The 144,179-nt window shown below is 42.7% G+C and overlaps 1 protein-coding gene and 1 long non-coding RNA gene across 2 annotated transcripts; one reads left to right on the top strand and one right to left on the bottom strand.

Annotated features, from left to right (window-relative positions):
• Window positions 1-37,037: 37,037 nt before the first annotated feature.
• Window positions 37,038-39,382, bottom strand: LOC115600439. The gene is made up of 3 exons (XR_003988960.1): window positions 38,948-39,382; window positions 38,449-38,718; window positions 37,038-37,703 (listed from the first exon to the last, which is right to left on the bottom strand). It is a non-coding gene; the product is annotated as an uncharacterized LOC115600439 (long non-coding RNA).
• A 208-nt stretch (window positions 39,383-39,590) lies between these two features.
• FAM107B (family with sequence similarity 107 member B) lies at window positions 39,591-96,119 on the top strand. Its single transcript, XM_030469173.1, has 4 exons — window positions 39,591-39,797; window positions 86,719-86,902; window positions 90,919-91,072; window positions 93,009-96,119. Exons 2-4 carry the CDS (start codon window positions 86,775-86,777, stop codon window positions 93,123-93,125), a joined length of 399 nt encoding a protein of 132 aa, XP_030325033.1. The 5' UTR covers window positions 39,591-39,797; window positions 86,719-86,774; the 3' UTR covers window positions 93,126-96,119.
• Window positions 96,120-144,179: the final 48,060 nt, after the last annotated feature.

The raw sequence follows: 144,179 nt of genomic DNA, 5'->3' as shown, positions 1-144,179 counted from the left end.
GAGGATGTGGATATTTTGAGGGCAGCTGCTAATCTCCAGGCATTCGTGTGAAAGGGCAGTGGGGTTCCTTGATGGGATTTTGGAGAGGCTGGGAGAGGAAGCTGGGAAGTGTGAGTGGGTGTGATGTCCCCTGTGGCCTGCCCAGGATAAAGAAAACCATCTGTCAGATCAAGTGCTTGTTGCTGGCCTTGTGGGGAGTTAAAAGATAAGTCAGAGAGTGCTTATGTCTACATCCATCCTCCAGCTTTCCTGTGCATCCCATTGTCAATGGCTTTTTCCAAGCTTTGGTCACAGCTTTCCCCAAGCTTCACTTTTATCCCTTAATACTGGGTGAGTTTTGCTCTGTGTCAGGGACCAAAGAGACACAGTCATTGCCAGAGAGACACAAAGGAAGATTTTCTGTTGAGAAGAAAATGCTGTGGTCTGTCTGTGAGCAGTGGCAGCACCTCAGCAAGAGGAGGTACAGGCAGAGCCATAGTCCTGAGCTCAGGTCTGCTTCCCTTTGACCTGGGCTTGGAGAGGTGAATCAGGAAGGTTTAGGGATCCTTTGTTCAAGCACAGGGGGTGGTGACTCTTCTACCTCTTCCCAGACCCTTGAGCTCCCTTTTCTACACATGTGACCTGGGTGAAGTGTCCCAACCAGAGCTGGACACATCTCAGGAACCTGCAGGACATGCACATTCTGGTATACAAAATATAGCCCTGTATCATAGAGAGAGGTCCAGAGGATACAAGGCTGGGATCCTCTGCTTTGACCTCTATGGTAGGCCTAGGGCTTTTTAAAGAAATATCTTTTATTTGGTCTAACAGGGATGGGGGAGTCCAGCACCTCTCCAGCAAGCACTGCCAGGGCATGAAGTGTGACTATAAGACTGAATTTATCCAGTACCAGCTTCCATCCTCTGAATCTTACCAGGTCTTTGTCCATGAACCTGAAACACCTCCAAATCTGGACTGAGGAGACAGGCACAGCCCTCATCCCATGGGGGACAGAGTGGATGCTGTTACTATATCCCAGAGGGCTAAGGAGTGACATGAATGCAATAAGGGAATGACTCTGGAAAGCAAAATAAACTTCTCCAATGCTTCCCACCCAGAAAACTCTGGGCTGACCATATTTTTCCCAGGCATTTGTCTCTCTGACCAGTCTCACCACCATCTTTTAATTGAGCTGACCTGAAAAGCATAAGTTTAATGCTCCAGGTGTTGTTTCCAGAACACGGTTTTTAACCCTCTTTTTCACATCCTTCTTGACATGTAGACCCAGAAAGAGCTAAGACATGATGAACCCAAGCCTCATCTTAGCACACAGGTGCAGCATCACTTTCCTTTCTCTTTTGCCCAGTTTTATAAATCTACAGACCCATCAGCCCCTGCATGGTGGGTGCAGCTAAGGAGGAAATACCCATTTTCCTCAGCACTGCTTGGCTGAAGTCTTCAAGGTGGCGGTGGGAAACCACGGGCGAGTTACTAAAGGAGGTGGGTCAGGAGAGGAGAGGGTAAACAGCCAAGTCCTGGTGTGAGAGTCATGCATCCCAATACCAGAACTATGGCCCACTCTCAGTTTTAGGAGGACTTCCCCACAGGGTGGTAGAGCTGCATGCTCTGCTGGACTGGGGAGAAACACTGGAAGATCAGTTGTGATTATTACAGCCCAAATTACACAATGGAATGAGCTGATCTCGTAGCTCGTCTCTATGTCATGGTTGGCATGTGAAACAAATACATTTCTAAGGATTGTGGGTCAGGAATGTAGTTATTATAAATCCTCTTATCTATCCCAGAAGGCCCATAAGAAAACCTTTTTTTTTTTTTTTAATCTTGGAAGTGCTGAAATATGTATGAAATATTCCTTGCCCTGCACGCCCATAAATATGGCTCTTGTCTATCTCTGTGCTTTCATCCAAGACATTATTTCATCCCCTTGGCACGTCACTGCCCACGCTGTCCCTGCCTTATCAGCCAACACCTGATAGGGAGGAGTGCTGGGATATTGCTTGTCCCCCTTCATTTTCCAGCCCATTTGGGTTGGGCTCATGAACCTCTCTGCAAGACAAGACACAGAGCTTAGTGCTTGCAGCCTCCAAAATCTTTGCTCCATTGGGAAAGTTTATCTGAGACCCAACCCAGGCTAAACTTTTACTTGGCATAAGCACCAGGGTCATGAGCAACTTCCTCTCTTTCTCTTTCCAAAGGGTCTTTGGACCAGACCCATGGCTGTCACTGAGAAGATATTCACAGCACTTACAGGACAGGGAGTATGTAACCCCATGTACCTTCTCTCCTACCTTCCCTTTACTGCCTGAGGCTGCTGCTTTTCTGATTGATACAGAAATGCATTTATTCTGCAGGAATCACAGAAGTGACAGTCTCCCATCAGATCCACCCAGCAGCTCCTGACTAATAAGTCCTGCATTGCTCTTAACTCCCACCAGTTCTGTCATCTCACTGACAGTGGAAGACAAATGACATGTGAATCAGCCATGGGAAATAAAGAAAGAAAAAGGTCTTCCCAGCAGAGCAACACATTAGGTCTGGGTCACTCTACCTGTGATCCCAGGAGGTGCTGTGATCCTTGAGCAAGACCAGGCCACTGGGTCCTAAAAAGGTTTCACCTAAAAAGATTTGCTGTTTCAAGTGCCTGGGTGTAAGAAGCTTTACCAGGAATTAATAATTCTTTTGGATGCTGCAAAAGCTGCACCTCCAACTACTCAGAAGGAGTGGGAAGCACAAAGTTATGCCTTGCAATTAACTTTTTTACTGCAAGCTGCCAAGATGATGTGCTCTTAATGATCCCAGACACAAACTAGAGAGAGGATTCTCTTCCCCTGACAGTCAGCTGGGGGATTGGCAGGAGCTGGCATCTGGTGCAGCATCAGTGCTAATGCAAGGCAGGTACACAGAGCTGATTTTAATGGATAAATAACAGGGATAGTAAATACTATTGATTTCCTTGGTTACTGTCTCTGTTTCAGATACTTTATTGCTGGACACTGCATGTGGCTCTAAGCAGATATAATTTCCGTGGTGTAGCATAAATTGACATTTTTACTGACTCTCAGTGAGGCCGGGCAGGTGCATGCAGTGCATCCCCACATGCTCCAGGCAGCTCTGGGACTGTCTGAGCTGGAGGCAGTTTCTGTGTATTCAGGATCCCTGGCCAGCTCATCTCCTCTGTTCTTGTCTCCCGTGTGCTTGTCTGTCAGCCACATGTGAAGCCACACAACCTTTCTATCCTTTCTATTGCCCTTTGCTGAACCTTCTCCAGTCCTGTTTTAAGTATACATAGAGTTCTCTCATAAAAAGGAAACACTCCATTAGGCTGAGATATTAAAGCCTGACTAAACATTGCCAGGAGACACTGATGTCTGTGTTCAGGGCTCAGCCACTATTGTTTGGATGCCTTGATCTACTTCTGATACAGAATGTCACATCTTGCAACTACAACAAATGCCTCCCTTATAAAAAAAAATTGGGAATGCTGCAGTGAAAAGTCATGGAATCTAGTTCCCTTACCTCAAGTCCCCACTACATCCTGATCTGTAGCTTCCAGGGTACCTGGGCTCTATATCCTTGGGTGTTTCACTGGCTGAAATTTCCCCTTCCTGAAAAAAGGAGATGGTTCTGGAGATGGAACATCTTTGCAAGATGACAACAGAGCATTTATAGCACAACTCACTCATCTATAAGCTCAAACCCAAACTAAATGCCTATGAGGCATCTTGGCAACATTTCCAGAGCTGCTGCCAGAACCATCAATGCTTGATGAATACTCTTGGGATTTTTTCATTTTCACCAAGCACAAAGAAATTTCCATTAAGGCTCTTTCTATGGGGAAGATTCAAACTGCAGCAAGTTAATGGTGTTGCTGTCAAGGTGGTGAGGCAGCTATCAGAAGGATGAGGGGGAATGAAACAGCAAGGGCCATGCAGGACCTTTGCCAGCAGATAGTGGGGCTCCCTGCCTGTCATTTGTGCAGCAGCTTTTGCCTATTAAGGTCACTCTGGCCAATAAATGGTACAGCAGGTGAAACCCAGGGTGCTCCATAGTAGACACAGCAGTGGAAAGCCAGGGAGACAGCAGAAGCTGGAGGATCCTTCACTCAGTTTGTCCCAGCAGCATCTCCTGCTCTTCCTCCACATTAATGCCATCTCCTCCCCTCCACCCCCATGATTTCCCACCTTGCTTCTCTTTCTTCACCATTCTGCCTCACTAAACTGCATTTCCTAAGCAAATGCAAGGCTTAGTTGTAATTCATTGTCATATTTCCTCACCACAAGACTATAAAGAAGCCTCCAGGAGGATGTGACTGTGTGCTCCTTGCCCCCCATGAAGCTGCTTTATGTAGTTCCTGTCAAAACAATACTGAATAGCAGCAAACTCTTCCCCCACTCATCACTCAAGAGGCTGTTGTTGTCAGCAGGTTCTCCATAACCACCTCATCCATCCTCCTGCTCCACGTGGTGGCTTGGGTGTGTGACAGATTTGCAATCCACACTGCATTTCTAATGAGCCTCTCCTCCCTCTTTGGACGTCAAAGGCATCGTCCTGAAAGTCAATCTCAGCCTCTGACCTCTCGTAGCTTCCCTCTTATATTTAATCTGGAAATACTACTCTGAAAAACGAATATGATCTCCTGGCTGCTTTATGCACCAGCAGCTCCTCCCTCTCTTCCCAGCAGCTGGGTGGCACCTTGGCATTGCCAGTGTTGAGTCCTCCAGGCTGCATCTCTCACACTTGCATCCATGGCCAAATAACTTGAGTATTCACAGTGTAGAGACTGCAGGAAGGCTGTTGTTGGGGGTTTTTTTTGTTTGTTTGTTTGTTTTTTTTTGTTTTTTTTTCCCTTCTGGGTGGAGAACTGAAGCATGGAGACAAGGAAACGTGTGAGCAAGTAGAGATGAAACCTGGTCTGCAGGCTGTGCTGTGGTGAGCAAACACGGTGATGTGACACATGATCCATGCTAAATTCTTTTGCTATTGCTCCTGAGAAAGCTCTGCTGAGGGTATTTTTGTCCATTTTGACAGTCCAGATGAAATCACACCTCTGGCTGAATATCTGCTTGGCTGCATTTGCTTGCACAAGGTCAAACTGTCTGGGCTGTTGGCTGTAATGGGGCAAAATGAAGCAAAAAGCACATTTGGTGTTTTGAACACAAGAGAGTGATTTACACCAAGGAAGGATTACAGTCTGTGTTGTTAAATCTGTGTTTCACAGAACAAGGTTCATCTTCCAGCCTGGCACTGTGACATCTGCTTCCAGCAGGCACTCAAACCTCCATCCAGAGCTCTTGAATGTGCCCTTCCTTTTCCCCTGGAAAAACACATGGACACTTCTGACAGAGCATTATCCTATGGGAGCAGAAAGAGCTGACATAAAAATCTTGGTTTCTGCTCATCTTCAATTATACCTCATTACAGACAAAGTTTCACTCTTTCCTGAAGAGTTGCAAAACTCCATCCATGTAGTGTCTGTTCAGTGGCCAGCACTGATTTATCTCATAGTAGATGGCAAGACTCAAGACATCTGACAGCTGTGTGCCTGGTATTCATCCTGAACTGTCTTCAGATCTCCTCATTTCTCTTGGGGTGACTCTTCCAGATGGGACAGGTGACCAGCTGGAGGGAACTGTCTCTCGAGCCTACAGCCAAACTTAGAATAGACTCAAGTCAGATAAAACTGAGGAGAAATGGATCCTTTGTGGGCCAACTTACCCAAAATGTGGAAAAAGGCCACTGAGGAACCAATGACTCCCACTGCCACTTCCACAGTCCTCTGGTGAACCACGTCCTGCAAAATGAAATAACTGAATGCATTCTGCTCAGACAGTACTAGAGGCTATTGGGTTGCACCATTACTAACATAAACCCATTTATGGGAAATACTTGGTTGCTTCTCCTAACCCAACTTTGGGAAATAGCAAACCAGAAGCTTAGCTGTGACCAGATTTTTCCTCTGAATGCTGAAATCATTCACTTCCCAAGGGGCAAAACCTCATAAGAAAAAAAAATAATGCATTTTGCTTTGTTCTGTGCTTGGCATTAATGAGATTTTCAAATGAATGGAACTAGTATTTTAATGAGGAGAAGTCAAATAATTATTTTTTTCTCTTCTGAAATGTCTTCTCTTCTGTAATGGACAGAGAAATTTTATGTCTTCAGCTGGAGCATGAGACAGGGAACATTGGATTTTAGTGTCAAGACTAAATCTTGGAATTTCATCTCCAGCATCTCTGCCATTCAAATGTGGAGTGGGGTTTGTGAGGTTTCACATGATTCTTGAGCTTCCCATTCTCCATCTGTAGCAGCAGCAGTATGGGGAAGGAATGTCTGACACAAGGCTGTCAAGAGGCTTGATTTCATTGTAGGCATCAATTACAAGACTGCCTGATGGAAGATGGTTTGGGTTTTGATGTCATTCATGTTTTATTTGGTATCAGTGCCACTCAAAATTTTCTGTCTCTTCTTGACAAACAGGTTAATGATTTGCATTTTCTTTCTTTATTTTTCTGCACTCTCTTGGGAAACACAATATCAAAGGATGAAGATGAAGAAGAGGAGTCACAGAAGGATCTGGATTTGCCAGTCTTGGAGAATGAGCCCTTACCAGGTATAAGTGATGTGTGGAATTTGCTCCCTCTCTGGTGTGCAAATAAATATCTGTCTTTTCTAAATTGGCCTGAGGCAGAATGACAGTGTGATGATGTTCAGATCATGGCAATAGAAAAAGAGAGATAGCAGTGGCAACAGACTGGGAATTGCTGTGTGTCTACAGTAGCCTGTCTAATATGTTAAGTTTTTATTTCAGTTTGTTAATACAGTGGTGCCTGTATAGCAACAGGAAAGACACTTGTAGATAATGCAATTAAAAATGTCTTTGACCTTGCAAAAGACAGTGCCCAAGGATCTGGGCAGTATTTTTTCTCTCCTGCAGTCCATACAGTGCAGAGGCATGTCCATGCAGTGGGAATGAAGAGGAATTAAAATTAAAGGATCCTTAAATGGTTTCACTTGGAAGGGACCTCAAAGGTCTAGTTCTAGCCCCCTGACATGGGCAGGGACACCTCCCACCAGACCAGCTTGCTCCAAGCCCCATCCAACCTGGCCTTGAAATCTTCCATGAAAGAGACATCTACAGCTTCCCTGGGCAGCCTGTGCCAGTGTCTCTCCTCCCTAACAGGAAAGGATTTCTTCCTAATATCCAATCTAAATCTACCCTCTTCATCTTAAAACTGTTCCCCCTCATTCTGTTACCATATGTCCTTGTAAAAAGTCCCTCCCCAGCTTTCCTACAGCCCCTTCAGCAGCTGGGAGGCATCATTAAGGTCTCCCCAGAGATTTGGTCATGTTGAACTTCATGGGTCCATGAATTTTGTCTCCCTCCCTTTACAGAATTCCATTCTCTTCTTGCTAACAGGAAACAATGGGCCATGAAATCTCTCTGTGGAGATGTGGATATGATTCACAGCCAGACTGGAGGTTGTTCACTTGGGTTTAGTAGAGCTGGCTGGTAAAATCATTGGCAGTTCCCACAACATCTTTAAAACAGGTATCCAACAGTGTCTGTTCCCTGCCACTGTGCCTGTTTTCATGGGAATCTTCTCCTTCGCCTATGTTTGTCTTCCCAGACTTATATTTGGGAGTCTTATGCACCTCCTGCTCCAAAGCATGTGTTAGGGGAGTGAGCAACAGGTATTCCCCAAAAAGAAAAGACTTCAGGCCTGCTAAGAGAGAATCTTTCATTCATTTACTGTCACTTACAAGGTCTACTTGCTGCATCTGCCTTGAAGACTCAGAACTCAGAGTGGTTCTTAATTTGGTCCTGTGAGCAGACTGTATTTAACTTTGGGGGTGATTTGGTAAAACAGTATAAATTCTGTTAGTCACACTGGATGTAGCAGGTGGGTAAGTGGAAGGAGATCACAGTGAAACATCCTCATCTTCTGAGACATGGACCCTAAATGCCAGCAGTGAGAGGGATGGGAACCAAGAGAAGTGGGATCCCAGATGGGCACAGCTCTGAACATCTGTATTTCTTATTGCCATGAACTCCCATCATCTTTACAAGTGATGAGCACTCATCAGTGCCTTGGGAGTTCCATGTGTGAGGTTGGACCCAGAGGCATTATATCTTATCCAGGTGGCTTTCTAGATAAGCCAAGGAAGGATGAGGCCAGCAGAAGTGTGTAGGGTCTCCTCCACATTTCCCTCTCTGTCTGGTTTGCTATGGGAAGAGCAGTAAATTAAATGTTCCTAGCAAATCAATGGTTATAGATTAAGTGTGGCCAGCATTTACCACAGCTAAACAAGAGATCAGAGCTGGGAAATCCCCCTGGAAAAAGCTGCCTGGGCACCTATTCTGACTGTTTGAAATTTTCTGGGCTTGTGAATAACCAGTTCTGGAATAGTTGTGAGCCCTAATCAGAGGCCCAGTTTATTTGTCTTAGGAGAAGATCCTGCAGAAGTGGTTGCTGCCAGCTGCAGATGCTGAGACTTGGGATGCTGGGTGTGGAGAGGGGAAAACACTACAGCACTGACTGAGCTGGGCAGGGTCATAGAATCAAAAAAGTTCTCCTATCATCCCCCTCATGTCAGGGCTGAATCTGCCCAGCCTTGATAGAAGGGATTTAATGTGCAACATCTCTGCTGTGTCCTAAAGGCATCAATGAACTGTGGAGCTTTTACCCTTCATCAATTAGAATCAGCCACAAAGCTGCTATTATTTTTCTGGCAGAGAAATGAAAGCAAACCCCCTGGCTCTTGCATTTGTGATCTAACAGACAAATTAGGGAGGAGAGGTGGACTTGGTAGCACACAGCACTTGGCCTGACCCTGAAGAGTCAACTTCATATATCAATGTGATATATGGATGTCAATATTGAGTTGAAGAGCTCTAAATCTCTAAATTGTGATTTATTCAAATTCTACTTAAGAGAGAACCTGAGCAAGACTTACTTAATTATCTGGGCAGAAGAATAGCAAACATTTTACATGTAAAGTCTGAAAAGTTCAGACATTATTTTGTTATTGTTTTTAGTATCACTCACAGGAACGTGTAATTTTTAAAAATGAAAACCCACATATTTTCCTGGCTTAAGCCCGGGACACACCCCAAAGAAATACAAGTTTGTGAAGAAAACTTTAAAAACACACCAAAAGGGTTGCTTTTCATAAATATCTAAGCAAAACCTACTTCAAGATCAGCAAGATGCCAAAGGAACTGGAAGGAGAGACCAAAGGTCTGAGAACCACTTTGATGTCACTTGCCACCCGCATCTGCCTGAGGATGACTGCAGCACACAGCTACCATCCCCCTTCAAGATGGGGCAGGATGCTGGTGTGAAGCTGGCAGGAGATGTGCTGGGTGGCTATGAATCTGCTCTCTGGGCTCTCCATGCTGAGGCAGAGAGAGTTTTCCCCTTTGTGCCTTCTTAGAGTTGTAAGGACTAGGTTAATATCTTCCACTGCTGTGATTGCCCACGAGTTGTCCCTGGTAAGAAGGGGTTAACTCTGCCTCCAAGAAGTACCCATATAGTGCTGTGGACCCTCCTGGTGGGAACTCAGGTCCCATCAAGCTTTGAAGAAAGGAGAGAGAAGTAAAGAAAGGACCAGTTGGGACCCATTGCACACCCAGAACAGAGGATGAAGAGGAGCTGCCTGGGGCAGCAAAGGGAGGGGAAGCTCTGCCACAAATTCCTCATCTTGATGTCTTCTAACCCAGCTGCAGGAGGCCTGCTCCATCTTCACTTGCTGGGCTGAAGCAGGCTGTAACCTTGTTCTCCATCAGTAGTTCCCTTCTCATCCCTAAGCCATAGCTGAAAAGCTTGGTGCAGAGGGATTCATGTGAATGGGTTGTGCAGTACAAGCAACAAGTTTCAGCAGCCTTCTCACCACTGCTTAGCAACTGCATCTTCACAGCCTCCATCACTTGGCACTGCTCCTGGCACAGATTCCAGGAGCAGTGCTGGCACAGACCCTCAATACCACAGGGACACAGTATCCAGAGAAAGGTAAACTCCACAGACCAGCCATAAACCTCCCATTCCCCCTCCACAAACCTTGAAAGCAACGCCAAAGGAGCAAACCAAGGGAAATGAATTAAAAGCAAGATTCTGGCTTCTTGCTAAAGCAAATCCACAGGGTGGTTCCTCTCTTTTTGCTGCCATGGTATGGTTCCACACCACACCACAAGTGACCTGGCTGCCATCCAAGCAAAGCAGAAAGCACATTTCTGACCAGAAATCAGAGACCTTGCAGGTAACCAGCAAGTGGATGTAGCTGCAGCAGTTCAAAATATTGAGGAGTCCAACTGGATGTGTTTCCCATCATCAGAGGTTACTGCTTCTGCACCAGGGCTGGAGGATGAAGGTGCTTAAATGATCTTAAGAGTGATAAAGAAGGAAATGCCAGTGCAGGATGGTGAGCTGCCCAGTAAGACATCAATGTGTGTTCATTTCTGCTGCCTTTCAGGCCAGCCTGGGTTGCTGGTGGCATCAAACATCTGCACTATTGCAAAATGGTGTTTAAAAAATACCTTCCTTAATCCAAGCTTCCTTTGAATGCAGCAGGATCAGACCAGGGGTATTTTTAACCAGCTCTGAAGCAACTGCATCGTTGCTCAGCTGCAAAATGGTTTTCCTGGTTCAGCAGCTCTGTCCTCCCCTCCCAGCTTTCTGCTGCTGGCAGAGCTGCTCCAACAAGCCACAACTTCCTTCTTCAGCTACTGGAGAGTGAAATCTTTTCTGATCTGGAACTTTTTTTCTTCTCTGACATAGCAGCTTCCATGGGAAAAGCCTAAACTGCCCAAGATATTTATATACTTGGCAAAAAGAGCTGCTTAAGTACAAGTGGAGCAGCAGGTTAAAAAATGATGACAGGAGCAGGGTCAAAAAGTTATTTTGCTGAAGTCACCCACTGGTGCCAAGTGCAGTTCAACCAGAGATGCATCAGGGTCTTGCAAACCAGAAAATGCCCCACATTTCAGATGTACCTCCCTTCTACTCCCCCAAGCATGTGTGCAGTTTTCTTTTTGTCTGTGACTGATGGCAAAGCTGGTCATGGCCTTGCACCAGAAGTGTGAGGCTGTGGGCAGGAGGATCTGGATTCTGTTCCCATCCCTCTTACTTAGCACCCACATCTTAGGTTCCATGTGAGTTTCTCTTTGCAATGGCACATACACATGAAAAGCTGAAAAATCACAGGGAATGGTGGAAATAAAGGAGCAGAAAGGGCACAGGATGAGTGTGGGTTTTATTACAAGGAACTTCCTCAACGTGGTTTAACCTCCAGTAACAAAAATTGAGTATTTTTTTCCCAAAGCATTGGCAGCATCACAAACATGTTTCCAAACTATGGCCCATTTGTTTACATTGAGAGAAAAACAAGAACTCTAAAAAAAAAAATCCCTTCCTGAAGCACAGGATGTGAATTTACATCACATACCTTGAATGCAATTTACAATAACAACCCATGGCACATGTGACTTGACCCAAACCAAAATGCCACGTAGCATGGCAGGGCTCAGAGGCAGATCCCATCCCCTTGTTTGCAGGTGAGCTACACCCTGAATTGGCCATCCTGAGATCAGGGGCCTGTATCACAGCTCACCTGAAGGTGAACAGACTGGGGCAGGGGTTTCCTGGGCAGCCCCACCAAGATGCCAGAGCTGCCAAAGAGCCAGGGATGTCCCTTTGCAGTGTCTCTTCCCCTGCCCGTGGTGGACAGCATGGAGAAGGTGCAGGGCATGAAGCATCAGCCAGCACAGGAGCAAACTGCACTGAGGATCACTTTTCAAGAAGCAGATGGTTTGCAGTTTGCCTTTGCTGTGACTGATAAGCAAGCAGATGTTGGAGGATTTATCCATGTGGCCAAGTGGAGCTGGGAGTCTGAAGGGATTTCTGGTATTTCCTACTTTCAGTCAGACTAAATATATTCAAGGATGACCTTTATCTTGATATCTTAACCCTACGCCTTCTGATCCTGATGTGAAAAACAAAGAAGAGATTCCTGGAAATGCAAGGTTTTTTTTTAAAAAAAAGGTACTAGTCCTTTTTTCCATCTCTGGAAAGGGAACGTGGTCATTAAGGGGTTTGGCAGTTTAGCTTGGTTATTATTTTATTCCATATAAATCCAGAGCTCTTTCATTGTGCTCAGTGAAGCTTTCCTCACCTCCTGCTTTCTTATAGAAAGTGTAAATCACATCTTTTTAAGCTCCTTTTGGACCACCACAAATCCCTAGCCCTCAAAAACATCTTATTGGAGACCCTAAGGCTCTTAGTTAAAATGCCAGTACCCATGAAACAGTCAACAAAACTTCTGACCACCAAAAACTTCTGCTTTTAATTTGAAAAGTTGTTTCCCAAGGCAGATTCCAGGGAATCAATCTGGTGTTGGCATGGCCTTTATGTAGCATTGAACCCTTGGCAGCCCTGTGACTGGGTGATTCTTATTCTGTGCTTCTGTGACCTACTAGATAGAAATCCTTAGGGGTCTTATCTCTCAGGTTCAATCCTTCAGCAGCACCAAACCAACAGAATTCTTAGAAAAAGATCAAATTTTCTTCCTCTCTCTCTCTCTTTTTTTTTTTTTATTTTTTTTATTGAAGTGCTGTATTAAAACTATTGCATATTATGACAGACTTCAGGAAAGTCTATGGACAGGGATGCAGGTGATGCAACTTTCCTTTTGTGAGTCTGCTGGTGTAAGAAGGGGACATTGCCTCTCCTGAGCAGGGGGACTTTTGGCATATTCTTTGTGTCTGCAAGGGTCTGCATTCAGCAGTGGCCTCATTCCAGCAAAAAAGCTCTTTGTTCCCTTACAGCCCTACCAATACCTCATGCCAGTCTTTTATTTCATCCTCTTACAGTCTTCTTTCTTTTAACTCAAGATGATAAGTACTTTATATTGAGGAGGTAAATTGAGGTTCATATAATCTTAAAATTTCTCAAATACTTCAGTCTTGAGTCCCTTTTTTTTTCAGTAGGAGATACCAGGCTTGTATGGGGCCAGCTAGGGCAGGAGAGATACAAAAAGACCACTTTTAAGGTTTTTTTAATTATCAGCACTTCTAGAAGAGAAACAAAATCTGCATGGCTGAAGGGATGAGCTTATCTGTCCTTGAAGCCCCAGGTTTCAGCTTTATTTGGAGCCTGGATTCTGAGCTAACTGGACTTCATATCAGATCAAGTGCAGCAATTCTCACGTTTCTTCTTTCCATGCACATTCTTTGCAGCTGAACTCTTCCTGGGGAGTCAGGTTTGTACCTGGGTTGGACCTGGCCTTGCTCCTCTGCTCTTAAAATGTGAACCTTGAGACCCAGTAAGAAGCAAATTTGGGGATGTTCTGCAGAGTGGGTCTGGGGTGTGACTCTGGTCCCAGGTGTGGCTTTAGGGGGCTGTTGAGAAGCAAATGACAGTAAGGAGGAGGTGTCTGCACATAGTCCAGGGATTTGGCAGCTTAGCCAAGTCAGTAGAACACACCATTATCTTCCAAGCTTTGAGTATTTCTTTTCATGTTTGGTGGCAGAGTGTTTACTAGTCAGAGCTGGTTTTATTTGTAAGAGGGCAGCTGCAAACAAAGCTCCAGCTCTCCTGCCCAGGTGGGGGGGAGGTTGGATTTCCTGCAGGGAGGAAGCTGGGCAGGTGATGAAAAGTTTGTGGAAAGATTTGTTTTGTCAGCTGCAGTGGGGTGGGATACATCCCAAACACCCCAAACCTATGGCTCCTGCTGCTTGGCATGTGGGGAGAATATGATCCCAAGTCTGCCTGGGATTGCTGGGACGGCAAAGTGCTTCTATGGTGCCAAAAAGATTAGGAGAGGGTTTTCTGCATCCACCCTGCAGAAAGCTGGGTGTGGGAGAGCAGCTCCTCTTTGGTCTCAGAGGAGACACTGAAAACCAGGATGTTACAGGACTGATGCTGGAAACTATGAAGAGCCAGAGACTATGTGAGATCTGCAATGTAAGGATTAAGAAAAGCAAAGAGGGATGAATTTCTACCTTTCCTGCCAATGTCTGGTAAAAAGACCTGCCTTGGGCATAGGGCTGGTTACTTAGCCCAGGCAGGGATGAAGGCTCATAATGCTCTGGGATCAGAGCAGGCAGGATATCCACATCATCCACATGCAGAGCTGCAGCCCACAGAGGTTAACATGGACAGGTTAAACAGGTCTGCAAAAAAAAATTTCATTTTCCCCCCAAACCTCTGTCCTGTATCAGTGAGAAGAGTAGGAGAGGACAGGAGTGATGCTTAGAGGTGCCTGCAGGTCACCCAACAGCACTGATGGAGGAGGAAATAAAGAAACTTTGAATTTAGGTGTTTGGTTTTCTAGCTCATGTAGTGAAAAATGTGTTAATCCTCAACTCCCTGCTGCAGAAAAGTTTCTCCTTGCTAATGGCTGCAGCTGCATGAAGCCTCCCTACCCCACACCCAGCCTGGAGTGGGGTAAATGATATGATCTGTAAAATATGGTCAGGTTTCAGTATCAGATTGGCTAAATATGGTTCTGAGGCAGCAGGATCTTCTCCATGCTAGACTTTACTGATGTGTTTAAATTAGCTCCTACGCTTCTGCAAAAATGGTTTCCTGCTCTTGCCCAGGCCCCTCCGATCCATCTGCTCAGCCTGGCAGAGCCCAACTGCAAGAAGCAACAAGTTCCAAGCCCATCTGGCTCTGAAACACCACCACCAGGCAAAGTTGGGTCTAACACAAAGGAGCAAGAACCTGAGGGCTCCACTGAGGGTGGAGCCTGAGGCCCTCATATTCCAGCAGAATCCATGCAATGTGTCTACAAAGCACATTTACATCTAAATCCCTGGATAATAGCCCAGGAAGGAAGAAGAGAAGGAGAGGTCCAGGGTAACTTTAAAGTGTTAAAGCTCAGGATATAAGTCAGAATAACACTCTGCACTGGAGGAAAATCACTCTTTGCCACAGTCTGTCACCTCTCCTGTGAATCTCTCCAATTCTCATCACTAGTGCAAAGGTAGATTTAGGCCCAGTTGCTTGCAGGGAACATAAAGAGGAACAAAACTGGAAACTTTTCTGATTTCAAGTGTGAGAACTGCTCTCTTTGGCATGGCAAATAGATCATGAATTTCTATGGGAACACTTCTACACCTGTCAATAAAGGGAGTATCCCAAGTCATTGGAAGGAAAGCGCCATGGATGGAAGCTTGCTCCAAGGACAAGAAGAACAGCCTGGGGACCTGGGTTCAGATTTTGGTCTGCCACAGACCTCTGTATGTATCAATAGGACAAAACAGGCACTCACAGAGGACCACATGCTATTGTGTCCAAGAGACATCAAAGTTTGGTGTCTCCAAAGCACCTGGACACATACAGAAGGCAGATGGGAGGTGAAGCTCAGCATATCTGAACATTACCACCCAATTTGTGTCTCAGTAGCCTGGTGTTGATGGAAGGAAATACCATTTCCTTGCCAACAGGGTTGTGGAAAGAGAAAGACATGCCAGGCTGCAACAAGCTCAGATGTTGCAGAAGGAACACAGGGCACAGCTAATGCAAGAAAGCTGAGAGTGTACAATAAATCTGGCCCAGTGGCAATTTATCTGATGCTTTCTTAGGTTTTTGCTTGTTTTCTCCCTCCAGATCACTGAATACTTGATTTCCCAGCCAGTAATCCTCACCCCATCAACATCCCCTCTGAACATGGTCCAGACAGTCTGATTGTACCTAATCCTAGAGCTATGGTGAACACCCCCCACTGCAGGGCTGTGCATAGGGGGCCATCTGTGCTCATCTGTGTTGTGCATTCAGAGCTCTTTAAGGAGAACATTGGGACTTAAAAGGTTAGGGTGAGGTGAAGATGAAAGGACATTCCTCACAGAGATTGATAAACAATATTGTCTCGTATGGATTTTTGCTTACAAAGTGACAAGTTTTGAAAGAGGGGTGAGATGCTGCCTTGGAGCATCTTGTGGCATCCTTGCTCTGCTATGATTCTGCACCCCTTGCTCTCCTGCACACCTTTTCTGCTCTCCTCCACTACCCAGAAGGAGGAATCTGTGGATGCTCCACTCTCTGCAGAGGGGCACAGCACTTCCAAAATCACCTCAGTGGTCTCTCTGCACTTCCTGGCTGCCATGCAGATGAAGCCATTAGGTCCTTCATGGATGCATTTCAACACTGTCCTCTCATTTTCTGCTCTAGGAGCTGTAAATCTTCAAAAATGACCACCTCATTCCCTTTTGTCTCCCTTACTGATGAGGGCAGTCACCCTCAGCTGGGCCCCCAGTAAGTTGTGCTGAGACTCCAGAGCTGACCTCTGAAGTGACACCTTCTCCTCACTGAATTAGGGGTAGAGAAGATGCTGTGGGAGATTCTGGGACAGGTTGCACAGTGAAGACCTTCCTGGTGTTTTTGCTTAACACAGGCTATTTTTAATCAGCCTCAAGGGTTCAGCAGCTGCAAGTTTTAAGTTTTGGAAAGTGTGAAAAGGAGCTGGGTGAAATGGGGAAGGGAACCTAAGTGGCTTTGCAGAAGAGACAGGAGTCAGGTGCTTACAATTTACTGGGAAAAGAGGTTTTGAATGGCAAGGGTTTGTCTTTCATTGCTCAGAAGCCCTCCTTCTCAGGAGCTGATGGGTGGAGAAGAACAATGTGTTTTTCTATGCTCTTAAGCCCCAGAAAAAGGGAGACATCCTTGCCATGGCAAACATGCTTGCAAGATAAAGCAATCACATGTGGAGAGGAAGCACCAGAGCAAATGGGAGAGTTTTTTTGCAACACTGGCTGGTGGCACCCCAAAGCATGTAAAGGTTGAAGGAGAACTTCATAGGAGCCAAAGGGAGAGGGCTGAGAGGGGTCAAGCTTGCTTGGGGTGTGATAAGAAAGGTGGTGGAGTCATTCCACCCAGGTGATGGACATTTAGGGATCTCTCCATAGCAGGAATGACTCAAATACATCTCCTCCTGCAGAGAACATCCTGGGGATTTATGAAGCAAACAGAGGTGGGCAATAAGGGAACTCTTGGTAGCCCTGATCTGCACTGCAGTGTGGCCAGAAAGCCAGGGAATATCCGTGAAGGATCCAACTCCTCCCTCTGCCATGCACAGCAATTGAAATATTCCTGGTGAGGTTGGGTTTTTTCCTTCCCTCCACTGATTTCCTTTTTTTCTTTCCTGTACCCAGAGCAAACACACACTCTGTTCAGACTCCTGCCCCTGGGCTGGGTTTCATAGCAATCCTTGTTTTCAAAGCTGGAGGAGATGAAGTGTGAAGCACTTCCAGCCCTGCTTGCAGGCTGCCTCCCGGAGGGGTCAGGAGCCAGGGCAGGGTGCGAAGCATTTCCTGCCCTGCACCAGCGAACGAGAGGAGAATGGAGGAAACAGATGTAGAAAATCCATCCTCCCCTCCTACCCCGACTATTTCTCAAAAGCAACAAAAAGCAGATTCAGGCTCTTATTCAGTGTGGTGGGAATGACTGCTTGGATTTGCTAATGGAAAAGGGATGCTGGTCCTGATAGTGAGGTTATCACGTTGCCAGGCAAACAAGCAAGGGAGGAGAGAAGCAGATTTTGTTTTGTTCTCTTACTGTTTTCCTGGCTTCCCATTAGTCAGGTAAAATCTTCCCCAGGCACCCAGGTGGGTTTCTCAGGTGCAGTCGATGGAAATACTGTTCTCTTGCCCTCTCTGACTGCAGTGCCTGGATTTGGTGACTTTCATCTCCTGGCTCCTTGCAGGGACAGCTAAAAGGTTACAGGTTTGGCTAAGTCACATCAAGGGCGCTGAAACAGGTTTTATCTCCAACACAAGTGAGTGTTTTTTACACTGTCACCATCTCAGCTCACTGCAAGGGGATAAACACACTGCTTACAGAGGCAGTGATTGCCTCAAGCCTGGGTGCACAACCCCTTGAAACACTCGTTGAGATTTCCTCTGAAGATGACATTTGCTGGGTCTAAACTTTTATGCTTACAAAATTCCTTGAAGAGAGGGACTGGATTCTGCACAGCTCTGAGGAGAGATTTGCTGGTGCTGAGTGAGTGGCATCTTATAACTGATGCACATGTTTTCCTCTTACCCTGGTGTGTAATATCTAGCTGGGAAAATCCATGATGGAAATGCCTGCAATTTTTAGCTATACACTTACATTTATTCTTGATCTGTATTGGCTCAGGAGGAGAAGTCTGGTAAAGGCTTGGGAGAGGTTTTAGGTTCATGAAAATATTTTATAGAAAATATAAACATGGGGAAACATTTACTGATTTTCTGTCTTTGTCATGTTAGAAGGGAGATGGTGAAGATTAAAGCTGATCCTAAAGGGCTACCCAGGATCCAAACTCTAGATCCTTAAGATCCCACTGTCCAGTAAAAGGAAAGAGCAGTTGCTCCATTTTTTCAATGGCAAATTCATTGGGTGACATCCACAGAATGTAACATTCCTTCCTGCAATGCCTGTGAGATACACAAGTATTTTCTATTTAAATTAAATACCTAAGGGAGCAGGACCCAAAACCTGGGCCAGCTCTTTTTCACAGCCAGAGGAGTCTTTTTTATAGAGCCAGGATCTATTTGGCCAAACCTTTGGTTGAAGGAAAGCCTTGAGCTGATTTCTTCACTCCTGTGACTGAAGACAGGACTTGGGGAAATGGTAGGAAGCTGAATCAGGGAAGGTTTAGGTTAGGAAAAGGTTTTTCATCCAGAGAGCAGCTGAGCAATGGAACAAGGTGCCCAGGGAGTGGTCACAGCACCAAACCTGCTTGAATTCAAGAAGAACAAGAATTCAAGGAGTGTTTGGGTGATGTTCTCAGGCACATGGTGTGATACTGGGGGTGCCCTGCACAGGGACAGGAGTTGGACTTGATGATCCTGATGGGTCCCTTCTAACTTGGCACACTCTGTGATTCTGTGATCCTACGATACTGTGAGCCTTTTGGTTATGTATATGTGTGGGATCCCAGAATACCTATGTAGTTCTTTTTTATTTTTTGGTGAATTTCCCAGAGAAATCCCAGAAAATTTCAGTAATCTCCTCCAAACACCTGAAAAACCAGAAGGGTCCCAGTGCATCACTGGTGCAGCCACCTTCCTCTTCTCCTCACATTTGCCATGGACAGAATTTTTGTAATCCAAAATGCAAGCACCAGTGCCAACAGAACTGGGAGTGCTGCCTGTCTCAGCTTGTCAGGCCAATAAATAATTACCAAATGAAGACAGCTCTGCTGCAGCTATCAAATCCAGTGCAATTTTTATCTTTGATTTCACAGGAAACTGGATGGGCCCCTTAATCTTTACTTAGGGAGGGGTGTGGGTGGGATAACCACATTTTTGTTAAGGAAGAAAAAAATTATGTAGATAATGTGTAGTGTTTTTGTCAGGCTCTTAATTGTTGTTGCCAAGGAAATGCATCCTCTTGGGTCAGGGACAGTGTAATGACAAAATGCAAACAGCTTGATTCATGTTTATGGAGAGACAGAGCCAAATTCATCCCTGGTGCAACTCTGCTGAAATACAGAGATGGATTTGGCTCATTACCTAGCTAGCAGTTCTGTATGAACATGTTCTCTCAAGCTATTTTGCAAACAACACATAATTTATTAAAAGGGAAAGTTTAGGAAATGTTTTTTTTTCTTGATTTATTGCTACTTGCCTGGCAATTGTTTGACGAAGGACTCCACTAGCCTGTTCTTTTTTGCATTTTTATGTGCTAAAACAAATGCTCTGGCTTTCAGATTTTGAATCTGCCTCAGCAAGCTTTTAAATCAACAGCAGTAATATCTTCAACCCTTGATTATCACTTATTTCCATGTTTTGTTTTTTTTTATATGACATTTCTAAAGTAATCAACAATTATTAAACTCCCTTTTCCAATGTCACACTAACTGCAATACTTTTACTACAAATCTGCAGTATAAATTACCACTGTAGATCATGGCAACATTTTTAAAGCAAAGGGCTGTAATTAAAATACTTCTAAAGCTCTCCTGTGTGTTGTTTCCTCAGCCCCAGCTCATCCATCCCTCATCCTACACATAATGGAGTTGAGTGGGAACTTTGCCATAGGTGTAGGAGCCTGTCCACAGATCCAGGCTGGGATCACAACACCAGGTCCAGATCTCTGGGTATGCACAGAACCAGCTTTGACCCCAGCACCATGCAGTCCTTGTTTTGTTATTTCTGGGACTCAGTGCTGGAACTCAGTTACTCCTGCTGGGTGTCTGAGAGCACCCAATGCCTCGTCCTTTGCAGCCTGAAGTGGGAAAACACTGGGTTTGCAAAGACCTGGGGGCTGGGAATGCTCAGCCCCTCAGCTTTGAGATCTCTAAGTATTTCTCCTTGCACTTTGTGGACAAATGCTGCTCTTTGTCCCCTAGCAGTTTGCAATAACTTTGCCCAGCAAAGCAATCCTGATATTAATTTCTGATGCTTTTCCAGCAGACCTGGGAGAAAAGCTGGGCTTCTCCAAAACCAAAATGTGTTTTCAGGGAAAGCATATTTTCCAAGAGACTTATGATGTAAATTTCATGGAAAAAAAAATTTAAAATGTTTCAAGTTTTGTAGTATTAAGCTGAAAATTTTCTGATTTAAATCCAACATTTTAAAAAATTCTTATTTTTTGGGTTTACAAAAATCCCCAGAATGCCTGTAGAGGAAGCATCCATTTATCAGTTACCAGACTGGATTCTTGCAGCTTTTGTTGAGTATTGATCTGGAAACTGCTGGCTGGCTAAATCTTTCTAGAAAAATCTGAAGAGGAAGCAAGATGAGGAAGAAAAGAAGGAGGGGTATGAACAGATCAGTGATAGTGGAGAGCTTTTAGCTGTGAACTGAACTTGCAGTGCTGTCAGAGGAGAGCCTGGATGCTATCTTTAAGAACCAGGAAGACGGAAAGATTAATCTTAATCTTCCAAAAGGCCTCATTGCCCCAGCAGAGAATGATGGACACTGTTGAAGACTTAGCATTCACTGCTCTAATTGCCACCAAAAATGTCAGCAATGTTCTTGTGAAAGCCACAACTGGAAGCAAGACTTAAAAAATCCATTAAATTAATTGACATATACTAAAATAAGCTGAAGACACTCTGAAGTTCAGTGAGGACTTTTACATCTGCTTTATATTTTATGTGGACAATGCCCAAATCACACAGAACCTAAGGGCAAGTGAAAATCCTGAAAGATGGGGCTGATCCCTGCCAGCTCACTGCAGGACATTTAAGATTGCAGCACAGCTGATGTTTTACATAGTTGAAGGAATCAGAATGTCACTCCAATCTTTCTTATGGTTTAAAGGCATGTATAACTAAAGCAGGCATTTGTTGTTAACCTGTCCTTCACAGACAGCTGCTCTTAGTTTGTGCCTATATAGCCCTCATGTTTTTATATTTTTAACCTGCTGTTTGCAGTTATCTGTTGCACAGAAATGGTGGAAAAGCAGAATTCAAACAAATTCAGCTTTAGATAATTTGGAGTGCCCAAGAGAGATCTTACATTGGTGGGTTTGTTTTCAGTTTCAAGAAGCTGTTATATTTTGTAGACATGTAATGCCACCAAAAAAAGTAAAAATCCAAAATCAAATTAGACTGGCCACGGGCAAACTTAACAAAGTTTTTCTATTTCCTGTCAGACACACAGACTGTTCTGCTCAGGAATTTGTGCTTTTCAGTCCACGTTTAATTTCATTTGCTGCCTGATTTCTATTTATATTTCACAAAGCGATATTATCTGGCAGTTATCCTTTAAACAATGCCAGCAATATACTGCAATGGGAGCAGTACAGGAAAGAGGAGAAGGCCTTCCTAAATAAGTTAACTGACTCATTTTCTGTCTCCTTTGGATGCTTCAGGGACCCACAGAAATGAATTAGAAGTATTCAAGGTTCACAGTGGAGTCTGACAATTCTGTGTTAATAAAGGGCTGGGGAATAAAGGTTCTGGTAACCTTGTGGTGGGGAGAGGGAAGGTTCTTTCAAAAGTGACCTTGTTTTCCTCAGGTTTTTTCATTCTTTTGGTCTGTGATTTTCTCAATACTCTGTACACATTCAATTCCACCTACTGAAACCTGAGGACAGACCAACCTAAATCACTGAACATATTTTTTCTCCCTCCATCACACTCACATCTCCATCTATGAGTGTACCTGCATGTGCCTTCTGCAGATCTTTTCCCAGCCACTCATTTCCACTCTCAGAGAGCTGCTTTCCTCACCTTTTGCATAATGTTCCTCTCCTAGCTTTCAGGTTTCCTCACACTGTCTGAGAATCTAAACTTTTGTTGAGTGGGTTTCAAAGATAAAAGCAAAAATGTTTGACCCCTGAGCTTATGGTTGAACAGCCTTGTCTTCAGGCAATCTCACCCCAAGCAGATCATTCAAACACTGATTCTCTCCTCCTGGGGAGCTCAACTTCAGGTTTGATGATCAGCAGTTAAAGATGGGCAAAAAATAGGACAGTTGGATTTCTGTGTCTGGTTCCAAGTATACAGTTCTGTTGGACTCACGTGTACCATTTTGTCAATGAAACTGCACTGCAACCCTCACCTAAAAGAAGAGAACCACCTAAACATCATGTACAAAAAACCAAGAGAAAGTTCTTCACACAATGGTTGAGCTGTAGGATGTTTGGGCTGTCAGGATCCTACATGAGTTAATTAATGGGAAAATTAAAAAAAAATCACTGAAATGAATGAAAGTTACTAAAATACAAAGACAAATTGGTTGCTTGACGCATTCCGTAGCTTGTTGAGGTTTGGGGAAGCTTTACTCTGCTTCTCTGTTCTTCCACACCTTCATTGTTGGCACTTTTTGGAGATATAAATGAGAAAACAACCATGGTGAGATCAGTTTCATCTTTTCATGATATTTAAATGGCAGCTAAATATGAACTCCATTAAACAGAAATACTACATGCTCCACATCCTCAGAACAGGAGGTTAAAGCAGTGACATCTTACACAGGGTGACTGTTCCTTTTTTGGCTTTGTGACTCCCTTAGTGTCACTGTTAATAAAGTTACAGTAACTTGGAGCAGAGACATTCACAGTCCAAAGCAATTATCTCTTAGTCAGGAAGTTTCCCCAATGTCAAGAGCATAAATCTCCTGGCCCACGCAGAGCTTTGCATTCCTGGAGCACATGAGGCCCTTGCAGCCCTTAGGAATGGCAATGATGGAGCAGCTCTGCTCCTGCATCTTTCAGCTTTTACAAGTATTCTGTTTGCTCCTGGTGCCTTTGGGGCTATTTCTGATTTTGTGAGTATGCCAGGTGCTCTCACCATGGCAGAACCCTTAGAAAAGGGATCTTTGTGGATCTTCTGCACTGCCCCTGAGCTGATGGCAGGTGCTGCAGGAGGGACTGGTGGCTCTCTGACTTTGCTGGCTTTGAGGCCATCATGGTGTTGAACAGCTGAGCAGTGCTAAAACCCCTGCAATTTGGCCTCATAATGTTCTAATGAAGCAGGGGAAGACAGAGCTTCAAGAACATGCTTTTCGTTTTTTGACAACGTTGAAGGATAAATGTCATCTGTCCCTGAGCAAGGAGGACTCAGCAGTGGCTGAGTTAAAATGCATCCTGTTCAGATTAGTTCTTGAAAAGTTAGAGGCTTTTACCACACACACACAAAAAGCCCTTCCTACCTCCTCGTTCTTTTCACCACACATTTTCATCACTGTATTTACCAACTGGTCAGGACCAATCTGCAGTTTCAGTGGGGGAAAGTGCTCTGGTACCTGGTCCTGGATGTAGAGGGGTTATCCATGGTGAAGGACCTGCAGCAACAAAACTTTGTGCCAGAGAATGGCTCACTCCCTGCCTTGTCTTCATCTCCATACTTCACCTGTGCCCCAGCCTAGAAAGGGAAGCAGGAACCCAGAGTGGCTGAGCAGAAACCCCTTCCCATGGCTTTGCTCCAGTTTTCCTTCAGCTGTGTATTTCCAGAGCTATTTGTTGGGGGCTGGACCAGCTGGTTTCTTCTCGTGTGATTACAGACTTGGAAGCAGAAGGAAATGGGTTGCAAAAGACATGCACTGGTTTCTCACATAGAGAAAAATGCAAGCATGTGTTCTTCTGCTGGAAAAACACGAGGCAGATATGGCCCATAGCATGCACATGGAGTGCCAAGACCCATCTGGACTAAGCCTGCCTGAATGTTGAGGTTTTTGTAGTTATTAAAATGCATTTTAAGAAATCAACACAAGCAAAGCTTTCTTTTACTCCTCAAGAAGGTGTGAAGCACAGCATGATGCATAACATGTTAAGGTTTAAAATGTGTTGTACCATCTTCAGCCTGAAAGTTTTCTTCTGAAGTCAGGTCTCCAAGCTTTGCCTCTATGTTTTCAGGTGACTGCACAGGGTGTGAATTCTGTTGAAAGCTTCTTCGCTCTGTGTGAACCCCTCCAAAGCCTTAAGCCAGTGCTTGGAGGGACGCAGTCACCTGGAACCTCAGCTCAGTCATTTTTGGATTCTCAGAAAGGTTTGGGTGTGCACCATGTGGGACTTTGCCCTGTCTAAATGAGGACCTGGCAATGACTCTCAGCCTGAATAAGTCCTGTGAGTACTAAGGCAGAGTCAGCCAGACTTCTAGAGGTGACTTTATTTTAAATGAGACAACTTCACTCAAAGACACTGGGAGAGGATCACTGGTAGGGCAGGGAATACAGTGGAGACGTGAGACCTCAGAACCCATTTCTTGTTCTAAATGAATCATAGAATCATAGAATCATAGAATCATAGAATCATAGGGGTTGGAAGGGACCTCGAAAGATCATCTAGTCCAACCCCCCCTGCCAGAGCAGGGCCACCTAGAGCACTTTGCATAGGAACGTGTCCAGGCGGGTTTTGAATGTCTCCAGTGAAGGAGACTCCACAACCTCCCTGGGCAGCCTGTTCCAGGGCTCTGTCACCCTTACAGTAAAAAAATTTTTCCGGATATTCAACTTGAACCTCCTGTGCTCCAATTTACACCCATTACCCCTTGTCCTATCACTGGTCACCACTGAGAAGAGCCTAACTCCATCTCCCTGACACTCACCCCTTACATATTTGAAAACATTGATGAGGTCACCCCTCAGTCTCCTTTTCTCCAGACTAAAGAGACCCAGCTCCCTCAGCCTTTCCTCATAAGGGAGATGTTCCACTCCCTTAATCATCTTAGTAGCTCTGCGCTGGACTCTTTCAAGCACTTCCCTGTCCTTCTTGAACTGAGGGGCCCATAACTGGACACAATACTCCAGGTGTGGCCTCACCAATGCAGAATAGAGGGGGAGGAGAACCTCTCTTGACCTACTAACCACACCCTTTCTAATGCACCCCAGGATGCCATTGGCCTTCTTGGCCACAAGGGCACATTGCTGGCTCATGGTCATCTTCTTGTCAACCAGGACCCCCAGGTCTCTTTCACCTACACTGCTCTCCAGCAGGTCAGCCCCCAACCTGTACTGGGCCATCATGTTGTTCTTCCCCAAATGAAGCACAGTGTGATTTGACACTGACACCCCCATCTTAAATAAATATTCTAAAATCTGAGTTTTTCCTCCTCTGAGGTGGGAAAAGCTGCTTATCATTTTGTGTGGCTGTTCCCAGAAATGGCATTGCTGTTGTAAATATTCCCACAAAACCCTCTCAGATCAGGTAGTTCAGTTGTTTTTTCTGTCTCCCAGCAAAAAGCCACCTTATTGGCAAATCCTCAATCTTGCCTAAGCATTAGCCTTACAATTTGCACCCAGGGACACAGGATTGCAGCTGTGGTTTGTTTTCCAGAAATGGGCACAAAAGAGGCAGTGCCTGCAGTTTCTCTAAACCCTCTGAAACACAAATTATACTTCTCTATCAGTGCTGACAGAAAATCACACCCACAGTCATCTGCAGGTGCAGAAAAAGGAAAAACAACACAAAGAAGAAAAAAAGTCAGGTCCCTGTCTCAGAGCAGGGACCTGTGTCTGCCAGGTTCAAAGGCACATTCAGAGGGTGAAAGAGCAGAGGGGAGCAAAAGGAGAAGGAGTGGTGAGAAAGAGAAGCAGTTTCATCGGTACCAAGAGGAATTTAAAGCCATGCCAGGGAAGCAGGAAACCCAACTGATAAGATAAAGTGTGGAGGGCTGCATGCTGCTTAATGAACTCTTCCCCTCGATGTCCTCTTCTGACCAAAGGGATGGGTACAAGAATGTCTGAGTCTCTGAGCATACAATTTAAAATTGTCATTTACTGTCTCTCTGAGTTTCTTACATTCTACTGATGAAAGCAGTAGAATTTTACTCATTGTACCACTATCACTTCATCACATTTCTGGTGCTGGGCAGCTCAGGTCCTGCATATCTAGCACAGAATCCATGTACTTGTCCAAGCACACAAGCAGGGATGGGGGATCTGACCTGAACTGTTCACACCACAAACTGGGCAAATCTGTGGTGGTGTCATTCACACATTTTTCCACACTTGTGCAAGTTTATAAAACTGGGACTCTTTTTTACAGATTAGTTATCCTGTGTGATGGGTACCTCTTGGAACATGGATTAAGGACATGAGAACTGCACGAGTACTCAAATCCATGGTCCAGTTCAAGCCTTTTTCCACCACTGTCTGGCCATGACATGATGCTGCGGGGTCAGTTGGTGCTCTTGGGGTGCTGTACATGTTCTCATATTGAGGGATGGGGGTAGAATTTTGTTCTTTTGCCTTCCCTACCACCTTTGTGAGCTGACAGACCTCGATCACATCATTTCTCACCTGCGTCTTGCCCAAATTGAAGACTCCCACCCTTTCTCATCCCTCCTTGTAAGGCAGCTGCTTCATCCCCTTGACTTCAGCTGCCTTTTCTGTACCTTTTCCAGCTCCACTCCAGATTCTCTGCTGTCTTTGACACATCAAAGCTTTCAATTCACTGCTGAGATGAACTGGTTGCTTTTAAGCCCTGCAGAGCCATCTGACTCATGTGACAAAGCTGCACTGTATAAAACCTGACAGTCACACAGTCCTGGCTGATACAATTTGGAGACCAAGAATTATTTCTAACTCATAACATATTGTAGATCAGTTATTCCAATAATGAATAAATGTTTTCTCATTTGTTTGCTTGTTTTAATTTTGCAATCTGCTCATGAAGAGTTTGTGAACTTGAGTGCTAAAAAATTGTCACGGACAAAAATCCATGGAAGAAATTACATGCTTGGAGTTATTTGCTGAGCTCTATGTTTGCCATGAGCTTCCTGCCCTTGTTTTAGTCACATTCTCACTAGAATTTCTTGAGCATTCCTTGTTTTTAACTTCACTTTTGTGAGAATCCCCTGGAAAGACCTTGCTTGCTTGTTCCTAGCAAACAGACCAACTTGCAGCTGGGTTTAAGTACAGCTGATGAGAAAAGCATTTCATTGTTTCAGTCTAACTGCCCCCTTCTCCTTGTTTCCTTCCCCTGTGAACTTTCTGGTTTGCAGATTATTTCCTACAGCAAAAGAGCCATCAGGCCCTTGGTAAGGCCCCAGCTCTGCTAGGAAAGCTGTTGTGCTGATGGTCCAAATACTTCACACTTTCCTCTGTCCTTTCTTACCATCTCTTCAGCACATTTCCATGATTCCAGGGACCCAAGTGGGTTTGCAAACCTAAGCCGTGTATCCTGTAGTTGGATATAGAGCTGTACCAAGAGATTTCAGTAGCCAGTAATTCCTCTAGGTGCTGCTTTATTAAGGAAATTGTCTGGAACTCCTGTGTCATAGATGAAATATGACAAACTCCTCACCTCTATAGGCAATTTATTAATGATGGTTGAGACTAACAAAGATAATGTGACAATATAGATATTCATGCTCTGCAGGTCTGGGTGATCTAAGATGTCAAAAGCACTGAAATTTAGTCTGCTTCTGTAGATCTAGATAGCTCAGGATTGTTTTAATTGGGTTATGTATTTAGCTTAAATGAGCATGGGGTGGCTCTAAGCAGTCACTGAATAATAAGATTAACAAAAGAGATGGATTGAAAGCAAAACCATTTACTTAATGCTTCCCACTCAAAGATTTTTGATTATGTCCCAGTTGTTCCCACTTTGGATTTTGTGCATCAAAACTCATCTGGCGTAACACTGTCATGTGCAAGGAGGCTTTTAGACTCTGTGCTTGGACTGGTGCAATCCTGTTTGAATGAAAGAAAGATGTGGCAGGTCCTGGGAGAGCTGGTGACACATGGCAAGCTTCAGCTTGTTCTCTCTGAGCCCTTGATCTTCAGGTTTGTGAAATGAAATGTGCCACAGGTCAACCTTGTGCCAGTCTTTTTTTCCATTCACTTAATTACTAACAAAATTCTCACCTGGATGCTGTGAAAACAGGACAATGAAATCAGGGGGCAAAACCAAAGGGTCATGACTAAACTACAAAATCTACACAAACAACAACAAAATCCCATTGATTTCCATTTCTGTCTCTTTCTGGGAAGGCATATATGGAAAAACAGTGCAAATCATAGGAGGTGAAAGAGATGTCCCTCTGTTGCCCACTAAATCCACGGTGTGCAGACAATGAGATACACACAGGGCAGGGCTTGGTGTCAAAGGCAACAGATTTGCCACTTGTGCAGGGATTTAGGCACAGGAAGGCTCCTTAAGATGCCCACAAATGGAGGATCACACACATCACAGGATCTGCCCAGGGTTACCAGAAGTCTAACATCAGCTCTTAGAGAAGAATTGGTACCTCCAAAAGAAGAGAAGCCTTCCCAGAAAAGTGTTTTTAGATTAAATGGAAATATTTGTCAGAAGCTTTAGCAGGGCAAGTGTTTTTTTAGTTTATACGTGAACAAACCTTAAAAAACTGATTTTAAAGAGAAAAAAAATTGTTTTCAAGTTTTTATTTAAGTATTTATCAAGAAAACCAGAAATTATGATTAAACAGCTCCTTTTATCAGATTGGAGTCAGCTCAAGGATTACATGTGTACCATTAAAAATATACAATTGCAACTCAATAAAGCAAGGCAGAAGAGTTTATATAAATTACTGCCCAGATGCCACCCTGTAACTACGTCCATCCACGTGGTGCACTTTTCCCCTGTGTTTTTCCTGATACAAGAACATTTATTCTGCATAAAGATTAGGGACCAAGTGCTTTCTGCAGGGCCATGATGGTGGCAAATACATTGGGAAGACTCCCCTCCTCTCCACAAGCAAGATGTTTACAGTTTCAGTTCTAGGGATATGTATTTGTCAGTGTTCATTTCTGATGTTTTCCAACCATCCTTTCTTTCCACAGGACCCTAAAGTCAATTATTTCATTTCTATGCTTCCAGGAAAAGCTAGCAGGAAGCTTTTTGTTTTCTTTTCTTCCTCTTTTTTGCTTATGGGGATTTATTTGACACAGCTGGGAGGCCAGGGCCCCCCTGAGGTCTATTTGTATGTAACTCTCCAACTGCCTTGCATTATAAAAGAATGCAAATGCAACACATATTGACTAGCTGGGTCATGGTGGCACATCTCATTTGGGGAAATATTGAAACTACCCAAATGTGCAAAAATAATGGAGTCCACTGAAGTATACTGTCTTTACAGGGCACTTTTGCCTTAGTTAATAGCAGAGTAGTAAATAGCTGATCAAAACCAGAATACAAATGGCATAAATTAAGGAATTACACAGACATCATCTGGATTTAAATCCTTTGATAAAAGGGGCCACAATTAAGCTAGATGAGTGTTGTAGCCATGTAAAAGAGATAGAGATTTTTATTGGACCTATTTTTCCATTATTGTAAAGGGCAGCACCTCTCACCATTCATTATTATTCATCCTTTCATCTTTCCTTAAGAAACACTGAAGCTTTTTTTGAAATTAAATGAAGGTTTTGGTGCATTCTGCTAGAAAAGCAGCATTGCAAAGCCAAAATAGCATTAAGTAATACTGGCTACTTAGGAGAGGTTAAACCTCACATTGACCAAGTTGTTATTTTGAATCATTTTTTCTGGCAGTCAGGAATTTTGGACCTAAGTAAAATCCTAAGAGAATCCTGCTGATTTTGAAAGGGTTTTGGGTCAAACCATATTGCTGAGAAACAGAACCAGAGAAGCCTGTAGTGCTTTGCCTCCCTTGATTGTAGGACTGTTTTTCCTATAGGAAAGATTATACTGAGAACTAGGTACTAAACTTTAAAAAATATATTTCTAACCAGTGGTAGCACAGTATCCTCTCCCACAAGAGGACTATGAAGCTTTGCAGTTTCTCGCCAAAAGATAATGCCAAAATCTTACATCATTTAAAGGGAGGCTGGATAGGTTCAAGGGAAAAAGATCTATTGGGATAAAGATCTATTTCTTCAATAGAAATCTACATCTATTTGTAGAAATTAGCTCAGGAAGCTGCGGGTGGCTGGAGGCCATGGCTGGGGTATTATGAATGTTCTTTTCTTATACTATTGCCTGGGTATTTGGTTTTATTCACTGCCAGAGATGGGTCTGGATGAGTAAGCTGAACACTGCAGCCACTCATGGTCTTTTTATGTCTTTATACTATAAACAACCAGAAGGAGGTGCAAGAAAAGAGGATGCTATGAGGCCCTTGCACAGGACAGACAGTGCTTCCATCAACTTCCTTCAACACAGCTTGGGGCTGAGGAAGGGTGCTCTGCATGTATTCTCACCTTGTCCTCAGATGGGTGCTCCTCCTTCTATCATTTGATATCCTCCTTAGCACAAATGACTGATCTAGAGAACAGCACAAGCAGAATAGCAGCAATGAGAGACCTTGTTCCTTTCCTGCCAGAGATGGCAAAAGTCACTCTGTTTTTGGAGCTGAGTGAGTAATGAGATCCCCTTAGACAGAAAGAAATACAGTGGAATAAACATAATCTAGGTTTTTAATGCACAATTAGAATAAGTCATTAACAGTACCCTGAGTCAAATGGCCATACAGCCTTGGCTTGAGTTCACAGATTCCATTAATTTAGTTGCTAGATGCACATTTGTCCCTGATTGAAAGAAATCCTTGTTTCTTCTTATTTATCCAGATGAAAATACAAAGCTGTAAATAAAAGCCAGCTATCTACTTGTTAGATTTGTATAAAGACAACATGCAATTTGTCTTCAGTGAATGAGTGCTCACAAAAGGTGAGGTTCAAGAAAGTCCAGAGCAGGTCCTGCAAAGCTGGGATTTGGTGTTCCAATGTGTGTGGAAGAGATGGCTGTTGTCTCAATTGCTGGAACTTGCAGCAGGTTCTGACCCAACAGGAGCACTGACAGGCTCCTTTATGCACCTTTTATTCAGTACAGCAGGATGCTTCCCCAGCATGAGATGTTTTCATTCACAGAGCTATGGGACTAACTCATCTCCATCAGCACTGCTGTGTTGAATTCATGCTGCAATCCAGGGCATAATTTATCTGCCTAATGTGAAAAAAAAAATAATGTTAAGATAAGCTTGTTCCTGTTTCCATTTGCTCTTTGACATTCATTGATCTCATAAATGAAATGTCTTTCCTGTGCCTCAGCATGGAGATGAAGAAACTCCTAAGGGTTTCAGTGGCAGACTGGGGAGTTTCAAGTAAGTGGCTTGCCCAGTACATTTCCTAAAGTTGTCATGTGAATTGTCACACACATGGTTCTCACAGACATAGAATCATAGAATTGGCTGGGTTGGAAGGGACCTCAGAGATCATCGAGTCCAACCCTTGAACCACCGTTGCGGTTGCTAGACCATGGCACTGAGTGCCACATCCAGTCTCTTTTTAAATATCTCCAGGGACAGAGAATCCACTACTTCCCTGGGCAGCCCATTCCAATACCTGATCACTCTCTCCGTAAAGAAATTCTTTCTAATATCTAACCTAAACTTCCCCTGGCACAACTTAAGACCATGCCCTCTTGTCTTGTTGAAAGTCATTTGACAAAAGAGCCCAACCCCCGCCTGGCTCCAGCCTCCTTTCAGGGAGTTGTAGAGAGGGATGAGGTCTCCCCTGAGCTGCCTCTTCTTTAGGCTGAACAGCCCCAGCTCCCTCAGCCCTTCCTCATAGGGTCTGTGCTCGAATCCCTTCACCAGCCTGGTTGCCCTCCTTTGGACCTGCTCCAGGACCTCATAACAATCAGTTCTACTGACAGGTGTATGGATACCCAGTTTCTAACTACTTTTTGTGGTGAAGTATCAGTCAGGATTAACATGAGTGATGTTATTCTACTGGAAACCACATGGAAATCAAAAGGACACTGGACTGAAAATGCTTGGCTTCACTCTTGGGTGTTGTGTTCACCTTACTTAGAAATAATTTTTCTCATTTCACATTCACTGAGGAAGCCACTTTTTGAATTGTACTCCAATAATTGAACATGCAGGATTAGATCAGGTTTTATAATGAAGGGAGAGCAGCCCTAAGGCAGATGCTCTTAAGCAGAGGTATAAGTTACTGGCAACCTTATCTAAGATATGGCCAGTTAATAAGAAAACCTCAGAGGCCTTTAGGGTAGCCACAGTCTCAATAAACCTGCTGATTTCTTTACAAGGAATGCCAGCTGGTTGCTAAACCATGTGGGGTACGCAGTAAGAACGAAGATTTAGGGACAGAATAATTATTTCTTTCAAGTGGGAAACCAGCAAAAAAGTTGAAAACCTATTGCTGGTGTTGCTGTCAGTACTCATTGTTATTATGTGCATTAGAGCTGGTGACAAGACACACAGCCAGATCATAAGCTGATTAAACTGAAATGGATCTGTTGTGCTCACACTCTGCCTGCACTACCACTGGTGCAGGCTCTGACACAGTGTTCCCCATATTTTCTTTCTCAGTCACACACAATCCACTGTCACCAGGCTGTGAAGCCATGGTTGGAAGTGCAGGCTGGAAATCTGCCTTCCCCTGGGATGTGAACTCACACACTCTCTTCAGTTTATTCCCACAGTTTTCCCCCTGTGTGCAGAAGACCAAGAGGAGCATTCCCGTGATGGATGACTCACTGAGGAACAATCAGAGAGACTTTGAACTTATTTTAGCACAACTTCCCCAGGAAGAATGACCCCAGAATTTCTGGTAGTATACAGGACCAGACTACAGGCAGAATTTCATGGTGTGACTGCCCTAGATGTGCCTGAGCCAGAGAGAGGTGTTACATCCAGATCACAAACCTGAACCAGTTCTAAGGGGGAGAAATCACTGCACAACCTACCTGATACTGGGATGGTGAGAACCAAGAGCTCTGAGTTCTGTTCCCAGGATTGCTACCAGCACGTTGTCTCTATCCCCTCTACCACGTCTCTAAGTCATCTGCCATCCTGTGGCTTCTTCTGTACTTTTAGGAATTTATAGAGTCATAGAATGGCTTAGGCTGGAAGGGACCTTAAACATCACATGGTTCCAACACCTTCCACTAGACCAGATTGCTCCAAGCCCTATCCAACCTATCCTTGAACATTTCCAGGGAGAGGACATCCAAAAGTTCCCTGGGCACCATGTTCCAGTATCTCACTATCCTCACACTAAAGAATTTCTTTCTAATATCCAATCTAAATCTACTCTCTTAAAATCTGAAATAATTTTCCCCTCATCCTATCACTACATAGAAAACCAGAGCAGCTTGGCTAATACTAAGGATTTCTAAGTGCTCAGCAACTCCACTAGGTTGATAAGCAGGGTTAATCTGACCATGAATGGGAACTTGGACACTCAAAATTATTTGGGAATTCTGTGCATGCATCCACTCATTTTGTAGAGCTTATACAGAAGGGCTGAAATTCTGAGCTTGCACAAACTTGATGCTCTGCACAGCATCACCCCTGATCGTGGATTTCTGCATAGGAAATCCCACATAGACATGTAGGGAACCCAATACCTAGAGATTAAACTCTCTGCTTTTAGATGTCAAATGCCAGCAGGTATGATGTTGTGAGTTGGTTTGGTTTATTTTTCTTTTTTCTCTTTATTTTCAGTTGTAGTGGTCTCTAGGGCTCCCATTAACTTCAACTAGTTCTTGTAAAATGAAAATTTGTGGGATTTCAGCTCTAAATTAGGCATCCTTATATATTCTGGTGATAGGCAATGGTTATTGATTACTTACTGCTGTCAGGTTTACCAGGATTCTGAGGTCCTGTGATGGAAGATGTGGTAGAGTCTCAATCCATGTGCATGTTCCACATGTATGTGGCCCATGGAAAGTTCCTGGAGTTCAAGCATTCCTACACAAAAGACAGAAAAAAAATCTACTTGGCACTTGCAATTTGCATGTGTTTTATAGTTCAGACCACGAAGCATATTCCTCTGTCTTTCCTTTCATGGGGGAATGAGCAGTTCATTATTTGCTTTAGAAGGAAACGATATGAGATTGTCTGCTCCAGTTGCTGTGAGGCCACCCTAAGTACAGTCTGCTACGAGCCTGTCATCTTCTGTAAATAAAACAGCTTGGCAATGGAAAAATTTGCCCAGCCTGCACAACCAACCAGATGTGTCCTGGTTGGAGGTAGGGACAGACCTCATCAGAGGCTTTGCCTCACGTTTTTCTGTGTCTCCAACAATTACAGTTGTATTTTTACAGACTTTTCTGTGTCATCCGAGGGAAAACTTTATAGGCCCAGTCCAAGTGAAATTCCTTGTGATCTCCATGGGAGCAGGAGCAGTTTCCAAGCCTTCATCAGGCTTTGCTGCTTCATCTCAGCTAGGAGGAAGGCAGAAAGGAGGGCTCAGTCTAAACCCATTTGAGGGCTGTGGCAATTTTAGCAGTGGTTTTAATTATGGATAAATGGATAAGGCTTTCTGTGTCAATCCTGACTCTGGAGAAGTCAAACAAGGAGAATTCTGGTATTATTCTCAGCACCTCATGGCTTTGGCTCTACAGCAGATGCCAGTGACATGTTGAGCCTGTTAAAAAGTTCTGTATTTCAGTTCTGAGCCCATCATATCTTTGAGGACTTGATTTCCCCCGAGAAGTGCCATGGAGTGCCATTCACTCTGTAATTCACTCTGTGTTTGTAATCTAAGGGATGTGCATGTCCATGGGCCCTATCTCCTTCCAGATCACACTGGGACACAGGCTCAGAAACCTTGGTGCCTGCTTCCCTATGCCAGGATCAATGGTGCAGTTAATGGTGTTAAAATAATGTCAGATTCCTACAATGAGATAAGAAGGCAAACACAATCTGTGGACAGCTAAGAAGGGCAAGATAGGGGTAGAAGGTGGACAGAAAACCATGACCCAAGCACAGATGTGGTTTTCTGACCTAATCCTGTGAAACATTTCTATTTTAGATGTCAATATCTAATTTTACCTGAAGATGAACCTTGTTTACTGTCTTCTATCTGCAGATTTTCAAACTGTGACATCAAGGAAGTCACAGTTATGTTTGCTGTTCTACTGGTCCAGGAACTGAGGCAAAATGACTTATTTCAGGTTGCCCAGACAGTCTGTAACAAAGGCAGTGCAAGAAGTTGGATCTTAAGAGTCTTAGTGATCAAATGAAATTCTGCTTTTGGAAGGTAAATGAAATCCCTTTTTTTCCTGGAGCCTGGGGAATGAGCATGTTTTGGATCCAACTGTGCAACATTAATCACACTATGGGATATTTGAGCCAGAGGTCAGCCACAGGGGGCCAACTATTAACATATGGGATTTATCTGTCTCCTACTTCCATAAAGATGCAGCCTGCTGGATAATTAAACTTGTGAGTGCCAGCATGGAGTGCAGTCTGGTTTTTTTCCACTGCTCTTTGTGATTCGATCCAGAACCATTTCCTTTCACTGTATGCTCAGAAGGGGAGGAAGCAAAGGTGGCATCCTGATCTTCATTACTAATACACAGGAAAACTTGGAGGAAATCCCTTTTATGCCCCTGGCTGTGTGAAGAAAACCCTGCAAACTCAAAAGTCATATTGTTCAGCCTCTATATAGATTTATACATCTATGTGCAGAGCAGATGTTTCTTTAGACACTTAACTGATGTTCCTGCAGAATTATGGTATGGAAAAATCTTCATAGCAACCTGCATTCCCGTTGATTTACTTTCATTTAATTAAAAATTTAGCAAAAAGCCAAGAACACCCAAACCATTTAAACTGAATATATTTGAATAAAGAAACCCACGTTCTCCTTTGATGCAAATCAATGCTTTTCTAGGTTATGCAGAACAAAAATACTGACATACAGCCACTGTTGGTCTCTTGTTTGTAAATGGATGCAGGTAACAGGGAGAGATGTTGACATTTGGGGTAAAGGAACAACATAGATCTAAGGAATTTCTGAGGAAGGCATCTAGCTGAAAGTTTTCAGGCCACTGCCTTAGAAGCACTGCCAGTAGCACTGCTTCCACTGCCAGTAGAAGCACATCCAGAAGCAATTAAACCCATTCTAATAGAGAAAACTAAGGTAGGAGGGATGAATCTCCCTCTGGGGGTACCTACCCCTCCCTCAGCCTACATGACCTGCTCAGATCAGATGTCTGCTTTCAGACAGCTAAAATTAAGGAAGGGGAAATCTCACAGCTGCTGACTCTGTACTCCACTTTGTCTCTACAGCAGTAAAATTCTTATTAGTATTATTTAAGGTTATATTATGGCAACACTCAAAGGCCAGGTATGGTGCAGGCACGGAGTAAAATGTAATTCCCTACCCCACAAAGGAGACAACTCAGGTAATTAATGGATGATTTTACTTTTAAATCTGCAGCTGGACTGAAAAGAAAAGGAAACAGCTACAGGCAATTAAAATATATAATACTTGATTCTTAAGTTACCAAGAAGCCAAATTACATCTACATATGTCCCATGACACTTATACAATAGAATGACTTTTGGCTATAACATTAATAAAAAGGGGATTCATCTTGCTAATTATTTCCAGTGCATCATTTTTTCTGGTCGTTGTTCTAAAGTGCATCCAGTTTATTCATGGTTTGGATTCCAGCATGCTGCTTTTCATTTAAAATAAAATAGTAATGTCTTACATTTATATCATTCATCTAGAAAGATCCCTGAGGTCTTCTTGAGTGCTTGCTGGAGTTTCAGTACCCACAGTGCTGGAGGAAGAAGGTTTGTCCTGAGTAAAATGCAGCTGTGGCCAAATTTCTGTATCACATGAACTACACACTGTAATTTTCATGTGGTCAAAAGGCACCAGGCACAAATGATGTGCCTTAAAAAAGGAAGGGGAACATTAAACCTTGACAACCAGGAACCCGAGTGGCTCACAGTTGAGCTGTGAGCTCAATTTAAGGCTATGCCTTAAATTACTTGTGAGATACTTGACTCAGAGTTATCATTTTACCACTATCTTCTAGGAAACACTGAGTACAGAAGTCAGACTCTTAAGTTAACAACTTCATCTCAGCCACTGCTGGTCAACAGATGTGTTCTTAGCAAGTCCTTTCAACTTTCTGCTTCTCCAAAATCTTCCTTTCTCACTTATGTCCAGCACCAGTTTTTAAATCCAGATACTGCCATGGTAACTTAGGGCTTGCAGGGCATTACAGTCATTTCATGGATCACAAACTGGGAGTACACCTGGGGAGGGACTTTGCTACATCTGGTGTAGCAAAGGGTACCACATAACCACATGCTTAGACTGAGAGTAACACCAAAACAAAGTACCAATCACCATAAAAAATGCCTGTGCTCCTTTGACAAGTCGTAACAAGATACACAGAAATTTTTAGTAGTTTCAGCAAGGCATTACATTCCATTTAAAGGTGTGGATGTGCAGGATCTGCTGGGGAGATGGTACCCATTGCAGCAAAGTAGTTGTCTGAGCTGAGGAAAAGTTGGGAAACACGGATGGAAAGTGTCAGATTTCAGAGCAGGCACAGCTGCCTGTGCAGTGTCTAAGGCAACAGAGATAAAAACTTGATCAGGACTGTGAAGTGTCTTCAGAATGCAAATGATTAATGCTTATGTACAGAAACAATACTGAGAGGTCCATAAGGTCAAGAATGCAAAAGATAGGGAAATCCTTTCCCTATCCAGCATTCCAGCTGGTCTTGCAGTTCATTTGCTTTGCTGTTTTTCAGTTCCCTGGTCATTTCCTCCTCCCAGCTCTTCAGATAGAGGATTGCTGACAGAAGAGGGAACTATTCAATATTTATACTCTCTCATTCATGTAGGGCACATCATTTTACTGTATTTAATAATAATAATAAAAAATTATGAGGTTTTTCTCCATACAGCATCCATGGGCTCCACATACAGAGCAAATATATCTCACAACACTCCTAAAATCAGGGCATCTGGAGAATGAAGTGTCCCATAACAAGAGCTGACACTGTGAGCATGAGCCATACAAATGGGTGCCCAACCTGTGATGCTGCCAGTGATATTTTGAGGAGATTTTTATAACTTTTCATTTGTTCACAGTATAGCTCTCATTATATATGTTGGTGCTCAGAGAAAAATTGAACCTGAACTGACAGTCCACCCATGTCCTGGATTTCAACCATTTCCTAGGTTTCACACAGGCTGACTTTTTTTCCAAGTGAAAGCACAGTTGCATAGAAAGACTTGAGCAGTCTTCTAGTACATAGCAGCACCAAAATGTGGGACAGGCCCCACAGAAAATGTATCTTTGCTTACCCATTTGCTCCCAATACCACACGGGAGTGGTGGGTCATTTAGGGCAGATTGGATGGAAACAGCACCATCTGCTGAACACCAACACCCTTCCTGCAGTGACTTCTTGGGGTTTGGGTTTTTGGAGGTGAAAGGTCTGTCTCTGTAATCCAAGAGATGCTGAATGCTCCTCAGCTCCTCAAGTTACTGGGCTATTCCAATCAGTCTGGAGCTTTCCATCCCTGGGATGACTCAGGTTGGTTCTGCCTCTTTGCTGTGATTCAATCATCAGCCCTGAAAAATTGTAAAATAGTCTTAATGATAAACATAAATCAATTCAAGTCAAGTATGCACACCAAAAGAAAAACACAGTTCATCCCCAAAGGTCTTTTCTTTTTTTGGGGGGTTCATTCCCAAAGTCAATGCACAGCATGTTGTGTCCCAGGCTGTCATGTCTCCATCACTTATTACTCCCTATGGAACAAGCTTTGGGGCACGCTGAAGCGTATTTTAGCAAACTAACCCATCATTTCATGGCCTCTTATTTGGATGGGTCCACTTGCAGGGTGGGGACTGATCCCTAGGGAGCAATCAGTGGAAATACCAACAGGGACAGGGGCTCCAGGCCACAAAAAGGGACAAGAAAAGACCTGGAGAAAGTTAAAAGAAGGCACAGCAGAACCACAGAGAATTATAGAATGTTATGGGTTGGAAGGGACCAAAAAAGATCATCGAGTCCAATCCCCCAGCCAAAGCAGGATCACTTAGTGTAGGTCACACATTCAGGTGGGTTCTGAATGTCGCCAGAGGAGACTCCACAACCTCAGCTGGGAGACTCCTCTTCCACGGAGAGCGGGGTGTTTCCTGCAGGTGAATGGGGCCACTCCAGAGGACCGAGGGCCCGGGCAGGCGTTTGAAATCCCCTCGCAGGCCCCAACGCGCGTTGCCCTTCCGTGGGAGGGGGGTGTGAGCCCGGCCGCAACCCCGAGGACACCAGGGCTGGCCAGGGCTCCCCTGCGTTCACCTCCGCCGTCACCCCACCTCTCACCCCGTTTTTCCCCTTTTCTCTCGGAATTTCCACCCAGCCACCCCAGATTTTTCCACGCCTGACAACAAAGGAGGCGGCCGGGCGGCCTCGGCGGTGACTCAGCGGCGGGCCCGCCCCCGGCCCGCCCCGCCGCTCCCCTCAGGCGAGGCCGGGCCGGCTCCGCTCGTGTGGCGGGGCCAGGCAAGCAGTCCCTTAGTCAGTCAGGCAGTGACCGGGGTGCTGCCGGCTTCCCTCTTTCCCTCCTTCCATCCTTCCCGCCGAGCGCTTTGGGCTTTCCCTCCCCTTGTTCCCCGCGCTGCCGGGCGGGGAGAGCCGCCCCGCCGAGGTAGGTTTTGTGTCTCCTCCTCACACAAAGGCGCGATGCTGGCGGGGAAGGACGGGACACCGGGAGGGCTGAGGGGACCCTGTGAGGGTCCGCGGTGTCAGGAGGGTGTGTGGGGGTCCAATCACCGCACCCCTCACGGCACTGAGGGTGCGGGGGGAAGGCGAGGCGAGAGGTGGCGGCACCCCCGGGCCGGGAGGGCTCCGGCAGGAGTGCCCCATCTCCCCTCCTTCATTCCCGAGGGGAAATTTGGGGAGTTAATGCCAAAAAGGGAGGGAGCCAAGGAAAAGGGTGCCTGGGTGAGCTGCCGGTCCCGCCTGTCGACCCCGCGGCCGCCCGCCGCTTGGCGGTTTCTCCCCGGTTGGCCGGGGCTGTGGGGCCGGTGGGGCCTTTGGGCTTCCCGGGGCGAAACTTTCATCCTCCGGTGACTTTTTTCCTGCGGTCGAGGCACCCCCGTGGCCTTTCGGGGTTCATGTGCTGCAGCCTGGTAGTGTGTCGGGTGTGTGTGATGTTGGATAGGAAGATGAGGTGGAAAAGGAAACCCAAATAAAAACATACGTATTATATTTCCTATCTATCCTGCTCTCTTACATGGGGATTCAGAGCAGCAGAACTTTAAGTGTGGAGGGTGGCTGTTTCCTTAGAAATCTTTTTAAAATCTAAAAGCTGTCTCTCTGCTTCTGTCCTTCCCAGTGCAGTTCTGTCAAAGTTTCCTTGAAGGGCTCCCAAAGGCCAAATATCCAGATTTTCCTTTGCGTTGAAGCTTGGTTCAGCTGGGCAGGGTAACTGCAGGGCTGAATGGCTTTTGGGGGTTCACCGGGGGAAGGGGTGCAGTGCAACTTAACTGCTTATTTGCTTCTTCTGTTGGATTTTTTTTTTTTTTTCATAGTTTAATGAGTTCTGGCATAAATCAATACTGTGGAAGTGCCGTGTACAGCCGTGGCTGATGCTGGAGCAGAGTCTGGGCAATGCTTGTAGCAAACTTGAGAGAGGGGCAGGAACATGCGAACTTTTTGGGTTTCGTTGGGAATTTGCATAGCCAAACAAAAATGCAACAAAAGGAGGAAGAGATGCTTCTGTGTGAGCAGAATGTGGTCGCTGTGCATGGTTTGTGGTGGGAGTATTGTTGAATAACTCTCTGGCACTGGCATTGCTCTGTGTTGTGGTACATATATGTATGTGCTAAATCCCGTAGCACTAATGAGGATGTTTAACTTTTGTTAACCTGGCAGAGAAGTAAGAGCGTGGAGGAACGTTGTTAAAAGTGCACATAATTGCTTTTGGATCTTGTAGGCAATTTGAGAGGAATTTTAACTGCCTGTAGGCTCCCTGAACAGGACACTGACAATCTCTTTCTTTATTGATTGCTGTTTTCCTAGCAATATATGGACAGACAGCGTGTACTATGTATGTGATAGGCACTTGCTTATTGTCACTGATATTTGCTAAGGGACAATAAACTATTGTTTGATAGGCTTTATATTAAGAACCACAAATGCCCTGTATGCCCTAAAAACAAAGCCTTTATTGTCTTAAAGCAACTGTGGGCCAATTTCACGCTTGATGTAATTCCACTGATGTCAGTGGAGTTTTGCCAGGGATGATTTTGGCAGGTGAAGTGTCACTTGTGTTTTTCAAAGTCAAAAATGCTCAAGAGTAATGTTGCTATTTTGCTTCCAGCACTTGAGTATTGTTAATTAAAATGGTATGCTGATCCTTCCTGAAAGTAAGGCATGGAGGTGGTAGAGTCATCTCCTCAGGTCCTCTACATACTTTTGCACTCACTTTCTCCTGTCTGCTTTAGATCTTATATCACTTAATTTACTCTTATTCCTTTTTCAGTCTCCATATCTTTTTTTTTTTTTTTTTTTACCTTCTTCTTTCTTTTTCAGTCTTGGCATCTTTTTTTCTATCTTCAAAATCAAGAGTTTCTCTGAACTGCAGGTCACCCTTGAGCATTTAAAGGTTTTTGAGACTGTGTTGAGCTACCCTATACCACAACTGCATGGCTGGGTAAGTGAGGAGCTGTGTGGCAGCTGCAGCCTGGGAGATCTTTCTTGCACATGCACACACATCTTCTTTACAAGCTGATGGCTTTGGTCAGTGCATTTGCTGAAGTGGCAAATTGTTTGACAGAGTCATGCAGTGGAATGGCCAGGCTTGAGAGAGATTGATTGAGTGTAGACTGTGCTGAGGGACTCACTGTTTTTTAAATGGTGCCATACTTGTGGCTTGTAGAAAAAACTGGTTTTGAGTACACCCCTTCATAGTACCAGCAGGGACAGGAAAATTAAGTTATAAATTATAACACAAGAAAAAATGGAGAAAGATAGAAGTAAATATTCTTGTTTACTCATCCGTGGGAAGAAGAGTGGAACTGCTTAGCCAGTAATTGGCTTTAATAGAATTTCAGCTCCATCAAACTTAAAAAAAATATTTTATTGAATAGAACTAAGTTATCTTTACATGCAGTTAGTGGTATTAAATACAAATGGCCACCTCCAGGGCTGCTCTGGTACTGGTAGTTCTAAAGACAGCAAGTTTCAGTGCTGTTTTTGTGTCTGACATCTTTGTGCTGTACAACTTTGGATTTATTTGCATCTCATAAATGCACAAAAAGAACATGTCAGACACAATTCACAGCTGATTCTGTTCTGACATTTTGAGAAAAGCAAGCATTAAAGATCAGAATTAGGCAACTTTGGAGAAGAAAAATGTGCTTAATGCTTCTTTACTGCAGTGACTAAAGTTTATTCTAGTTTTAACCAGACCTAACATGTTCTTGAGTATTAGTGAAAGTATTGTTTGTAGATTAACACAGGTGCAAACATGCTAACCTGAACAGAGAGCTGAAAATTTGATAGGATTTTTTTTTTTTTTCTGTGAGGAAGGTAAATTGGCTGGCTAGAACTACATTTCTCAGTGATACTTCCTCTTTCCATACCTTGCATGTTCTTCTCAGGGTTAGCTCTGTGTGCACTTTATTATATGGTCTCCTGAACTGTTGGCTAGTGCTGAAATGAAACAACATCTCCTGGCACGAAGGAAGAGGAGAAGAGAAGAGCAAAAAGAGGCTTGGGAGGAAAATCAGTTTGATTACCTGGCTATGATGCAATTAGTGGCCAATTTCTGCTTAATCCATCTCAACCACAGAAGGGAAGCCAAGGCTTTGCAGAACCAGGGGAGTCATGACAGCACCAGGACTGCCTGTCTGTGACCCCAGCATGAGATGATGGAAGAGTGAATTCCCAGCCTGAGAGAACAGGCTTGTGCTTCACTTTGAAGGTGATACCTAAGGGGGTTGGTGCTCTTACTTCTGCTGCACGCAGACTCTCTTCTGCTTCAGGGTGTGGGTGCAAAGGGCTGTGTTCATTGCATGGCAGAGGGGAGGTGAGTGTGGCAATTCTTTTGTGGCAGAAGTCTTACAGGAGTGCTGTGAGCCAGAAGCACTGACATCTGCAAGAAAAGGAAGGATGTGGTCAAACTGAGCCTTTTCTTCCTCTTTCTGTATAAGTCAAACACAGGAGGATACCTGCTACCTGTTTTGTCACACTGGAAAAACACTTTGCCTTCTGGCACTGTGTTGGGTGGCAGACTGTTGTAATTGTAGTCTGTTGTAGTTTCAAGTTGAGTTTCGAAACACATTTCTTTTGTTTAGACTAAAGCTATAAGTTGTTCATTGAAGGGTAGGAAACTCACAGGTAGGAGAGAAGCGTTGTGTCTATAAAAGAATAAACCACATAGGTTTTGGAGTGATTGTGTGCTGTGCTGTGCTCTGTCCACTGCTCTGTGTCACATTTTAGAATGACATTTGAAATCAGTAGTTACTCTAGTTTTTTAGTGAGGATCTACAGCTGAAAAGGGCAGGGTTTGTGCTGGCTTGGTACAGTTTGCTTTCTAGTATACATCTAGTCTGGCTTTGGATTATCTGAGTTGTCAGCAGATCATCAGCTTGCTTAGATGGGACAAGGATCCTAGCTAGCATCATGATGAGAGCAGGGAGCACAAATGCAATAACCTTTGCCTTATTTAGCTTTATTTATCGTAGAAGCAAAACTCCTGGATTTGCTTACATTTTTAAAATTTCTCTGGCAACCTGAAGCTAGAAGATTGCCTTTTGTGCAAATTCATGCTCTTCAAAGAGAGGGACAGCATATTCTCTTAGGAACAGTGACAACTTCCTTTCTTTTAGATGAGATCATTTTCTTTATTATTACATTATTACTGCAGTTTCAGGCAGTGTATGTGCTTGCAAGATCAACTATAAAACCTCTATGGTGTCATTCAGCAAGTTTCAGCCTCTTACATATACTATCATCTCAGCTGCATTAAAGTCCTATAGAGAGCTATATTTATGATAATGAAGCATGAAACCTGCTCTTGTTGTAAGGAGTGCTTTAATGTCCTGGACAAGCAACCTTACTGCTTGTGGTGGGATGGGTCTTATTTTTTTACCTTGTACACAGGAATTATTCACCTTTCCTGTAAGCTGGAGAGCTGAAAGCCACAACTTCAGCCCCACCTGGGGTGAAGCAGTCCCTTAGCTTTGCAGTGTAATATATTCTAGAGAGGGCAAACTGTCTTGAAATTTTGCTATTGTGTAAAGGAAAACTTGAATATTCAGAGTTTTCCTGTCCATGTCAGAAGGGTGTTTGGTTCACCATGCTTGCACCCACTGGTACTGCCTAACTCACCAGGTCTGGTGGTGTCTGTTCTGCATGGACCCACACGCTGCCAGTCCAAGGTATTTCCATAGCAGTGGCACTCAGTGGGTCTTTTGATGGGTTGGTGAGAGGAGGATGATGGTGGGAAATAACAGAATGATTCTTTTCATTCTTTGCCTGTACAGTGAATGGGCATTCATAAAACCTCATGTATATACACAGGCTTTTGTTCTGGTGCTAATAATAAAACAGAATTCACAGCTCTGAGCAGCCAAGGTGATGTAATGAGGAGTGGGTCAAGACCATTTGTCTGTGCATAACCTGCACTCTTGATCTAGGCCAGTGCCTGTCCTGGATGCTTCTAAACAAGATGTAGAGATTTCAGGGGAGCTGGGGTTTATTCTGTCAGATGGGTGGAGTGTATCTTTAGCTGAACAGAGCACTTAAGGATGAGGGTCAGAGTGAGTTGTTTTGTGTGGCTTTGTGTGTGCTTATGTAACCATAGAGGAGAAACATCGTGTTTAGTTCCTCTTGAGAGCAAGGACTTTAGTTTGAGCCAAAGGAAAATTTCTTTTTCCTGGCAGAATGAATTGCTGAGCAGCCCTTGCAATATATGCAGTGCCCTGCTGTTTGAACTAAAATACATCTCTGCTACCTCAGTTTCCTCTTAATTGTCACTGGAGGGAAAAAGATGGCTTGCTGAGTATCCCTCTGTGTTACTGCCCTTCAGACTTGCTGTGGTAACTGAGTTCCTCAGTGCCCTTCAAGGAAGAATGGATGCCTGGGCTCAACCTGAGATGCAGTTTGGGCTTGGCTGTTGGTAAAGGAAGAAAGCCAGGTTTTTTTGTGTTGTTGTTGTTTTTTTTTTTTGTTTTGGTTTTTTTTTGTTTTTTTGTTTTTTTGTTTTGTTTGTTTTTTTTTGTTTTTTTTTTTTTTTTTTGTTTTTTTTTCATCTGAAGCCCCTAGGATTAGAGGGGATTGTTTTTGTAGAGGATAGTGAGGAGTTTGGCTGGGTTATGATAGTCTTTGCATTATATATGATTTTTTTCTTCCATCCTAAAGCTTTTCCAGGTAACTTGTCCTTGGATGAGCTATGCCATACAATGTAAGTCATAGTACATATGTTTAACTTGCATAATACCTTGCACATTCCTGCTGGCCCCTGAAAACAGTCTGGCAGATATTTATGGCCAGATTTGGGTGTCTTAAGAGGATGGAGGAAAGGATGGGGAGTAAGTTGCGGCGGTTTGGGTGTTTTCTTTGGTTTTAAAATGCTGTGCTGTTTGAATTCTTGGTGTCTGCTGTACAAAATTCTTAATTGCTGAAGCATCTGCATGTCAAGTTTTAGTAAAATGTGTTTTTTGAGCCTTTGTTTTTTCTCCCTTAGAATTATGAAAGAAAAAAGGCTCTTTAGCTGCTGAAGCACAGTGCTGTGATCTGTTTTACTTTCCTGTGCTGCTTCTGTGTGGATGGAAAGCTTTGTTTTAGTGCTTAATTCTTTTGACTGCCATCATCTGGTAGCATAGAGGGGAAGGGCTCTATTTGTAATGCTTGTTCTGTGCACTCACAGGCAGGAGTTTAGTATGAACTTTAGGGCAGAGGAGTGTGTGCTATCAAAGAGCCAATTCCTTCTAACACTGACTGAAATTCAGTTACTGAGAAGTCCCATCAAATTGGGCACATGGATAAAATGGTGTTTCCTCAAGTGACTGCTCTAAAGGATTGTTTTGAGCCCTTCCTCTCATTTTGGTATAGGATCTTAATTTCTTTATCACAAGTAATATCATGACTAGTAGAATTATGTGTTGAATTTTGAGCTGTGGTGAGTTCCTTTATTTCTTTTTAAATCTTTAATGATGAAGAAGCCTCAGCTGATTTCCTGTCCAGGCTTGATATAGAGGACTTGATATTTGTTTTTTCTCCAGGATATACTTTGGTTTAGGGCATTTTTCCCTTCTAATGGGAAGCTTAATAATTGTCTGCCAGACCAGCCAAAAATGAAGTTACTTTACTTGCTAAGTGCAGATATCTAGAATATGAAGCCAGGTAAAGATTAGATTCACACAGCACCAGATTACAAATGCTAGCCAACAAAACATTGAATATCAAAGATAACCCATTACTGTAAAAGCAATGAAACAAGGAGTTCTGATACCATCCCTACTGGATATTTTCACCCTGGAAGAGGACTGGAAAATACTTGGAACTCTAAAATGTGGCCATTCAGATTCCCAAGATTGAATCTCCTTGTAATAAACGTACTGCTTCTTTTTTTGTAAAACAAAGAACACTGCCTGCTATGGTTAAGATGCCACAAACTCAGCATAGAGTGTCTTGGTTTGCTAAAGGGGAACTTAGAAATGTTCTGCAGAAGTAATAGAAGAGAGAGAATGTGAAAACTTCAGCTGTTTACAAAAATCAAAATAATTCCTGCTAATGTGGTTAAATGAGGTAATTTCTGCTTAGAATTTTACAGTTGTGTATTTGAAAAACAAACTGTCAGAGCAAACAAATCGTTCCAATATCTATTTAAAGTAGATAAATATTTGTTATTCTCCTTCTTTTACAGATTGGGAAACAAAAGCTGAATTAACTTGCCTACAGCTATAACTTATTATTGCAAAGATAGAACTTGAACTTGGGACTTTCAAATAAGGGAAAAACAAACAGGATGAAACATTGCAAAAAGACACATAATGAAAAGATAATATAAACTTTGTATTTCAAACATAAACTCACTACCCCAGTGTAGAAATAATCCTGTAAAGGCCTTTAGGCAAGTAGACAGCCTAGAAAGCTGATGCTTACTGAGAACAGGATCTGCTTAGACCATGATCATTACCTTACATGCCAATTTTGTGTGTCTTCTATTACCCCATTACACTTGTTGATTCTGAGAGAATTCCTAAAGACAAACTGGAATTAAAAATTAATTTTCAAATCATTGAAGATCAAATAAGGAGCACCAGGTGAATAATGTTTCATCTTTATTAGCTGCAACAAAATCATCATGTTGGAGATTTCCTTTATCTCCCAGAGAACTTAGTGTGAGTCACCTGAAGAACTTGTACTAAATGTGGAAATGTCACTGACTCAAAGACAAGTGATTGGAATTGTTTCACAGGATGTCACTGTCTGCAGTTTCATTAAACTGAAGGTTTTCCCCTGTGCTGGTCAGTTGGGCTGTTTTTTGTGATCCAGAGAACTTACACACACAAAAAAAAAGAGTCATGACCTTTACTTTATTATTTTTAATGGAAATGATGTATCTTAAAGCACAATACATTTGCTTCTCCAGCTTGCATGCTGGAGGGGGTGGTAGAACTCCCACAGTTGCTACAGCACTTCAGTATTTTGGGAGACCAGTGTGGTCCTGTAACAGGGTTTGGGATCCTCCCCCCACCCCCTTTTCTGCAGATGCATTTGGGAATTAATTCATTGCAGTACATAGGGTTTTCAGGCAGTGCCTTTGTGTCACTGATGGAAACTGAGAGGGAGTTCTTAGTGGTGTTTCTGTACAAGTTTAGGCAATTTCAGACTTTCTTAATTATAACTTTGTTTCTATACATGCAAAGTTAAAAAGCAAAGCTGACTTCTTGTAGTTTTCTAGACTTCTAAATGCCTTCTGTACTGGATGTTGTTTGAATTGGATTCTTTTGCCTTAACTGTTCTGTTTGCTTGTGATTCATGTGCTTGTGAACTAGCCAGCACTTGACTAAAGAAAACCTAACATAAATAAATGATAGTGCATGCTAGAGAATCAAAAGCTCCTCCAGTGAGCCATGGTGCTCTTTAAAGCAACTTCAAAATCTTTCTGTAAACCAATTGTTGAATGAAGAGTGGATGAATGGAAGTTTAAAAGCTTGAATCATTGAAGTTTGGGACATTTGAAGCCTAGACTAGATTTAAGTGTTATTACTTTGAAGTCTTTAATGGCAGGGGAGAAGAGCATTTTTAAAGTTTTTTTTAACATCTTTAATCTTTCAATTATAAACTCCTTAAGCTTTTATAATTTAATATTGAGCTTGAAGTTTACAGGGTAGGTTTGACACTGGAGCAGGAGTATTGACATACTGTGCAAATCTAGGGTGGTCATCTTAAATTATCAGATTTCTTTGTTGTCTTCCTCTCAGCTCCAACAATTTAATCTCTACTGTGAATATTTTAAAATTTTGTTTGTTTGCTTTTCCTCCTGACAGGCATATCTTCTATATCTCTTTTGTGGAAGGGCTGAATTTACAATGCAATTAATTCCTCTCTTCTTCACCTAAGTAGTGTTTCTGAAGAATATAAATCTTTTTCTCCAGGGTTAGCTGTTTTGAAGCTGAAAACCTAACTTCAGAAGTTAAAGGCCCTCAGCTGAAATCAGGCTAAGTTTTGCTCATGTGTGCACTCAATACAAGCAAGCAGCTTCCAGCTGTTTGTCACTCAAGTGGCTCCAACCTTTCTCCCAACCCTGTCCTGGGCTTCATGTGTTTGATTTTCATAGGCAGGGCATAAAGCCCAGAGCAAAGCTGTGTGTATTTATCTTCCAGAGCCAATTGATGATGCTGAACTGCATCTGGGTCTGTGCCTGATTCTGATCTAAACTTATGAACAAATTAAAAAAAGTAAATAGCTGGAGAGACTTTCAATGATAGGATTTGTCCTCAACTGAGTGACTGGCCTGGGATTAAGCTGGATTTATTCTCTTTGCATCAGAATTAGACCTTGTTTTTTTATCCCATATAAGACAATTTATCAAAAGTTTTTGGTTTTCTTAAGTGAAAGATGCTCTAGTTTATAGGTGTCAATTAGGTAACTGGTGGATGATGGTAAGTTTGTGAAATAACCTTGCAAGAATTTGAAATCTTAATCATGTTCATTACAAAGATGTTTTTTTAAAAGTTTTACCTGCTAGAAGAGGAGGTCTTTGAAGTTAGACCTGAAAGAGTTCGGGCTCTGGGGGCCTTTTTTTATTTTTTAAATTTTCACCTTTACAGACAGGTACAATATACTTGACCTTTTAATGTTTGTGGTATATCTGTTTGTATCATTTGTATTTCTGCTACAAACTGAAGCTGAGAACTTTCTAGATGACCTGCCTATGATGTGCTCACCAGGAACCTTTCACACCAGCATCACAAGCTTGAGCTCTTTCAGTACTGCAGAACTAAATCCCTGATGTCTGCCAGGTCACATGTAGGCAATGAGGGGAATCCTCCAGTTTTATCCTTCCATGTTTGTTTGTTTGTTTTAACCTGCTTCCAAAGGCAACTGATTCTGGCAGCACTGGAACGAGCCCTGTCAGAACTCCTGGCTGGAGTATTTAATTTCTCAACCACCAGTTTACAGGAAAATTAGGTGAGTTTTGTATATTGGAGGCTTTAAACGTTTTACGAATTTGGCTGAAACCAGCCAGATCTTATGAGAAGGGGTAAAAGTGCACATTTAAACTAACATATAAGAAGTCCAAGAAGGTAATTTAAGTTAAATACCTGACTCTGTCCTATATTTGTTTCTTGAGTATGGAGCAGTCTCTGGTTATATTTTTGCAGCTTACCTTTTCCCTATGGCTCTTGCAGTCCAGCTCTTGCAGTATGGCTTTGCTCTAGAGCCAAGCTGATATAACCAAGATATGGGCATCAGAATAGTGTCCTAGATTCTGTCTTCTTTGTCTCTACATGCTTTACAACATGGTTGCTACGTTTTTAGAAAGCTTTTTGTGCAAGCAAACCACACCAATTTCCTTCAGCTCTAACAGTCATTTGGTGGGTAGCTGAGATGGGGAACTGTAGATAAGCTTTCATTCTTGCTAACTTTCTCACCAGTGAACCACATGAAAATTTTGTGAAGCTGAAGATGGGGAAGAACCCCTATATATTTCAGTCCCCTTATTTGGTTACAGCTCTAAAGGCATAATGTTCATTTATCACTTCCTTCTAGAAGCTTTTTGTAACTGGATGGGCATGTGAACTGCGAAGTCTTCAAAATTAGTATGGGTAGGAAAATTTTTATTTCAAATTGCTACATGTTTGCCATTAAGTTGAAAGACTAACCATTGAATTCAACTTACTGCTGGGCTGTATCACATAAAGATAAAACAGACTTTCCATGGAGTGGAAACAGACACAGTACTATGAAATTTACTGAGCCCACAGTGAATATATGTTAGCTGGCTTTGGTGGTTATTTTTTTCCTTGTTTGTTTTTATTTTGCAGTCAAGGATCCTACTGTAAAGCAATTATTTTTTATCAGTGGCTTGTAACATCGTGTAGGATCAGTCTTTACAAACTTTGCTATCTTCTCTTGCTGCAGACCTGAGTTTGGGTTCTGGCTGCATTACCTCTGCTGGCCAATAACCACTTTTTTGTCTGATGCTCTTCCCAGTGCGTGAGTTTGCCTAGTGAGTAACACATGAAAAACAAATATAACAACGGTTGATACATTTGGCCAGCTTGTAGAGTTTAAGGATCTCTTTATTTTTTTTCCTACTCCTGCCTTTTTTTTTTTTTTTTGGAACTTACTTTCTTAATAAAACATTTCCCCTTAACCTAGGCAAGGTTCTTTCCCATTTCATCTGCCTGTTAGTCTTCCTATGGGGATGGTTCTCTTGAATAATAAATTTGAGTTTATTTTTGCTGTAGCATTTTTATCTGGCCCTTGCTGGATGTTACATAGGGATTTTTTGTGGTTGTGGTTTGTTGTTGTTTTTCTTCACTTGTTTTTTTGTTTGTTTTGGTTTGTTTTTTTTTTTTTTTAATGAAGGTTAAGGACCACATTCTACAGGGGAAAAGAAGAATTATATTGGAAATGTACCATTTACTGCTGTCAATAAAATTTTAATTAACTAAATGCTCTGTCTGGCCTCTTGCCCATGTGAGAAACAGAAATCAAAGAGACTGTCCAAAGTCCTTATTACCTGTTACCAAAGATCCTTGTGCATCCATTCACATTGCCATCCCACAGTGAAGGTGAAGAAATGTTGGCTAATGAGTCTCTATATGCAAAGAAATCCTGGTTATTCAGGTTACATGCTTCCCAAGAGTTGCACTGGTGGCCTTAAGAGTTGCATTTGTCAGGCCAAGTTGTATTTAAAATCATCCCTGTATGTACAGAAATTATGCATCCCACAGCAGGACTCCTGTTGGCTTTGCCTGTGAGGTCTGCTCAGGGTTCTCTTGATATGTGGGATGCTACCTGCAGAATTCCTTGGGGAAGAAAATTCCTCTTCAGCAATGTCTGTGCTTTGCTTCTTTCTACACCATTAGCCTGGTTCGTGCTGCTCAGTACCCTAAGTCAGGATTTAAACTGTCTGAGCAGGTATTGGGCAGCTGGGCTGCCCACACAAATGGAGGCTCAGGAATGAACCTCCCTGCACCAAACCTGTGTGAGGTTTTTGGTAGTTCTCTTTATTTTTTCTTTTCCTTTATAATTTTTTTTTCCTGGAAAACAGTAACTGTCTTCCCAGGTCTCCAGAAGGGAATGAACTGGTATTGGTGCTGCCTGCAGGGACCTGTCCTTTGGGTGCAGTTACAGTGATGGGTGATGAGGAGTGAAACAACAAATCAAACTGCCTTGGTTTACTTTTTCTTCCTGTTTGTTTTTAATCTCCAATCTTCAGGCTCAGTCAAAGGTGATGCAGAGCTGATTACACACAGACCTGGAGGTGCAACGTTTAAACTGTCAGAAGGGAGACTCTGTGCTGCCTGAGATGATGTGGTGACTTGTTAGGTCCCCATCAGGCTGTCCCTGTGTTACTGTCCCCTTCCAGAGCCCAGCAGTTGGAGCTGGAGTCACAGCAGTCCCCAGGTGCCATCTTGTACTGTATGAGGGGAGCACCCACACTGTGCAGCCCTGGCCCCCTGTTCCTCTTGGTTGCAGGTTTGGTGTGATCCTCCCCAGAGCATCCTCCTGTGGGCTCCTGCTGGGGGATTGTGGGGCCCTCTCTCCAAAGGGGCACCCACATCACCTGTCACAGGAACCAAGGGGATTATGCTCAGGTTGCTGGCAGACAGGGATGAACTCCAGGCAGCTTTTATTTCTGAACTGCAGACACTGTCAGAGAGTCTCCCAGGACAGCTTTTCATTGGTGCCATTGTTGCAAAATTGCATTTTTAGTAGCTGTTTTCATGATTTAAAAAAAAATAAATAAATTGTACTGTGAATCAGAATGACTTATAAGAAGTGCATATGGAGGGTGACTCTCTGAGGCAGGGTATCTCTCCCAAACCCCTAAAGCATTTGAGGCTTACTGCATGTTGGCTGTTCTGAGCTGCCTTACATCTCTCTGTCCCAGAGGCAAGTTTGTCACAGCTGATAGCAGCCTCGTGTAACAGCCAGCAAAGGGTGTGGGGGAAAAGGAAACATCATCCTGGAATCCCCACTCTGCAGATGGAGAGCCCCGTGACCACTAAGTGGGAGACTGCTGAGAGTCAGGGCTGTTCCTTGGAACACAGGAAAATCCATCATCTTCTTCTAGCCCATTTTTTTCATTTTTTGGTTCACCACTCAAGTTAAAATTCCTTTTAAATGCTGTTTATGTATGCAGCTTTAAAAATGTGGGAAAGGCTCTTTTGTAGCAGGCTGTAATGTAGTGCTGGTAATTATTTCAGAGATAGCCCCTGTGTTGCCTCCTGCCTTCTCATCTGTCATCGGCTCCCTCCTGTGTTTTGTGAAGTTTTTGCTTTGCTGCTGACTGTGGCACTGCAAAAAGTGGAGCTCAGATTACTGCTGAACCAGGTCTGATCTTGTTAATAGAAACCTTCCTGCTCCAAATCCTTTTGCACTCATTTTTCTTAAGTCATAAATTTTTTTTCTGTTTGAACTTCATGAAAATAAACCAAACCCCTCTCCTGTGTTAGTTACTAAACACTTTGATTCCTTTCCCTGTTTTTGTTTCATATTATTTACTTAACTGCTGCTGGAGTAGGTTTGGGGGTAAAAAGACACTTTCTTATCCAAACAATTTAAGTTTTTCATAAAGGGAGATGTATAACCAAACTCTTTGTGAAGTGAGTTAAACATTCATTCGAGCTTTCAATAGGAAGTGTGGATCATTTCAAAAGGAAAATTTGGACATGATGGAGTATGGATGTGATAATACTTTTCAGCAGCTGTGGAAATAAAGGAAAACATCTGACTGGTTCTGGCATAAGCTTGCATAAATTTATAAATTAGGGTGCATGCATAAGATCTCATGGGATGGAGTGAATTTTTGCAACTGCATGTAACAGTGAGCAGTGTGCAAGCATCAACCCGTATTTACAAAATCCTCCTGTAGGTGTATTTTATTTTTTTTTTTACATTTAAAAATTTTTTTCCTGAGGCAAAGATGCGCCAGAATCTATTGTAGATCTTGCAAAGTAAATTCCATCTCTTTTGTATTCTTGTTTTCTTTTTTGGCTTTCTCTGCTCTTGGCTAATCTGCTAGTGATGCTTAAGTTTAAAGGGACCACAGTTGCACAGTTATTCATGTGAAAGAAAAAAATGTGTATGTTTTTTCTCTGAACTCTTGATGTTACCCTTGTTTTTTGAGTTGGCATGATATAATCTAAATTATTTTGGCAGGTTTTTAAAATGGTCAGTCTTGAACTTATGCAGCAAAAGCTTCTGTATCTTGCCTTCAGAATTTCAGCACAGCCATGATTACTGCAGAATAATTTGGGTATGGGTTCTCTCCAGTTCCTGTGTGTGACTTTTACAAGGAACTGTTCATGTTTAAAAAAAATAACGAGAAACAATAAGATATTTTGGCCCTGCAGAATCAGTTCTCTGTACACATTCAGTAAGTGCCTCTTATTGAGATCAATGGTTTCCTGTGTTTTATTAGCACACCAGTTTCAGCTGGTGCTCTAATCTCACGTTTCTTTTTATAACTATTTTATAAGGAGAAGGACCCAGTTAAACCAGTTCAGGTTTCTCTGTCACTGTGCTGTTACCCTTGCTTGCATTCTAACATGCCTGTCTTGTCTTGGCTGGCTGCTGCCTTCTCAAGCCTCCTGGCATTTCAGCAATTGCCCAAAAGCTCCCTCCAGTCATTCAGCTGTATCTTTTTGACCATCTCTGCATCCTTTTATTCTGATGTGTACACAAAAGCACTTAATACCGTGTTTGCTTTCTACATTTTAGCCAACAGAGGCTGAGGTTACAAGGTGGTTCCACCTCTGTGCAGGACTGAAATCTCCCAGCCAGAACCTCCTTGCCTCCCGCTCTCAGGTCCTATGCAATTTCTGCCTCCTGTGCCAGCTGCCCAGAGCAGGGCTGGCATAGGGAGGTGGAAAGGAGAGGGGGAAAGCAGGTGGCAGCTACTTCTGCAGGGCTATTAGGACAGCTTCTGCTATCTGATCTAGCAGCCAGGTGGTTTCTTTTGCTGCCAGTAAAGGTGAGGAAATAAAGTAGGGAAGAAAGAGAGGCCATCCTGTATCTGCAGCAGCCACTGCTCAAATGCAGGGAGGTGGGCTGTGACAGGAAGAAAAGGCAGACATCAGCTCTTGGGACAGTGTGGCTCTTGGAGAATCATTTTCTGCTTCTTCAGGGAAGAAAAATGAAGTTGAGCAGAGCCTGAAGACTTTCTGCTGGACATAAAGATTCTGGTGTGTAGTAAAAGCAGCACTGCTGTGGCCTCCACTCCTCTGATAATTCACTGGGAATTCTGTGAGGTATGGAAGCATCGACAATGTTTGTGCCTTTGTCTAAAAGCATCCTACTGGTGTTCAGATGCAGGAGTCTTGTCCAAGGTGGGGTCAGAGGAGTGTAATTCGGATTCTCTTTTGGGGATTTAAGCCTTAAGTGCTAGCTGTTAAGTCAAAATTGGCAAAGACCTGTTTCAGGATGGAATGTCCTATGATTTCAGTTTTGTCCACTTTGGCATCTTCTTTTGAGTATTTTGTTTAATGTGTGTATGGGAGTACATCTTTAGGATTGTGTATCTTGAAACATTAATTTAAACTGATTAGAAATACATGAAAGTAAAGGGGAAAACCCCCACTTATCTACTAGTAAATATAAAATAAATGTGTAGTTTAGCCATAATGAATTATTCAGTCTAACTTAACCTGACCTAAGGTCCTCAAGGCTTTTTCCCCCTGCCTTGAACATTTGTGACCTGTTAAAATTTACCAATGAAGAGGTTGGAAACAAGTTTTTATTTTATAAACAAGCAAAATTTGACAGTAGTTTTTGTGTCAAATTCAGATATATATTTACTTATTTTTTGCTTTTACTTCATCTATTTCATTCAACAACTAGTTATTTCAGTTCAGTAAGTAGCTATTCCAAAACTGAGAAGGGGGATGAAGAGCCAGGAGTATGGGATAGAAAAGGATAACTTCTGGTTCTAAAACCTGGAATCAGGTCAAAAAATAATCAAACCACTAACTTTAGATAATAATTAGTTTTATAAATTTGACCTGTAAAGAAAATATATTAGTGCCTAGCTTGCTTCAAGTGATTTTATCTAAGAAAATCAGTTTTGCTTTGATGGTCTTCTGGACTTCACTTCCTTCTTTTAATGCAACCTTGACAGGAATAAAATCTGAAAACATGTTCACTTAAAACATCAGAAGAACTGAGTAATTTTCCTGGTGTAATAAAGAATTAGAATATGTGTGTTGTATGTGACTAATTAGTGGTATAATTTATCTGCCTCTTCACCAAACAGAAGGCTCATGTTACAGCAACCCTTCTGCAGAGAAGAGCTGAAACGTAGAAGATGCCACAAATATTTAACAATCAAGACTTCTGCTTAAATACTTTTCACTGTTAGCACGTGTTCTTTTTGTAGAATACAAATCAGCTCCAGTGTTTCCTCGTCTGATGTGTCTTGTTGAATCCTTTTTATCTGAGTGAAAAATGGAGTTACAGGCTTTGGAGCCTGTGTGTACTTTGCTTTTGATGTAAAACATTGAAAACCACAAACTGCAAGCTTTCGATATGCAGAATTTGCACCTGGCCATGCAAGAAGGTATTTAGCATGGGATAGTTATAGATTCAGCTGGTATGGACCCATTATTTATGATTATTTTGGCTAGTCCTTCAGTGCTGAGCCTTCTGTGCTTCTTTCCAGTACCCACTGTGACCCCCTCATGTGTTTTTTTGGCTCACTGGAGGAAAACTCATCCTTCTTTGCATACTTGCTCAGTAAGTAAAGAAAATAGGTATGAAGTACACTGCATCCTTCCAAAGCTGTTACAAGTTCCCCACCCCATTTATTATTAATATTTGATATCAACAAAATCACAGTAGGTTAAATAGCATTTTTAATTCCAACTGGATGTTATTGTACCTGTGTCCAGGTGGTATCTGAGGACATTTCTGGATAAATACAAAGCATAACTGATGGGTGAGGGAAGAAGAGACAGTTAATGAGTTTATAAAGTAAAATATTGACAAATGACATTCTTTATGATGGAGGCTGAGGAAGGAGGAGATCAATTTATGCAAAAAGGCTTACATACTAATTATGGATTAAAACTTGTGGTTTAAACAATGGGATTTAATTTGTTAGCTGAATTAGGGTTTTACAGTTAAAGTAGTGGACTCGACATTCAAGTCTTTTGAAGGGTAGTTAATAATACACATGCCTTCTCTGAGAAGTCAAGGTTCACTGAAAAATTAACCAGGGTTATCAAATGAAAACATATTTTTATTTGCTTTGCAAGTTAAAACAGCAGAATATTTCAGCATCAGTAGTACCCACCTTCTATTAAATTGTTTAAACATCAAAAGGCTTTCACTAATGATAAGTTTTCCTTTGTTTTGCCTGGTCCACAATTAATTTTGGTCCTTGAATTCTGCTTATGGCTGTTTTATGTGATAACATTTTTTGTAAAAGACTTGTGTGTATTTCTGCATCCCATGGTCCAGTTTTTGAATGGGGGAACGAATCTACTTATGGTCTTGGTAAAGGTTTTCTTCCTGTACTTAAGAATAAATTGTTCTTTATTTCAGGAAACATTTGCATAGTGATGATCTATTAAGAGTAAAATGCTTCTATGATATCCATTGGAAAGAATATCCATGAATAAAAAATGAACTACTTGAATCAATATTATTACTTTTCATTCCCTGCTTTTTTAGGCTTGCCTGTTGCTTTTCTTTTTATTAGCTTCCCATGATGATGATGGAGTTTTCTTTCCAAAAGAGACAACCTTGCCCTGTTATTCTTCATTGCTTTGTGTCAACTGCAGTGTACGCAGTAATGTGATAGGGAAGTTGGGGGTTACAGTTTCAGAATTGTGCACACAGATAGTTTGTCTTAAAAAACATTTTTTTCTTCCTTTTTCTCATGCTTCTGGGTGGGTCTTTTGTCATACCAGCTCTTTGCTTTTGCCTCTTTTTATTACTTCATTTTGTCATATCTTGTACACTGTGAACACAAAACTAATTGATGGTCTCTGAATCGAGAGTATTACAGCATATTCCTGATCAGATGAGGTCTCCTGGCTCTCTATTATATAAATCTTAAAGAATCCGGGGCACTTTAGGTATTAATTATAGTTTTAATAACAAAATTTAGTCCATGTTAAATTCCTGGAGATCTATGTAACAGCAGTCCTCGTTGGGGTTATTTACCTAGGGTTATTAACCTTCAGATGCTCATCAAAGCCAGGTTTTGTTCATGTCTCTTAAGTATTGTTTTACTGATTTAATAATAAAGCATCCTTGTATCTTTGTCACACCTGGCATGGACTTGTGTCATGTGTGTAGAGGGAAGTGGTGATTTACTGTCTTAATTTTTGCGAAGTACAGTGGGCAGTGTTCATTGGAGCTGATAAACCTTTCCCAGAAGGCTCATTTGGTACCAACAAAGGAATGAGGATGATGAGAGCCCCTGGTTTGGAGAAATGAGTAGGTGTTAACTCTAGGTAAAGAATAACTAAGTGTGTGATGGGGTAGGCAGTGAGAGTAACCCTCCAAGCACTGACTTCTTTTCATGTTGATTTTGTCCCTTTACTTGCTTTGTGATCACAAAACCTGATTATAATTCAGTGCAGATTTTATCTCCTTCCCCTCCCTCAGCACTGTGGAGATGGTCACAGCTGAGCCTGGGTAGGGTACAAAGCCAGGGCATCCTGCACTTCATTGCCACTCTGCCCAGCCCCATTTAATGAACCTTTTGGAGAGCATGCAGCAGTATGTGCCTTTTAAGATGATGATAAAGCCTGTTAGGCTTTAAATGCATTTTCCTTCCAGAAGCACGACGGGGTTTTCGTGCTGCTGGGTGCTGTTTGTGGTTACATCACTATTTCCATTATAAAACTCCTGTTTCCAGTAATGATGCTGTGGGGTAGCCCTGTATCAGAGTACTTAGTGGAAAAAGGTTTTAGTGAGGTTAAGAAAGGAAGCATTTTCAGCCTCTTCTAGTGCTGTCTTCACTAAAAATACTGGAATGGAAGAAAGGCTCCATGTGCATCAGTAAAAAGGGCTTAGCTACAGTTTAAGGTGCTGGAGTAAGAGGAATGTCCTCATTTTGTGAGTATGGGGAAGCTTAAAGTTGGAGTGAGATAGCACTTTTCAGTAGGTCAGGACTCTGAAATTACTGGCATTGTCCTAGAGAAGTAACCACAGCTGTTAGCAAGGCTCCTGCAGTGAGGAGGAGCATGAACACCTCTGATGTTGGGGTGGATTTCACTGCACCAGTTGCCTAGGAGCTGTTGCTCACCCCAGGTTCTGGCTGCAGAGCTGTTCCTTTATATTTATATTCCAGGCAGTTATCACCAAGACAAGAGGGCATGGTCTCAAGTTGTGCCAGGGGAGGTTTAGGTTGGATATTAGAAAGAATTTCTTTACTGAGAGGGTGATCAGGCATTGGAATGGGCTGCCCAGGGAAGTAGTGGATTCTCCATCCATGGAGATATTTAAAAAGAGACTGGATCTGGCACTCAGTGCCATGGGCTGGGAACTGCAGTGGTAGTGGAGCAAGGGTTGGACTTGATGATCTCAGAGGTCCCTTCCAACCCAACCCATCCTATGATTGATTGTCATGCTGTTAATTGGGATTGCTGAAGAAGAGCTCTGGCTCCCTGTGCCTGGCTTGGTGCTAGAGTGGTGTTTTCAGTTTTGTTTGTAATTGTTTCTAGCTTGGAAGGGGAACTCTTGGATCTCTGGTGGTGGCATATTTGTGACTTGTAATAGACCTTCTGGTGACCTTGGACCACGCGCTTCAGAAAAATGTGAGAGGAAATTAAAGGAACATCTGACCTTACTTGTTAAGGGTCAAGCTTTCATTTTTACTTTCCTAACTAAAGATTCATGAATTCTAAATTAATCCAGGTTGCAGTGACATTTTGACTAGGATGCAGCAGTATCTTGCCTTTTTCTTTTCCCAGTTTAAAAAAATTTTGTTTCCTGGATCTGTGAAATTATAATTTTAGATGGTGCATAACACAGTCTTGTTTTTACACTCAGATCTAAACTCATAGTAGTTGGAGTCAGTTTGTGGTATTCAATTAGTGGAAAAGGAAGCCTTGACTTAATCAACTCTTAGTAAATGAACTCCTAATGGTTATATAGACAGACTTGTAGTGCTTGCCTTGTGGGCTGGCACTGCAGTTCAGCAGCTCCAAACTGGAAGTCTGTTAAAAAAGAAACACTGTCTTTCCATGACTTCAGTTCTAAATTGACTGTATTGATTTCTAATTTTCTAGTTTTTATTGAATTTAGATGAATTGTTGATTTAGAGCTAATAAAGCAAATGGCACGTCAGTTTTTTAGAGTGAGAGGGGATCTTCTGGCATTAATGTTAAACAAGCTTGTGTCTTATTCAGCCTACAACTTTAACTGCCAGTCAGACTTTGTTCTTTCACATATTTTCTTAACAGTTTGCACGTTTGGGCTTTGCTTTTGACAAGAATCACTGTAAAAAAATCAAATACAGGTAGTTCATCACGGTTTATTTTGATTATTAGCAAAGGCTGTATATATGTCTGAATATATATATTTATGTACATATACATATGTTTTTGTGTTTGTTTTAAAACACCAGGCTTAAGGCTTTAACCACATGCAGAATGTAATCCCCTTGAGTTCTCTTGGCCACATTTGTGGGCAAGGAATGCCTCTGGCCACAAAATGGACTATTTATTTTCCTTTCAAGTCCACAAATGGACTTGGAAGGAAAATAAATAGATGGGAGCAAAAGAGACATTTGGGATTATAAGGAAGTCTCATATTCTTTGCCAGAGTTAGGGTTGCCTTTTTCCAGTGATGGAAAATTTGAGAGTCTTCTCTTAGTGTTTGAGTAGGCATATTTGAAGTTACTGCACATCTAGAAGTGTAGTAGATGGTTAAATGCAGAAAAGTTCATCTTGCAGGGCTCAACTGAGACTTGCAGTTTCCAGTTCATCCTTATTTCTCATTTTGCTTTGGACAAGTAACTTGATGTCTGGCATTCATTATTTATTTGTTTGTTTGTTTGTTTGCTTTTAACTTTTTTTTTTAAATGTTCCCCATCTTGAGAAATAAGGGAGTTTGATCTCAGCTCTACAGAGTGCCATAAAGATAAATTGGGAAGTGTTCATTAGATGAATGTAGGCTTCTGATCCCAACTTTAGCCCTGGGCTACCAGTCAGGTGGTGAGAAACATCTCCAGCAGGAAACTCAAGATTTATGCACTTCAGGGCACAAATGAGGAACTGACCACGAGTTGCCCAGGAGCTGTGGTGTATTCTCTCTTTTCTTATTTTATGTCCTTTCTCTATTCTGGGTACTTCCTCCCAAGCAGTCAGGGAGTTGCTGAACCAGGTTTGCTCCAGCCCTTGATCCAAGCAGGGATGCTGCTCTGCTCTTCACTTGTTGGCTTTATTTCTGCTGTTTGTGCAAGTCACTGGAAAGACTTATGATTTGATATGAAGCACATCTTTTGTATATGTATTTCCTTAGTGCTACCAACTCTAACACCAAAGTGCTATAAATTCCCTTTTTGAAGGGTTAAGTGTGTAGGTTTGTCAAGGGGAACCACCCTGCAAGTTGCCTGCCTGCACAAGAGCCTGCTTCTAACTATGCAGTGCAAAGCAATCCAAAAAAGCTCCTAAAAGTGGAAAAAATACCAGTGTCTGTTGAGAAGTCTCGTGATGTTTTAAACATATTTTTGATTTGAATATTTTAATTTATTTAAATAACTGTGATACCAAAGCCACTTTTTGCAAGATCTAATTGCTTTTAAATCTTGAAAAAAATCATCTTGTGCATGCATGGCTACAGTTCTAATCATCTTTAAAATAAATGCAGATTAATGAAGTGTCTTGACAGTGCTTGCTTATACATGCACTTAACCTGAATGGATGATGAACTGAATATATGAGCACTTCATTACAGAGAGACAGAGGTGAGTGTCAAGTTTTTAATTTGGATGAAGAAAGCTGGGACTGACTTTCACACATGTCCAAATTTTGCTCATGTCTCCTCCCTTACCAGTCTGCTGTGCATTTACAGACTGAGCTCATCCTCTGCAACAGGAGAAAATGGGAATTCTTGAGCTTGGCTGAAATTCCTAGAAAGCCACTGAACTGACAGTTTGTAAAGATGTGAGAGGGAGTGGGAATTTGGGTGGCAGAGGGTGCCATAGCAGAGAATGATACAAGCAGGAACACTTTACTTTATTCAGTGCTGTGTCAATGACTGTGAATATAAAATATTTCAGTGTGGTGGAATAAATGCTTCTTTCCTTTGCCATCTAGCTGCCATATCAAATGGATCCTCTTTCCCTTTTTTTTTTTTTTACCCTGATGTAATTAGCTCATAATTATAATTCTTAATGACACTTTAAAATTGGAACATCTTACTACTTGAGTCTTTCCCACACACTCAGCTCCTTTATTCAGGTTTGTATGGGAATTTTGGCTACCTTGCAGATATTTTGACAAAGCCTATGAAGAAGGTGGGTCTATATGTATTATTATTATATATTAAATAGAGGAAAAGAATCTGAGATGTTACATTTAGAAACAGTAATTTTTAAATTCCAGATGAAAATGCAGTTCTGCCCTTTTTAGTGGGCTCTTCTCACTTGCAGGCCAGATTGCAAGTCCTATTTGCCCACTGCTTTACTGATTGTGATTTTCTGGCTTTGCTTGAGAGGTTGGAGATTTTGTGAACAGTCTTTCAAGTTAGTTAACCCCAATTTAAAACAAAGTTTTTAAGAGAACAGTGTGTGCTTCTGAGAACTCAAAATTCTCTTCCTTCCCTGAAAACATTAAACATTCACATTCTGATAGCTTTTCTTTAAAATGTGTGGCTTCAGCCTCAGTGCCACCAAGATTCTGTGCTAGAAATTGCCATATTGGATCAGACTACAGTTGTCTATTTATTAAATACTTACTTGTGTGATGGGCTTTTCAAAGGAGAGCTGAGCACATCTTTTGTTCTAGGTAGCAGTAGCTTAATATGTGAAAACCTGTGTGTGTGTGTGTGTGTAAAATCATATACTTAAGCTGAACCACTGCTTTGGAATATATTTTCAGTGGTGAACTTCAATTTTTTGCATTTTTTTTTTAAAGTTAAAACATCAGATCTTGTTATTTTATATACTTTAAGTCTCTTCAACGGGATGAAACTGTAACAGAAGATTGCAGCAGGGAAGGGGGTTACTGATTGAGTGATTAGATGTATGCTGCTCTTCAGTACCTGGCAAGAAACTGGACAGATGTTCAGGCTGCAAACCTGGTGTCTGTGTAAAGCAGGCTGTGGGAGTTATTATCCATAACACCAACCTCTGATGAGCATGGACTCCTCTTGCCTGCATCTCTGCAGTCTCTGAGTCATTTGCTGCTCTCCTGAATGCACAAGGTTTCTCTTTTGTAGTGACTGCTTACTTCTTTGGCTTTCTCCATGACAAAAGCCAGCACTGAAAAAGGCTCCTGTACAACCAGGCTGTGGATGCCAAGGTACTGAACTGCATCCTCAAACACCATGTGCCAGCTTCCAGGCATCCCTGGAATGGGTCAGTGCTGGGTGCTGTGCTTCAGTGTTCTTCAGTTTTAGCAGGCACCCCCTCAGCCTAAAGGTTCCTGTAAAGTTAGTTTTATGGATGTAGTGGACAACAGTATCCCTTGCTGCTGAATCTTCTTCCTTGAGCAGACCTCAGATGACATTTCTCATGCTTTTTCCCCCTGTTTTCAGGCCTGCACATGTGTTTGTAGTGTGGTTTTCGTTTAAACTTCTATGATACAGCTGCTAGAGTGAGTCTTGGTTTAATTCTCCTCTGACAAAGGTCCTTTCATCTCTTTTACATGAAGCATATGCTGACATCCACTCAATTCTTTTCATCAAGTATTTGGCAGTGTAATTATGTAGTTATGTAGAGCTGTTCAGACCAGGCTGATTTATACCTGCTGAAAGATCTGGCCCACAGTGTGTATGTCTGTCTGGGTTTTGATTTACTCAGCATTTGAAAGATACATATAAATATAGGGGGAACCATCAGTATTCAAAATCTGGATCATTTCTTTATTTCACTCTTAACCATCAGGATTATATTTAGTTTGCTAAATGAAAATAAAAATGGTGACCTGCACTTGCTGAAATGCAGATTGTGTAAAGGACTTAGAAGGGTTTGGAAAAAATGAATGTACTAAACAAAACATTGAGGTTTTTATGGCATCTGTGAGGTTAATGGTTTGCTACTAAAGCTTCATAATTGCTGTCCTTCTTGGACAGAATTGTGCCTCAAGGGATCACAAGAATAAAGGAGACTCTGGATACTGCCTATTTTGTTACTTTGTTCACTGCCAAGTCAGGACCTAGTAAGAAATCACCTGGTATTTTTCTAGTCTCCTGTTGAACACAGGTTTCAGTAGCAGCTGGTAAGCTGTTAAACTCTCCTAAGTCTGCCCTGGAAATCCCCAGCTCAGGGGTGTTTTGTCCAAGATTCAGGTAATGTCCCAGCAGACAGTTGTGCAATTCTTGCTCCCCCACTCCTGCATATGCCAGAGTGGATTCAGCTTACAGAGGTTTGTGGATCCCTGGATCCCTCATTGTGTCACTTACTTTTCATGAGACAGTTTTGCAATAGGCATTACTGTCCATCTATCTTGTAACCTTGCAAGGAAATGAAATTCGTGCTGCCTTTCACATGAATATCCCCTGAGAGTTCATCGGATCAGTGATCTGTGTTATTGTTGTCTGAGCTTTGCACATCTGCAAGACTCTGCTTTTTTTTACAAATGCAGAACAAGTGGATGTTTTTATGAAGTGGATGTAACATCTGAGAAGATGGTTGAGACCTGAGACTGAGTTACTGAATTTTTGGTCCTCTGTGTCCAACTATGCTCTAGTTCCAGTCCCTTAGCACCGAGGTGCTAAGCTGACAGTGTCTCTCTGTGATACAGCCACTTCTAGAGATACAGATTCACAAACTGTTGGTACAGAAGAGCTCAACATTACCCCAGTTTCTACATCCTTTTTTGCCCCCTCTCTGAACTTTTTAAGGAACAAGTGGCTGATGCACTGAGTGAAGAAACCTGATAGGCAGGGACAAGGTTCAGAGTGAAATTAAAGGCAAGGCTTCTGTAACCAGTGTGAAGAAAAATCATAATTCCCCACTTTCATCAGCTGGGCAGGAGCTGCCTGTTGCAGCAAGTGGCCTCTCCTTGCTGTAATGGCGCAGTTGTTTCTGTTGCAGCTGCCAACATGAGACCAGTTGGGTCTTTGAGAGGGCATGAACTGGTGCAGGACACCTCCTGCTTAACTGGGACAACTGTGCTTGTTACCTCTTGGAAAAGAAGGGCAAGTGTGTCAGAGGAGAGCAGGCAAGTCCTGTGAGCAGGCAGCTGTGGGAATTCAAGCTGTGGGATGGAAAGCTGCCAGTGTGGCTCCCTGACCATGATGTTTCATCTCTAATCTGGGTCATGTCAAGACTCCCATGTTTGTCACATGAGAGAGACACCCAGCCTGTCACTTGTACAGAAAGTAAATGAGCCACTACAGATGCTTCTTGTTCACTCCTTTTCTTGGTGATTTACTGAGGATTTTTAATCCCAAAGACCAAATCATTCAGTTGTAGTTTTAATTTTAAATTTTATGGCTTCTAAGGTCTCCATCTCATTAATGCCTTCTTCAGAGTGATGATCCAAGCAGGAGGATTAATAATAGAATTTCACATTGTTGCATTTGATTTGAGAACTGCATGAAGAATGATGTCAAATTAAAGTACTTCTGTATTTTGTGTGTTACTCTTTGTAGTCTGAACTCTTTGTGACAAGTGATATTAATTTTCATACAATTCTGAAAGAAAGAAATTAGATATCTATTTCTAATTGCTACTGGTTAGGAATGTGTAATGCAGGCTAGATTGATTAGACTCATTATGACATGAAATGAAAATGTCACACCACAAAAATAAGCAACAGAGTTGTTGCATTTTTTATTACATTTTTGCCATGGGTTTTGCATAAGTGAAAAAGGATCATACATACAAAAAATAACCTTGCCCTGAAAAACAGAACATCGGAGAAGAAAAAAAGCCCACTCAATTATTGGAATAAACTGAGTCCCAGGAGATTGAGGAATATGATTTGTCTGAATAATTGCATTCAATGAAACGTAACGGGGGAAAAAAATAGAAGAAATATGTGTTCTGGTTTAGAATCCTAAAGAGGACACTGGGTTGCATCTCTACAAAAACAAGATTGTTTTCAGGACCGTGGCAGAAGGAATGGAAAAAATTCCACACAGATCCTAATCATGCCATGTCTGCAAGATGTGGAAGCTAAAAATTGTTCATAGTAGTGTGTTATTTTCTTCCAAGCAGCTGAAGTGCCTTGTTACAAGAACTGATGCCTTGCTTTAATAATTTAGGATCTGATGTCCAGACACTTCTCTCTTTTCCTTAGCACAGAAGCACCATCAGTAGCACTGTTGGCCCATATTCACTCTGTGCTGGTGAGAGCCATCCAAGTACTATTTTTGAAAATGGGGCTTGTAATGGCTTTCCCTTCCAGCCTCCCTTCTCCTCCCTGTGGGTTTGTGCCCTGGGGAGGTTTGGGAGGCAGAGGAGCTGCCTGCTCCGTGGGACTCTCTTCTGAGCCTGTGACTTTCTGGTGGGAAAGGAGAGCAAGGCAAAGTAGTACATTGCCAAGGGACTTTGTCACGAGCTTGTAAAAGCTGTAGGGTAGAAAACAGGCTTGGTTGGAGCAACCCTGGAGAGAACAGCACTCTGTGGGAACAGAATGGCCTCTTCTGGAGGGCAGAGGAAGGGGATGTGCAACCGCTGCCTCTTGGTGCCTGTCAGGGGTAGGATGGCCTCAGAGCATTGCAGAGTTTCTCATGACCTCTGTGGTCTCCTCCAGATGTGTTAAAAATATCTTCATTCTCATGAAGAGCTGTTGAACATACTTTTTATTTCTGCTGTGGTTGACTCCTGCTCTAAAAAAATCATTATTCCTACCTGTTTATCTCTTCTGCTGTCCCTGTATTAGCTCTCTATTCACATAGGAACTAACCAGCCAGCTTGATGTGCTGCATATTTATTAGCATTAAAGGCCAACACTTGGAGCTTAAAATGAGATGACCAACTGGGTTTAAATCACATCTTGTTTTGGACTGAAATCGGGAATGAAGGATTTTGGCCCAAAAACTACTGAGGAAGGAGGAGATGCCATGGGTGTGTAGGGTGTGTAGGTGGTACAGCTCGCCCTGGGGTAGGGAAGGGGTGAATGGCCTCTTGAAGTTATTTCCAGCCCAATTTTCTATGATTCTGCAAAAATGTGATTATAATGGTTGCTAGCTGTGCAAATTACTCTACGTAAATTGCTTCCAGCAACTTGTGGGTGTTTTATGGCTGTTTTCATCATTTCAGTTGATGTCTTCTTTTGTGGGAGAAGTATTACAGGTACACTCATGCAGATCTCCAGCATCATGTCACTGCATATGAAGGTTAACTGAGGCCAGTGCCCTTGCCAGCACTTCTGTATATGTGACTGTGGAGAACTGTAATATTAATAATTGGACACTTTCCCTGAGTGAGTCAGATAAGATGAGGAAAACTAATTGATTTTAGTAGACTAGCTTCAGCTCATGCCAGCTGAGACTCCAATCTGATGCTATTTTTAGCAGTATTTCATCTGATTGGGCAACCTTGATGTAAAAATTTTTACATCTTGAGTGCACAGTTCTGATTCTCCAAGTATACTTCTAATTTCTGAGTTCTTCAATTCTTGGTATCCAAATTGAGCTGTGTATGAAGTGGCCTTTATTTAAGACTGCAGACACTTAAGTATTTAAAAAAAACAAAACACAGCAAATCCCTGTTCCCCCCCCCTAGGACACCCACAATCCCTCCCCATTCCCTCCCAAAAATCTGAAAACAAAAAAACCTAAACCTGGCAATACTGCTGCCTCCCATGCCCCCTCCCCTTCCTCCTAATCCAGACTGTAAGAGTATGAGGTTGATCACTTGGAAACAGAATATTCTAAAACATTGTCTTAAGATTTTCCACCTATTTATTACTGGGAACTCTCTGTTCCAATGCATTTTTTAAAAAGTGCAGTGGGAACATCAGTGAAAATGTTTTAAGTGTTTCCTCACAGACCTATTTTCATAGAATATATTCTGAAACATCTTTGTTGAAAAACATCTCTGGGCCAGACTTATCCCTGGAGTAATTTTCCTTGATTTTTAATAGCATTGCAGGAAGGGTGAATTTGGCTCATGAATTTATAACACAGGAAATCTGTAAAGCTACAGCACATCTTTGCCCAGGGTATGGTGCACAAGGGGAAAACATGCATGATTCTATCAGTACTTTGTTAATTTAATTATAACAACAGATGCAGCATTTAATCTATTTGACTTTTGTTATTGAGTTACTAAATCCTACTCAAAGAATATTTTTATTTTCCCCAGCTACAACACTGAGTGAAAAGCCCCACATCTTTTTGAAATGTTAAGCAGCTTTGCAGCATCCTTTCTCTCTGCATCAATAATCTAATATTTTTGCTGATAGTACTTTGGTTTGAAACTGGGAAATGTAAATCTGTCTTCTTTTCAGCTTGTACCAATACCTATTTCATCTGCATTTGCAGAAAGAAAAATGCCACAAAAGAGAATTTTTTCTTCTTTATTTTTTCTTTTTTTTTCTTTTTTTTTTTTTTTTTTTATCCCCCCCTTTTTGCCCCTCCCTTTTTAGCTTAGAACGTGCTCAAAGTTAATATAAAAACAGAGCTCTCTTGGAGATGCAGTTTAGGCACATTTATATTCAGTGACATTTGGTATGTGTTCAAGAAAATGCTTCCATTAAAGGCATTTCTCAAATTGGAAACTAGAGTAGTAAACTAGTAAGTGCTACTTGTGTTCTGTGGCCTGGAAATAACAGAAGTATTTCCATTGGTATTTCCAGTGGTGCAAGCTGTATTGCCTTCAAACAGGAATCTCTGCTTCTTGCTTAACTAGGGCACACAGAAATGTGATGTTTGCAGCTGTGAGAGCTGAGCCTAGTGGTGGTACAGGGTTAGGGGGAGCAGTAATTCTGCTTGAGGGCTTCCTTCACTTTGTGGGTGTCCAGGAGGGCTCTGCCACCTTGGTTGTGGTATTTCAACATAGGACAGCTTTTGTTGATCAGTATAAGCACCCTCAAAACTTGTATATCCAATCCTGATGTAGATATGGTCAGTCATAGAATCACAGAAGGGTTTGAACTGGAAGGGACCTTTAAAACTTCTGTTCCAACATGACTAAAGTGAGTAAGGACTTTCACTCAAAAGCCCTGCCCAGCCTTAATTTGAACTCTTCCAGAGATGGGGCATCCACAGCTTCTCTGGGCAGCCTGCCCCAGGATTTCAATACCCTCACAGGAAAGAATTTCTTCCTTATGGCCAATCTAAACCTGCCTTCTTTCAGTTTAAAACTGTTGCCCCTTGTTCCGTCCTCATAAAAAGTTTTTCTCCATCTTTCATAAAGCTCCTTTTAATTATTGAAAGGTTGCAATGAGGTCTTCCTGGAGCCTTCTCTTCTCTGGGCTGAGCAATCCCACACTCTTAGCCTGTCTTCACAGGAGAGGTGCTTTGCTCTCTGACCATCTTCATAATCTACCTCTGGATCTGCTCTAACAAGGCATTTCTCAGAGGTGCCATTCTCTCTTTTTTTTTCCTCCAAAGAAAAAGGCTTGGTTGGCTTAGAGCAGCTTAGCCTGGGTGTATAACTTTTTAATATCCTTGCTGGATGAAGTGAATCCTCCCACTTAGTGATTGTGGTTTTGTTCCTCCTGTGCCCTGCTCCTGGTGTTTTACCAGCCACTTCTGTGCAAGGAATGGAGCATTTCTGGACAACTTTGGGTACCTGGGGAGAAAGGGTAGCATATGCATCCTCTGAACAGTCACTATTGGGGGTCCATAGGCTCCACAGGGAGTTCAGCCACTGATGGTGTTGCACTTGTGTTTGGCTTTCTACATGCAGGACTCAAAAATAGTTTTTACAGTGTAGCACTTACTGCATAATAAGTTCATCTAGTGATTGATAGGAGGGTCTTGTTCCTCATTGGATTTCAGATCAACAAGACACAGATGTGTTAGACTTGGTGACCCTTCTCTTAATTCTTTTTTGCCCTTTGGCTTCCAGATATGAAGCTCTTTTCACTCGTCAGTTTTCTCAGTCACCAGGACTTCCCACAGTTGTATAAAGGTTTCTTCACGGGGAGGAAGGGGACTTTTCACCCATATGAAGCAGGCAAGAGGGAATCTTCTTCAGTTCAGTTTCTCTCAAGCCATAGATTGCAGGAGCACATTCCTCTGGTTCTGACTTCTTCAGGCTGACAACATTAATGGCACCTGAAATAGTTTGTTGTTATCTAAATAATTAATCCACAAGGCATTGCACACAATGTAGTGAGTAATACAGGAAATGATTAAACTGAGTATTTTCTATGGTTCTACATTATGCAGTGTGTGAAGCTAGAAGTAACTGGCAGTGGCAGGTTTGATTTGTTCAGTATATACTTTGGTTTATGAAGTCTGAGCTGGAATTTCATAACAATTTAACTATGAAAGGGCTTTTCCTACTGCTGTTAAAAAGCAGCTTGGGGGTCCAGGCTCCCTGAACTTCTGATAACCTCAGTGGAAGAAAAGTGTTCCTGGAAGCTGCTTGAGGGAGATGATATTTGACATTAGTGCTCAGCATAGCTGTTTTGATTTGCCCTTTGGGTAACAATGCTAATGCTATAAGGAGCTTGCTTTCCCATTTTACTACAGCAATTAAAAGCCTAAAGGTAAGTGACATGAATGCTTCTATAAATATATGCTTTTAAATCAAGCCTTTGTTTATAATTAGATAATAATTACAATGTCATAAACAGTGGCTGGAGTGTAATATATAAAAGTCTTAAGCAAGACAGAGACAAGTGGTTGATGTCTTATGTTTTAGCTGAGGTCTTGGGTAAGATCAATTGGAGGTTTTTATGGCTGAACTACATTGATTTATCTGGTGCAAAGAAGGAGAGAGCAAGACATGAGAATTTGGATGAAATTCTTGTTCCCTGGCCTTCTCTATGTCTGCTGGACTCATTTAACACAGTCTCCTTCTGCCTCCCAAGTCACTTGTTGAGGTAATGCAGCTGTCCCATGGGAGGTTTTTGGGAAAGTATATTTAAAAGACAAGTTTGGTGAGTTTTTTCTACAGTGAATGTCAGCATCCTCTAGCCAGGGAGGAGAAAAAGATGCTGAAATTGTGCATAAATCTGTGTTTTAGCCTCTAATGGAAACAATTAACAAATCTGTTCCTCTCCCCTGTAGTGAGACTGATAACTTCTGATGGGGGACAGACACTTTTGCTGGCTAATAAACCCATTGCTGCTCACTTGCAAAGTTTATTCATAGACATCAAACTTTTCATGGTCTTACTGTACTTTTTTTCATCACTGTGTGAATTTAACTAAACCTTGTTTTCCTGGAAGTGCTGGGTTTTCAACAGCAGTAAATGTTTATGTTGAATGGAAGCCATAGGAAACCCTGAGCACAGTAGTATGCAGATCAAAATTAATTTGCAGACATACACTTCCTGATTCAAAATCTGCACCCCTGTACAAGCACAGACTTATTTTTTGTTCCACCATGCCTTGAGGTGTATGTTTAATTAGGTGTGTTTGTGAGGGGGAAATTGCTCTCAAAAGAGGGTGTTTAGCCCAAAGCTGTGGAGTTGTCACCTTACCTATGTACAAGATGATGCCATGTTGGTGGCCTCCCTGACTGTCCCCCTGCTCAAAGACACACAACACTGCATCTCATGCAGCTCAACTTTGCTGCAAATGGGTTAGTATTGCTGGCAGGGTGACATTTGGGGATGAAGGTGGTGACAGACATCTTTTTTTATCTGGAAGATCTAAACTAACCAGTTACCTAAAACACGAGTGGGATGCTGCCTTTGTGGGAAAGACAAGCTCAGGGTTGTGTCTCTCTGGAGGGACACAGCTCTGACTGAGGGCAATCAAAGGTAAAATTTCTGGAAGTTCTCTTATTTTTTAAGCCCCAAGGTCCATTGGCTTCCAGGAAGATATAGGATATAAAATGGGGATGACAGTTTAGCCATCTGTGTAGACAGCAAGCTTGGGGAGTGTAATGACTCTAGAGTTTGTGTGGACAGTGACACTGCTCTTATTTTTAGTCTGATTGCTATTTGTAACATAAATGTATAAATGAGTTCTAAATGAAACTCAAATAATAATGATTGAAATCCTGTCGTTTCAGCCTTTTGTCACCCTTTCCTCATTGCCTACATACATCATGAAAGATGAAGGAGCTGACAGTGTCCTTGATAGAGCAGTTTCACTTTTCCACCTGCACTTTTTAGTCTGATCTTAAATGTTACTGGGATTCTAATCTTTTCCTATAAGTTGTACTGTTTTGTCTGTAGGGTTGAAGTGACACAATTCTCTGCACAGGCTGATGGTTTTCATGCTGGCACAGCTGTTCCCAGTCTGGAATAACTTTGCTTGATACTAACACAAATAGACCCGTGTGCTGCTTTTCACTAGGACATTGCACTGGCAGAAGTTGTATGATCCCAGCTGACTGTGTCTGTCTCTTCTGGGGTTTTGCTTCCTTGCAAGGCTTGTTGGCTCATGCATGGGCTGATATCACTGCTGTGGAGTACCTCAAATATGGCTGGTTTGGGAATGTCTGAAGCAAGCTGTCACCTCTGGGAAGATCCTAAGGCACAAATCTGGTTGGGTCACACCATGTTCAAACAATGTTCAAACCTGTGCCAGTTTCAGTGTGGTGCCATTGGTACTTGTGATGTTGTTGTTCTCAGTAGAGCTGGGAAGGTGGAGCTGAGAGAACCAGAAATATTAATGACAAATCTGTGCAGGGGAAGGCTCCAGCATTACTTTTGATAGCCTGTTTGCTTTCCTAACCAAATGCATTTCTAATCTGGAAATGGATCCTGTTGCTGTCTGGCAGTAGAAATCCTGCCTTTGTTTGTGTTCCTGTGCAGTTTTTCTGTTTGTTTTTTTGGGGGGATTAATGCTAAAGCAGGTGGGCCAGTATCCTCCCTGCAGACAGGCTGCTGGGTTCAGTGTAGTGGGTAGGAATCCTGTGTTTATATCCTATGTTTTCTCCTGTCATATGTCTCGATTATATGAAAAAAACCTAGGGCTGACTTGTCAACATTAGAGGATGACTGTTAACATCCTCTTGGTGAAATGGGACTAAACTGTAGCAAACATTTGTTGTAATCTTAAACACTAATGTGTATGTTAAACTCACATTGGTGTAATGACTGAAGATGCAGGATCTGCACCCTGCTGAGCACTGAGACTGTTGAGGAATAGATGCTGGTTTTCAGAGGACAGATTTTGATAAATGGGTCTCTGTCTTATTACTAACATGCTCGAGAAGAACGTGCTGTATTCACCAGTGGGGTAGAAAAGCCCTCAGGCTCCCAGCTCTCATTCCAGCATTTTGGTGTGAATCTTAATCTTGGAGTCATTTCTGAGAACATACTTACAAAAGCATGTGTTCAGTCTGTCTTTTTTTTTTTTTTTTTTTTTTTTTTGGTCTTGGGATGATAAATCTATAGATGAGTAGCAAAAAAAACCCCAAACACTAGGGACTTTGATAATAACTTGGGAAGGAATAAATTCATAAAAATGGGCTCTTGGAGTGCAAATGGAGTCAGTCCTTCAGGCATGAGACTCATAAATCCATGGTGTTTCTATTGCAGCCCCAAGAAGGTCACAGCCTCTGTGTTATTAACTCTAACATTTTTTTCTATATTTTCTTCTGTGTATCTGTTATCCTGTAACTTTTTAGCTTATTTTAAACATCAATTTAATTTTCTAAACCTCATTCATCAAATTACCTATTTGGATTTTGCATCTTGATTCTAAAACAAGCATTTGTTCAGTCCTAAGAAAAGACTGCCTAACGTGAAATAGCTCCAAAACTTTAGACAAAACACTGCCTATAATAGAACAAAGCATTGTGTTGTAATATATGAAATTTCTTTCTGATCCCCTCATCCAAAAAAGCTTCTCATGCTCTCTCAGCATTTGGTATCCTGCATGTTGTCTTGTGCTGACAACCACAGCCTATTCCAGATTAATTTAAACCTCAGAGACTTGCTCAGTATCAAAAATCCAATTTTTAGTTGAGCTGAGCACACAGCCTCTCTTTTATGTCCTGACTTTGTTCCTCACTGTAATTATGGGGCAGCTTTCCTGCTGAGTGAACGAATGAGCCTCTGTTGTGACCAAGCCCATTATAATGAACAGGTCTTGCTTTATATTTTCCTGAATTCTGCTCGTTCAGTAACTTTTTTTTGCAATCTTAAGATAATTCTCCAGAGAAACATGGCAAAACGTGATTGTCTAGCTAAGAAAAAAAAAACCAACCAAAAAACCCAAATAAAACCCCAGCAGATGTTAATTTTCTGCTTTGGCAATCTGGAATTCTCCAGTACTTGCTAAGCAAGCAGGTTGAGAAAAGTGATTGTGTTGTATGACAATAGACAAGCTGTAATGGATGTAGGAACTTGAGCAGCTTAGGTTAGAATGTTTGAAAGTGTTGTGGAAGGTTGGTCAGTTTTACTCAGATTTGTAGGACCAGCAACAGTGCAAGAATTTACAGTAAAGCAAAGGAGCTTCTGCCTCCCATGACTGAGACACCACCTTTCCTGTAGTGAGGCACTGAGGAATCAAGAACACAAGATACCTACACAAATACACACTCCCCTTTGACCCTTTGATCACAAAACCAATTCCTTTCCTTCTAACAAGTCCATAATGTCTTTGTAGTGTATGCAGTCATGAAGAAAAGTAGTGAATAATTTAGTGATAGGAAACCCGAGCAGCAGATGTGAAATGGTGCACTGTGTTCACTGGAGTGCCAGGTACTCACCTGTTACCATTTGTGGTCATGTCTTCTGACTGTAAAGCAGAGGAATTCTTTTTTAAAAACATGGAGGTCATACAGGCTTGTTGAAATTATAATATTTTTTTCTGAGTTGTTTTTGGTTTGGTTTGGTTTGGTTTTGGGGTTTTTTTTGTATTTTTTCAACAGCCCAGGGTAGCTGTTGAAGGAGAGCATGAAGAGGACTGTAGAAACACCTCTTGCCATTTCTTCCCTTCTTCTACAAACATCTGAGATAGTAAGAGGATACCCTGTTGGGGACAGCATATGGTGACATTTTTTGTCCTTTATTGCCAGCACATAAAGTTTGTTAGCCTGAAAGTTTCCCTCTTTGGTTACAGACCCAGCAGGTGCTGAGTCCCCTGAGCTGTCTGTTCAGCAGAGGAACAAAGGACAGGGCTGGCTTCAGGCATGAAGAGGTGCAGCTGGCAATTGGCACTTCTGATTGCCTATCAATAGATATTCATCGTATTAATTAAGCTGCTGTTGTTAAAGCCAGAGCTAGGGGACAGCTTTTCAGCCTGCCTGCTGTAAAGTAAGCTGAGTCATCTGTGAAATTGTGCCAGTAAGAGGGCTCAAGGCTTGTGAGAAAGCTTGTTTTCAAACCCTTTCCAGGCTGACAGCACCCTCTTTCAGAGACGTGGCTGTCTGGTTGTCTGTGTGAATGACAAGCACCATTCTCTGTTCACTGCTTTTTTGAACCTTGACTAGCAAGAGCCAAGCTGTGACCTCATACTGGTTTTGTTCCTCAGCTGCAGGCACCTAATGACACTTTTCAGCCCCTTTCTTGGCTCTACATGAGTCTTGTTTTGCAGCCCTTTGTTTTTTGGCTTCTTTAATATCTTTCTTTTGAGTGTGAAGAGACAAGAATATCCACATTTTATTTTCCTTTCTGAGACTGTTATGGACTAGAATGTGACTTTTTGGGATGCAGGTAGCTTGTTTTAATGGTTTTGATGGAGATCCCTGTAGTGCCTCTTAAGACTTCCGAGGCTTTTCTGCAACTTACATGCTTAAGAATCTTCCAGTTCAAGTTTTAAGTCCAGTTCAATTCCACTTCTGTAGTACATAAAGCAAGTGAGTTGTCCTTTCAAAAGCCCCATAGGTTGCAAGGAGCAGGGCTGAATGGTTCTAACTCTGGTGGCATGGCTGGCCCCTTCATGAGTGATGCTGAGGAAGGACAGTCTTGAGACTTTCCTCCAGGTGGTCTGTCAAGCAGAAAGGTAACAATTGTAGGAAATTCCTTTCCTGCCACCAGCTCACAAGTTCAACAAACAGTGCCTTTGTGGAGAGACTGGGGTCATCCCTCTCGTTTCTTATTTTTGTTAACTTCTTGATAACTTGTTGAGCAGTTCCTTTCTGGAGTTATTAGGGAGTGGTGATCTTTTTATCCCCTCCTGAACCTCTAAGCCTTTCTAAGAAAACCAAAAAAGCAGATGACACAGAAAACATCATAGAAGCATTCCTGTGTTACCATTCACAACTTCATTTGTTCTGCCAGAGAACAAGCTAAAAGCTCCCCTGTGTGCATGCTAAGCTTGTGTAATTTATTTTGTTTTAGGTGTTGACATTCTGGGCTTTTCATTCCAGGGAGGCTGAAAGCCAAAGGCTAGTCAGTTGTATGAGCACATCAATATACTTTTCAGATGTAGGCATGTTTCTTTAGAAAACAAAACTCTTCTGCCTGAGAAGCAAGACAAGCTGTGGTACTCTTTTATGTGCTCTGCACTGACTGATACTCAGCCCTGCCCTGGTGTCACAGCTTCCTGATTTATGAGATTGCAGTAGAAGCTGCTGATTGTAGCTGATCATAAACACGATGTAAAACATCACCAGCTTTGATAGGTGTTACCCAGTATCAGTGTTGTTTTATTTTTTAATTTTTGTTTTCTATAAAATCTCGTTTTGCAGAACTCTCATTTCTTCCATCAAACGCTGAGAAGATGATGTTCCACTAAATGCCCTGTGGCACATCGTGTTCTTTGCAGGGCCCTTGTTGATTACTCTTGCAGTTTAATACCTTCATTTGTATCAAGCTTGGCTGTCCTAAACCCTTATGGTGGATGCCCTGCCTCCTGTAAGCAAACATCTCCAGGAAGCTTTTTCTGGCTGACATCATTCTTACCCCTGCTTGTTCCTTTTAAACTCCTCAGGGCATTGTGCCTTTGGTTAAGGTCATGAGTAGGGTGTGGAACAGCCTTCTCTTTAATTTCTTGCTCCTCTCTTTGGGAAGATCAGGTTTTCTGTTTTACTGCTGTCCTTATTTTTCCCTTTTCCTTCTGTTCTGTCTTTCTTGCCTTTGTTGTGGTGGCCTTTTTGATCAGGTTGCAGTGAGGAGCCACACACCTGAAGTACATCTCTGCCAGCTGAGAGTGGGTAGAACAGGTCTGGGCAGGAAAGGTGCCTTTTTGTGGACACTGTGCAGGCTGGAATGTGGATGTAGATTCCTGAGCCAAGACTAACTCCTTGAGGTGAAGGTTTTATTTCTTTCCTCTGAGTAAGCTCGGGGTGTGTTAGTTTGGAGTAGCGATACATTTAGGGAAATAGTTTCTTTTTTTTCTTTTTTTCTCTTTTCTAAGAAAAGATCCTCCTTGTGTTAAAGTATCAAAATAGAGGCCGGATATTTGCTCTAAGCTCTTTGCCACCAAAAAGAAAAGAAAAAGGCAATCTTTATGTGTGCAGAATTTTTGTTTTGTTTTGGTTTTGTTTCCCCCCATCCACGGGCAGGGGTTTCTTCCTAGAAAATAAAGGGAACTTGAGTTGTTGAGTTGGCAGGCAATTGATTCACATGTGCCAGGTCTGAAGAAGTACTTAGCTTTTACATGGCTACCTATGAATATGTTTAGGAAGCTGGCAAGCTGCAGTAGACTGTGTGTTTTTCATTATGTCTGTGCTTTTAAATTTGTTGAAAATGGGCTTCTTTTATGGGTTGCAGAATTCCTTTTAAGTTGTCTTTCACATACACCCAGAGGAGAGGGGAGGCATGACAGCTCAGCAGATCATGCTGGGCAGTAACTCCAGGCAGAATGTTGCTGTGCCCTGAGGAACAACACATGGCACACAGTGAAATCTGGAGGTTCACCAGCCCCACTACACCGTGATTGGCAAGACTCAAGGATTTACGGTGCTGCTTGCTTGGTCTCATTTTTGCTGCTGTAGCTACTGAAGGCTTAGTAGTTACCTGATAATTGCAGAGGTTTTAATCTTCAGATCCCCTTGCAAACATTTTTTCATTGCATTTATAGGTTTATATTAGAAGAGAGAATTATGGTCCTGTAATTTGGTCTCTCCATGCGACTGGAGAGACCACAAATCTTTTAGTACATCTAGCATTTTATTCCCCTTCCTTTAAAAGTGTGCACCTTATTTGAGGAATTTGTTTTCTATTCCCAATCTCCAGTCATTGAACCTTCTCAAACTGTTGTCAGGTTTGTTGCTTCTAGGACAATAAGGGTGGTCTTAATTAAGGTGTTTTTTTTAAAAAATGGACTGAGCTTATCTGGCTGATTCAATATATGTTCTCCAGTTCTTAGCTGTTGTTGCTTTTCCATTTGCTTTTTAGCATCCTGTTTGCTTTATAAATCAGCAAGCATTGTTTGCTGTGCCAGTCATGTTTATACAGGTGCCAAGTGACCTGTCTTTTCTCTTGCTCCAAACTTCTGTTGCATATTTCAAAGGTAATTTTACCCTTTTTTTTTGCCTTTTACCTGGCATAGACTTCTTCCCAGTTGAATATTTACCAGTATTTTTCATCATCATGATTAGCATCATAGCATCCAGAAGAGCATTGCTAGTCACCTTCACTCTTTTGTTCCCAGTTCATGCTTGGCCTCACTGGAACACATCTTACTCTCTCACCTCACTCATCAGATCTTAGTGAACAAAATACAAAACAACTGCAGAAATAACCACCATCACCATGTTTCTGTCTTCTCCGGAAGTCTTGGTGAAGTCTTCTGAACTAGAGTTGAAGAGTGTTCTGCTTCACCAGTCTCCTCTTAAGCGTCTCAAGTCAGATGCTTGAAATGTTTTTACTCTCCTAATTAATAAGGAGCTGCTGGCTGCTCTGGATTTCCCCCTCTCCCTCAGAAATACACCTCTTTTGTGTTAAATATTTTTTATTTTGAAGAATCACCATCTTCTAATGCTGATGTTTTCAGAAATAGAATGACGTAGAAGTAAGGCTTCCTGCTATGGCAGTGTGAGATTTAGTTTGCTTGCTCTTAATTTTAGAGGTTTTGCATATCAGCATGGATTTGGATCAGTCTTCCCTCGTCTCTGCCCCCAACTTCTACTCTGTTCATGTCTGTAGAAAGTCCTTTACCACTGGGTGACACTGTTTGATAGTTCTTAACATTTGCAATAGTGAAGCCCTGAAGAAACTCCTTGGAGGCAAAATTTCAGTGATCTTCTCCTGAAAGTTGTGTATACTGCAGTGTAATAATTACCTGTGTAGTGTATTGGTGAAAGCCTGATATATATTCAGCTGAATGCCTTTGCTAGTCATTTATTTCTTTTAAATCAATGACATTAGGTGAGATGTTGGGGAGGGTGTGTGGCCTGCTATTGTTCTGCAGGAAGAAAGCCATCTAGTTACTGAAAGCCTCTTTAATGAGAAATGTCCAAAACACTGAGGCTTCTCCTTGCCATCAGATGGCTTTTCACATCCCCAGCTTTGCTTGTCTAGGGATTTGGGCTGTCACAAACACCTGAGCAAAATGAGTTTGGAGAATATGAAGTGTTTAATAAACACACACAACTTTCTGGGGTGGGAAATGATGTAAGATTCACAATCTGCTTTATTTGCTATTAGTCTCAGACTGTAATCCATGGTGTTACAGCAGGTTGAGCATAAATTTAGGGAAGAGGGGCACTGCTCAGTATGATACTCTTCAACCAGCATCTTTCTGTCTTTTCCTATACTTGTATTAGAAATCAGATTACAGGGAGTTCATTGCAGGGAAAGTCTGTACCTGAGTTTTGCCTGCATCTGACAAAAAGGGAATCCAGCCTCTGCCTACACTGGTGAATGAAGGTCTCCATCTCCTCCTTTCTCAATGCTCCTACACCACACTTTGTGTGGAGACCTCCTAGGTAAGTAGGAAAGGAGAGGCACTTTCTGTCTCCTTCCACCTCTGATTACACAGCTGCACTGAGACCTCTTCAGCATTTGAAATGAGGTGGACAAGAAGTGCCACTATTTAGAGTTGTTGCTTTCAGAGCTGGTGGCAGAAAGCTTCATCATAGCTCTTGCAACCTCAGGGAAAAATCATTTGGCTTGATACAGATTCCTCTTTTGTGATTTTAGTGGAAGGTGAAGATATTCTTAAAACCATTTGTGTCTTTCTGCATCTCTTTTCCAAGTAGTCCAGAGACTGGGAGGGAGCAGCCATTCTCTACTCACCAGCAATGCTCTTTAGCCCTCAGCCTCTGGGAGGATCCAAGCTCTACTCTTAGCACCAAGATTTGTCTGAACTTCAAAGCAGAGGAAGCAGAGGCTTCCTGGTGGTGTTTAAATTGCATGAGATCCATAAGGAGCTCTTTGCATTTGAGAGAACTGTAACTGTTTGGAGCTCTGCCCCAAATCTTACACTGTCTCCCGTTAGAGGTCAGTGCCAGTCCAGACGTTTTCTTGTAGGTTCTTCTTTAGTTAGTCTTGTTAGTGTTTATTGATGTGACACTCTCAGCAGTACTTAAGGAAAGAAAATTAACATTAACTGGATTTCCTTGAGATTTTCAGTGGTTTAATTCATTGTAATATCCTCTAAAGAGACAACAGAAGCAGCAGGCAGCAAGCCCAGCTCCTTTCCATATCCCTGATATCACTGATCAGTCCATGAGGTCTGTCAGTCTTCTGGCACCTGTGCACCCAAAGAAGCCATTAACTGATGATACCCAGTGTAAGGGAGGTGCTGTGAGTTAAACAGTTCTAGCATAGGCTGAACAGAAATTTTTCAGTTCTTGCTATTTCATTTTGTCTGCTGAGATCTGAAGATATTAAGGTGCACGAGAGAAGCAGAGAGATTGGCTTTGTAAGATGCTCTTTGCTTGCATGTAAGCATGCACTGGGGCACACAGGGGTGAAATAACCTGCCTGGGTAACTAAGGCAAGGCTGGAGCCATAATCAAAAGCCAGATGCCTGCCATAGGTTTTAAATCTCTTAATTTTGTTTGAACAATGGTAACATAACCGGGTAGAGGATGCTATTCAGGGAGTGACCCTTGTGGCACAGGAGGTACATGCAGCCCTAAACATGTTAGATTTGAAGCAGGTGAGGACACTCTCCTCTTCTCATCTGGAAACAAAACACAGCTGGGAAGAGGCACCTTTTCTGAACAAAGTGGGAGGGCTTGAGAGGAACTGCAGCTACCAGGGTCATTCTGTTCCTTCCCTCTCCTTCTCCAGGCAGTCTGACTGTCTTGTGCCATAATCCAAACCCCATCATCCCTTTCAGCCATGAGAGATGGTGTGAATAAGAGCCAAACTCCTTGGACAGTGCCTGGCTTGAGCATCTTGGCTGGGAAGAGCATTTTGTATTCTGTTTTCAGAAACTCTTACTTTGAATTACAGGGTGAACTGTGGGAAGGTATTAATGATATCTATAATGAAGGCTTAATCAAGTAAATCTCTCTAGTCAAGTGCCTCTCAAGGCACTGAGAGCACAGAGATAAGAAGGATGGCAGTGGTGAGCTCTCATGTGCAAACAGTGCTGAGGTGGTGCCTGGGAAGCACTCCCTGCATTTAAGCAGCTCTTAACTTGCCACCTGAGGCAGCCAATGTGAGGCAGTGCTGAGCAGAGCCATGCTGAAGAATTTTTATTCTGAATCCTCTCCCAATCAGAAGGAGGAGAGTAAAACCATATTTCTTCTCAAAGAATGCCTGTGGGTAAGAAACCACAAGCTTACGCAGTAGTTTAAAGAGCTAAAAATGTAAGTCTTGAAAAATAGCATCTGATGGTTTACAGTACAGCTCAGAACAGATGTTGAAGCTTTTTTGAGAAGAAAATCATACTTCAGGAGGTATTCAGTTTTTGAGCTAAGGCTTCTGTAGAAGATATTAATTCAATAATTTATTAAAGCAAAAGGGAAATCATATGACTTTAACCTTAATGTAACTTTTGGATCTTGGGCTAGCCTGTTATTTTTATGTGCGTTGATATTTTTAGACATTTATTTATCTCCTTTTTAAAGGGCTTCAACTCTACCTCTGCTTGCACAGCTGGAAATAATTGTGGGAATCATTTGAGGGGTGAAAATGCCATATGAATGTATAGTAATATAAAAATATGGTGTCTCACAGGAATTTTTATAATCAGATTCCATATGTAGAGGGTGATTTCTGGTATGAAGAATACCAGATAGACAATAATTGCAATTCTCTGGATGCCATATAAACACAAGGGATTTTTTTGGTGTGATCTCTCCTTTGTGGAAGCCATGGGAGCCCCGTTGTAGCCAAAGCCCTGGCAGCTGTTGGACTAGATGATCTCTGAGGTCCCTTCCAACCCGGCTAATTCTATGATTCTATGATTCTGTGATGTTGTAAAGATCCAGTTTGAATCTGTTGAAAACACTACTGGCTGTCTGTAGCTCCTTTTGCATGCAAGTTTCTGTTGTTGCTACCATCAAGGGACTTCTACTGAAAAAAGCCTTCTACAGTCAGAAAAAATAAATAGCATTGGAAGCAACTGTGGCTGTGGGATGTGTTCCCCCAGCTGTAACTTTCATGCTTCTGTCACACCCCAGTTCAGTTGTCTCTGTTCAGTATGGTCAGCTAAAAGGGCCTCTCTTACTTTGCCTGAATTTAGTTGCATTCCAAGGGAAATAAATAAGAGAGTTGCAAGTATGTGACCTCTTGGTCTTCATTCTCCAAGGCTGAGGTACCAGTATGGTACTCCTTGATTGCTCTGAGAGCATCTTTGTATGTAAAAACATTAAACTTCTGTCTGGGAGGATACTTGAAGTTGGTTTTGTACAGAAACATTTTCTCTGACTATTGGGATATTGAAATAGCTTTGCAGTTCTGTTTGAAGAGTTAAAATTCATCTTCCACGCAGATTCCCCAATTTATTCTTTTGGATGAAAATCTGTTTGTACATAGGAAATCATGGACAAATTCTGTGAGAGTTACTCAGGCAGGACAAGATAGGGTTGATAAATGCTTTTGTGCTGCTTGTGCACCAACAGCTAATTCAGCAAATGCACTGGGGGGGCACCTTCCAAATTAGTGGGTATATTAAACTTGAGCCCAAATCAAAATCTTCCCTTTGTCAAAGCTTTTTTCTTTGTTTTGGAGCAAGGTAGCAGGCAAACACAGAAATGGATTGTGCATTCTCAGCTGCTCATGTAAAGCAGATGGTTGAAAGGAGCTCCTCAGATGCTCTTAAGGCAGCACTTTCCTGCTAAGTGATTATATGGATTATTCATATCCCACTGTTCCACCTAGTGATGATCTGGAAGAAACTTTATGGGCTGTGACTATTGTGGTGATGAGCACTAGAGACTCATGGATTTAATATTGGTTTAATTGCTATTGCTTGAACTTTGATTAAACTTTAAGGACTTTAAAGGGATTCTGTTGTGGAGTTTGACTGGTGTTTTGGTGTGAGCCTGAATCACAGAAGAGCTCTGGGGCTACATTGCCAGCTCTGTTCTCATCTGACATTGTGTGGTGAGCCCTTTGTGCCTCAGTTTCCTTTTTATGTGAAATTTGCCTGTGCTTTTATGTTTGCTTTGGAAGAGTGTAGGTAGTAATCACACTATCTTAATTATATGTTTGTGTGGCTCCACAGGACTGGGTTGGTGGCTCTCAGCCAGACTGAGGTTTGTAGAAGGTGTGAGAGGATTCACTGAGTGGAAATTGAGTGCCCTGTTTTGCTGGCTCCATATGGAAATCCTATCTGAAGTCATTTACAGCCTAATCACCCACAAAAAGTGTCTGCAGTTTCCAAGGCAGCATTACTCATTCAAGTTCGATGCTCACTGTGTTTATGTGACATGAAGAAACCACGATTCTTGACCTCTGAGTTGAATACATATTTTTTTGAAATAGAGATGGGACAGAAGAGAAAGAATAAATAGACTTAAATTTTAAGGCCTTGCCAAAAGCAAATCTACAGGCTGTGATATATTACATCAAACTTTCTGAGAAATTATTTGATCAAATTGTTTTTCAGGGGCTCATGTTAGAAAAATAGTACATTGCTTGTGACAGACAGTTGAAGGGTAATTCCATGTTTTTAATCTTCGACTAAGAAAATAGAAGCCTTGTCTTGAAGAAGCAGCAGGTTGGTTTTGGATTTATTTTAATGGAGAGCTGTCAATGATAAATGCCTTCTAGAAGACTCACAGCCCTATCAGTGCAAAAGGACTGATAGAGAAGTACAGAGAAACAAATATTGGCAGAACAAGTTTGTTTTGGGTGGAGGCTGAATGTGCAACATTTGAGTTGTTTTAGGTGTGATAAGCTGGGCATGAACACTGAGGAAGAATGAATTGTTATGGCTTTATTTAAAAAAAAACCAACAAGAATTGTAGCTGGTTTATTCATTGTCTGTGTTAAAGAGAATAGACTTGCACACACTTTATTAATGACATGGTGATTTGTGCTTTATGTTGAGAAGTGTGCTGTGGTTTGGGGATTTTTTTTTATTTTGAAGTTTTTTTTTTATATGGCATGCAGCTAAACAGCAAGGGGTCTGAGATGAGTTCAGTGAAGGGCCATCAAGATGGGCTGGGGTGCAGGTTCTGTGACGAAGACTGAGGGATCTGGGTTGGGTCAGCAGAGAGAAGAGGCAGGGTTGGGGGGATCTAAGAGTATCCCCCATACCTGGGAGGATCTTCCTGAGAGGATGGAGCCAGGGTCTTCACCGTGGTGCTTGGCTGCAGGGTGAGAGGCAACAGGGAGGAGATGAAACAACAGGTTTGTAGGGGTGTAAGGAAAAACTTCCCCAGGAAAGAGGTGATAGGGATTGCCCAGAGAGGCTGTGCAGCTTTGAAGGACTTCAGGACATTGCTGGGTGAAGTCCTGCACCTGGTGTTGCCTCATGGCTGCTCCTGTTCTCAGCAGGAGGTTGGATTACAAATTTTCCAAGTTTCTTCTGACCTCAGTTTTCCAGTGATCCTGTATATTTCATATATGTGATGATGATAGCTGGTTGCTTGATTGAAGCAAGTGAGACTCTGAAGGGCTGATGGGAGAAGTATTTTTATTGCACCATCAATGTCAGTGAGAGGTTTATGTTATGTACAGCAATCTACCTAAATAGTTGTGAACTGTGGGTAATTTTTTATATTAGTTTCAGAGGTCCCTGTGAGAACAAGCAACCCCCACAGAGTTAAAAAATGCTACCCATAAACTTGCCTTGAAAAACTAATGCAGGGCCACCCTAAGAGTGTCTTATGCTGGTAAACTGTCTCTCATCAGATTTGCTCCGTAGAAACTTGCTGTGTTAGATGTAGCACTAATAAAACACAATTCAAAATATCCATTCAAACAAAGAAGCTGAAAGAGCTATGCCAGGTCCAATGGACACATTTTGAATCCAGAGTGGCTTCTCTGCATCTGTTATAAACTTAGTCCATTTTTGGTGGTGGTGGTACTGTTCAGTATTAATGTACTGAAGTATTAGTGGAAATCTTTCCACTCTGTCAAGTGGATTTTGATCAGACCTGACCACCAATGTGAGATTCCTAATGAAAGAAAATAGTTTAGGGACTAAGCTGAGGCTGAATTCAGGCAGGTTTTACAGCCTGTGGAGTGAGAGAGGGAGGAAAGGGCTGATAGCTCTGGGATAGAAATTAAAGCACACATTCAGCTTTTACTGGAAAGTACGTGGCAAATCCCAGGGATTCTCTGATTTGTCTGGTAGCCCCAGAGCATTCAGTGTGCAGCATTCAGCTGTTCTGCCAGACAGGCTAGTGGAGGTCTCTCATCTTTTCTTTCCCATTCTTTCATCTCTGTAAACCCACATGCTGTGAGATTATTTTTGGGGGGTCTGTTTGAAGAGCCAATGTTTTAGCAAATGCATCATTGCAGATTCTGCATGGGGGTTTCCAGGCCAGCAAGCAGAGGCAGAACTGCTCTAAAAGTGCTTTGAATGCTGAGCTTACTGTGACTGAGGCATTTTAGTGCAAGGGGGTATGAATGGCCACGTATGAATTGTTTGAAAACTATAGTTTATTTGTCAGCTGTCAATTAAAAATGTTGTGATTTGGTGTATTTGTGATGTGTTTTCTATAGCAGGATAGGAAAATGACACATTTTCAGGTGATGTAAATTGTCAAGACTGCACTGCCTTCAAATCAATAGGTTTCTGTCTTTTCACTGGGTGTAAGATGGCCTTTAAGAAAAAAACTCACCCAGATTTTTTTCTCCTGTACTTTTCCAATCAGAAATCTGTCACTCATCCTAAGAACTACAGATCTGGCAATTTCTACATGGGAGCTTTTACTTGGTACAGTACAGATCAGAGCTTATCCATTAAAGGTGTTTTCCCATAGCTGGCATGATACTGGTAGCAGAAAATGAGACTCTATGGTTTTGTTGTACATTTGTAGTGTTTAATAAGTCAATATTTAGAAAATCTTCAGGTTCTCCATATTGCTGATCTGAAAATGCTTCATCTGAGTAGACACTGAAATCAGTAGGGCTCTTCACATTCTTAACCTGAATTATTTGTCTTGTTGCTCTTAAAATGGTGAAGTAATCTGGCTCTCCAAATCAATGGATGAAGACTGTTGGTGGTGATGCCACTGTGAAATTGCCACCTACTTAAAGAGATGCTATTGATGTTTGCTCTGAAAGCCTCTACTTACTACAAACAAAATTAATCTACAAAAAGCTTCAGTATTATCAATGTAATATTCAGCCTTCACATTTTAACACATCTGTTCAAGGCCTTTCAGTGTAGACTGACTGCAGTTTTTCCTCTATTTTACAGATACTGTGAATAAGGACACTGAACCCAAAGATCCATATCTCATTCCAAGAAAGATTATGGCTGAACCAGACTACATAGACGATGACAATCCTGAATTAATTAGACCTCAGAAATTAATTAATCCTGTGAAATCATCCCGGAATCATCAAGATCTCCATAGAGAACTACTTATGAATCAGAAAAGGTAAGAGTCTAAAAGTCACAGTGCCCCCCTCCCCCTACAAAAACACAGCTTCAGTTGTGGTTTCATCAAGGACGTTTTACCCAAAACCCAGTAGACACTTTGTTGATTCAGATCTTGTAGATGAAATGGCTCTGATTCTTACCCATGGCATTTGTTTCTGTTTGAATTTCAATTGGGGTGCAAAAGCTTGATGCAAAACCTTTCTCATTTTGTTTTTGTGAATACCCACAAAGGGTCCATTCCACAAGGAAGCTGTTCAGTTCTCCCCTATCACATTTCATATGGGTTACCTGGGCACTGTAATTTGTCTTGCACTATTAAATTTATCAAGTATTTGACAAAATATTCCTGTTACCAACAGGATAATAAAATCTGCAGGTTTTCATCATTCTCACCACACCGAATTTATGGGCCCACTTTTAGATCAAAGAAATCATATCTTTTATTTCATCTGAAACTGTTGTCTGCTCACTTCATCTTTCTTGCAATGCAGTGTGATAGTTTGGTGCCTGCTCTACTGCTGCACGAGTGTTTATTTGTATGTTATTCAAATGCTGCTTCCTCCATTCTGGGATGGGTTACACAGCTGTAGGCATATATATTATTTTAAAAGATGTAAATAACTGGAACTTAATTTCATCAGCTTCAGAGACATGGGCACTTGCTCCAGAAATAACTGAAGTTCTGTTAATAACTAAAATTCCCTTCATCAAAGCAAGGATTCATTCAGAAAACAAATGAAGAAAATACCCACCGAGCCACACAGTTGAGGAAAAGCCCATTGAGGTTTCTCCATTTAAACAAACAGAAACTAATTACAATATAAATTAGTGATCTGGTGTATTGAAGCCACCTAAAGTGGACTTTCCAAAGGCAAGGGTGTGAGGATCCACAAAACAGAAGTTGAAGTGCAGAGTGCATTTGAGAAGAAAGTTGCTGGTAGCAGCCATTCAGGCCTTTTGAGAATCAGAGCCTTGATGAAGGAGGGGAGGGAGTTACTGCTTTTGCTGCTGCAGCACAACTGAATTTGTCTGGTTGGTGGGAATAGGCACATTCTGAAATAGTCTCTTTTTTTCCTTCCCTCTTTTGGAGTAATATTTTGAGGGCAGAAGGAGACTTTTCTTGTAAAAGCAAAAAACTCCTCACAAACAGTAGGCTTAAATACTTAATTCCAAATGAATCTCACACACAATACAGCATTTCTTTAGTGATGAAGAAGTAGAAATGTTTTACAGAATGCCAACTGAATTGGAAAAAACTGGCCTAAATAGGTGTTTGTCCTATTTTTTGTTAATGGGATTAAACATCAAAGACAGTTCCTAGAACCAAGAATTTTATAGGCACTGAAAGATAGTTGAAGTTTCCCGACTTAGGATCTTTCTCTAAAGTATGTGGAGGCTGCAGTAAATCAAGGCTATTTTTTTTCTTTTAAGTTTATGAAAGCATAAGGCACTTTTAAATAGTATGAAGTTCTTTTCTTCTTCGAGAATATCCTATTACACAGAGGAGCTGTGCAGTCCTCAGTACCCACTCTTCTCTTATTGTGATTTTGATTAGCCACAGCTGTTAATTTTAGTTTCTTATTTATAAGTGAAGAAATGAAATACTTTGAGGGTTTTCACCAACAGAAAATCTGGTATTTTTTGAAAAGAGGGTTAGACTTCTGTGCTTTGTGCCACTGTACTGCCTCTGATATGAGGTTTTTCTGTAATGTTCTGCTTTGTTACTGCAAATTGCCACATAGATGGAGGAATTTCAGTGTTCTTATAATGTGCACCTTATTTTATTGTGAAGACTCAATATAGCCACCAGTGGCTTCAATTTTTGAGCAGTCAGCTCTGAACAGTCATTTCTGGATCTTGGAAGATGTTAGCCAGTGCTGTTCTGATCCCTCTCCATGTCTGCTGTGAACAGTGTGTTTTGGTCTTGGACTGATGTAATTATTTACTTGAAGAAATGGTAGTTGTTTTGGATAAACAAATATCCAAGTAGTGGTACCTCAGGGCACTGGTCACTTACACCATTTTTGCTTGTTAGGACTCAGCCTCACCTCTGCAGAGTGTTGGTCCTGTTCCTTCCAGAGATTTTAACCTTATCAGCTGTAACTTGTGTCCCTGCCCATGCAGGGGGGTTGGAGCTAAATGATCTTTAAGGTCCCTTCCAACCCAAACAATTCAATGATTCTATAACTCTATGAACTGGTGTTGTAGCACACTTTGCTTATTCTATCTCAAAGCTTTAGGAATTTTTATTGAAGCAGAACCATCCCCAGGAGGTGATACAAGACTCCCAGTTAAGCCGGTTGCTGTCTTGTTGGTCGTTTTTCCTTCTTACCTGGAAGAAAGACAATAGGATGGACATTACATTAGATCTGCTAGCAACCCCACTTGAATCTTTATTTATATTTACTTGAATCTTTATTATAGCTACAGCACGTCTAAATAACCCTTGTGCTTGTGCTTTGTTACAGTATAACCTTACTTAAAAAAACCCAACAGGAATGAGTAAATTTACTAGCAGCTTCTGGTTCATGGCTATCTTGAGTGCTAATTGCCAACACAGAAGTTTCCATCCATTCATCTCTCTCTGACCAGTAGTAGTAGTAATAGAAAATCACTTCAGCTTATCTCTGCCTGACTGAAGTTTTATGTGTTAAAATGTAATTAGAATAGCACGGAACATAAAATATTAACACAGTCTCTGTTGCATTCAGGCCATGAGATCTATTATGAGAAATCAGGAACAGCACTTGGTCTTGCTAAATATTTGATTTTGCCATCAGGGTATGTACAGGAGTGTTGCATAATATATGGAATCATTCATAGGTGTCACAATAAAATGGCATTTTAATGTATTATTGGACTTGCTGTCAGTTATGTATCTTAAGAAAAATTAGGCAACCTCAGATTGATAGTGAGTGGGGAAGGGTAAAAATACGTTTTCTGAAAGCTCCCACAGTTCAGTGAATTTCTTAAGGTTGAAAGGAAAAATGGTTGATGTTAAACTTAATGCTGGATGTTTTCACATAATAGTGAAGATGACAATAACAGAAGCAGAGCCTGTATCTTCCTGCTCTGACTTCAGTGACACAAATATCTTAATAATGGGGAAAACTTTGAATCTTACCAGAACAAATTTTGAAAATATCAAAGCATAACAGATACAAAAGAAATAGCTGGTGTCACAAAAATAAGTAGGAGTGAATGTGCACCTATCTGTGTGTGTAAATAAATAGTCATTCATCTTTTCAAAAAATGAGCCTTCTTATTGTAACCTGGTTGGCTTGGAAAACAATGTGTGCTGAACAGACTTGAAACATTCACTTGGTGTAGTACCTAAAGTCACACGAGAGGGAGAATCCTCCAGCCTTTGTCTGGTCTCCAAGGTGACTGCCACTTTTTTTTATTCTGGATTTTTGTTGTCTTGGTCTCTTGGGAATTTTGAGTGTAGCCTGAGGGTTCTCCCTGGGAATAGTTTCGCAGCCAGGCATGTGTAAAGCTCTCACATTTGCAAGGAGGGAGAGAATCCACAATTTCCAGACCACATGCAAAATTAGATGGACATAATACCCTGCACAGGACTGACTGAACACAAGCTCTCCAGTTATCAGCCATCAAGGGAATTCTCTTTGTGTAAAATCTGTTTCTAGCTCAGCTAGGGTTTTGATTTGTGATTTCTTTTTTAATCCATTCTTCTAGAATTGAGAGAAGAGAGGGATGACTAAAGATGAAAGTAAAAATAGTGAATTATCCAGGGGGCATACGGGTGTGTATGTTAAAGGGAAATATTCTCAATAATAATATGGCTTAAATGCTAATTTAGAGTTTTGGTTAGAAACCAGGCAAATGCCTCATTTTTTTTTCCCTTTTAATTAATTATTCATATTCCAATTATCTAAATAGGTAAATAGTTGGCTTAGAAAACCTTCCTACAGTTCTGTATGAATTTCTGCTAATTAGAACTGATCTTTCTTCCTTGTTTCCCCCCTCCCCCTACTCCTCGCATTTAATTTCAAGGGGTCTTGCACCTCAGAACAAACCAGAGCTACAGAAGGTGATGGAGAAAAGGAAACGAGATCAAGTAATTAAACAACAAAAAGAAGAGGAAGCACAAAAGAAGAAATCAGACCTAGAAATAGAGCTACTGAAACGGCAGCAGAAACTGGAGCAGGTACGATGGGGAATAGCTCTCCCTTTACACATCTTCAGCTGAGCTACTCACCTGAGACTCCCTTTGTAGACAGGAAAGATGCAGCAGCCAGTTTTTGGCACAGTTTCTCTGATCAAATGCAGATATCTTTTTTAGGATGAGTCAAATCTGACTGTACAATTACCTATTGCCATTTACTGTACAGGAGCTGTGGTCTCAAACATCAATTAATCAAATGAATTCTGCATTAGACCCCAGGAATGTGTGTGGAGCTTTGACCTTACTTAACCACTGAAACTGTAATGAATTCATTAGTTTGTGTAGTCAGATTATTAAGAGTTGAGCCACCAAGGATGGTTAGACTGCAGTGCTTCAAAACTAGATGCTTAATGAGGAAAAAAATCAATTGATTCTTTCTCGTGGGTTTTGTAAGAAACTAGGTGACTTTTAAAGGATCTTTTGCAGTCTTTAAAAAGATGAGCCCACTGACATTTTCAGATGAAGGAAAGATTCTCAGACCCTGAGTATGGAGATGACGTGGAGTTGGGAGTTCATTGTGGAGAAGCTTACTGGTAGGCACAAGGCCAGTCAGACTTCTCTGTGCCTTTTAGGGCACTTGTGCAGTGAAACACTTTATCAAAGAAGTCACCGTGCATCAAGCATTGTAGTTTCTTTTTAAATAAATGAATGTTTTAAAACAGTATCTCCTGATTTTTTTTTCTCAATAGGAATTTATGAAGCCAAATAATTACTCTATTGAAAATGAGATGTAATCCGATAATTATGCAGGTTTTGGGGGATTTATTATAGTATTTTTTATTAGAATTAGAAATATTTTTGGAGTGAGGAAGCTATTGTATTATTAGGTATATCATCCTGTCACTTTTCTTTTCTGCTCTTAAGGGCCCAGCTTCAAATGGCTCAGCTTGTGGAAGGTTTTGGTTTGAAACTGAGCCACTCAAGGATGTATGTAGATAGAACATTCTGTTGGAAGGGGAAAAGCCTCCTGCCCGCTGCAAACAGTGTCGTGACTTTGTAAACATCATAGGATGGGATAAATTGACAACATGACTCATGGAGGAACATTGTCATGATTTACTGTAACAAGGCATGTCCCTTGCCAGCAAAACGGAGACAAAAGAGAGGTTATTTACGTGAGCTGTACATGGTCCCCATTAATCAGGGAGACCTTGGTCTGTTATAAAAAAAGCTCTTTTCAGGAGCTTTTGTTAGTTTTCTAAAGGGCTGTTTTTTTCCTTTCTGCTGACTTATCTGCCTTCATTCAGGACTGCCAAGCAATCTGTATTCTGTGCACTGTGTAAGCCGTGTTCTGGATGGACACTGCATAGGCTTGTTCCATACATCAAAGGACCTAATGGTAATCTTGGATGTCTGCAAAGACAAAAGTTCCAACAGTGTTAAATATGTCAGTGAATGGGCTCTCAAAAATTAACAAGTAAGGGCCAAGGCTGAATTTTTTATTTTTTACTGAGACAAAACATACACAAAAGGAGGCTCAAGTTAGTAATCCATACCTAGACATGCAGAAATAAATTCTGCAGGTGTGCTCAGTGGTTTGCATGTGTTTTCATGCAGGGCATACTTGTCCTTGTTCTTTTGTAAAAGCCAGAGAAGGGAAATAGTTTTGTTTCTTTAATGAAGATGTCCAAGAATTTCAGAAAAAATGCTTCATCTTGTTCTTGTGCTAGGCTTGCAGTTTTTGTCCATCTGGCAAAGGTGGACATCTGAAACAAGCCAGAGTCAAGGATTTGAAAAGATTTATCTTTTATGAGAACAGATACTCCCAAATAAATGCAACCTTATTTTTTCCATGAGAGAAAGAAAGGAATCTGTTTAAAGAGTTCTGCATGTCCAGTTATTGAAATCTTTATTTTTTTTGTCTTGTATTTCAATGATCTGTTTTATATACTTTTTTCACATGTGATTCCCTTTTAAGCTGGAACTGGAGCAACAGAAGATACAGGAAGAACAGGAAAATGAACCTGAATTTGTCAAAGTCAAGGGCAACTTGAGGAGGACGGTCCAGGAAGCAACAGAAGCACCAGACTCCTAGAGTCAGTACCTGCTAAGACTTCCAGCTTTCCTGCAGAGAGAGGCTTTTGCAAGTTGTCTCAGATTTTCCCTCAAGAGGGAAAATAACAGCATCCAGCTGAAGATCACATTTTAAATTCCTGGGATGTGTGGATTCAAAAGACAGAACCATAAAGAGATCGACTTGCCAAATGCTGTCCTGAGATCAATGGTTAAGGAGTCTGTCTGTCAGTTCAGTGTCATGGACCAGTCTGATGTGCTTACTCAGAGATTTTAACCAGGGATACTACAGAAACTCCTTCAGTGTTGCACTGCTTTATCTCTTGTGATTCTAGTTTAGTAGAGATAAGTAGATTATATTTTGCTTTAAACCAGAACAAAAATCCTCCTGTGATATCTTACGAAGCTTTGCTGTGCAGGTAAATTTCCTTCATCTAGACCTACAGCCTGTGTATATCCCACAGTAATTTGTGTTGGACTCTTTATCAAATCTGGGAGGATAGAAAATTTGTTGATCACTGCTGCCCATCCCACTGGGATAGGCAGGTGTGGGCAAACTGAAAATGCTTAAATTTCACCAGCAGTGAACAGTTGAGCAGCCTTAATTCCTAGTTAATTCTACCTGCTTAGCATGTAGAATTTGGGCTATGGAAAGAGTTGAAATCTGATGATCCTTTTACCAGGGAGCTTCCAGAATCTGATTTATCTCTGTCCCTGAACTTACACTGTTGTGTACAGACCTGTGCAGTGCTACCTGTGAATCTACTTTTCAATGCAAGAGTACCTGTCTTCTACTTTTTGTATTTTGAAATCTTACTTTGCTGTTGTGGCCTTTTTCCTCCAAGGACATGCTCATATGAGTACAGTGTTAACACAATAATTTGTAGTGTTTAAACTCATGTGCTGGGACTAAAATCAGGAATCTGATCAGCCATCAATTCCTGCTCTTTGCTTGCAGGAACTTGTTGCAGTATTTAAATCAGGCCAAACTGTTAATAGGAATCTACTGAAATGGAATTTTTTTTAATAAAATGAAATTAATTTTATCCCAGCCTTCTTTTAGCCTCAAGAAAGGAGGGGAGTGTGTTACCACTGAGTCTCAGGGTCCAATTCTGTCACATTTCTGCCTTTCCACAAGTTGCCCCAATGACATTAAATAAAATCTTGCTCAGCTTGCATAGGGGTGGCAGAATCTGATCCTTCATGCTTATGACTACTAGTTACCCAGGAAAGCCTGGGATGAGAGGGGGGAACAGATGACTCATGTAGGATTATAGATTTGGATTCTTGGTGTGAATAGGTGCAGATATCTTCAGAACCTGGGGGGGAAAGCCTCATCTTCCTTGGTCAGCACAGTCCTAGCTCTCACTGCAGACATTCATCTCTCTCAGCTGAGGATCTAACCCTAGTCTTTGCCTTAGGATGCTAAACAAAAGAATTTCTACTTTGTAATTATTTTGGACATAGGGGTTTGAGAACACTTTTTACTAATATCCACAGTGGTGTGTTTGTGTTCTAATGATGGTGGGGGAGGGTTTGCTGGGGATGTTTTTTTGCCTTTCCTGTAAGTATTGGACTTCTAAAATACAGTTTCAGCGTAGCGCTTGGGACAAAATGCTCACAATTACAAATGTTTCCTAGATACAGACTTCAGTTTGTCAAGATCCAGGCATTTTTTATGAGAACATAATCAGATTGAGAGTAAATTGAATTGCAATAAGTGTATTGCCATTGATTTAGACTTGCAGTGTGACTCACGTCTAGAAGATTAAATGTGAAGATGGTCTACCAGACTGTTCAGATTATGGACATACTGTAGACAAAGGCCAAATGTAAGACTCTTCCATTTATTTTCTCAAAAAAGGGACAACCTGAGTGCTGCAGGTTCTTCCTCCTTCCTTTCTACTGGAAGATCTTCCTTTCTGGCAGCACATTATTCAAACACTTGCACTGTGTTTGTTTCACGTTGTTGAGACAGCATCATACATGAGCCTTCTACACCACACTCATGTTTTATCTCAGTGGCCTCCAGCCTACCAAACTTTGTTCCTCCTGGTTTCCTCTCCACAGCTAGCATTCTGCTCACCATGGAAATGCCTAGAAGCTGGTGAAGAAACCCTCCCCAGGCTTGAGCAAACCATTTCTTTTCAGCCATTTCCCTTCTGTGAGCATGTCAATCCTACCATGCATGCTCAGTGAAATGAAGAAGTTGGTGTCATCCAGATGGCACTGGAGCTGGTGAGGGATGAGGACTGCTCTTTGGCTTCAGTGAGTGTGTTGAATTGGGCCCTTCAAGGCTGAAGGCATTCTGTGTTCTCTCCATGTTTGTGATTCAGGGGTTTCTCTTTCTGAATCACAGGAGGTCAGAAAACTCCCTTGTACATACAGCATGAAGTAGTTTTTTGTTTTCAGTTGGAATTCATTCTCTGTGTGAACATAACATCAATATGTGTGTCAGAAAATCTTTCAGTTCTGCTGGCCCTTTAGTCTAGGAATCCCAGCCACCTTCATATTGATTTAAGAGGCAAAAGCTTGTCTTTAAAGTAAGGATTGGTCTGCAATGTGTAACCCTTAAATGTGTGGTCAGCTGGTCACACCACAAGTGTCTTGTGTGGCTACTCAAGTAAGAAACTGCTTGCCAGTGAGCATAAGTGAATCCTGATCTGTCCTTCAGCTAGCTGGGTTTTGAAGCAGTCTGGCAAATACTTCAGTGATTTGAAAATGGCTCACTTACCACTTTGTACTTTTTAAAAACTCTTACTTTTGATAGTATAGTAGTAATTTTTTAAGCATTTTTGTGGCTTTAGCCTTCTGTTAATATCTGCACTTGTTGGAGTGTACATATATAAATATATATAAATATTAAAAGGGAGCCTTAATGGATTTGTTTTCATAATTTAATATTTTTTGTATTTGCTCTTGTATAATTGTTTTTAACTGAAAGTATTACGAGAATGAGGGTGGAATACTTAGAACCAAAGTTATGCTTAATAAAATCTACTACATGCTTGGTGTATGTGGTGGTGTCTGTCATGTCCTGCTGAAAACAAAACCTTGAGGATTGCACTGAGATTTCCAGGTTATTTAAAATTCTACAATGCAGGGGAAGTACCAAGATTCTGATGACTTTTTATTCCTTAAAATTGCGTCTGTGTTTGTATATGCAAAATTATTGGCAAATTGGTTGGTAGGAAAAGCTGGTTGTGTCTCTTAGCCTTATTTTCTTCGGAATATTTTTGTCACAGAACAGTTTTCAAAGGACTGTGTAACCGTTCAGCCAGTGCAAGGTGAGGTAGAGCACAAGGGAAAATTTCTGATGAGAATCAAATGATTCTGGAAATCATTTTCTGTCCTGCTGGCTTCATCAGAGGGCACCAGGCAAAATTCAGCCTTGGAATTGTTAACATTGTGATAGCTCCATCTGACTTTGTACAACAGCTCCATCCTAAAAGGGAGGGAGAAAAGAGTGTGGCCCTGGGTTCAGTCCTACAAAGGTCCTTTTATTTTGGCCATTGCTCAAGCCTGTCCTTCTAATAGAAAAAACGTGGACATGGGAAGGAAAGCACATGCACAAGGGATGTGCTCAGTGCTATTGCTAACAGCAAAATCCTGTGTCACCAGCAGAGAAAATCAGCAGGGGCAGGAACAGGGCTGGAACAGGTGTGGGACATCAGAGCTCTGCTAAGAACCTCAGCTCTTTCTGGTGAGCTCTGGTCAGCCAGGGATAGATGGTGATGGAGTGGGAGCAGGAGAAGAGAGTGGGGTGAAATGGAGTGGGGGAGGAGGAGAAGAGCAGTGAATTCAGAACAGATGTCAGGAAATGCTTTTTGCTTCAGAAACTGCTCAGCATGTGGAATAGGTCCTGGCAGTGCTGCTGATGCAATGACACTGGACCTGCTCCAGGAGCTGTCAAATGTGGGGGAGGAGAAAGAACAGACAGTGAATAAGGGGTGGATTTCTGTACCCTGCTGGAGGTACTGCCCTGTGCTCTCCTATCTCAAGCATATTCAAATGTGTTTTGAATTATCCTTTGATATTTCACTCTGGGTCCAGAAAGAAAGCAGTGAGGGCATGTGATCTGCTTTTGTATCTTGTGCAGTGGAAAAGATGATCTTCCTCTTGTGTGCTTTTTTTGGATTCCATTGAGCTGATACGTTTTTGCAAGCACTGGTCTGCTGGGGGCTTTGCTTGTGCTCCTGTGGCAATATGTAGATGGGTTGTGCCATGCCATAGCTGTGTGACGGGAAGGACCTTGAGGTCCTTTGGCTGTTCTTACAGGGTCCATGGTTGGCATTTATAACTGAAAATGTCTCATGGCACTTGTGATGATCAGACACACTGAAGAAAATAACCAAGCAAGACAGCTGGAGACAGAACAACTTCAGAGTGTGCTTTCCATAGGATCAGAACTGACACCTTCAGGGTGAAGAACAGGAGGGTGAGTTGGGTTCTCAAGACATTGCAATAGGAAGAGTACAGCATTGAATGACATCTAGATGGCCTCTTTGCCCCCACCCCCCCACTTTAACCTGTGTTTTACTCAAAAGATTTTCATCTGTCAGAGGAAAGGTTTGTGGTGCCCCTGGTGATATCAAGAATGGCTCTCCCTGATGGAGGTGGCAGAAACCATGGCCTGAGGAGGTATTAGTGGTGGTAATAGGGCACTGACATCTTGACTCCCACTCCAGTGCCTGCTTTCCACATCCCATCTTTTGGCATTTCTTTAGACCTAGTGTTGGGTCCAGCACTCTCTGCCTGTGTTGCTTCTCCAAGGTTAAGACAGGGACTGTTATTCTTGAGGTGCCCAGGGGTTCATTTTGCTGAACCTCAGGTGCACATTTGAGCACATCATCCGCTGCTTATTTCTATCAGGGCAGAGAAATCAGCCCTGTGGAGCATGGTTCCCTTTATTTCCTTTGGCTGTAAAGGAGCCTGCAACACATGACTTGGGAGGAGGGGGACATCATCTGCATTGCAAAGGCTCTGAAAGTGGGCAATTCAAATGCCACCTCTGTACTATCCATTCTTTTTCATGATGTTTTACTCCCCAGGAAGGATGAGGCCCCTGGATTCCTTTAGTAAACTTGGCCTTTTATCTCTGTGTGGTTCATAAGCTGATAAAGAGCCCCCAGTCTCTTCACTCTGGTGTGTGGTGCCACGGGGACTTCAGCTGAGCCCCCAGAGTGCTGGAGGAACATGTGGCCTCTGCAGAGGGGAAGAAGGAACCTGCCCAAGGCCAAATGCTGGCCAGAGAGGGGTAGGATCTCCACAGTGGTGGCAAGGGAAAGTGGGGGACATTAGGAACCTGAGAGGATGCTCCAAGAGCCAGAATCACCCCTTACAGCTCTAGTACTTAATTATCTGAGTTAATCATATTCAGAATTAACTTCCATTATGTACCCAAGTCTAATCTCTCCAGTGGATGGCATGAGCAATTTAACACAAATTGAGGCTGGCACTGGGAAACTTAGCTTGATTAGGTGGGAAGAAGAAACTTACTTCTTTCCCCATCTTCTGCTGTTCGGAAACAAATCTTTCATAAAGCAATTGAAATGCCAAGCCTGCTTCATTGTGCTTGAAAATTAAAAGCACCCAGCAAACCCAAGCCACTTAGCAGGGGTTATTTGAAGAGCATTTTGCTTGGTACACACAGGCAAAGGGACTTGTGGGGTGCTGAATACACCTGCTCTGGAGTTAGGGCACAGAGACCAAGCCTGTCTGAAATGGTCTCCCTGAAAAAGGGGTTATGAAAAAGACAGGATGTCTGTCTTTGAACTCTCCTTTGGTAAACAAGCCCTTAAAGATTCTCCAATGAGAAGCTGATCAGGAATTTGCTGTCATCAGTAGCAGCAGGAAAAGAGAGAAACCTTTTAAACTTAGCATTGCTGAACCTGGAAGGCCCTTCACCACTGCAGTTGTGGACCACAAGGAGTAATTTTCCCTGATGTACAGTTTTGGCACTTGTCTTCATCCAGCTTTATTCCTGTGCTAACTGTTCAGGTGAGTTCTCCTCCACACCACCTGCATGAGCTGAGCTCAGCTGCTGCTACAAAAAGTGGCTTTGGGGAACTTGCTAAGCACAGTGTTCCCAGTGCTTCACAATTTCTGTCTCGTTAGGGAAATTTTCCTCACATTTCTAATACAAATAAAATTAACTCATTAAAACACCAAGGAGTATATTCTCCTCAGAACACAGATCTTGCTTTTTTTTTTTCTTTTCTTTAGTCAGTTTTTTTACTGCAAGGGAGTTGCTCTATTCCCTGCCTACTAGGGAATCACACTGATAACCAGACCAGAGGTGATCTGAAACTTCCTGTAGCTTTAACAGGCCCCTCTGCTGCCAGATTCACTCAGTAGTGATATTGAGGAGAAAGGATCAGTGCCTGGGAAGGAAAAAGAAGGTGCTAAAAAAGAGGAATTAACAGTAGGAAGGTGAGTTCTGGACTGATGAAGATTCCCACCTTTTACCCAAGGTTAAACAGGAAGTCTGAGGATGGTGCCCAGCCTGCACACAGCATGGTGTGTTCTGGTGTTCCCATCTAATGTCTTTCCCCCACCCCCAAAGCCTTATTGTGCTTTGATTCCTTTCCTATTGTTTCCTCTCACCCCAAGCTCTTGCTGCCTATTTAGGCTTCTTTGCTGTTGGATTCTTTCCCAGGAATGGTTTGTAATGAAAGGCATTTAATTAGCAAGGAATCTCTGGGATGGATCCTAAAATGGGTGTTTGGTGCTGATGACTGCACTGCTGTGCATTCCAGCCCAAAGTCTTACCATGTGAGGAGTGGAAATGAGCAATCTGTGTATGCAAGGGGGAAAAGCACATGGAAATAAAAATCCAGAGTGGATGTGTGATAGAATTATATCAAAGGTTTATCAAAGGCTGGGGTTGCTCGTCCTGGAGTAGGCTCTGAGAGGCCTTTGGGCAGCCTTGCAGTACCTGAAGGGGCTACAGGAAAGCTGGAGAGGGACTTTTGACAAAGGTGTGTAAGGATAGGACAGGGGGTAGTGGCTTTAAACAGGAAGAGATTTACATATAGAGAATTACCTTGGATGGAAAAGACCTTCAAGATCATTGAGTCCAACCATTAACCTAACACTGGCAATTCCTTAACTACACCAAATCCCTCAGTACTATCGAGTCTATAAGGTTAAACACTAGGAAAAAATTCTTCACGATGAAGAGGGTGAGACACAGGCACAGGTTGCCCAAGGAAGTTGTGGATTGTCCATCCAAGGCCAGGTTAGATGGGACTTGGAGCAACCTGACCTAGTGGGAAATCTCCCTACCCATGAAGCGAGGCTGGAATTCGATGATCTTTAAGGTCTCCTCCAGCTCAAACCATTCCATGATTCTGTAAAGTTTTTGTCTCAGAATTCCACTTAAAAAAAAAAACGAAAAGCCCGAAGCTGGGGGGAAAGAAGGACGGACGAGGTCTTCCCCTCCCCTGCACCCCGCGGGGGCTGTGCGGGGATGCCCGGAGCTGAATTCCATGCGCTGCTGCCATCTCCTGGGCAAAGCTCTGCCTTGGAGCGGGGCTTTGGAAAGGGCAGGAGGATTTTTACCCTGCGGATTGGCCCTTGGAAGGTTTTCGCTGCTTCCTCCTCCAAAGCTTTCCTCCAAGTCAGCGGTGCTGAGCTCCTGAGACTCGCTGCGTTGTCAGCTGGCGCTGCCTTGGGGGAATGAGAGATTGTTCGTGATTTTTGTCATGGAAATGTCATTAACGGGTCCCTTGCGCTGAGACAGCAACGATAAAAAGCCTTGAGTGTGTTTCAAGATCTCAGTAATTCCAGAGCTGGATTCACAAAGGGATTTTGGGTGTCTTCGTTTCTGTAAAAATACTCAGTCTGGAGTGGCAAGGCGATGTCTGTGGCAGCTGTTGTGGAGCCCCCAGGGCTGTTTTGCGCTGGCAGATCACTGCGGAGATCTAAGGCATTTTCAGGATGTTTCGGAGGCAAAATGTGCCGGAGCTGTGGCAGGAACAGCCTTCTCCAGATGCGGGTGTTCTACCCAAGGTGTCCACAGCAGCCCCTCTGTTGCACTCCGGAGCATTGCAGAGGATTTACCTTTCGGAGCGATGCCAGCACCAAGCACGACATCTCTCTGCTCCCTCCCCTCTTCCCAATCCCACCGGAGCAGCGGGGTTTGTGCTGATGCCATCTGGAGAGCAGTGCTGTGCCCTCCGGGCCTGGCAGCCATCAGCAGGAGAGGGACCCTGCCCAAAGCCTTGGTGCTTGACAGGACAACACCTGGGGGCAGGTGGGGAGAGCCCTCCATTCCCAAAAATCCCACCCATCTCTTCAGACTTTTCATCCTGGTCTCCGGAACTTTGACTTCTTCTCTTCACTGGTTCAAACTCCCTCCTTTGCTTTCTGAAAACGTTCCCCTTCCCCATCCTCTCAGCTCCATCCTCTCAGCTCTATCCTCTCTACTGGCAGCAAACTCCTCCTGTTGCTATAATAACGAGCAGCAGCCTGGTCAAATGGGCCAGACCCTTCCACACTTCCCTGCCTGCATCAAGAGCACCTCCCAGTGTGTGAACACACTTGCTTCCTCATCAAGTCTTCACCATCACTCCCCCTGATGGCCTTCTGCAACCCCTATGTGCCTCCTTCCCCCTCTGTGCATGCTTAGCAGCCCTCTGGCCAGGTCCACACAAATGTCACAGACCACATTTTCTGTCACCCACACTGTCAATGCCAACACAGCACTGTTTTGGCCCATAAACCCCATGCAGATTAAATTACGAATACATGAAAATGGGAGGATTGATTGAAAGATGGAGAAAAAGATCCAGGGCTGCATTGTGGTCTGGTTTGAAGGCTGGAAGGCATGCGTAGCACAAAATGTGCAGGGAATAAAAGCAAAATTATGAAGTCAAGTTACTGGGTGTTCCTTGCTATGTGCTCTGAGCTTCAAGTCCAGATCATGAAGCACCTGCTGATGCTGGGTAAAACCTCCCTGCTGCTGCAGGCTGGATGTAGGGTGCTGCAGGCAGAGCTTGCTGTTCCTGCAGAGAGTACAAAGAACAGCCCAGCCACCCTAGAGCTTCTGGGGACCTTTATAAACCCAGCAGCAAGCATGTATTTATGGTAGCTTTTCTACCCTGAACTGCAAACACCACTTAAGTCTGTTCTCCCAGCCCTTCTGGGGGGTCAGCAGATTAAAGGTGCAGGTAGGAAACAGTGAGTTTCCCTTCAGCAGGGAAAATGTGGCACCAAACTCCTCTGATGAGCTCTGCTGCCTTTTTCTTAGGCAGGCTGCTGCCCACAGGGCTTGTGACAAGGACTTCTCCCCACCAGGCTGAAGAAGACTTAGGACAGCCTCATGGGCTCACATCGGACTGTCAGGACATCAGGAACCACACCATGTTATCTGCCATCTCATCACCTTGAGTGCTGTTGCATCACCTGTAGCATTTTCCCTGCCAGGCTGTAGGTCAGGGACAATCTCAGTGTCTCCCAAAACAAACACTAAATTAGGAATTTCCCTCTGGTTGGGCTGGGGAGCCTCAGGAGCTGCTCTTCTCCAGTGCTGGCTGTGTTTGTACAACAAGCAAGTGCCTGGATGCAGCCAAAGAGAGATGCTGAGAATTTGTTCTCAAAAAGTACTCTTGTGCATTTTAAAATCCTCCTGGGCATTTGTGTCTCACCCTCACTAAATGAAGTGAAATGACTTCAAACCCAGCAAATTCAAAAGCAAGCTGGAATACTCATGGCAGCTTCTGCTGCTTGTAGAAATGGGCTCTTTTTGCAGTTCTGATGCTGTTGGTGGGTTTGTGACCTCAACCACAATATGAATTTACCTTTTTATATACATAGTTTTGGATTAAAGAACTTTTATCAGCTCATCTTGGATTGATGATTTCAAGAACTCCCTTATCCCAAAGCTTTTATTTTTTAAAACAACTTTTAGGTGCAAAATGCTTTTGGCTCAGTGTACAGATGGGTTTTCCACAAAGCTGGTTTAGATAACTAGAAAAAGGCTTCAGACAAATATGAAATGCTACTGCCCCTCTTCCATCACAAGGAAACATCCTTCCTGTGACCACAGGGGGTGGTGCCCTTTTGTCCTGAATTTTCCATCCTCCAAGGCTGAAGTGAGGACAACTTTAATGAAGCTGGTAAGTGCTATGGGTTCCTTGCCAGACAAGGGTTTGATCCCATAAATGGAGAATTTCAGCTGCTTTTTTTTTGCTGCAGGCTCAGAGATGTGCTCTCCGCAAGCTCAGCTGAAACCCATGGCAGGGCCAGGCTGTGCCATCCTGACAGCAGCCAGCTGCTCCAGATCTTCTTGTCCTTATTTTGGCTGATAATCCAAGCTGCTGCCTCTTGGTCAAATCTCCAGGTCCATTTCTGCTGTCCTGCCTTCCCCTGTCTTGAAATGCCCCAGAGATGGGGACAGGAGCAGCTCACCAAGGAGTGACATGATCTGCTACACAGGAGGTACCCCTGGACCCAACTTGTCTTACCCAACAAAATGAAAGAAAACCCAGCAGGAGATCACCTTGACTCCTATTTTCTCTGGAGAAAACACCATTGCTTCTCTGATCCCATCCTAACAGATACAAACAATGGACCCTGGCTTTCCATATGCCATTTCAAGGGGCTTTGGAGGAAGATATCAAAATCTCATAAAAGCATCCTTGTTTCCCAATAGCCTGAGTCTGCTCCTTGCTAGCCACCTGATTACCCTAATTCATAAAGATTTTAGCAAAAGCTCCTGCACTTCATTCTGGACTTGGGGCTGAGTTTGTAGTTAGAGTTTTTTACCACTGAGTTGATGTGCAGCAATGATAACATCCCTGCACTTAGGCTAATGTAAAATTAAGGATATTTGGAACATATAAGCTTCCAAATGAGCAAAAGCCTCCCATTTGGAATTGCCTGCATAGTTAAGCAATGCTGTTCAAAGGCATTTTGTACATACAACTCCTTCAAAGATCTGCCTTCAAAAAGGCCAGTAGGCACTTCCAAAAAATCACTCATTGTCTCAAAAATGTCATGATTATCCCAAATGTAGAGAGAATGGGACTAGAATACATGCACAATCCTTTTTCCAGCCATGACTGACGGATTACTGTGTCTCACCCCTGACAAGGCAGGGATTAGCTGATGGAAAGGCCACTGAATTCAGTTCAGAAATGTCACACCTGGTATTTAAGGTCAGAAATATTTGCATCACAGGCAGTACAAACGTCAGGGTTTTTCAGGAGTTGCTGGGGCAGTGCTGGAGATGTTTGCAGATGATGTTCCATGCACACACAGCTCCATTCTGCACTCTCCATCGTGTTTCAACACAGCTCGTGCAGCACAAGGTTGGGGTGTGTGCCAGGGGAAAGCTGCCTCAGGATCATTCTGAGAAATTATGAAAATTTTTGAATTTTCTAAAATTAGAAATTTTAGAATTAAGAAAACCAAAAGTAGAGGCTGCTGCTTGAATTGTTTCACACATCCAGTTTGTTCTTTTCTTCAGGGAAAAAAAAAAAAAAAGCTAAAAAAATGCGTTAATGGGTTGCATTGTGTCATGAATGGCCACTTCAGCAGTTTCTTCTGTTAAAAAGTTAGTGTTAAAAAAATGTCTGTTAAAAATAACATGTTTCTTTATATGTATTTTAGCATTTCTGTTTTGTAAGAAAGGTTGAGGAAACGGCATTAAGCCTTATACAAAGTTGTTAATACTCCTGCAAATCCACAAATGTCACATTCCCAGCAGTCTCTTGTTTTAATCACATGGTGCTGTACCAAATAATATTGTGACCTATGTATTTTATTATTTTCAAACCTTAGCTTTCAACTTAGTTCTTTGTGCAGTTCTGTTCCCTCTCAGTTGGTTGTGTTCAGCTTTGGCTATGTCCCTTTCCTAAAATATTTTCTCTCTTGGTTTCCTGGGGCACCAATCCCTGTGGCTGCAAAGATGCAGAGCCTTCCTCAAGCCATGCGTGGAGCCTCCTGGTGCCATCCATTATTGCTCTTCCATCAAATCAGTGGAGAGAGGAAGCCTGATCCCATCTCCTGAATGGGGAACAAAGAGCCCAGAAGCTCCTTGGTTTTATTCTTGGCATTCTTTCTAGCTCACTGTGTGGTCCTAGTCTCTAATTCAGCTCTTTGCTCCTGTTGAGACTCTGAGCAACCCACTGAGTTCAGTGGGAAGCCAGCAGGCTGAAATGCTTTTGTGTTTGGGGCTTAATTTTCTGGTATCAAGTGTTCTGGTCTCAATATGTTGTGTATATGGTGTACCCAGAATGAGGAAAAAACCACAAATGTGCATGAAAAATGGAGGTGAACCTACTTGCCTCTGGGTTTCTCACTGCCTGGTGTAGAAGGCAAAAATTAATGGGGTGTAATTTAAAAAAAAAACAAAACGCAGCTTGAGAATGCAAGACCTGGACAACAGGTAAGCTGATGTCTTGTCTGCCACAGGGAGAAGATAAACCCATTTTTGGCTGCTGTATTTTGTCTGTAGGCACAGACCTGCAGACTTAACATCCCTTCTTTCACCTTCTGTTAAAAAAACAGATTCTGATATTGCATGGAGTGGGTGCTGCAGGGACTGGGTTGCAGGTTACACCAAGGTTCTGCAGGACACAGGTCCCAGCTGCTTCTGATCTTTTCCTTCACCTGAAGCTTTTCCCTCTGCCTTGCTCTTTGCTTGGACAGGAAAACGAGCCACCTTCAGCTATGATCTAAAGCTGGTCATGGTGATTTAGGGATGGAAATCGCCTTACTTTTTAACACAATTTTTCTGCTTCTAAGTGCTACTTTGAAAATTGTAGTGGAACGAGGCAATCAGCTGCCTCTGATTACCGAGAAGTGGGTGTGAGCCAGTATCAAATCCACCTGTGCCCAATTAGGGCAGGCCCCCTATTGAGCATGTGCAAGACCAGGGGGCCAATAAAAGGTGAGGCTCACACCCACCAGGCAGCTCACTCCTGAGCTATCCAAGAGAGAGGCTGGTTGCTCTCAGAGCAGCAGATCAATCTTGCTGGCTCTACGTTTGTGAGCAGTGGAACACCTCTTGCGAGTCTATACCCAGACCTTCAGTTTTCGATCTTGGACGAGAGATTTATTCCAGCTACATCTGGTGGAGAATGTGGGCATAGACCTTGGTCCAGCCCGAATTTCCAACGGATCAGGAAGAACAGGATCTAACCCAGAGTAAACGTCAATTGATACCTGGGTAAGAAGATCCATTACCTTTTTGATTGTCACTAAAAGATGGGACTCTCTCTAAGCACCCCCACTGAACAGGGACCTTCCCACTCCCCGTCCGCTATTGCTACGTGGGCACAGGTGGATTTGATACTGGCTCACACCCACTTCTCGGTAATCAGAGGCAGCTGATTGCCTTGTTCCACTACAGAAAATTTATTCCCTGCTGATGAAAATTGACAAGGTAGTCTAGGGGAAGTAAAATGGTGCTCAGTTGCCTCCACTTTCTGAATTTTGGAAGGTTGGTTAGGAACATTTCTAAATTTCAGAAGCTTTCTGAGAAAAAACTGTAAAACTGAAAGCAAGAGGAGAGCTCAAGTGCCATGGGCTATTTCTGTGCCCAGCTAAAGAAAATTTTAAAAATACATTTTTTCTTAAGCAGTGGTTTCTCTCTGGAAAAATCAAATCATAACATGACACTCAATGAGATATATATCATTCCCTCTCCATGTTTTGGAGAGGACAAAGCAAGTCCTGTCATCATCAGAGTCCATCATGGTCTTTCCTGTGGACCTTAGCTTGACTTAGCCCATCTGAGAGCATGGGTTTCTCACAGAATCACAGAATGATTTGGGTTGGAAGGGACCTTAAAGATCATCCAGTTCCAACTCCCCTGCATGGGCAGGGACACCTCCTACAAGACCAGGTTTCTCCAAGCCCCATCCAACCTGTCCCGGAACACTTCCAGGGATGGGGCAGCCACAGCTTCCCTGGGCAACCTGTGCCAGTGTCTCACCACCCTCACAGTAAAAGATTTGTAGCACAGTTCAGGTTGGAAGGGACCTCTTGGTGTCTCTGATGCACTCTAAAAGCAGGGCCAGCTTAAAGGAGGTCACTCATGGCCCCATCCAGCTGAGTTTTTAATATCTCCAAGGACAGAGATTTCCTAACCTCTCAGAGCAGCTCCAGTGCCCCATCAGGTCCCTTGCCCTTCAGTTTGGTACCTCTCTTGCTTTTCTGGTTTCCCCATTTAGGTTTGCTTAGGAAAGGGCACTGACAGATTTGAGGTGCCTAAATGTTGGTATTTCATCCCTTTTTAAGTTCCAGTGGGGACTGTCATCTCAGGTAGCACCCATTGTCAGGGGTTTGTGGGGGCTTAGAGCTGAGGACAGCTGGAGTTCATATGGCACCTCAAGCCAAGAAAATACTCCTGGTGGAGGTGTCTGTGCTGTTGCACTACACCTGTGGGCAGCACCAGCCATGCTCAGCAGTGCTGCTGCCCTTGCAGTGCTGGTGCCCTTGCAGTGCTCTCCTTCTGCTGTCCCTGTAGGGCACCCAGGGCTCACCAGTGGGGATGCAGCTTGGGATGCTGTGGAGATTTCTCTGGAACATGGTCTGAGGAGCAACCACAGCAGGAGGTGGCACAGTCTTTAAAAGAAAAAGCAACTCAGCAATGCCTGTAGGTAGTGGGTGCTGGTGTCTTAGCAGCACCACAGAGGTGCTTAAGGCACGTGGCAGGAGAGCAGGGGCACCCACTGGTGAGCTGCTGTGGAGCTAAAGGAATTGAGCATCTCTTGTGCCAGCAGCCAGGCCAAAGTATCCATTGCCTGGCAGCTTCCCAGCCTCTCTGTGCCCAGCAAGGATGAAACCTTCTTTCCCCAGCTGCTGAGGCATTTGGGTAATGCTGAGCCTGGGCTGAGTCCTTGGGGAGCTGAGGCAAATCCATGGGGTGAAGGGGAGGAGGGTGCTGCTGGTCCATCATGGGGTGAACAGGCAGAGCTGCCCACTAATTTTGGCTTTTCAGCCAGTTGAAATGGTCCCTGATGACAGGAATATCATGCAACTACTGGAGCTACAGCCTGAGCAGAATGTGACAGTCAAAAGCTCTTTGCAAGGAGTTCTAGAGATTTAGTATATAAAAAATATTGTATGTCAGTGTTATAAAAATAAAGGTACTTTATATATAATGTGCAATTTATAACACAACTGAGGGTTTCTCCTCTGATAGGTGACATCCCCAGCTCTGTGGAGGGCATGATGGATTGTCACCCACAGCCAGGCAAGCCATAAATTTAAGCTCTTTATTCTCTGCTGAGACCAACCTACAGCAATTATGTAAAATTGTGATATAGGTGCATCCTCTGCCTGAAAAGGAAGGATTGACAGCACTAAGATTTCCCTGCGCAGAGCCTCTGTTTCTCCTGCTGGAGGTGTGTTCCAGCAGACACAGACATTAGCATTTTCTGCTTCACAAGGCAAGTGCTGGTGGGGAAATTTGCACCTAGTTGTGTGGAAATAACAAATGTCTGACAGAGTCTGAGTGGCATGTATCAATAATCAAAGGCACCAGGATGCATCTGGGGGTTGCAGAATGCTGTAGCACACTGAAGTTTTTCTAAGTGACCTCCCTGAAATTCGAATTCTTGAGCTTCCAGATTTCTCCAGGCCCAAAGGCACTGAAGAAAAAAAAATAGTATGTACAAACAGAATATTAAATAAAGCTCTCTCCAGAGAGGAAACTAAAAAAAGAATAAGACTGCTCCTGTAAGGGAGAAAAAGAGCTGAACACACAGGTCCTTTGTTGCATTAGACTCTTGAACTTGCCTACCCAGTGCTATCATTTCCAATGGGAAAGGGGCTTTAGGCTTTGATTTGGGGTGGCTGACACTGGGAAAAAAACAATGCACAGCTTTATCAGTCAGCTTTATTTTGAGGGAGACTTCCAGGAATTAGAAATCTTGCTTGAACTGTAACAGGTTTTTTGTTTTTTTTCTTTCTATGAAGCAACAAAAACAAAGTCTGGAGGAAAGGCTCCCTGTGGTGTTACTCAATGGAGCAGCTTCTTCCATGCCTGCTCATTTGGCACTGGGCAGAAGACCCAACCCAAAGAGCTTGGCAATCTGTCTGCAGTCAGAAACAACAGGAGAATCTGAAATACTCTGTACCTGAGACATCAAAGTTCTTGCTTGGTTATGTAAATCTCATTCCTGATGGGAACAATCCAAGTGTAATTTTATCATGATCTGGGTCTGGGGCTGTAATTCCAATCAAAATCATTGGAACGTGAGTACACATCTGATGTCACCATCCAGAGAGACTTTAACCTTGGGAGACTCTGCCTGTGTCTGTCTGCAGAGAGATCTGATCACCTAAGGGTCCTCATCTGGCTTTGATCCCTGGAAATCTTCCAAGACACCTTTCTCTTTGCTACACCAGGGGTTTGGGCATTAAAGAGGGTTTGTCCTGAGGAGCAAATATGCTCATGTTTTATACATCTGGCACCTGCTGCTCATTTCTGGATGGAGACTTAGAGGACATGCTTATGGTCGAGATACTTAAAACTGAAACATAGCAGGCATCCAAAAATAATCCAGCACCACTGAATTTAGGTGGGATGGAGCTTGCTGAGTGAGATACTTGAATCCATGCAAACTTTGAGTAAGGAAAATAGAAGTCCAAGGGGACCATAAAGGAAAAACTTGTCAAGAACAAGAAGTTACAGGTAATTAAGTAGTGCCTAAGTGAATTTTGTAGAGAAAATGGCTTGTTTCAGTACACTAGGGCATTGAACAGTTATTTAAAGATTTTTTTTCTGAGTTTATGTCTCAGTGAAGGTCTTATGAATGGGTAAAAGGAATGAGAAAAAATGAAGGGAAGAGGAGAAAAAGCTGCTGCTACCTCAAAGTAGTCGAGGGTTAACTAGTTCCTTATGCATGATCACATAAGCATTTTGATCCCTGACAAATAAAAGAGCACATACCCTTGGGAAAAAAATGTAAGGAATTTTTTCCAGGACAACCCTTTTAGGGATGATTTGCATGCTGGAGGGAGGAAATAATCTCAGCTATGTAATTTCTGTGGTATTTCAAAAATTTCTTGACATATACCTGTGCTCTAATGACTCCCAGGAATATGAAGCAGAGTGAAAGGAATAAGGGATGAGCCTGAGAACATTCCTCTGGGAAATTCGTTGTCCTGTTATGAGCAAGAAGCCTTTAACCCTTACAAAATGCCTCCTACAGACTGTTGATGTGAAAAATGCTGACTGCTTGGTAGTTCTCATGTGAGATCTAACAAGAAATGGGGTTTACATTGCACCCCAATACTGCACCCCCCATCATTACAGAAATCTGGTCTAATTGTGGTGGAATATATTTCCTTCTGGCCTGGGATTAAAGATTACTTAAATCTGAGCAGAGGATCCCACTGGGGTTGGCCTGTGTTGGTACAGAGGTGCCAGTGAGTCTTTATACCTCTCTTCCAGCTTCTGATGTCCAAGGGAGAAGGAAAGTGCTGACTGCTGCTCTTCGGCTCCTCTGACCTGGGATTTGGTCCTGCTGGGCTTTTGCAGGCTGTAACAGAGACACCAACAACCAGTTCTGCTTAATTCCCCTTCCAGAAACAGCAAAATCAAGGACCTAAAATAAACGGTCCCAAACATTCAAAAAATCAGAACTCATGAATAAAAACCCTAAAAAAATAGCTTGAAAAAGACTCAATGGGATTATTTAATTTTCTGCCTACAACGTGTTTACAATTTGAGAGCCAGAAGCTTGTGTTTTAAAGTGATAGATAAGCTGTCCATGCAGTCATATAAGGCCAGGAGGCAGAACTATTAGCCAAAAATGCTTAAATCTTTCTAATGATGCCAAACCTTTCTAAATATCAAAGTATTTACTGTGGTTTTTTTTCTTTTGATTGTTTTGTTCGTTTGTTTGTTTTGTGTTTTTGGGGTTTTTTTGTTTCTTTTTTTTCCTTTTTTTCCTACAGCCCTCCATTTTGTAGTGCTGTTGTTAAAAAACAGGGAGAAACACCTCTTGAGAGCCTCCCTCCCTCCCCAGTTCTGCATTTCTAGGGAGCTCCTGGTGTTTCCTTCCTTTCTGCTTCACCAAGGTGGTATCTGAACAGCTTCTCATTGAGCCTAAAGCACATCAATAGGATCTGTCAGAACTGATTACAGCTCCCTGCTGCCAAGACACTGTGATGTCAATTCTTCTAACATTCACCTTCCCAACAGCCCCACTCTGGATGCAGATGTTTCATGTAATTTAAAAAAATTCACTAACAAATATATTGGTGTCAAACAGAAGTGTCCTCAGTGGTAAGTAATAAAACCCTTAATCCAGCTGCAGAAGCATGAAGTGTAGTATTTCCTGTAATCATTTCCTCATCTGTGTAGCAAGATGACCTTAAAACCTCACAGAATGTATCGAACTCCAGTGCTGGAACAGTTCTGATTTACTTTTCATCAGCTAATAAGCATTTTTTTTTCTTCTCTGGTCCCCATCTAAAAGGAGAAGATATAAAAGAATAAGTGCCATGTCTGTCACAGCACTGAATGATCTCAGCTGCACACTGCTTAATTTGTGTAAGTGATTTAACACTGTTTTCTTTTTTTTTTTCTTTTTTTTTTCTTTTTTTTTTATTTCCATCTAATTCTGGAAAGACAACTTTAAAAAAATCTCATTTGAAAATAATATTTGTGCTTTGATTTTCAGTTCAGTTATGAAGAATTATAATCTTATGGAATAGAGAAAGAATCTCTCTCTGCCTACATTTTTTTATCTGATCCTTTTTCTTTTATCCAAAAATTATTTCAGAATATCTATTAACTCATGGGACACCAGATCCTGGAGAAGCACTTTATGTTTCATGCTACAGCTTGCTGGAAAGACTGGATGGGTTTTTAGGTGGCTTTCCCCTGAACACTGGATCTGTAGCAGACAGAAGAGCTTTTCTTTCTTGAAGTTTCATCCCTTGGGCTTTTAAGCATGAGCAAAATGTAATTTAGGAGCTGAAAATAGTAAACTCACTAGGGTGCAGTCAAGTGATCTACTGAAAGGTGTGAACATCCAAACCCCTCAGCTCCAGCTGGGTATTATTAACAACTGCTACCAAAAGAGGGGGCTGTGCAATGAGCTCTCAGGGTTTATTTCTTTGTTGCATAAAAATTTCTTTTCTTTCTGTGCTGTGGCAGATCCTCTCCTACGTCCTCATTTCTTTACACAGCTATTTTAAAAAACATACATTTAAAAAACGAAAAATGAGGGTAAGGAAAAAAAAACAACCCACCACCCAGAGGGACACACTGAGTAACTAAACTTCAAAGCCATTCCTTCCCCACTGCCTCCTGTGTCTACACATTCTCAGTCATGAAATGCTGGTGTTCTTTTTAACACCATGGCCTTCCCCTGTTTATTCTGGATGGAAAGAAGCAGCTGTGTCCCAGGGGAGCACAAGGGGCTCCATGGCTGCAAGAAGAGGAGGCTGAGGAGTCAATAATTGACCAGGGGGATGCAGTGCACACTCGTGTCCCAGGTGATGCTCAGCCCTTGGCTGACACAATTCTCACCCTTTCCAAACAGACTGGTTCACCCTCCAGCACAGATGGGACAGACCAGGAGGGAGCAGAGACTTGGGAGGCTGGTACTCAGTGGCAGGGTTTACCATGAAGAAGGCAGCAGTTGTTCCCTGTTTTTTTGCCGAGGTGTTGGACCTGTCAGGATGTAGTGAAGCTGATCAGAGGTTTTGGGGCAAGCTGGAAAGATAAAAATAGAAATACAGTGGGAAATCGACCTCTCTTTCTATGGCTATTGCACACTGAATCTCGTTCAGCAAGTGTTGCTAGAAGGTGAGGGAGATGTCAAAGCCCTTGTGTTCTACAAAAGCTGCATGTTGTGTGTTTCTGGTGTCTCCCATCTCGCTGAGGCTGGTTCCTAGGGGTCAGAATTTGTTTAGGGTCAGCAGTGGGACAAGTGAGATCAAGGGACCTCCTTGAGAGTGGCAAGAAACGAGGAGGATGTGGCGTGGGTGTCTGGGGAGCAATTCCTAGAAGGGCTTGGAAAGCTGGAAGCTGAGGTTTGCAGTTGCTGGAGAAGCTGTAACACCTCTTCTGGATATCAGATCCCTTGCTGGAACAGAATTTGATGTGCTGGAAAACTGGGACAGAAAATTCTGAGGCTGTTGTGCCCAAACAAATGTAAGCTGGGTCTTTGTGCTTCAGGGTCAGCCTTTCCCTTCTGACTTACTGCCAGATCTACAGCCCTGATTAAGCACCAAATTCCAATTTCTAGTTATTAGATCTTAGGTTTAGATTTGGTAGGGCACTGCCAGATTTTTGGAGTCACACAGAGGGCTAATAGCCAGAAATGAGCTCATTCTCTCAAGTGGGAAAGAGCCAGGTGCCTCCTCTGCTTCACTTGAAATTTGCATTGAACTCGAGGCTTCTGCCTCCCCAGAGACTCACCCACCTCTTGGGCATTTAGAGATGTCATAAGTTGTGTCTGTCTTTGCTGGCACTTACCCACTTTCTATGATAATTGAGATGATGGAAGAAGAGAAAATAAATGAGAAAGCTTGGGAGGAGCAGCCAATGGAAGGCATTATAAAATTATTATCTGTATTTTAGAAGACATAAATGATTTAAAGGCACAGTACTTAATTCCAGCTAATAATATGCCCTCACTTATTCTTCAAGAAAATTTAGGTATAGATTTTCAAGTGATGCAGCCTATTTTGTTGCCAAATTTAAAAAAATTATTTATGCAGATCATCACTTTGTGCAGAATGGGATGGCAGCATGACATCAACTAGAGCTTTAAGGCTGAGATTATTTATTTGTGCCAATATCTTCTCACAGGTGTAGAGGTTCAGGTTAAAACCTGATTTTGTAGCTTTTTCTTTGGGGTCCTGCTGGTTGGAGAGAGCAGACATCAAAACCAGCAGCTGGTTCACCGCAATATATCTTTAAAGATTTTAGCTTATCTATACTGTTGGATATTAGCAGAAGATCTCAGCTGTGGTATCCAGTTTTCTTCTCTCATTTTCAGCTGCTCCCATGAGATTTGGAGAGGTGTCAATCCCCTGCAGGAAGGGCACTTTTCTTTAAAATATTAGAATAAATCCTCAAGATTTAACAGGCTGGCAGAATTTTAGTCACAGAATCACAGAATCTTAGGTGTTGGATCACTGGAGATCATCTAGTCTAGCCCCACCCCTCCACCCCCCGAGCAGGTTTATCTAGAGTAGAATTAGTGTAGAGTATGGAATCCCAAATTCCAAGTAGAATTTGACCTATACAGACTTGGGGACCTGCTAATTTCTCTCCCTGATTAAACAGACATCACTATGTGTCTGTTCTCAGTCACAGACTCCTTGTGGTTCATTTTTCAGAATATTTAATTCTGGGAAGCTCCTCTCCATGTCCTTCAGTGCCCATGAATGGCTGGAAAACCATCACATCCTCTGCAAGGCTGCTCAGAGCAAAGGTCTGGGGTGTGCCTTGCTGCATCTGGGCAGATCAGGGGGAAATCACCTGTGCAGGCCAGGAGACAGCCAGCACTGTGCCCTTCACTCTGTTTAGAGATACCTGCAATACCTTGCGTGAAAATGAAATCCACATTTAATTGGTGCTGAGGCTGGTGAAATAATTTGTCTTCCCTGAACCTCACCACATTTTTTTATCAGCCAGGCTGATGTATAACTACCCTGAGATGTCTGATGCTGACAGCTACTCAGGCAAACCTATTTAGTTGTGCAAAAATGAGTATTATATGAAGCACAATGGTGTTTGGTTATTTCAGCATTTCAGGTCATACACCTTCAGCAGACCTCTGAAGACCAGATCAAAAAGTACAAGAAGAGAGCAAGAGGAAGGGAGGGTTTTGTCAGCTTTCTGCAGCTGTATTTATACAGGGGATTTTTGGATACACTGATCCTATGTGATCAGTGTAGGTGATTCTGCTCTGGCAGGGGGGTTGGACTAGATCATCTTTCAAGGTCCCTTCTACCCCCCAACTTTTTCTGATTTCTGTGATTTTCTGTGATTTTCTGTGATTTTCTGTGATTTTTTGAAACCTGGTTTGCCACTGAAAAATAAAAAAAAAAAAAAAAAATCACTTTATTTTTCCAATTAAAAAAAAGAAAAAAAAAGATTGTGTTGAACAATGGGAAATTTGAAATGATTTTCAAAGTAAATAGCTTTTACCTCTTCTCCTTCTGTTGGACAAAAATGTCTATGAACCCACCTCATGGAAATAAATTCTCAGTGATTTCCAGCTATAGCAGTACCTGCAGAGTGGTGACTGATCCATGGTGGTGACTGCTGCAGCCACTACAGAGTCACCTCTTCCAGCCCTGCTGTCCCCATCTCTGAATTCCCCTTTGAAATGAGCTGAAAGGTTTGTGCTGGGAAGTGGAAGCAATGAGTTTTTGTCCTGCTCAAAAATAGAATGATTTATTCAAATAATGTACCAGCATTTAAAACATAGCCCTGACATTTCTCACCAGCTCTTGAACTGTTGAGTTTGATATTTTCTCACTAGGAGACACATTCATGGAAAGGAGCCAGGGATTTTCAAAAGGCTTGAAAAATGTAAGTAATGAGAAATTTGTGTTCTACCTGGCTTGTATTTATGAGTCATGGAGTGGATGGCTCTGGGGAGACCTTACAGTGACACTCCAGTACCTGAAGGGGCTACAGGAAAGCTGGGGAGGAACTTTTTACAAGGGCAGGCAGTGATAGGATGAGGGTTAATGGTTTTAAACTGGAAGAGTGTAGGTTTAGGTTAGACATTAGGAATAAATTCTGTAGTGTGAGGGTGTTGAGACAGTGCCAAAGGTGGCCCGGAGAAGTTGTGGCTGCCCCATCCCTGGTAGTGTTCAGGGCCAGGCTGGATGGGGATTGGAGTAACCTGGCCTGGTGGGAGGTGTCCCTGCCCATGGTGGGAGGGTTGGAACTGGATGATTTTTAAGTCTCTTCCAACCCAAATCATTCTTTGATTCCATTATTCCAGGCTGAATTGAAGCAGGGTCCCCAGGCTCTGGCACACATGCTTGCCTGCAGCCTGCTTCCTCGTGGCCCTGCCTGTAGCCAGGGCTAGAAAAAAGGTGCAAGGTGAAATTTAGGGGAGCTAAGAAGTTACCCTCTCCAGACACTGCTCTCCCAAAAGAGACACTATTTATTCCAAGCTTCACTTTCACCACCAATGCAAGAGCAGGGGGCTTTGCTGTAGCTAAGGGTAGTCCCCTATAAGTGCCCTGCTGGGAATAAACTTCATGGCTGTAAGTGGAAGTAGAGAAAAAACTTGTTTTGTCTTTAACTATGTCATCACTGTGCACCCAGGCTGTTCTGGAGATGAGAATTGAAAATAAGCCCTCCACTTCCATGTGCCCAGAGATGTTGTCTTTCTCCAGCAGAAATAGTTGTCCCTCTCCTCTGGAAGTACCTGTAGGATTTTCCAGCAGGATCCTGTCATCCTTTACAAACCCTCCTCTTCACATCACCTGGTGCCAGTTACCCCGGGGCCACCCTTGTGATCAGCCATTCAGCCCCTCACACTGTGCTCTGCCAAAGGAGACACACGGGGGCAGAAGGAAGAGAAAAAAAAAAAAACAACAAAACCTAATTGACAGGAGTGGAAAAACCCAATTACAGAGATGAAAGAGGCAGGCCAGGCATATGTTTCCTGGCTTTGGATCATCAGACCTGCCAGTTCTCATTATTTTCTAGCAAGCTTCACTCTCTCCCAAGAAGGGGCTCTGACAGTCTGTGGCTTTTTGGAGAAATGTTGTGTCTGCCTGACTCACCTGAGCCTGGGATAGCAAAGCACCTGGTGACAGAATCAGCTACACAGGGGCATCATTACTGAGAGGAAAAAAAAAAAGGATTAAAGACAGAGCAGAGAAAGGAGGAGGAGACAAGGAGATGAGGAAGGGGAAAAAAAAAAAACATGTCCCAAGAGCATAAACTAATCAAAACCATGACATTAAATAAAACAAAGCATCTCCCATTAATAATTGAGGAAGCACACCAGCACGCTGTGTGAGCCCTGGGTATCTCATTTGTCTGAAGAATGGAAGGAGCAAAAGGGAGCAGAGCAGGTATGAAAGGCATCATTTCCCTCTGCCTCTAATGAGCACTGCTGCTCTCTTTTTTTTTGCCCTACACCTCCTCCCCTGTAATGCTTCCTTTCCCCCTCTCCTATCTGTCATTTGCAAATATCTTGCTCTAAAGAGGCCACTGGCATGCTGTCAGCTCTGAGGGAGGCAGCAGAGCTGCTTTGTCCTTGGGACTGGTCCCTTGATGAGGAGATTTCTCCAAAAGGAGTTGAGGGCTAAGCATGTTGCAGCTTTGTGACCCTGTTCAGTGGTCCAAGTGTCTAATACACATGGTGGTTATATTTTCTTTAGGGAGAGAGACACAGGGATGCGTGTGTAAATACCTGCCTGCTGCACAGAAGATACAGAATACAGCTTTGAAACACTAACTAGGAGAAATCAGGCCATTTAAATTAGGAAATGGCAGGTTCAGTGTTATAACCCAATCTGACCCCTGTCATGTAGCAGATATAAAGCTTTCTGGTGTGACTGCCTATCATTTTCATGCAGAGCATGAGGCTGAGTTGGTAGCTCATGGTACCCTGACTTGATTGCTTCAGCCATGGGGGACTGCAAAGACAGCAAATGGGGTTTAATCCTGTGTCTAAAGGGGCCAAATACAATCCTTCAGAGCTGTATCCTGTGTCTCTCTTTGCCCACATGAAAGGGTTCATGATGGATGGTGGCACATATCCCTTGTTTACATGATGCCCTCTTAGGAAAATGCTCCCCACAGCTCCATTAAATCTGTCTTTTTTGATAAATCTGTGTTTTATTAGTCATAGGAACCACCAGAGCTTACATGAAAGAAAGGTTAATGTTGTTAGATCCTGGCCTTTCAGCGCTATCCTTTTCTTTGGCTCATCCCCAAATGCCAGCACTGGGCAGGGCCATGCAGAGGCAGCAGTGGGACCCCCTCTAGGAACATCATCCCACTGGACAATCCCATCTCTGCCAGAGGGGCAGCCACAGGCTCTGCTTCCTGGGAGGAAAGCAGAGGGCCAGCCAGGATCCAGCCAGGCCCCTAAATATTTCCCCACAGCAACAGGCTCATCTTTTAGCTATACATGTATTGTTTGGAAAAAATACAACCTTTTTATTCCCGGCAATAAATGCCACACAGACCAACCCTTTATTTGGTCAAAACAAGCTGCTCCCAAGATACATAAAACTGTTCTCTCCATGGATATAGCAACAGTGTCTTTACTTTTGAAGCAAACCTGAGCTGGACAGTCCTGGCCATCTCTTGTTGCTTTCTGAATGTTCCCATGATGCTGTATGACCAATCTCTTGTTCCTGCTGAGCAAATCTCTGGATTTTGGTGGTGTCAGTCTTGTAGGCAGATGCTTTGCTGCCTGCTACCCTTGTGGCCATGCCTTAGGGACACAAGTGATGCAGTGATGTCACCCCAGCTCAGCAAGTCCTTGGGATACAAATCCCAGCAGGCTGGGAGAGGGTCAAGGGAGCAGCTGTGTGAGTGAGCCCAGTCTCCTTTTGAAGGGGAAGGCTGTTTGTACTTTTACCTGAAAAACAGCTTGTGAATGACCTCAGGCTATGAAACACAAGCAGTTTCTCATACAATGGCAAAGAATAAGGTGTGACTATGTTTTAACTGAACTTTGAGTGTTTTAGAAAGAGTTGTAGTAGATGTGACACTAAACTCCTTTAGATGTAACACCTGCACTCCTAAAGACAGTGCAGAAACTTCTTCTCCTCCTCCTTCTGCAGAGTTTTGGCCAGACTGGATACAGCCTAAGAGTCTTTCCAGTGCTGCAGATCAGGAGTACCTGAAAGGAAACATGTACTGGTTTGGAGAAGCAGGCAGAGAATCAGCATCACTTGCCAGCTCTGTGGCTCAGCTGATCTGCTCCATGAGAGGCTCTGGGGGAAGGAACACTGTGTGTCTTCTCTCCTTGGGATGATCTAGAGAGACTCACCAAGAAGGGAAACTCAGTGCTGTCCGTAAACATTCCCATCTGAAGGGATGACACAGATTAAAAAAAAGCCCATCTCCATTCAGGTTCCTCTTTGGCTTTACAGAGTCTGAAAGCTGCTCTGCTGCCTCCAGCCTCCTGTCTACTCAACAGAGCAGAGGAGGAAATCTGGACATCTCCCACCCAGGAAGACTCAGCCTGCCTGGTGGGGTGAGCCCACCTCTCCCTGTACAGCCCAGGAAGCCCAGGGCCACCCAAGATGCCTGCATTTGCCAGCAGAAACACATATGGTGGGGAGGAACAAAGCTGAGAAAGGAGCTGAAGATTTTTTGACTCCTCCTATTGCTGCTGACCAGGCCCTGGTTTCTCTCCAGCTTGCTCTCCAGAGCCATTTAGCAAGGCTGCAACCATTGCCTTTCCCAGCCAGTCAAGGAGTGGCCACACACCAGGACTGACTTTCAGAGAGGGAGGACATGGGGAGATACAGGAACCATGCGGACCCACACTGCTTCAGGCAAGATAAAGAAGCTGTTGTGCAATGGCATGTTAAATAAGGGCAGGAATTTTGGGAATGTTTCTACAAGCAGCTTAGAAATCGCCTACATTTCCAGCCACAAAGATGGGGATTCAATAGTTCTTTTTGGTCCCTGGAAATGGAGCTGTTCCTATTTGGGGAAAACTGGGGGAATGTTGGGGAGGAACTTGGGGGGGTGTGTAGCAAGAGGAGAAGGGGTAATGGCTTTAAATTGGAAGAGGGTAGATTTATGTCAGGCATTACAAAGAATTTTTTCACTATGAGGGTGGTGAGACATTGGCACAGGTTGCTCAGGGAAGCTGTGGCTGCTCCATCCCTGGAAGAGTTAAAGGAAAGATTGTATGGGGCTTTGAACAACCTGGTCCAATGGGAGGTATCCCTGCCCATGCTGGGGAGTTGGAACTAGATTATCTTTAAGGTCTAAACCATTCTGTGATTCTGTGATTCTATTTCTACTTACATAAATAGAAGCAAAAGTATTTCTGCACATTGCTCCCAAAGGATAATGTGGCATTTTCAAGATGGTAATGTATACAAAATTAGCATGCAGAGACCCCAGCAAGGATCAAAGCCTTGCTTTGGTAAGATGCAGGCTTCTCTTCAAGAGCTGTGTACTCTACAGCTGGATCCACATTAGCCATTTGCTTCAGAGCCTTGGTGACACTTCAAAGTGAATCCCCAGCAGCAGTCCCCATGCAGGGTTTGGTTTGGTTTTCAGACTGTTTTCTGTGCATGGATTGGATTCTTTCTGGAGGACACACAAGCTCTGCTACCCCCACTGATGGTCTCCATCTCCTGAAGACATATGGGCCCAGTGAGACCAATGAGACCTCCAGATATCCTGAAAACACCTGCATGGTATGGACATTCAGTACAAGGCACTGACTAAACTGAGTCCCTCTGAACTGTCCTTAGTAGAGTTACAGGGGTTTCATCACTGACAGCCTCCATCTCCTGATATCCCAGCACACAGAATTACACAGTGAAGATGAAGTCTTACATGAAGAAGGACAGGAATTAGGACCTAAATGCCTCAATCATTTCTGATAAGGGAATATAGGTCTTTTCTGATAGGTGTTTTCTGCTCACACCCTTCTGTACCGATCAGCAGCTGCCTCAGACTAGAGAGGACCTTGTGCTTAGCTCTTCCTCTTTCGTGAGTCCCAAATTCCTGGTGTGCTTCCTTCTGAAGGGAATGTGGATGGAAGTGAACCAAAGGTTTTCACTTTAAAGACACTACGATACGAAATTGCTAAACTACCTGCAGTGGTGTGTAACCTATCATGGAAATCAATTGTGCTAGCAGAGAAATTCTGTTAAAAATCAGTTCTGCATTAAAAAGGACCCTCGGGAGTCTGGGGGGCTATTACTTGGACTGAAATAGTTATTTACTAAACCTGTGCAAGTGTGTCTGCTTACTACTGTATCTGATTAATATATTTGACTTCCATACCCAGAAAATCAGTTGAAATTGTAATATAAAATAATCAGTGGATACAGAAATAAATACATTAGAGGAATATGTATGACTTCAGCAGAGAGGAATCATGCCTCACCCATGTGTTAGAGTTCTTCAGGGTTCTCAGAGGATGTGTTTAAGGTACGGAATAACTGCTCAGTTTTAGCTGGAAAAGAGGTGCCTGAGGGCAAGAGGGGCTGAGCAAAGCTGTAGCATCTTGTTGGAAAGCAGCTGCATTCTCTTCCAGTGTCAAGAACTGCACCCTGCAGGTGCCAGGCTTTTGGATACAAGGTAAAGGACACACAAAGAACCATGCAGTGAGAGTGCCCAGCAGCCAGGGAGCACTGCACTGACTAAGCTGGTTTTTTTCACACAACATAGACTTAAATTATGGGACTCCTTGCTGCAGGAATGATCTTGAAAATTTACAAGGGTTCAAAGAGAAATTAAAAAAGTTGATGGAAGAAAAATCCATTACGAACTCTTCAATAAAAAGACATTGATTATGAGTCAGGAGACCCTTAAGCCATGGATTTCAGGGTCTGGAAAATGTCTTAAGGGATGCTCACAATGCCCAGTGTCCTCCTGTCACGGTTGTGGCCCAGACGATACCAACCAGGCTCACCCCCCCATCACCCCTACTGTGGGGCAGGGAGGAGAAAATCTATCCAAAGGCTCCTAAGTCAAGACAAGGACATGGAGGTTTTGATTCCCAAATTATGGGAATTTTGCCAAATATGGCAAAAAAACCCAGACTCAACTTGAGAAAAAAAAATATTAATTTAATCTATCAGGAGAAAGAAACCTGTCACCTCCAACCCCACCCCTCCCTTCTTCCTGGGGCCAAATTTTTTCACTGCTGCCTCACCCTCAGGGCACAGGGGATGGGCAGGGGGGGTTTAGGGTCAGTTCACCCCATGGTGTTTCTGCTGCTCCTTCTTCAGGGGGAAGAGGAAAGCTTTCCTCCACTCCAATGTGAGGTACCTCTTACAGGAGAGAGTCCTGGAGGAACCCCTGGGACACGAGTCCCTCCCAGGATGTGCAGTCCCTCAGGAACAGCTCCAGCCCGGGCTGCCTACAGAGTCACAACTGCTTTAGGAACAGTCACCTCCTCTGGCACAGGGTCCTCCATGGCTGCAGATCCACATCTGCCCCTCTCTGTGATCCTGCACAGGCTGCAGCTTCACATCTATTCACTTGTGACACTTGAGGTGCTACAAATCCCCATCTACCCCACCATGCTTCTTCAGGCACTGCTCTACTGCTCTCCATGGGCTGCAGGGGCACAGCTGTCATCTCACCAGGGGACCCAGGGAAATTTTCACTTGAGCACTTTCTCCCCCTCCTTCTTCACTGACCTTGGTGTCTTTGCTCTTTCTCATCCCCTTCTCTGCTCAGCAGCTATTTTTTTTATTTCTGCTGTTTCCTTTTCCCTTTCTTCAATATGTTACTTCCAGAAGCTCATCCAGCTTCCCATATCTGCTTGGCCTTGGCACTGGGATGGGGGGGCTTCCAGCAGCTTCTCACAGAAGCCACCCCTGTGGTCCCTAACTTCCAAAACATGAGTCAGCAGTGAGCTCATGTGGCCAAGAAGGCCAATGGCATCCTGGCCTGTATCAGGGACAGTGTGGCCAATAGGTCCAGGGAAGGGATTCTTCCCCTGGTGAGGCCACAGCTTGAGTCCTGTGTCCAGTTCTGGGCCCCTCAGTTCAGGAAGGAGATTGAGGTGCTGGAGCAGGTCCAGAGAAGAGCAAGGAGGCTGTGAAGGGATCCAGCACAAGTCCTGTGAGGAAGGGCTGAGGGAGCTGGGGGTGTTCAGTCTGGAGAAGAGGAGGCTCAGAGGAGACCTCATCACTGTCTACAACTCCCTTAAAGGAGGTTGGAGCCAGGGAGGGGTTGGTCTCTTTACCCAGATGACTTTCAACAAGACAAGAGGGCATGGTCTTAAGCTCTATCAGGGGAGGTTTAGGTTGGATATTAGGATAAAATTCTTTACGGAGAGGGTGATCAGGCATTGGAATGGGCTGCCCAGGGAGGTGGTGGGTTCTACATTCCTGGAGGTTGAGACTGGATGTGGCACTCAGTGCCATGGTCAAGGGTTGAAGTTGATGATCTCAGAGGTTCCTTCCAACCCAGCTGATTCTATGATTCTATGAAAACACCACTGCACTAACCCAAAACACCTACTCTTGTCCTTTTTCATGGAAAACTCTTCGTCACTATCAGAGAGAGCACTGGGCTGGACTTTCCTTTGTTCCTCATCCCTGTATCCATCCTTAGGCTTTTATTGCACAGTGCTCAGGGGACTGAGCAGGACATTTTAAGTGAACAGTAGAAATATGGTTCCTCAAAAACTAGCCAAACTGTGGCAAGTGCTGTAACAAGTTATCAGGAATGCAAAGTTAATATGGGTTTGAAAAGAAGCTGGTCAAATTAATGTCAAATTTATCCATTCTGTAGTATTAGACATGATGGCCCAGAATTGTATGAGACTTGGAAGTGCCTGTCCCACTGGTATCTCCTCTTTTAATATCCAGTATTAGCTGTCATTAAAACTATTTCAGCTGAACTTTGGTCCAAACTCTTTGAATGTAAAATGTCCATTTCAGCAGACCACTTTAGAGAATGTTATTTTAGCCTTCATTGCTGCAAGAGCCCATGAAGAAAGTTGTTGTGATGGCCAACTCAGGAAAACCTTCTTTATCAACTCCAAGGTTTTATCATGCAGGGGAATCACTCCAGCCCAAACCTGCAGGGAAATGATGCATTGACACAGGTACAGCTATGAAAGTGGTTGTTGACCTCCTGAGCATGGCAACCCAGGTGTGAGCAGAAGCCTAAACCTTCAGTTTAAGCTGAACTACTGAGCTACCAGATCTCCAGCTGATACACAGTCAGCTTCCTCCATTCGTCTCACCTCTCAAGCCCCTGCTTAGTTCACAGCCTCTCTAGGAAGGGAGGACAACACCACAAAGGAAATTTTGCCCAAACTGGGCCTGGAACACAGAGAACAATTTTTCCCTTAGCAAACCATAAGCATTTCTGCAAGCTGAACAAAAGTCTGTAATTGCTAGACAGGAAGATCAAAACCAGACCTTGTTGCAAAGGAAGCTTATTTTTAAAACGCCTTGGCATTATGAAGATATTACTACATGCTAAAGCCAGAATATTCAGCATTTCTCTAAAGACATTTTTTCCCCAGGCAATCACCTTTAACTCCAGCTTGCATCCCTGCATCCCCATTTTTCCTAATCTGTGAGGCAGTTTTGATAAGGTACAGGTTTGTCAGTAGGAAATCTTCGATCCACTGAGTTGTAAGAAAATGTCCTTTTATTTCCATGAAAAGCAGGTAGCAAATTTGCTTCAAAGCCTTCATTTCCCTCAAAAAATGGATAGGGGCATAGTCTGCCTGGAGGTCAGCTCTGTAGAAAGTTGTGGTATGGAAATGGAACTGAATGGAAACAGAAGATTTTATTGTTTTCATATTTGCAGTACTGAAATCCTCATGACTATATTAAAAGAATGCATTTTTCTAATCAAAAGGAGCATTATATGAGCAACTGGAATTGAGAGGAAGTCAAATATGTGTTTAAGTGCTATTTTTAACGTTCCAAAGGCTTGCTAGGTAATGTATGAAGTTCTCTTTTCTTATGACTGACATTTCTAAAAAGGATGCTGGAATTCCTGTGAGAGTAAAATACCTTCAGTCTATATAACAAGTGTCAGAAGTGTATGTCTCAGTCCTGATACATTTTTGATTCCACAACCATGTATTCATAATATGTCAGACGTGCTAAGAAGTTGCTGAAAAAATATGTTGACAGAAGAAATATGAGTTGGACTCCTGTAAAGCCCCTCTGGAATGCCAAGGAGTAGACAGATCCATCAGAAATATCCACAAAGACCTGATGCATTAAAAAAAACCCTGTTGCTGTAAGTCGTATGATTAACATAGCTGTCAGATACTTGTCTTCATCTCTGTTTCTAAAATCATAGTTTAAAATACAGATTTTCAAAGTCATCTGCTCCCAAAAGACAATCCAATAAAATATGATGTGCTCCAGGAGTAGTTTCAGTTGGAGGAGCTCAAAGCACCTTACAAATAATCCCCAGGCACTGGGTGAAATCAATAGACTGCTCTGAAGGGGATGAAAATGACTTAGGATTGAAGTCCAAAGACATCCAGCAATCTCACTGTGAAGCTGTTGCCTGTTGTGCTGTAGTTGTCTCTTTCCTTTCCTGTTAGCAGGAGAGCAGCAACAAAACATTAACATCAGCAGAGCAGAGAAGATGTGATGCTGCTGTCACCTATGGCTCAGTGGGGACGTTCTGCAGGAGTTAAAGGTAATCACAAAGGAAGAAAGTAACTGGGATTTTCCCCCATTATTTATGTCTCTTCATGTATAAAAAGAAATCTGGAAGGTCTTTTCACTTGCTTGTCCTCAGAAAGATGGCCTTTTTTGTGGCATACATTAACAAAGTACTTTTGTTCTTTGATTTTGGAGAGTGACTCAGCAATCTGATGCATACTATAAATTTTTTTCAATTAAAAAAGTAGGGACATACTGACATTCTATCCAAGGTTTTTGTTTTGGGGTTTTTTTTTGAGCAATTTTTTTTCAAGCAATTATTTTTCTTCAGGTGTATGAGATACAATTAATGGAATCACACAGAAAAACAAGGCAGAAATACTGAGTCTGGAGGCAACATTTGTGTTCAGTATATTGGATTTCAGTAGTGTTTTACAGAGCTAAAAAATCATCTCTTCTCTCAGGCATTTCATTTGCTTGTTCTTTGATGTCAATTTTCCAGTCTTTTTTAAAAGACTTTTTAATAAAATGGAAGTTTTAAGAGTCTACAGTTTCTAGCTAAAAAGACAAGATTTTGTTCTAAACTTTTCAGTTGTGGTTGGAAAAGAGGTCCTTGGCCTCTTTTAAATTAATTCTCCTGGGAATGTCTATGGACTTCCTTGATTTCAGCACTGAGCAAGAACATCCAGTATTCCATTGTTTCTCTGCAGTCTCCAATTCAACACAAGTAATGAAAAATCCCGTTTTTTTTAAAGTCCTTTTTCTGTCCCAAGAATCAAAATTTCCATGTGGTCACATCTATTCCCTTCCAATTTCTAATTTCTTTCTAATATCTAATCTAAATTTCCCCTCTTCAAGTTTTAAACCATTGCCCCTTGTTCTCCCCCTACACACCCATGCCAAAAGCCCTCCCCAGCTTTCCTGTAGCCCCTTCAGATATGGGAAGGCTGCTATGAGGTCACCTCAGAGCCTCCTCCAGGCTGAACAACACCAATTTCCACAGCCTGGCTTCACAGGGGAGGTGCTCCAGCCCTCTGAGCATTTCTGTGGCTCTTCTCTGGACATGCTCAAGGAACTCTATGTCCTTCTTATGATGGAGAATCCAGAACTGGACACAGAGCTCCAGGTGGGGTCTCCCAAGAGCAGAGCAGAGGTGCAGAATCACCTCCCTCAGCTGTCTGGCTGTGCTGATTTTGATGCTGCCTAACTCCCAGTTGGCTTTCTGGGCTGCAAGCGCACATTGAGGGCTCATGTTAAGCTTCACCACCACCCCCAAGTCTTTCTCCTCAGAGCTGCCCTCAATCTTTCTCCTCCCAACCTGTATTCATGTCTGGTGTTTTCTCGACTCAGGTGCAGAATCTTGCAAATGTTGAACTTCATGCAGCTTGCACGAGCCCACTTCTCAAGCCTGTCAAGGTCCCTCTTGGTGGCATCTCTTCCCTCCAACATGATGACTTCACCACACAGTTTGGTGCCATTAGCAAACTTGCTGAGGGGGCACTTGATTCCACTGCCCACGTCCCCAGCAAAGATGTTAAATCCCTCTGGTCCAAGTACTGACCACTCATCACATGTCTCCATTTGGACAATGAGCCATTGATCACAACCCTTTGGATTTGGCCATCCAACCAGTTCCTTATCCAATGAGTGGTCCATTCATCAAATCCATATCATTCCAGTTTAGAGACCAGAATGTTGTGCAGGACAGTGTTGAATGCTTTGCACAGGTCCAGGTGGGTAACATCTGTTCCTCCAACTACCAGTTCCACTTCCCAAGCAGTCCAGTTCCTAGGACTCCAACTCACTCATTAAAAGAAAAGTGCTGACACAAGAAGCAATGGTTCTTTTCAGTGCTTCTGGTCACTATTATCTCACATTTTATTTGTGGGGCAAGGAAATTTTTTCTGGGTGAAGTTGTGATGCCAAGACTGATAGATGCCATCATGGGTTCCTGGGTTGATGTTCAGTAAGATCCTAGCAATGATGCTTCTGCCAGCATGAATTCTTCCTTTGGTGAATTGGCAATAAGGAGCTTCACAAAAAACTGGACTTTAAGCTAAGGTCTGCAACCAATACAGGTTGTGTACACCAACAACAGGAAGACATCCCCTCTATCCAAGGTGTGACAAGATAAATAAAAGAGAGAAACAAGGGATTAATCACAGTATCATAGAATGGTTTGGGTTGGAAGGGACCTTAAAGATCACCTTGCCCCAACCCCTTTGCCATGGGCAGGGACACTGCCCACCAGACCAGGTTGCTCCAAGCCTCATCCAACCTGGCCTTGAACATTTCCAGGAGGGGGCATCCACAACCTGTGCCAGTGTCTCACCACCCTCACACTAAAGAATTTCTTCCTAACATCTTACCTAAATCTACACTCAGCTCAAAATCATTAGCCCTTGTCCTGTCCTTGTGAAAATTTCTTCCCTGGGTTTCCTGTAGGCCTTTCAGCTTCTGGAAAGCCACTGTAAGATCTCCTTGGAGCCTTTTCTTCAGGCTGCACAACCCCAGCTCTCTCAGCCTGTGTTCATAGGAGAGGTGTGCCAGTCCTCTGATCATCCTCATGGCCTTCCTCTGGACTTGCTCACAGATGGGGTGTCATGAGAATGAAGTAGAGGGGGATTAAGGCAGATTCCAACATACAATAGGAAATGTTCTCAGGTTGTATATATTTGACTGCTTCTGTCTTCTTTGTAAGTAGTTCATGAACTCTTTGGTCTGGAGACTGTATGTGTTGGCAACACAACAAATGTGTCCCATTTTTTAACAATGAAGCCTTAAACTGCCACAACCTCTGGAGATGTTGCAATGTCAATAATATTAAAAGAAAGATTAATGTGAGTGAATTTGAACAATAAGGGAGGTAAGAAAAAGCTGCTCAGAATTTCAAAGGTGAAGTCTGAAAGCTCGGAAAGAAATATATCATTATTACTGTTGTTATTATTCATCTATATTGGACCATACGTGCATATGTCAAATCTGTGAAGCAGAAGTCAGAAGAATCAATATTTTCTTATTGAGTTTATGTATTTTTGTCAAAGCTTCATAAATTGCTGCCATTTTTGGAACTGGATTTTGAACTTCATGCCAAATCCAGCTGTTGTGTGTTTCTAATAGAAAGCATTGCTGCCATTTATTGCTGGGCATAAAATTGAGCAACTAACCATAAAGAGATGCTCAGCATTGTAACTCTGACAGATCCATCTCAATGAAAGCTGTTATCAAGGGATATATAAATGCTGAATGGGTAGACACTGGTTTCCTTTCAGTACATTCTCCTGGATAATCCATTTGGCATCCCAATATCAAAAAGCTTTATTTTATATATTAAATATATTTTTTCCTTTGGTCCCTACTCACTCTGCTTGTGCCTTCCTGATAAACTAGTTGGTCTTCAGCTGCAGGTGCCATAGGTAGGAGAGTTATTGAAATACAGCAGATGTGAGCAGATCTCTCCCAGCCTGACACTTATTTCTGCCAGCTGTCACTGCTGAAAAGCACTTTACTAATGACTTCTGGGCTCCTCACATGAGGGGACAGGTAACCACTGAGTGGCTCAGAGGATGCCCAGCAATTGTACTGTGGGGACCTGTGTAAGGAGAATGAATGTCAGGAGATGTAGGAAAATTATTAACTCACATACCTAAAACACCAGCAAAACCCAGCAGCCATCTGCTTTTCAAAGCCCTTTTTTTGTATGGAAAAGCATGTGGTTTGATTAAATATGTCAGGCTTTCTCAGGAGATGAAGAGATTATGTGAAGGTGGAATGGGGGGACTATTGTGCTGTAAATAGCAGACACCTCGGATATTCCAAGGGATAAACCAATGGACTTCTCATGTAGATAGGCACAGGAGAAAGCTGCAGAGAGTCCTGTTATTCATATGCTGCACAAGCGAGATCTTTGGCAGTCTTCTTTCCTCCACTCAAGCTTGTTGCCAGAGGCAGAGCTGATGAAGGAAGAAAGATTTTCAACTTTTGAATGGGATCATATGACACCAATGCCCATCAGAACATCATCTGCTTCAGCTGGTGAGTCCAGGTGTGGCTGCTGCCCTGTGTTCCTGAGAGTGGTGCCAAACATCCATTTGATGGCTTTTAGTGCTAATACTTTTGTGCTGAATTCTCAAAACAAAGTCTTTTGCCAAGAGGGAAGTTTCAGTCAGTGATGTTGCCATAATTTCTGTGTATAAAAATAATAAAAAAGATTCCTTTCCTTACTCACTTCCAAATACATGAATTGATGGTTGCACTATGGTGTTCAGCATCAGCCCTTTCACTAACAGCAGTAGGATAGAATCCACAGCAGAAACATAGAATCATAGAATCATAGAATTGGCTAGGTTGGAAGGGACCTCAGAGATCGAGTCCAACCCTTGAACCACCATTGAGGTTGCTAGACTATGGCACTGAGTGCCACATCCAGTCTCTTTTTAAATATCTCCAGGGATGGAGAACCCACTACTTCCCTGGGCAGCCCATTCCAATGCTTGAAAATCCATGATGGAAAGATGGAATATAAGGGTTTGATGGGCTAAGCCAGGAACAGCCACATCATTGTCCTGGTTTGAGAGGATCAGGATACAAAAAGCCTGCCTGGGACACTACCAGCATCTGCCAGATCTTGATGTGGCAGTGATAATGGAGCTGAGCCTATGGGGAGGAGAGGATGGGTCCAAATGGACCCATCACAGTGCTCCTGTGATCCCAAATGGATCAATCGTGCTCAGTATAAAATGGGTCCCAAGAGTACCCTTTGGTGGGTTCTCTGGCTGGTGTGCTGAGGATCTTCAACTTCTGCTCCTCATTTCCTCACCAAAGAACATCCTTCCCTAGGACAGGTCACCTCCTGCATTCCCAACCAGGAACAGCTGCTGCAAACCATCACCAAGACCCTGGACCTGGACAACTCCATCTGCTGCCTGGTCCAGTGTGGGCCTTTTCCGGTTGGGAAGCAATTGCCAGATGAGGAGGGTGAGTCCTATATCTACATATTTTTATATCCAATTGTAATTTGCTATTACATTCATTCATTAAGCCTACAGTCTAATTTTTTTCTTCCAATGTTAGCATCTCTCTCACTTATTTCCTTCTTCACCTTCCCCTGGGAGGGTAGCAGGGAGTAACACAGAGCATCTGTCATCTAATTACAGTCTAAAACTGTGACAGATTTATTGGTGTCAATAAATTAATAAATAATTGGTGTCAATAAAATGTCATGGTTTAGGCCTGGCCAGTAACCACCAGACCTCTGCTTGTTCAGCTCCTGCCCCCCACTGTGGGGCAGGGAGAAAATCCACCCGAAGCCTCCTTAATCGAGACAAGGACAGGGAGGTTCTCATTCCCCAATTATAGTAAGGGGCTAAAACCATACAGGTTTAACTTGGGAAGAAAAATACTATATTTAATTTACAAGGAGAAAGAGAAAACATGGCCAGATGTTCATACATTTCCCCCCTCCCCTTCCTCCCAGGCCTGAATCACTTCACTGCTGCCTCCCCCTCAGGGCACAGGGGATGGGCAGGGGGGGTTTAGGGTCAGTTCACCCCATGGTGTTTCTGCTGCTCCTTCCTCCTCAGGGGGGAGGACTCCTGACAACCTTCCTCTGCTCCAATGTGAAGAGAGTCCTGGAGGAACCCCTGGGACACAAGTCCCTCCCAGGATGTGCAGTCCCTCAGGAACAGCTCCAGCCCAGGCTGCCCACAGAGTCACGGCTGCTTTGGGAACAGTCACCTCCTCTGACACAGGGTCCTCCATGGCTACAGATCCACATCTGCCCCTCTCTATGATCCTGCACAGGCTGTAGCTTCACATCTGTCCACCTGTGACACTTCAGGTCCCAATTTACTCCATCATGATCCTTCAAAAACTGCTCTCCTGTGCTCCTCCATGGGTTGCAGGGGGACAACCTGTCATCTCACCAGGGAAATCTCTGCTTGGGCACCTTCTCCCTCTCCTTCATCACTGACCTTGGTGTCTGCTCTGACATTGCTCTTTCTCACTCCCTCCTCTGCTCCTGGCCTTGTTTTTCCTTTTCCTTTTCCTTTTCCTTTTCCTTTTCCTTTTCCTTTTCCTTTTCCTTTTCCTTTTCCTTTTCCTTTTCCTTTTCCTTTTCCTCTTCCTCTTCCTCTTCCTTTTCCTTTTCCTTTTCCTTTTCCTTTTCCTTTTCCTTTTCCTTTTCCTTTTCCTTCTTTTCCCTTTCTTCAATATGTTACTTGCAGAGGCTCATCCAGATTCCCCTATCTGCTTGACCTTGGCAAGCAAGAGGCCAGCACTGGGACTGGAGGAGCTTCCAGCAGCTTCTCACCCAGTGGCCCCCCCACTTCCAAAACACCACTGTGCTAACCCAATCAGTCATGTTTCATAATTCCTGCAAAAGCTGAAGACTTTGGAGGACATTTACATTTGTGTCATTCAGTAGATGTCCCAATATACCCTAGAAGGTGGACGAAAGCAAAAAGAGATGCAGGAGAGTGATCTGAGTCTTTGAAGACTTGAGTCTTATTTCTCTTCAGTTGTTTAATTCTGTGAACAAGATACTCAGTTTCCCTCTTCTGTGTCTCTCCTTCCCCTCCTGCCATTTGTACAGCCTACTTTGCAAACTCCTTGGCTGAGCTCTTGGACACATCTTGGTTCCCTCCCAGAGTGAAGTGCAGCACCCAGAAAGCATCTCCCTGACTGTGTGGTGCCTTTGGAAACTGTTACAAGTTAGGAATATTAGCAATAGGCTGCATATGCTTTAAGTTTTAAGGAGATGCTATTTTGCAAATGTTTAAGCAGATGTACCAGGAATATTGTTATATTTTTACTGTCTGACCATCTGTAAAGCCAGGTGTTCAAACTATATGAGTTAAGAATATTAAAGTAGACATATGTAGCTAATACATTTGGAAGCTGACTAACTCAAACTACCTCTTAAGCACATGATTGTATGGCAGTTCTGAAGTGTGATGTCTTGGATGGGTCTAGAAACTTTGTATTTCTATACCAAAGTAAGAATTTATTAGAAAACTGGACATCTTAAATTTCTCCCTTCCACAGTGAGACCCCCATACCTTGCTGTCTCAGCTGTGCAACCAACACCCATGGAAAATGCACAAGCTACATGATGTTCAGTGTTTTGTGATATTTTTATGGACCATCTGTTAGTGCAGTACTTTGTAACCTCATGTCAGAGTTCCCTTCAGCCTCATACATGCACTGTGTGTGGTTTTCTTTCAGGTTCATTCTTTCAACTTACACTTGCTGAAAATAATGAGGATAATAATTACATCAGGGAAATTTACTGAACGGATAGAAACACAACTAGATTAATACAGAATATTAGAAGAGATGTCTTAAAAAGAAGAAATAATGCAGGAAGAAAAAGATTGGTGGAAAAATGACATTTTAATTTACCACTAAAATCCTATTTGCCACTAAAATCCTAAATGGCCTAATTGCCATTTCTCTCTGCATGGTCCCAGTATGCCAATATGTGTATTTCTGCAGTAATTATGTATGTGGGATGACAGGGAGTTGATACAGTCAAGTACCTCCAAGCAGAACAGCTGAGCTCTCTAATTTGCATCAAGGCTTTGCAATGGGCAAGCCATCCATTTGGCCAGAATGTGAAGCTGCTGTGTGGTCTGCCTCTGCTCAAAGTTACTTTGTGTGGTCTCAATGAGCTTGGGTGTCAGGGAATGATCAACCCCTGGCTGCCCAGTAAAGTGGTGTTTGTATTCAGGTGATGCTACCAGAAGAATTGTCTATTTCTTGCACAGGCCTGGAAATTTTAGCTTCTTTTTTCTAGCAAATCAGATAGAGTTAGTACCTCACTTGGGTCTGTTTTCCTTTGCTGTTGTGCCCTTGCTGATCTCTTCTATTTCACGTGGTGGGCTGAGAGTGGATTCAGCCAGCTGGTCAGAAATACATCAGCCCTTCTGATCAGGTATCAGGTGAAACCCACCTGGAAGGCTCTGAAAGAGAAGGCAGTTCTGCCTTTTGCTGGAGTAACTTCATGGGAAATTCCTAACTCCTTTGCATTGTGTCTAGGGAGAGGGCTCTATGCCAGGGGCATTTAGGGAATGCATCAGGGATGAGAAAGGGGTCACTTTGGCCTCCCTTGGCATTGGAGGCTTACAAGTTCCCTGTGGTTTTCAGAGCTTGGAGGGGTGAGATTTGCATTACTCTCAGGCAAAATCCAGCATTCAATTAATAGTTGTATTACAGAATTGGAGGAGACATATAGGATAAATGCCTGGGGTAGGAATTTGTCCAAGTGACTTAATGACCTCACTTAAACTAGCCCATTCTTTTTCCTGAGCAGTGGAACTGTTTGGTAGTCAGTCCTTTGAGTCCCAGAGCAAGCCTTGCTCTCAGCAGAGAGCCCTTTAGCTGCAGCAGTGATTTGTACATCATAACTAATTGTGTACACCATGTGGTGATGTTTGGACAGTACCCTCAGAAACAGCCTCCCAGCATCTGCTGCTGGCTGAAGGACACTGAACTGTCACACACAGAAGCAAAAGGACAAGCAGGGAGACTCTATGCTGAGGCTCACCTCCCAAGTGTACCTCATATAAAAATTAAAATCAAATTCCAATCCAGATATGGAAGTAGCCAGCTCCAAAAGCAGACTCCTGGAAGATGCCTGTAGTTCTGGAGTAAATTTAGCTCCCAATCTGCTGATCCTTCCAAAAATTGTGGTGTGCAACACAGTCTGGATTGTGGATAGATCCACATCTGCAGGTGGATCTATAGGTGCTATAAAGGAAAAGGAAATGCAGAGCTGCTCAGCAGATACAGGGAATTACTCATTCACTAATTAGAAAGGACACTAAGAGTGTGTGAGGTTTTATTGCACCACATACTTTCCATTTGTGGGTCAGGCATGATCAGCAGACCATGAGATTTAACAGCTTGAGAACATGTTACAATTAATAATGAAATACAGCTGCATTCATTTGTAATTTGTAATCTGCTATTATCTAGCAGGGGCAGAGGTTTTGTAAATACATGAGAGGACTTTCATACAAAAGGCATTTTTCAGCAATATGAACTTCAAACTGCTTGCAGGATTTTGCTTATGAATGTTTTTCAGGGCTGGTCTTGGTGGGGAAACATCCTGGAGATGGGGATCCTGTTCTTAATCCTAAGAGCTTTGCTTCTGTTTCTCCCCCTTCTCTAGGTGATTATTTCTATGGCATGAGAATAAAACATCCTCTTCCACTTCTCATTCCTCATTTCCTTTCTGTATTGATTTAAATGAGTCAAAATATTTATAGGAATTGCAAAGAAACATGGAGAAAATAAACTGTTTCTTACTAATATTCCTAGTGAAACTTCCCTTTACCAGGGCACATAAACTTAACACTGATCTTAGGAGTTAATAGAAGTTAAAACGAGGATAACTTTGTTAATCCTAATTCTACCCCTTTTCACATACTCTCTCTCACTATCTTTTAAAGAAATGTGCTCTCAGCATGCAGTGTGGCAGTTTTGCATTTTTTCACATCTTTTTCATTCAGTGCATAAATTTCAGTGTATTTGTACCTCAACTAACACCAAAATAATTCCCCTGAACTGAAAATAGGGATTTTTCCAGATAAGCTTTGTGGCTCTTCTCGATAAGATACTGAAACATCTCACAAATATTATTTCTTCTAAAACAGTCCTCTGAGTTTGAGAAATATAACTCCTGGTGTACTAGCAGAGAACTGAGGCACAAAAGGAATAAAAAAGACTTGCTGAAAGTCACACAATAAACGTGCTGGACAGATAAGAATTAAACATGCTTTGCCTTCCTCATGATTCTTCTTCTCTCATTAGACATTGCTCAACAGAGCTCATACCACTCATTCCACATCTTGATCCTGTTTGTCTACAAAAAGCACCCCCATGGGCCAGGAATCCTAACAGATTCCTAGAGCATAGATTAAGGAGCCAAATAAGATTTTCTTTTGTGGTCTTGGTTTCCCTTCCTTCCCTGTATATGGTCACTTAGTTTAGAAGAACAGCTTCATTGGTGCCTAAACTCTAGATGCCAAGCAGTTGTTTGCATTAGGAAAGATGGATTCCACCCTTTACTCCCAGGACATAGAGTGAAGACTCCTCTTTTGGGTCATTATTTCTATGCCATGCTCCATGTTTTACTTTGAGGAAAGTGACTTGGAATACTCTTGCAATACATTTACTTAACACTCTTGTAGTTGCTGCACCTTCAGATGGTTCCAGGAGTAAATCAGTATTCCCTTAGACTTGGATGGCTCTCTGGATGAGCCTCACTGTCCAGCTCCTGATTTAGGATCATGATTGGACTCTCAGCTAAGAAGGGAAACTCTAAAATCTACCAGGATAAAAATATCATATGCAATGTCTACACAACATGGGTTCAAACACCTTGCTATCTTCTTGCATTGCAATTCCTCTCTGGCCAGAATGGTTTTGCTCCATAAAATCACTTCTAGCTTCATGTAAGAAGAGCCTGTTCACTATCACAGACATTTTGGGTGTGTGTTTGTCACCTTTCAGTACCCAGTGAACAATGTGAGTCCATGCAGAGAGCATCCTGCTGCAGAGATGGAGTTTGGTCAGCCCTGTACACAATGCCAAGGAAATGGTGCCACTTCTTGGCCATCCCACCCAGCCAGGGCTGTGGACTTGGTGAGAGTGGTTCAGCATTTTGTTGCTCCTGGTTTGACTGGTGTGACTTTGGTGGGGTATAATGGCCTAAAACTGGGACAACATAATGGAAAACAGAGGGCTGCAAGTTCAAAGGGTGTCCATGAGCCAATTAATTACTCTGAGAAACATTGTGCTAAGAAAAGAGGTAAGTTCTCTCATTTATACCATTGTAGATTCTTGACTCCCATGGGCCAGAAATGATTTTTCAGCAGTGAAGTCCCAGGATTGCTTTCTGTCTGCAGTGCTGCTCCCATTATAGATGGGAAGTCTGCCTTTGCAATGGTTTACACCCCTCAAAATGATTCAAAAAAGGCTGGGCAAAGTCAATAAAAACCAGATGATTTTTTCTCTGCACATTTCCTGGTTTAGTACCAGAAGAAAAAAAATTACTCTGCAGACAATAGGAACATATCTGGCCATTGAAAAGATTAAGTCTTGCCTTAGAGCAGGTATTATTGTTTCTTTCACATTAATGAGACCTTTCTGTGAGCAATAATAAAAGCTGCAATATGTGAACCTAACTCTTTTTTGTACCTGTAACAAAACCCACGTATATCTTAAAACGTTATGTGGACATAAAAAAAAATCTAGTTTAGGACCCACATGAAAGTCAAGGTAACCTCATGAGAAATGTAACAAACAGTAGCACACAGAGGGCAACATCTTGTGATAGAATATATAGATCATATGGTGCACATAATGAAACAGATTTTATGGGGAAATCACATTCTTTAGTGATACATGTGTTACGTGTGGGAGGTATTAAAGGAAATGGATACACTTTCCCAGCAATCAAGCACAACACTCCATAGCACACAGAGCTGAAAACCATGACATCAATGAACTAAAACTAAGGGGTCATAGCAGTAGAAGTAAAACAAATTTCAGGTCATACAGAGGATGCAGGGTAAATACAGCTTCCCCACACCAATTCCTCTGCCTGTTCCAGAGGGTAGAAACCTCTCACGTTTTTGCTGCAAAAGACATAGATGGGAAACCTGAGCTGAAATTCCAGGTAGAAGCCTAGGGAGTGATTTGAGCTGGGATCATCTGAGACAGAGGCAGAAATTGGCAATTACACCTCATGCTCTGGATTCACTGTTCAGCAGCTGATGCTAACTGTTGGGTTAACATATGTGCATTAGCATTGTTTAATGTTAATGTGTTTTGTGCTCCTCGAAGAGCCCCTGGTGAATTCAGGCCAGGATGGGGGTTTGATGTAAGACTTCTCTTCCAGCAGAAGGTGTGAGGTCAGGACACTCTTTCTAGGGTAATTTAGTCTGTCACGTGATGCTGAAAAATAGGTCAATTAGTCCATGCTGAGCAGTGTGCTGCCATTTAAACAGTGACTAACACCCTCAGCATTTTCATTTATTAATGGTTGCAGTACCCCCATCTTTTCTCTCTTCCTAATTTGAAATACAATGTAGTTCCAGGTTTTGCTTGAGGGATAAGTCACATCCTCTAAATTAAGGTGTAATCAAAAGATAGGTTTGGGGACTAAACTGGGTTTTGTTGTGCCTAACCCAATGAGACCTCCAATTGTTGTATTATCACTATGACATGCTTTAAATGAGGGTCAGCAACAAGCAGCACAATGTAATTCCTTGTTTATATATGGATTAAGTGCTGTTGTGTGTTCACATCCTGGTGTGAACCACGTAAAAGGTTTGCACTGAGCTATATACATCATTCCCTATAAGAATGGAAGAGAGTCCTTATCAAGATTTTGTGGAGTCTGTAGGATCTAGTTTGCCCAAAGGAGCACAGGCATTTCCTGAGGGAGGATAACCACAAACTTGGAGTAGAAAATGCTGAACCCACCTGCTGAGGAGGCTAAAGACCAAGAAGAAAAATTCAGAACTGAAGCCCTAGAGAACTGCAGGAAAATGACTGAGAATTAAGATCTGCCACCAAATAATTAATCACCTATAAATGCCCCCTGATATACGGTATGCACGGAGGCTGAGGTACCACACTCTGAATGAATGAATTTAATCTTTCTGAACCACCCATGAAATCATAGGTTCATTAAATAATATAGTTTGAAGGGACTTCAGGAGGTCCAGAGTCCAGTATCTTGCTCAAAGCATGTGTAATTTCTGAATTAGGTCAGGTTGTCTGGGGCTTTTTGTCCAGATGAATTCAGATCATCTCCAGGGATGGAGATTTCACAGCCTCTTCAGGCACTCTCCTGCACTGCTTAACCACTCTCATTGTGAAGAGCTTATTTTTTTTTCTTGTGGATAGTTGGATCTTTCTTTGTTCTTTTGTTGGATGTTTCTTTGCTCTGTGAATTTTGTCCACCTTTTATTTTGCAGCTCTGACAACAAACTGTCCTTGTCTCATCTATATCCTCACCACTAGGAAGAGGAACGTTGAGCCCCAGCCTCCCAATACCACCTTTAATGCATCCAAGGAGGAATGGGATACAACCCCTTGTGCAGGTACTTTGAGAGCTACCAACAATGAAACCTGAGACACAGGAGTGTCTTCACTGGCCCAGTGTTAGCCACACAGCCCAGAGGGATGCTGCAGCAGATTTGCTTTCCTGGAGCCTTAGCGCAAGTTTTGGTAGGTGAAACCTGAAAATATTTGTTTCCTAATGCCAGAAAATGTTGGTGTCCCTTCCAATGGAAGGCTCCTAAAGAAAACAGAAAATACCTACAGGCACAGCAGTAGCTAGATATGATGTCAGTGAAAGATTTCCAGCTATTTGTGACCTGCAGGGAAAAGGGAGCAAATTTTCGAGAGACCTTGAAAGGTCAACAGCTCAGTCCACTCTTTCTCTGAAGCCTCTGCATACATAGCAGCCACTCAGAGGGCTTTAAAAAACAGTTTTTTCTTCCCATTGTGCCTCCTGGCACTGCATGTCAGCACCTAATGAGATGCTGGACATCACATTATATATGACTTTAATAGGGATCTGAAATTCTAGTGAAGGAAATAATAGAAATATTGCACGGACCTGGTCATAGAAGTATTTTAGTTCTCCCACCCATCTCTACTAAAAGCTTTGATGGTCAAAGGTTCTTCATCAGAAGTCCTTCCTAATGTCAGAGTACTCATACCTGCTGGCAGAGGAACTTGGGGATGGGTAGTGGTGAAGCAGGGCCACTCTTTCTGAAGGGCAGCGCTGAGAAGAGGAATTAGGTCTCTGTCTAGAAGTCACTCATTAAATCCCCATTAGCAAAATGATGACAACCTATTAGGGCCATTCAGATGTGTCCCTTTGGAGCCATAGAGAGCTGTTTAGAAAAGATTAAAGCTTGCTACAAAGGCTGTAAATGAGAATTATCCTCACATGATGACTCCAGCCTGACTGCCCTGTCTGCAGCACTTCAGGAGCTCATGGGCTGCACTGAGAAACAGGTTCCCTGCTCTGAAAAAGGCAAATCCTCATGGCTCATGTTTCCTTGCTCCAAGAAGTGAATGATCATCCAAGGGCAGGACAGGCTATGGGACAAATGCAGGCCTGATAGTTGTCAGGGCTGTGAAAGCAGAAAGAAAGTTGTAGCAAAGTGGGAACTTGTCTTTTCCCCAAGTAATAAGAATTAGAAAAAGAGGAAATGGCCTCAAGTTGCACCAGAGGAAGTTTGGATGGACTATTAGGAAAAATTTCTTCACCAAAAGAGTTGCCAAGCATTGGAACAGGCTGCCAGGGGCAGTGGTGGAGTCATCATCCCTGGATATGTTTAGAAAACAAGTCAATGTGGAGCTTAGGGACATGGTTTTGTGGTGGATTTGGCAGTGTTTGGTTAATGGTTGGACTTGATGATCTTAGAAGTTTTTTCCAGGAAAAATGATTCTATGGTTCCTGCCTTGTGGCAGCAGGGGGATTGTGAGGAGCAGTAGCTGTGTCCTTTATTACTGCTGGCTTTGCTAATGCCATCTCCACTGCTGTAACCATCAGCGGTGTAAACACCACTTGGTTTAATGGGTTAGATCTGGGTTTGTATATGCTGAGTGTATGATTGCATTATACCAGCCAGAAATTGCAAGCTGGTAGATTTAAAGATTGGAACAAGAGGTTTTTTGCATTTAAATTACCTACAAAAAAAAAAAAAAAAAAAAGAAAAAAAAAGAAAAAAAATGTCCAGAAATCTATGCAGAGCTAGGACTTTTCTGCTCAGTGGTTTTTGAAAGTGTCTTTCTTCATTTCACGCAGCAAAACTGACAGTAATTCCTGGAGAGATGGAGCAAAGCAGAGTAGCAACACCACATGCTCAGCAAGGCACTTGATTGTTTTTACTGCTTTCATCCAACCATAGAACTCCATTTCTCACTGTGACTTGAATATCATTATGTCAATCTATTAGAGCTGGAAAATTCATAATGCACAGGGGTTCAAAAGAAATGTCTTCCTTCCGAAAACAAACCACTTCCACCTGGTTAAATTTTGTGGGTTTTTCTCTGACATAGCTCATGATGGATTACTGGAAGATATGTACCAAAGTGTAAAACAGCAAGGGACTTTATTATAATATCTGTAACATTTTTAATAAAAGCACACTGAGCAAAGTAAAGGAAGTGCCCTGCAAACTTCATGCCCCCAGCTGACTTTGGTATCTGGTTAAGAATAAAAATGCTAATGTATATGAGATTTGGTAGGGATATTACATGAGTTACAATTATTAGCAGAGCAAGCATGAATTAATGTACTGATGGCATTCTGCAACTATTTATACCCCCAGTGCAGCATAGCTTCAGAGAACCTTAAAGTACTTGGGGATGCCCAACTTGTGTAGTGCAAACAACCCATTCTCAAGAGCATTTCTTCCAAACAGATCTTGAGAGCCATGCTGCAAAACTCCATGTATTAGGCCAACAGAAAGGAAAACACATGGGCTGATCTTTCATGGTCAAACTCATGAAAGTGATGCACCTCTTACAGTATGACTGATACAAGTGGTAATGGAAGGAGAGTTTCCTTCCATCCATCTTAAGTGTCTTGAGTGCAGAGGAGGACCTGGTGGTTCATGTGCAGGTCAGAAGAGTTGTGTGAGGGCTCAGGAAGGAAAAGCCCTTTTTGGGAGACTCCTTGTCCTGGTTTTCCATACACTGCTTCTTGGCAGTGCTAGATGTGAGGCTGGTGCCCTCCTGGGTGGGAGTCCCAGGAATGGTTTATTTAATAGTGCTGTGGAGAGGACCATAACATGGAGCAGTTGCCTCTGACTGACAGCCAAAGAAAGGGTGAGAACCTGAAAAGAAGGGGATGAGATCTGTAAATTGTATGGACCTGGGTCTCTGTGGATGTTTGGAAGCAGAGCTCATATGAACATGTAGGGCAGGTTGCTTGTGGGACCACTTCTCACTGTGCTTATTCTAACTCCAATTAATATGCCATGATAATCAGAAAAGATCCTCTAGGTGACTTACCAGATGCCTCGCTCTACATTTTGATTACAACTCTGAAGTTTCTCAAAGGTCACCACTGATTTTTATTAGTTATACAGATTTTGGATAGCTGCATCCCATCCAACTCAAATAAGAATGAGCAGCTTGAGGCTGTCAGGTAATGATGGGTAGACATACCTTTCATATTGTAAAAACAAGCCATGCCTGCATTAATTTCCTTTTCCAGCATGATCAATAGCTATGAAGTTTATTGACTTCACACAGTACCCAGCCTGACAATAAAGTATATATCACTGGGTACAGACCAGGCATTGCATCTGGCCTTATCTTCCAAGGCAGACAGCCCCTATCTGAATCACCCTGGCAATAGGCTTAGAAATTAAAGGGCTGAGTTTTAAAGAGACAATAACATTCTTTTTTATTATTATTTCAGTTGCAAAGAAGCTTTCATTTAACCCTTTTCTCTCAGTGTTGTGCATTTCCCTTCACCACCACCTGAATTCCTGAAATTTTACCTTTGGGCTGGGGACAAGATTTCATACTCAGAATCACCTCGAGCACAGCCTTGCTGAAGTGATCACCTGTGGTCTGAATTAAGGTCATTCAGTGTCTCTGTTTGTGTAGGCTCTGAAAAAGCACTATATCCAAGTGTGTTCATAAAATCTGAGCTTGGCAGTTAACATGTCTGTCTGAAAAAGGAAAGTTCTGAGGTGACAGTCAGTGCTTAGCATCTTTATTATGTCCTACACGAAACAATACATAGGAATACCCCTGACTTACCAGTCCCAGGCCAATGCCCTACTGCTGGATTTTGCTTGCTCCTTGTTGGCCTTCAGTGCTTCTCTGTGCCCCTGCATCCTTTGCTTGCACTGACTCTGCAGGAGGATGGATGATGGAGCACACATGGCTCTGCCCCTGTCTGTAGGGCCATTTTATGAAAGGCATCCATTTCCCCTGGCACATACATTGACTGAAAGTCTCCTACAGCCCAGGCTGCCCAGGGAGTGAAAGACAGTGGGATGCACTACATCACAAGAGAAAACTGGGACATGCTCAGTTCCTGTGAGAAAGAGAGACCTCCTAGGCTGAAGAAACGGTGCTCATCTGAATCCAAAGGTGCAGATTCCTGTTTGCAGGTTTGGAAGCATTCCCATGCTGCCCATTTGCATTGCTTAGCTATAAGGAGCTTGTTGCTTCAAATACCTTCACCTTCTGAAATAGGTCCAAGGAGCCTGATTCCCCTAACACACCACAGAAGGAACTGAGTGCCTAACCACTGGATCTGCTCTGCAGACTTTTCAGTGTCTGCCTCCAGGATCAGAAGCAGAAATAGCCCAATATTGATATTCCCTTAACAAGTACATCACTTGCATCTATTTGTTTTAGAAACGTCCAGAGAATCCACAATCACACCAGCAAAGAGGCTGGGCCATTTCTGAACCAACATAAATGAGACTTTGTTTTCTAGAGAACTGTAATGTGACAAGGCCACAGAGGACTATGCTGAAGGACAGCCTGACTGCAGAGGAGCTCAGTTTTGGGAAGTGTTGAGCCATCTGGCCTCTGTCCAGCAAAGCACTTTAGCTCATATTCAACATTAAGCATGAAAATTATGTTATTGGCTGCAATGGGCATTTGGCAAAAGTGGCCTCCTTTGATAGAGGCACCTTTATTGCCTCCCTTCAGTGTTTCCTAACCATATTTCCATGGATGTGACAAGTGCTCAATAGTCTGCAAAGGGCATGGACAAAGGTGACCCCTGAGTACACCTAAAAAGATAAAATGCAGCCAATACTTTTGCCAGGCTGATGGGACTGGTGTTTCACATGAGACACTGCTCTTCCCTCCACTAAATGTCCTCATCATATTCTTGTTTTCCTGCTGCTTCTGAGATTAAGATCCAAGCTCAACAAATGTGCATAAAGCTGTTTGAAACCCACAGATGGGGCCCCCTTCCACGAAATTTTCCATTCCACTCCATCAAATACCTTCTCTCTGTAAGGAAGGAACTAAATGAGGAAACTTGATTTTAACAAGAATAATTTTAGAAAGACTTCTCTCTTCTCATTAGCAGAGCTCAGGATTGAGATGCATCTTCTAGTGCAGATTGTGGTGGATTTTAATTGGCTTCAGCTGAGATTCATCAAACTGTAACCCAACCCAGCAGCTCCAGCCTTCACCTAGTAGCTCTACATGTACGTTCATGCTTATGGAGCTAATTTTTCTTAGGGGACTCCTGTGCCCTTTTGTTCCTTTCTTTTTCTATACCCCAGGAGCAGATATGTGTGATCATGTCATGGCCACATCACAGTTATACTGATAAAATGAGAACAGTAGAGATAACCACTGATTTTTAAATGTTTTGTTGAAATTTATTGACATAAATGACTATTTATTTGGTGATATTTCATCAATCCTCTTCATTCAAACATTTCTCCCAGTAATGATAAGAAGCCTTATAAAATTCTTTGAGGTATCTCCCTGTGAAGGTTAAATTCAGCAGTGCAGCTTAGTGCCTACACTTCCTAGCAGTGTGTGTGATTTATCTGAGTGTCCTTCTGCCTTGCTATAGTCCAGACATTGCAGCACAATGTTCATTGCCTGAAAGGTGTTTGCTTAGAAAGGTGTTTGCTTAGGTATTCAAAAAACTGTCTTCTCAGAAGCTGTGATTCTCTTTGTGTGTGGACACAGCTTGAACAAGCCACCTCACTCCTGAATTGCTAGGATGCCCAGATCAAAATATCTCTGCTCTATTTCTGTTGTTAGGAAAAAGACCAACCAAACA

This window comes from Calypte anna, chromosome 1, assembly GCF_003957555.1.
Source record: "Calypte anna isolate BGI_N300 chromosome 1, bCalAnn1_v1.p, whole genome shotgun sequence".
Taxonomy (NCBI): domain Eukaryota; kingdom Metazoa; phylum Chordata; class Aves; order Apodiformes; family Trochilidae; genus Calypte; species Calypte anna.
The sequence above is the reverse complement of the archived record's forward strand: the minus strand, read 5'-3'. Positions and strand labels throughout refer to the sequence as shown.

Coding starts and splice junctions, on each gene's coding strand:
- FAM107B (XM_030469173.1), top strand. CDS start 86,775: ATGGCTGAACCAGACTACATAGACGATGACAATCCTGAATTAATTAGA. Junction 86,903..90,918: donor CTACTTATGAATCAGAAAAG/GTAAGAGTCTAA, acceptor TTTAATTTCAAG/GGGTCTTGCACCTCAGAACA. Junction 91,073..93,008: donor GGCAGCAGAAACTGGAGCAG/GTACGATGGGGA, acceptor TTCCCTTTTAAG/CTGGAACTGGAGCAACAGAA.